This window comes from Passer montanus, unplaced genomic scaffold (genome assembly GCF_014805655.1).
Source record: "Passer montanus isolate IOZ18808 unplaced genomic scaffold, ASM1480565v1 scaffold48, whole genome shotgun sequence".
Taxonomy (NCBI): domain Eukaryota; kingdom Metazoa; phylum Chordata; class Aves; order Passeriformes; family Passeridae; genus Passer; species Passer montanus.
The window spans coordinates 3,182,590-3,326,768 of NW_024369707.1; the positions used below are offsets into that span (position 1 = coordinate 3,182,590).

Sequence of the window (144,179 nt, forward strand, 5' to 3'; positions counted from 1 at the left end):
TTACATAAGATGATGTCAACCAAAACTGTTGATGAGAAAAACAAAACTTCATTTTGAAATGATAAACAAACAAACAAACCCATTTCTCAGCATGAAAATGCCAAGTGTAACTGAAAAACAAAATAGCTACCTGCCCCAGAACCACCTACCAAAACTGATTAATAACTGTTGCCTTTAAACTTTTGAACTTGCATACCTAACAATGTTCTACAGATTAAATTGATAAGTCTATACAGAAAATTAACCATACACAATTGTTTAAGTCTGATCCTTTAAAAAGCAGAGCTCTGTTGCACCAGAGATTACAATGTGTTGGGATCTGTAATAAAGTATATTAATCAACACTTTTCAGTCTGGGATATACAGTACAACAAAACAAAGTGTATACAGATAGAAAATACTCAAAATCTGCACTGCTGTAAGCAAGACAAACTTTTCACAGCAAATATTCTATATACTTTTTGTTTATTATTTTGTGTATGTGAGTAAATTTATCCATAATGTAAGCTTAAATATATGTGAGTGCCCAAGATCATATTTATTCCAAACACTAGAGTGGGCATATGTGTGTTTAGACTCTTGAAAAAGGTTTTTATCTTTACAGAATCTAACAAACTTTAAAATGGAATATAAACCAATACTCTGCAAATCAAATACCCTTGTCTATTACAGCAGATGTTTTAATATGGGTATAAAAATGTACTTTCTTACAGTATTGTACAATTCCAAATTATTGTTTTACAAATTCCAAGACATTTTAATAGGAATTTCAAAAAAGTGAAAGAAATACATACTTCCATAACATTGCCTCCTCTTAATTGCTGTACCAGGAAGCACACTGCAATAGAACTCTGCCAAAATTGAAAAATCAGGCCAACACGTAGAGGCGCAGAAAAAGTAAAATTTCAAGTAATTTTATTGAACACCACTGTGATTTTTTGAAACATTATTCTTTGATTTACAGTGGAACAAACTGTCAATAGCACCACTCCATTAAAAAAACTCCATTAAAAAACAAATACCCAGGACAAATTGCAGTTACCTTGGTAATTTGTTAGCATGTGGTTATTTCAAATAAAAATATTGCATAGATTTTATAATACTATACTATTTGCATAGATTAAAAGATGAAGAATGGAAAGTGTTATGAGTGCATCCTAGTTACCATGGACACATTCCATTCTCAGTGTTATTTGGAGGTGCAAGTGGTAAAGGAATTCACTACCACACTGCTTATTCCATAGGCATTTTCTTCATTAAAAAAGAGAGAAGAGGAAAGGATGAGCAAACCCAAATCTAAACAGCAGCAGCCAAACAAGGCTTCAGGTAAAACATCATTGCAATTTTTTAACAAATAAAACAACTAAAGTATTTACGGGAAAATTAGCAAAAAATAAACTATTTAGGAAGTATCTCTTGTCAAAATGAATCTGAACGGTAGATTACCAGAAGCATAAAACTCTCTACATTGTATGAGAAAATAGTATTTGAAATTTGTCATATAGTTAGCCACCTTTTAAGGATGTGGATTTCACTTTCCTTTAATCTCTTTCAGAAGCTACAGAAGTGAAGACAAGTCTCACATGTCAGACTCGTACTGTATACTAAGAAGCCTCTGGGGGAAGCTGAGACAGACGTGTGAACTGAGAAACCCTGGGCAAAGACAAATATGAGAAATTTTCTTCTTCCCCAGTATACATTATTAGGATTTCAAACTTCTTCAGATTCATCTTTTTGCTTTGCTTAAAACTAGTAACTCAAACTACAGTTTATCAGATTACAAGCTATACGGAGGTTAACTTCTCCCTTAAATTATTCTCCTTTAAGTAGTTAAACATTCATTGGAGAAAGCAGGTGACTACAGAATCTAGAAAATAACATTGTTGAGATTCAGGAGATCTAGACTGAAACATTTTCCTCAGTCCCAGGTGAATGGCCTAGATCCCCAGTCTTTGTTTCTAGCCTTGGATTTGTTACTACAGTCCAAGATTCCACTGTACAGTGAAGGAGCCATTGTGTCTTCTACAGAGAAAATGTCACATTCTCAGTCTTAGAGACTTTATCTCTACTGAATCCCTTTACCCAGACTATTTTATCACATATTATATTACTTCTCCATCATATTTAAAAAAAACCCCACCAACCTACGCTTTTGTTTGGGTTTTGTAGATTGAAGAAGACCATAAAATCTTGATTTCAGAATTAGAGTATTCAAATGCTTCTGTCACTCATTTTATCATTTTATCTTCTCTTCTCTTGCACAGTGTTGTTGCATTTTTACTACAATTTCAAATTAATCTATTTGCTTCCATGTATTTTGGTTAAGAAATTGCCCATGTCACCCTCACTTAAATCTTAACAAAATAAAAGTGGAATACATATCAGCATTACTGAAATATCTTAAAGGAGATAACTATAAATTAGATATTTCTAAAATTTTTACTTATGAAAAGGCAGCCTCTCGTCATAGTTTTTTCTACTCCTATTCTAACATAGTTACATCTAAGTGAGAAGCTGATACCATAGTAGAGAGTGTTTTTTATTTTATAGTGAAGTTTTTCTAACAGTTGCATTTACATCCACACTGCAGCTTTGACTGCATAAGAAATAAAGGAAATATTGAGTTGGACAACAGAAATCTTTAGGTTTAGACAAAGCTTTCCTCATTCTGCAAGTGAATGAAGCTGAGGCTTCTAGGTCACTTTAAAAAATGCAAAACAGGTATCTTAAAATTTTACTCAATTTTCACCAAGAGGCAACCATGTTTTGTGTCTAAACTATGAAAGCAGTAGCACTGACAATAGACAGGTAATTGCAAAAGAACTAAAATAAAATGTTTCATATCTTTAGGAAGGGCTGGAGTGAGGCTCTCCTTAGGCATGGACACTGCCCCAGCTCAAGCCAATGCTATTTTGATCCCTGTGGGATAAGCTGCTGCGGAACGATAACACACACGGGCAATTGTTTCATGAGAGCTACAATGGCATATTGTGATTAACTTAAAAGCAAGAATGCAGATCTTGTAGAACTGAAGAATCTGTTAAGTCTCCTTTTTTCCTTCCTGCCTCCAAGACCAGTTAGACACTTGGTAATGAAAATACATGACTGGTCAAAGCAGATTATTTTGAGAGTTCTGATTTGGTTAATATGCAAGAATGTGAGCACCAGCAAATGCAGCCTGGAAGAAGGGACTATACTGGTTTCAGGACTGGTGCTGGTATTAGCTCAGAATTACTGGCAGGGTTTGACCTGTAAAAGAAAGTAAAACAGACTATCAAGAGGTTGCAGTTAATGAAGTCCTAATTTATTTGGGGTTCTCAGAAGTCTTTGAAGGACAACTGTTTAGGAGTAAACACAAAAAAATGAAACACATCTGGGTGCAATAGTGCAAGAGTCCACGAAACTGAAATTAAACTAAACATGCACTGGTGCCATTCCACATTTCAGGGATGAACAATATGAAATCAAACAGGTACTAGTTGCTGCCTGTTATGTCTGTGAAATCAGATGCCTTTTGTTCTTTTGGCAATTTATTGACTTTCTTCTCAAATTTAAGGTAGGGCTTACAGGATCCCTGCTTCATTTCACAACGGATACAAAACCTCAACATCTGCATGTGCTATAATATAGGAAATGATTCAAATTACTATTTTGTCTACACTGATAGGATTACATCTCTACAAGATAAAAGTTTCCTTCTGATCTGCACTCATGAGAAGAAAAAGTAGGTTTATCTGGCATTTACTAGACATAGGCCATTTTTCAGTCATTCTAAGAGATGTCCACTGTATCTATGCCAAAGAATCTAAAGGGTAAAAGCTAATACCCAGCTGTGCTAAAGTAACTGTTCGACAAGAAATACCCAGACACATAATCGAGTTGAAATTCTGGACAACAGTGTGTACTTGAAAGTTAGTACAGATTCTTCTCAGGACCATATTAGTCATCATGGAAACCCACATACTTCCTTTCCCTATGTCTGCTTTGGTTTTGGAGAAAAAGAAGTTTTAACAGCAAGGAAAGTTAAAACAAGCTTTAGTTTGCTTTAGTTAGCAAACAAAAATAGAAACAGTGACTGTAGCAGTTCAGAGATAATGAAGGTAACTTCCTGGTGGCAAGGCAAACTCTTGTGTGGTGCTTTTAACAAGTATTTCAAATGCATGAAGAGAAGTGTCTGAATTCCAAAATTTCACATGTAGCAACTATGAAGCTGATTTTCCCCCCATTTCACTCACACTTGGAAACATCAACCCACCTAAACCAAGGGATTAGCTTTGCGTGTGTGTATGCATGACTACTGAAGGCTCCCACTTAGAGCATCTGAAAAACATTTTAGTAAAATTCAGGAGGAAGATATAAAAAGCTTGGAAATAATAATTGTCTTTTCCTTTGGGGAACACAGTACTTATATTTGAGCACATTTGTTGCATTTGTTGTCTTGCCACGGTCTCTTCCCTTTCTCTCGGTTTCATACCTGGTTTATTTCTGCTTTAGTATCTTTCTTTCTCAGTTTTCCCAGAGCTTGTGGGTGGGAGAGAGAATAAATAAAAAGTGACGAAAGTAAGGAAAAAAAAAAGAAGTAACTAAAGCTGTTTATCACAGCTGCTTACAGCAAAGATGCTTCAGAAGTTAAGGTCTACCTTTGTAGGGACTTGTGCACACAGATCAGAGAAAGAGTACAAGAGTGAGAGACAATGCAGAAGGGAGGGGATGTGCTGAAGGGAAAGCAAAACTATCAGAGGGAATAAAATATTACTCTAGAGGATCAGAGTCTTCACTTATGAGCATGATACTTGCCATTTATTAATGTGATTAAACAGGCAGACCTACATCAGACCGCCACAAAGAGATTATTCTACCACTTAATAGAACAAAGCATGCAAGCTAAGTGCAAGACATAACATTCCCTTCTAGATGGATAAGACACTGACAGGTTTCATTTAAAACCATTTCTTTAAATTTTGTCCTCCTTAATTCAGTTTTAAGGTCTCCCTCTCACAATTTCAGGTCTAGTCAATGTTTTTAATTTTTTTTTTTGTGTGTGTGTGTTTGAGTTTGTTTCCTCTTTATTAAAAAACTCCAAACAACAGAACAGAGCAGTCAGACTTTTGCTATCTGTATAAAATGTCCTGAAGTACAGCAGTGTTACAGTGCAAAGTAATTTTCAGGGAATCTGCACCTCTTTTAGCAGGGTCTGTATATATAACTGGCAGTCCTTTTTATTACAGATGAAGTCTTAGTTAAATCATCCCACTGCTCCCTTCTTGGATACTTCTTATCTTCCTGATTTGCATATATCTGCCACCAGTTTAATCTAATATCTGCTGAAAACTGTTTTCCTATATTTGTACGTGGGCAGCTCACTTTCAGCACTGACATCTCCTACTCTAAATTTTGAGGAACATCTATTGCATTGGTCCCTAAAATCTCACCACATTTTTTAAGAACAAACTAACACCATCAGTGCATTTTTCAAAGTTCCCTTGCTGTCTATTTACAGCTTTAACTCCACCTCAAATCAGAAGACAGGAACACTAAAGAATCTATCACATGGTGCAGGCATTCTCATACACTTGGCTCCTACGCATGACTCCAGTTTTTAGAAAAAGCTGTGTTAACAAGAGTGCCCTTTCTCTCCCTCAGTTATCAGCCCAGTACTATAGGGAGCATGTGCTACCTGTTGGTTGATTTTTTTTTCCTGTTTATTCAAACACTAGGATTTTTTCAGTCCAATTTTAACTACTCATTTTACATGAAACTTAACACTGATTGCCTTTAGGTTTCAGTCCATTATAAACTGCATAGGAGGAAACAATTGTACAACTCAGCTGTAGCACCAACTTAGCAAAAGCTGAAATTTCTCATTATCATTTGTCATGATAATTTGATATGCACATGTATTAAAACATACATTGCATTTTCTGTCATAAGTATCTGCTTGTTTTTGTGATGCTTTCCAGCTACACAGCTTCTCTTGCTTGCAATCCCCATCTGCTGTCATTCCTTTCACTCTATTGTTCACTGTCATCCTATTATGTTATTTAGAACTCTGGCTTCAGACACTCTCCCAGGCTTCTGCATCTACAGTATTATTTTGAGTTTTTCAACAAATTATTTCTATCATTTTACTGTGCACTAGTGGTCACTCTTCTAGTTCCCACCCTTCTCCAGATAATTTGTGTAATTCAGGCTTCAGCCAACAAATGACATTTAAACGGTTGTACCCAATGCACAATTTTAATCTAATTTTTTGAAGTCCATCCAAAAGCTGCAGGCACTTTTAATTTGGTTTTATTTAGGTTTATTTCAGTTTAACACAAACTGATTTCATTTATACCGTACCAAAATCAAGCAAATCTTTAGAATAAAAAGCCATAGAGTAGTTTAGACCACCAACTTTGTTTAAAAATTATATCTAGGTTACACTGGTGCATCTTTAGATAAGACCTTTCATAGCCTATCTCACACTGAGATACAAATTCAGAACTTTATCTAGGTTTGCCTTCTACACTTCTTGCCTTCTTCTTTCCCTTGAACACTTTGCTGAGTGCATTTAATGACTTTTGATAAATGAAAAAGTATAAATATATGGTATGCCTAGTCAAGTAAACATATCTGACAGTTGTTCATCATGAATGCTACTATGTATATGGAAAATGAAATAATGTAAACAGTTCTTGGTTAATAAAGTAACAGAAAAAATAAATAATTATTTTTCTAACTTGAAGCAGGAAAAAGGAAAATAAAACAGGAAAGAACACAAACTTACTTTTGGTAACATGAAAGTAGAATTACTCCTGAGGTATCCCAGAGAACAAGATTGATAACAATTTACTACCTAAGTAAGGCAAGTGAAAAATAGAACTAAATCTTTGTTTCTAAAGAACAAGCACTGGCAGTAGGGACGTGTGAACATGACTTGGTTACAGCAAGAAATGTTTACATTATTAAGCAGAAAGTAGTTGTGATTGCTTACCTTGAGAAACTATTCATTTCATGACATGAAAATCATCCTTGTCAGGTAGGACTAGATCAAGTATGATATTTTTAAAGAAAGCCACAAATATTAAAACCATGCATAATACTTAAAAAGGGAGCTTAAACATTGCCATTCTGTGAGATACTACTGTCTGTATATTAAAGACTAGTTATAAGTAGACAAAACCCAGCTGAGACAAAAGTAAAAAATACATCTCTAGGCTACCAGTGATATAGTAAAACCAGATTAATGGCAAATTAACTGTGATTACTTTAACATACCTTAATTAAAACTGATATGAGAATATTCCAATGCATCTTCAAATAACAGCTCAACCTCTATTGAAAAAGGATTTTATAAGCCCACATGACAGCACTGCATTATCATAGACTCACTAAGAACTCAACTTCACAAGTAATAATCACTCCATATAAATTATATATCTAATTTCAAATCAATAAATGAATGTTTCACAGGGTTAAGCATTTGGTAACATTTGTGGGGGAAAACCCCAAAATAATCACCCTCTAAAAAAGAGAATGGAGTATTTTGGGAAGATAAAGAACCCACCACTTAGACTGCTGTGTGTAATGCCTTCAGCAGAGAAACCATGCTCCGCTAATAACGAGAGCCCTGAAATTCCAGCATTGCCGGTGCAACACATCAATCACAATTCAGTTGTTAAAAGCCCAAATTTTCCTATGTCAGTTCTTGTGCTGTATTACATTTTCAATATTGCAACATGACCAAAGAATTCCCAAATCTTCCCCAAAACTTATGGATAAGATCTAGCAACTGCATGCACGCAGAGGTGGCACACCACAGAAGAAGTGAGAGGTACCATCAGGCATCCAAACCATAACTTGTCACAGCACTGCTAAACTGACTTATTTTAGCTTTGGACTGAAACACCTGACAACAATATTCATGTTTTTCCACTTCAGCATTATTTCCCCAGAGAAACTGTCTCCATTTTCTCTGAGCAGCTTTGCTTTGTTGTCTGAAATAGAGACAGCAAAAGAGCAAGGACAATTTCCCTATGTATTTTAGGCCTAACAAACATTTTCCTGATAATAACAGCTAATACTGTGTGGTACCATTACCATGAAAATGTTTGATTCTTTTGGAAATATACCTTTTCAGCACAGCAGAGCATTTCCTTAGCTGGGACAAAATGGCTGCTGTCTCCTGGTCTCAACAAACTATACTTGAAATGTTTCTACTTTACAACAACAAGAAGTTCCTATTTTATGCAGTTGAAGTTCTCCATACAAATAGCTAATAATAAAAATATATTTTTTTAAACTCTCTCTTGAGAAATTTATGTGCTCTTTTTGTTTGCTAAGAACACAAATCTCTGTTTGAAAAGTCAAAGAAGAGACTTGGATAGAATCCCGCTAGGTAGTAACTGGTATGGCATCCCTCAGGTTTCAAATGCAAATAAAATAGTAGAATTTTGAAAGAGGTTCATCTCCCACAGATATTTACTTAAAATAAGACTTATCTTTCCAAAAATTGTTTTGTGTAACATGAAATTAATTTCAGCTCAATTACTATTAGAACATCTGTTAATTTCCCCCCCATCCATCTGGCTTAAGCACTTCAAATGGCATCTGCTGTCAATCAAATAGGTTACATATCAAATGTCATCATAAAGACTTGAAAACAAGCCCAAGATGTAACAGTTAACTGTATAATACATTTTTTTTCCAAATGAAGGAGCTATCCTTGCACGTTTAATAAATCATGAAGGTTCTTACAACTGAAAATCAGCCAGCCCACCACTACAAGGATTATTTATTAATGTCTCCTAAAATGGAAATTTTATTGAAAATGATAAGTTGTTGGCATGTTTTGTTTTGTTTAATTTTTGCTTGGGTTATGTTGGTGGTGGTGTGGTGGTGATTTTTTGTTTGTTTGGGTTTTTGTAGTATAGGACTTACAGAGATCAGTTAGAGAATTGGGTTGTTTATTGAGAAAGGATTTTTTTTTAAAAAAAAGGTTCTTAAAAATTTAAGCGCTGTAGGTTCAGAATTTTTGCTTACAACTAAAAAAGCCAGAAAAAAACTTTCTTTTTAAATTTGAAACAATTAATTATAGGATGTTTCAAGCAAATACTATAATACTCACTATCCAAAATAATGTGCTGTGCTCAGGATGTATTGATTTAATCAGAAACTGATTGAAGACACAGAGGCGAACACTAAACAATAGGAGCGATGAGGGGTAAAGAACAAGAACATTCATGAGAACTGTTTGCCTAGTTACTTCCACTGTTTGTTCATCTACACGTCCTGTGTGTACCTTTGACAGAAGCCAGTTGCTGATCTCTGGCCAAACACACAATCCTGCAGTGGCACATTTGACAGAGCCCTGGCTGTTACACGAGCGGATCATGTGTGGAATACTGCACAGAGCCGCGGCCGCCTGGTGAATGTACCAAGCTGGGCTTTTGTGGGTAAGTAGCTGAACATTTTACTAACATGACAAAATCTTCTGATTAGTGTAGCATTCATTAAATGGTGACAGATGCTAGTATTAATTACATGTTGAGCGGATCATTTTCCCATTACATTTCTTTTGTTACCAGCCTCATCATTCCAGTTATCAGCCTGCCCTATAAGCAGATTAAGCACCAGACTTTTTTTTTTTTGAGGGTGGGGGATGTGTGTCTATATTCCTTGTTTGACCAAAATGAGTGACTGATCTTTCCTACACTACCCTACCATCTGGATTCCTCTCTTGCACTTTTCAAAACCTGTACTTATCATCTGTTAGGCAATTTATAAAAAATATTATTTTGAAAGGTTGTGTGGCTCTCTCAAGCCATCTTACATTTAATGTTGGAAGCCATAGGATTAATCACTTGCCTTGTACAAATAGATAACATCTATTGTTTTTTGTGATAAATGTTGCCAAATTATAACTGGTATATCAAATATTAATTTGGCATTTAAAGTTCGAAAAACATGTACAGTGAAAGGTATATGTGAAACAAGTTGCCATCCCTCATGTCAGTCTTGAACAAAAAGATTTCCATTCTATGTAACAGCACATGCACTCAAACAAAACAAAAACTATTCACCATTCCCATGAATACTAGCAGGATTTCTAGAACACATTTTATGGCCAAGAATGATTTTTTATTTATTATGTTTATTCTGACATGTACACCAACTTCTCCTTCATAACAACTCAGAGCAGCCCTGAAGAGGAAAAAAGGAAACAAATTAAAAAAAAAAATTGAAAAGTACAAATGGCAAAGTCATTGATCTGGAAATAATTTCTGCCATAAACCAAAAGGTTATAAATTGAAAGTTGACAGAGGAGAAAGACATTGGAATAATAACTAATCGAAGGATGATCAAGAGTCATTAATGTGATTTTGGTAGAGAAAGTTAAATACAAACCTAAAATTTAAATCACCCAGTTTTTTTCAGAAGACGTGAGGAAGTAACAATGCTTTTGCACATGATACTTATTAGGCTTATTATTATTAAGAACAAAATTATTAATAGGAATAAGTGCAATGAGAAAATGAGAGTGAGCAAGAAGCAGAGAGTCTGTTTCACAAGTGGAGACTGATAAAACAAAACAAGCCCTATCCAGAGTGCATATTTATTAAATATATACAATATATCTCATATATATGCACACATATATACAGCATTGTTACCAACACAAAAGATATCTAAACAAAATAATTGTAAATGAATCTGCACAACTGCACTGCTAACCATCAGAGAAGTGATCTGAAGCACTTGTTCTATGTGAAGTAGCAGAGGAAAAAAAGCTTCACTGCCTTTGAAACACATCAAATCCCATTTATGCTATGGAGATCTATTATGTAGCTGGATGAAACAGCAGGCACTGGGACTGGATGACCTGAAGTTGTCTCTTTCAGTCTTATATTTCTGCAGTGGAACTGGCAGATGCCCACACAGGGGAAATATGTGGAATAGTTTCTGTGCATTTGTAAAATTATGATTGCTGACTTAAAATAGCTACTTGAAAAAATTATTTTCGCTGATGGCTCAGAAGATCTCTCCTTCCACACAATCCAGCTGGGTGAATTGCATTCTGTGAATGCTCATTTATGCAACTAAGTTTCTTGCCCTAACACATTCTTAAGATCTTCTGTATTTGTACAGGATTTCTGCTTCTGTAACAGTTTGACTTTATAGTCAGCAGATACCTGGAAATCCTGGCCATGACCACAGGCCCACAAGCCTTGGAGCTTTATAAGACATACCAGTAAATTGATAATTTCATCCTGGAGGAGCTGAATTTACTGCTCATGTAAAGCCCATGAAGCAGAGCAACACTGCACAGAATTATGGGAGCTTTTATACAAATCCACTATGCAGCCACAAACTCCCCTTTTTGCTTTTGAAGAAAATAACAACAGACAGTTCTGAAACCACAAACTTCCAAGAACAGGGATATTCAAGTAGCAGGTTTCAGCATTCAGGTAACCCTGTGCTAGCTGAAGGCTTAAGACTGTTATTTATTTGGAAACTGCAAAATAGCACCCTGGGAACGTGAGCCAACAACGAGGCCTCCTCCATGCTAACCCAGGATGGCTAAATATATTTTACATGAGACACAACTTGGAACATCAGTGATGCACATACCTTCAACTGCTATTTTTGACACAGGTCTCTTCACAGGAGATTCCATAGCCTGTAGAAAGGTTAACTAGCATCCAGAAGTTTTACATGTACAGAAGTTAAAACTGGAGACACTACTTACATGAAGGTGTGTGGAGGAGTAAGGAATTAAAATTTGAGTGAATTGGGAGGTTTTGCTGGAATCAGATGCATTAACTTCAGAAAATATAGTGATATATTCAAATACATACATTCACTGCACCATACTTAAATGATCTTATTGCCATAAAATCAAAGCTGAATTTTTCAAACAGTCCAAACCAGTTATTTTTCAATGACACCAGCTTCCTGGTAATGCCTTGTACAATGAACATTTGCAGAAGAATTTGAACTTACTTACACTGACAGTTATGAAGCTTTTTTTGCATGTTTATCTTAACTGATTTTGGTTCATTTTCAGGATATATTTGGTCAGTTGAAAACAAACCCAAGAACAGATATCTGAAGTGTGGGACAGGAAACAGATATGAGAACCAAAACCCTAAAGACAGATGAAATAATAATAAGAACCATCTTATTTTTATTATCTGAGTGCAAAACTGAATAGCAAAGACCCCACAACACCCAGTCACATTCCACAGACGAGCAGAGCACTGGCAGGATTCCTATGGGGTCAGTGGGACAGGCCCACTACAAGGCTTCAGCTACTCACAACCACATATTTCCCAGTTATTGTGCAGCAGTTCTTCCCTGAAATGTTCATTATTTTGGTTTATGTTACGAAAACAAACGGAAAACTTTCTGCTAGTTTAAAAATATGTTGTGGGGTTTTTTTTGTTCTCGTGAGAGTTCTTCCCTGAAATATGTTCATTATTTTGGTTTATGTTATGAAAACAAACTGAAAACTTTCTGCTAGTTTAAAAATATGTTGTGGGGTTTTTTTTGTTCTCGTGAGACATTTAAAAAACTTTCTCAGAAAAGTTTCTGAAACTTTACGTTTTCCAAATCATTATGTCTAGCTTGAGACAAGTATTTGTGTTTGTCTCTCTAGTAAATATAAAGCAAGTAAACTGAGTAAAAATGTCTCAAAATGAAACAAATATGATAGTTTTTTTGCATTTTATTTCATTAATCTTATAAACACATAATCAGATTTGTTAAATTTCATTTGTTTACTGTCTAACATTTCTCAGTGATGATTCTATTAGATTAGTCTGAAAAATACTTGTATTGCACATTTTGCAGGATATTTTAAAACAAAGGTTCAAAAAACTCTTCCAAGATATTTATCATTGCTTATTTCTGTGTTTGAAAAACCAGTTATCTGCACTAGTGAAAGGCAGGAGATCTAACATCTCCAGGTACAATGTGGAAAATATATACAGCCTTCCCATTCCCAGATGTTAATTTCATGTTATTGGAACGTTAGATTATTGCTTTCCCGTCTGCATTAAGTCTGATTACCCTGAAAGTGTATCTAAACTTACCTTTCTTTATTTGTGTTAAATGCCGCACCACATTTATTTGTGAGGCATTTCTGAGAGTGAACTTATGTCTGTTTTAAAGGTACAAAATCACGATATGTATATACTACTTCACAAGGCTTCTAACTCACATTTCCCTTTCTGTGTTTCCTCACGCAGAGCCCCATCCCACAGGCTCGGGAAAGTCCAGGTGGAAGCAACCTCCCACACACCGAGGCTCCGGTCTAGACGCTCTTTCGGCCGTGCTGGAAATTCCCTTTTTGGCACCGGCCCTCACGCAGCCGGGCGCTCCCAGCCCTCAGGAGCCCGCACCAGCGGCACTTACTGGCGGCGCCTCCCGGCTCGCTTCCTGGCAGCGTTAACGGGGCCCCTCGTCCTGCTCGGGTACGGAGGGGCTCCTTCCCCAAGGAGAAGCCCTCGCTAAAGCCGCTGCTGCCTCAGGCTGTCGGTTTGCCTTCCTCCCTTCCTTCTTTCCTCCCAGGGTAGCGGAGAGAGCGCCGGCCCCGCGCGGCTCCGCCGCCGCCATTTTGGGACGCCGGCGGGCGGTCTCCATGGCAACCAGGAAGGGGCGGACATCGCGCGGGGTCACCGCTAGCCCGGCCCCCTCTTAAAGGAGCAGCCGCGGCGGCCCCGCGGTGCCGGGCAGGGTCTGACCCCCGCCGCCGGTGCCACCAGCGACCCGCGCCCCGGCCGCCCCCTGGCCGCCCCGAGGGGGGACATTCCCGCGGACCCGAGGTGACGACCCCGGCGGAGGGATACCGACCGCCGCCAGCGGCTCCGCCGAGCGCAGCGAGCGGGCCGCGCTGCGGNGGGCCCCGGCGGGGCCCCGGCGCCAGGAGAAAGTAGTCCCGCGGCCTCCCCCTCGCGCCGCTGGAAGGGGTTCGGCGGCGGAGGCGGCGGACGAGGCGTCGCTCGGTGCTGCGGCTTCAGCTGATAATTGAAGGGAAGCGAGGCGGCTGCTGCCGGGAGGAGGGAGGCACGGAGCGTCTGCGGAGGCCGCACCGGGACAAACTAGGTACCCGGGGCCCCTCCGCTCGGTCGGGGGGCGCCGGGGAGGCGGGCGCGGGGCGGCGGGGCGCTCGCTGGGCCCCTCGGCGACTCCGGGCCGGGCCTGTTGTGTCATCCTGGCATTAGCCGAGCTGCCCTTCCTGGCGGCCCGGGGCAGGGGGAGGGGAGCGGCGCCATCCCGGAGCATTGTTGCGGATGGGGGTGGGGGGGCGAATGGGAGCCGGGAGCGACGCGGCGCCGTGCTGGTGAGTGTGTGGGGCGGCCCGGAGGGCTGGAATGGGGCCCTCGCCGTGCAGGAAAGGGGTGGAAACGGAGCTGACAAAATGGCCAGGCCGTCCCCGGGCCCGCTGCAGGGCTATCCCTCGCCCCCCCGGCCCGGGCTGGGGTGCCGGGGCCGCCTGGCCTCTCCCGGGCCGCCCGGCGGGGAGGGGGGCGGCAGCGCGGCCGCCCCTCGGCGGGCCCTGTGTGGCTGCTGATACAAAAGGGCAGTGTCAGTGTTGACACTGCCGTGCCGATTTCGATGCCCTTCCCTGTCTTCCCTCCCCCACTCCGCTTGGCCCCCTTTTCCTTAGTGGTCCTTTCTTTCCCACCCCCCCCCCCCCCTTTTATTTTTTTGTTCCCCTCTAAAAAATGTAGGGAATATCTTAAAGGAAAAAAATAGCATTTTCCTTTTCTTTCCTTCCTGCCCAGCTCGGTAAAAATGCTAAACAATCGGCCGACGTCCATATTTCACGATCTTTTTTAGGGGGAGGAAGAAGGTGGGCAGAAAACGGAGGCGCCCGTGGGGTCGGAGTCACAAAGCTGGCTGCCCACGAAAGGGATTATTTTCGCAGCTAAATGTTTTCGAGCTGATGTTTTTCTTGTTTTCAGTCAAGAAGCAAGTTGCCTGGTCCTTGCGTTCGCTTGCATAATGCGTCGTACTTGGAGGCTGATCAAACGCTGGGTTCTGCCTTTCCTGCCTGGCTCTTCCTCCTTCCCTTTTCCCGGGGGGCTGGGTCGTGGGACCAGCCTGAGGGGGCTGCTGGGGCTCCCGGCTGCTGCCCCGCTGGTCGGGGAAGGGCAGGAGCCGAGGCCGGGGCTCTGGCCAGACCTGCAGGCCTGTCTTCCTGTGTCCAACTTTTTTATTGTTCCCCCTTCCCCCTTCCGAGTGCCCGGGCTCTCCGGCAGGCGGGGGTTTGCACGGCTCGGGAGTCCCAAAGTCTAGACGGGGAACCGGAAAATAATAGGGGAAAGAATGGAAAGTTATGTCAAGGGCTTTGGGGGAAAAACATCGACGTATCGAACAAAGGTCCTGCCTGTGCTGGAGAGAGAGGCCTGCATGTGAGGCCTGATTGTGTCGCATTTACACACGGGGAAGAAATGAGTGCTTGGTACTGGCCTAAATTTATTCTGTAAGTCTGGCATAGAACTTAGGAACGCTTTCAGAGAGTGTGTAGTTTGTTTTGGGAGTGTTTTTATTATGTGTAGCAATCCAGTAATAATTTTTATTTTAAATCTTTTTTTTCCCCCTAAAAAGATAGTTCAAGTTGTTGTTTTTTTTTCTTCCTGCCTTGTTCAGCAGAAATAACACTGATTCAGAGCTTCTAACACTGTAATGCAAAACTTAACTCAGACTAACTTCCACGGTTTGTGTTGTGTATAATATGAATTTTGAGCTTCCTGGTGCTTTAGAGGCTGCCATAAAGAGGAATTGAGTAGTTACCAGTTGATAAATTTGAAGTACATCTATCATAATGAGAAAGGACTTCTGAGCACTTAAATTAATTTTTCAAGATTTTCTTGTAGGAACTGACATTGTGGGTATGCTTTTGTAAGACTTTAAAAGCTAGAGAAAGCATTCCTGTGATTATTTCTGTTTATCTCTGATGTAGTTTCTTTTTTTCAGTTCTTTCTCCCTCTTCCAGTCTCAAAATGAGAGTTCCAATTGTACAGGGTTGGAGTGTTTTTTGGGGTTTTTTTTGGTTTTTTTTTTGTTTGGTTGGTTTTTTTAATTTTTAAATTAAAAATTTTTGGTGTTTGATTTCTGAGGTTTCTGAGATTTATTAAGATTTTTGTTAAGCTATAAGTTTTTAAGCAAGTTCTATTTTATATATGTAAAAATATATGTAATGGACATGAAAGTACTGGAAAAATAACTATATCTTTCTGGTTTTTTTGGTAGCTTAATAAATATCAACAGGAGCTAAATGTATTTATGAAAATACTAGTATTTCAGTTTTTGCAGCTGATATTTTAACAAAGTATGTTGTATATGAACTAAGAAATTTTAAAACAGTGACTAAATCCTGAAAATAATACTTAATGTTTTTGGCAATATACATGCTTTTAATTTGTAATAGTTTCTGTATTTATAAAATGCAGCTGATTGTGAGCAGCTCAGTTCTTTTGATTTTAAATGCAAAGGTGGTTTTAAATTTTATTGTTTGGTGTATCTTATTGTTGCATTAGAAATACAGGTAATCAGATTTTTTTCCCCTTTCTTAGGGTTTTTCTGATAAAAATGAGTAGTAAACTTGAATTAACAACCTTTAAGTCTTCAGTCTCCAGATGGTTGCATAGGTAGGAACCTAAAGGTGTCTTAGCTGTTAGTAGAAAGATTGTAGGTCATCCACAGTGTGGCATTACTGCTTATTAATATAGCAGATCTACTTCAGTGGGAGTGCCAACCTGTTGAGTAAGAGCTTATGAAAATGGAGTCTTTCGATGTCTTGCAAAAGTTTTTCAGGTCAAAGTGGCCATTAGGGGAAATATTCTGCATCTTCCCAGTAAATGAATAATCAAAGCTGTCATTCCTAATCAGGAATCATGCACAAGTTTTTGTGTGGTTTTTTTTTTTTTTTAAGTTTTCCTTTTTGTATTGTACTTTTGACTGTCTTCAAACCCAGAGTGTAAATATTACAGAAAAAAAAAATTGTAATTAAAACTTTTTCTTATAGACTTATTCCAAAATTTGAGGCCTAAAGCTATAGGTTACAACTACACTATTCCTTCTGCAGCAGTGTAGCAAAAATAAAATGCATTTGTCTTTCATGCCATCAGTGGAGACATGCTCAATTTCCATGTGGATCCTTAGATCACTGATAAATACAGTTACTCTGCAGCAGTCCAGAAGCATAACCTGACTAAATTCCTTTTATTTCTAAGTGATGAGGCTGAAGCAGAAGTAGAAAAGGTAGTAAGTAAACTACATGTTTGTACCTAATTTGCAGCGAAATGAATCTCACAGGTATCTGTGTTAATATTGTATTTATGGGCCATGCTATGTCTTCTAACAAACTACTTGGTAAGCATCATGTAGAACACTTTTGATCATGGATCTGTCTTGTGCGACACTGAGGCTAAATTTTTATGACAAAGGGTAATCAAATACTGAAGTTGTACAACATGGTCAACTATGGCCTTGGCAAAAACTTAACCCAGAATGTTTCTGGGATCTCCCATTGGCCTTTGGATGATCAGTGTCCTGTTCATCACTTGTCAAATTAGTAAAACTTCCTATAAAGCACTTTGTTGACTCTGTTATGCTCTTTTCATCAAGGTGTCACTGCACTGTCCTATTCAGTGCTGACTCTGAAGATAGTAGCACATTGGATTTTTTTTTAATAGAGTTAATGTATTAGCTTTGGGTGATTGCTTAGTTTTCTGAAGAAGTAGTATTTTAAATGTGCTCTTAATATTTTAATCATTACATAGTACCACAACAGATTTATGGTAGTATATGAAGCAAACTTGAGGGTTTCCGTAGTTCAGTTTTAACGTAGAACATGAGGTTGGTAACTGCAAAACAAAGTCATATTAACTTTTTTTTCCTGCTGGTGTGGGTTTTTTTTTCAATTTATGTGAAATGAAGTGCTTCTCAAGGAGTGAAACTATTTTCACGGTTCTCAGTGGTGAGCAATAATGAAAAAAAAATGCTTGTATGTACCCACTTGTCTCAGGATTGCTTTTTTAAACAAAACAGTTGCTGAATTAATGTTTTAAAGTTATCTTCTGCAAATTAAGAAATTTTAACTACCTATCAAGTGTACAGTGTCTGTGGAGGACAGAGTCAAGTGAACTGGCTTCTCCTGCCTGCTTCCAGATACCAGCAATGGTTGCTTGTACAAAGTTCAGTTTGAGGAGCAATTGTTCTAATCCTGCCATCAAGTTGGTAGAGTCCAACTGTGTAAATATGTATATTCTCCTTCAGCAGCAAGGGTTCAAGCACATGGAACCAAATCTGTTTGCTCTCCTTGTCTGGGATGATGCTTGTCTTGCAAGGTGCTGACTGTTGCCAGTCTAACTCAACTCATGAAGGTGCTTGGTACAAATATGGCAGCAAACTGCCCTAGGAGCAGTAGATGGTCAAGTCTGTAAGGAAAAATGGAAATATTGTTTTCATATAGGAGTAATGGAAAACTTAGGTGTCTTAAAAGAAGTTAATCATGATAGTTTAATATTGGATTTCAATATTGAAGATGCATGAGAAATACTAGCAACGATGTTCAAGCCATGGTTACCCTCAGTTGCTCTAGAAAAGCCTCTCTTGTAAGGACTCATACAGTAAGTCTGTTTGGAAAGTTTGGAAACCTCAGGAAGTTCCTTGGCCCTTTTCACATTTGACTTCTTATACCCTTGAGTAGTTTTTCATTGATTAGAGCCTGCTAAAAAGAGGTCCATTTTCTTGAGTGATAAGAAAGGACCAAAAGCTTACAAACATACAAAGGTATTCTTGGAGAAGAAACTGGAATGATTCTATCAGTGTGTAGTAATACTATGCTGGCTCATGGACTGGGAGGGAAAAATCCAACTTTCTCAAGTGTTTTCTATATGATTTGCTTTGATAGTGTCCACAAGAAAGTGCACATGCTGAACTGCAAAGATCTGACATTTATGAAAGGTATGAAAGGGTCTGAGTCATCTTCTGGAATGTGAACCTTGAGTTGTAGGGAGCAATTTGGTGTTTCACATTGGAAGCTGAGGTCCCTGGTACTTTTTAAATAAGATGGCCTTTTTTAAGATCTGAAAGGCAAAGTATATTTCACATTTATTCTACTTTCAGAGCAACTTGTTGCTGACAACTTGTGTTGCGTTTCATAAAGTCCAAATAACTGAACTTAATGTAAAGAAGGGCAAATAGTTGCTTGACTTCTGTAAAGCTGGAAATAAAAGAATACAAATATGTTATTTGTTTTCTGAGGTATGTATGTTTTTTTGGGAACAGAAGTGTTAAACTTTCAGGAGGCTGTCAAGCCCTGAGGTGGGCATTAGACTTAATACTTGCAGTGTGCACCTCTGTCAGTTTTGTGGCTGGCTGTTTGAAGCATGGTTAATACTGAGTTTTGTTAATGCAGAGCAGTAACTAGGTAGTTATGTTTGCTTTTAGAATGCATATGTGTGTTCTGTTCTCTCTCATTTTTCTCCTTCTCTGTCTTCTTACTTGTCTTACTTTGAGCTTGTGATAGTTTGTCTTAGCACCTCTGGGTAGGAGAAATGATCTCTCTGTACATGTGAAGTCTGCTCTGTACCTCTGCTCTAGTCCAAGGCTGCTTAGATGTAATATCTCTCTGTACATGTGCTTATGTGATTGAAGTCTGCTCTGTACCTCTGCTCTAGTCCAAGGCTGCTTAGATGTAAAAGTACAGGTAAATAAGTGTGGAAGTCAAAAATACACTCTTGTATAGTATCTTCTGAGTTGACATTGAGTTTTTGTAGGATCAAGAGCAACATAAATGAGTTGAGGCACCAAAAAAGAAAAGTTGGAAACAATGCATAGTAATACTAGTCAGGGTGGACTCCAATATCCCCCATGCCTGCCTCCTCCTCCTTCCCTCCAGCCCTAAAGAAAAGGAAAAAAACCACCTGCATCCCACCCACTCATCAAGGGACTTGAATTACATGTCCTTGATACTGGTATAATGATGAGTTGCTTACTTTAACTCCTGCTGTTAGTGAGGAGAAGCTCTTTTTACATTATATATGCCTTTGTGGAATATGTGGTAGATGAGTGTTTTTGGACGAGGCAGTACTGTAAGATGTGGTTAATGTCAGGGCTAGAGGATGCCATCTTATCCAAGTTAATAATGTTCTGTGTCTTCTAATGTCAAATCCCTTATGTAATTAGCTTATTCAGTGTAGGGAGTGTCCTGTCCTGGAAGGTGTGTGCAGTGTAACTGAATCTTCTGATCACAGGTGAGATGTGGCTGTGCATTTAAAGAGGACAAATGAAGAAAGCAACTGAGGGTGCATATTAATAGGCTGTATGCTGAATTTAAACTTGAAACTCTGCCTTCCTTAGAGAGTGTTTTCTTCCTCTTTATTTTGGGGATACACGTTATTTATAATCAACTTACTGACTGTGAACTAGTTTCTCCTTACAACTTCACTTGTCTTGAGCTTTGCAGTTGTTTCAGGTGTGATGGCTTGATGAACTCGCCCATTGTACAGGGGTGAGGGGAAGGTAGGAAATTGCTCAGCTGAACAAGGACAGCAGACAGTCATAAGCTGTGTCAATAAGCCTGAGTGAGCAGCACCTGAGAAGCAGCTACACAGCTAGGTAGGTACATATGAGATCTTTAAGTTAAACAGCTGGAGAAAACACAATTTCAGCTGAATCTCATTTAATGAAGGGAATGGAAGCTGCATAACCAGCAAACTTTAAACCACAGTTTCAAGTGTTACAGGTTGTACTTGGAAGATCTGCTGCAGTCTCTTCTACAGTGTTTTTCAAGTTTATATGAGGATAATGGTTGCTGCCATATCTTACTCTGGTAATATTCTGCCTGTTGTATTTAGCAGATGGTAGTCTACAGTAAAAGACTGGTAATAAAAATTAAGAATTTAATTATATCATAAGATTGTAGATTAAAGAAGTTAGTTTCACTCCCTTATTCTGTTACAAAAAGCTTGGCAGAAGAACAGATACATTCCTTTGCCAAAAGTAAGATAGGAAATGTGCATTTGCAAAATTTCCTCCATGGCAGCTCTTAAGTTGATACAGTTCTGCTGTATATTTGTAGACTTGTAAACAAACAGCCATGCTGGATACCTGACTCTTGACAGCCCCTCAGAACTTTCACTAACTGGAATTGGAGGTAGCATGTTAAGGGAAGTGCCATTGCACACCTCAGTCTGCACATTTAAATGCTCCATGGCGTGGAGAAAGCGAGCTCTTATCAGATGAATTGTGAAGAGGAAAGATGAACTTTGTGAAATTTATGATGTGAAGAAATCACTTTAATGCTTTTGGTTAATGCTGACATATTTCAGCACTATGGCCATATTTTTTTAATAGTTTAGAGATTCTTGATGTATTATCCAAATTAAACCAGAGTTGGAGCAGAATGAACACTGAAAATTCCAATTTTATTGTGCTTTATGGAGAAGAACTCAAGTAAGCTAGAACCTGAGAACTATATAATTAAAAACTGGGGGTAAATAGGAATGTAGTGATGAGTTATTTTTTTGGGAATACATTTAAACTAAATGTAAAGTTGTCTGTGAAACTCCACTGAAGTGACAGGCCAAGTAATCTCAATCTGTCACTTTCAAAATACAATGCAGTGACCATACTTGTTGCTATGCTTCATGGCTTCCAGAGGTTCCTAAGGTGTATGCCCTGCTCTTCCACTGTCACAGACTTAGCCAAAAGCTGTTAAAACTATTCTTGTAGTTTAAATATAGTAGATTCCTATTAAGTAACAAGTCAATGGATAAACAATTGTATCATCTGTTTTTCAAAACATCTTAATTCATTTATTTTATTCAGATGAAATCTTGGGTTTATATCAGATTGAGATCTCACACTTGAATGCAAACTGTGATTCTTGCTGGTAGTACCTGTAGTGTTATCAGGAACACTCAACTCCCTTGACCTGTTCTCAGCAGTTTGCCTGTGCTAAACTAGGCAGACTATGCTAAACTTGCTTCTGTTTGTGGCATTTGTTTGTTGGTTTCACATTTACCTTGCAATTACTGGAAACACCCATCTGTGTTATTATTTTAATTAATTTAAATTGAAATAATTTTAATCCTATTTTAGGGGTGTTGGAGCATCTTAAAAACTTTTCTCAGAAGTAAGCCATGTAGATTGCTCTGCATTACCAAATTGTATAGTGTGTTTTAATTTAAAAGCTGTTCCCCTTCAGCTAAAAAATGATTTCTTCTTCCCTAGACTTGCAGATTGGCAATACTGTTTTCCTCTACCAAGATGGTATCAGGCTACTTGGAAAGTCAGCTCAGTAAGATGGCAAATCAAAACCAGATAGCAGGTGATAATGCTAATTGATCTAACAGCAGAGTTCAATTAGTATTTTGACTTTCTCTGTTGTGTAGCCCAGTCTGAAACACCAGTTAAGTTGAATGTTAGCAACTTGGTTACAAAATTTCTCTGTTGCATTTTCATAGGACTCCTATGTTTTTTGTCTGCTAGTTCTACATGAAGCTCTTTCCACCTTTCCACAAATGAAATAACTGATTTGGTTTTTGGAATATATTAACTTTGGCAAGCTTCCTCCCCTCTCCCCCCCCCACCCCCCCCGTCATGTGGCAGATATCAAACATGAACATATGGGCACAGAGTGACACAGCAATAGAAGGATCAAGCTGGATAAACAACCTCTGCACAGACTAGCCCTATCCCAAAGTGTGGTATATGGTTTGTGGTTTTTTTTATTTTTAAATCCTAGAACTTGCTGCTTACTGCAGTAACTTGCTTTGTGGAGGGCTGTCTTCTGCCTCCCCTCCTCTTTCCCAGGAGAAGGTGTGGGGACAAGTTTTCTCTCTTCAGTCATAACAGAGCTTCAGTGGTAGGTACCGTGGGACAAGAAGGACAGGAAATGCTTCTCAAATTGTAGATAATAGAGGTGTTGGCTTCTTTGCAGTGTCTTCTCTGACTTCTTAATACCTTCTGAGAAAGGGGATGGCTGTTACAATAGCAAGAATGGTGTTCTAGTTACTTCCTGAACCAAAAGATGCAAAGCGTGGGACTAGCTTTTTGTAGGAACTGAGCCTTAAAAGAGATTTTTGTACCTGAGCAGCATGAGCATCTCCTCTCTCTAGTGGGCATGGCAGGACAACAGAACTTGTTAGTTGTCTGTAAGGACAATGAAAACTCTCTGGGAGTAAGCTTAGTAATAAATCTCACACTTGCCTTTTTAATTCTTCAGTCCTTATGGGATGTTCTTTCAGCATGTCATATCTCAAAATTTAGGATCATCTAATTTCCAGCCTGAAAGTTCCTCTTAATTGTTTGCCTGCTAACTGTATCAAGACTTTGCTCTCTATTTTCCTCTCTTGATGTTTTAGTCTTAGCACTTACTCAAAGTATTTACAACCTCTGTTTGCCTGCTAACTGTATCAATACTATGCTCTCTTTATTTTCCTCTCTTGATGTTTTAGTCTTAGCACTTACTCAAAGTATTTACAACCTTGTTGCCCAGCTAAATAATATAGGTTTTATTAGTTAACTTCTTTAAGATAACCCTTCTGATTTTCAGCTGGAATTCATGTCCCTTGCTAAAGGCCCACTGTGCTGGGGTAGAGTACTTCAGATAAGCACTGAGAGTTCTCAGTTACTTGGTAATGGAGCATGCACCTAAGCATTGGTTCCTCTTCCACACCTCCTTTCCCATTCCCCTCCAGCATCACTGGGAGGAACTGGAATGTGCTGACAGGGTTTGGCTTACAGCAAATGCTTTTTGGGTTCAGTACTGAGGTACAACATCTCCACGTTGAGTGCTAGTATTGTACTTCATAGCATTGCAAGTGTCTCTTTAAAAATAATTTACTATTCCATATTTTGGTATACCCTTACTGTTTTGGGAGAGGGACAAAGGAGAGAAAAGGGGCCTTGCAAGTTTTGATAATTTTGGAAAAAGGGGAGTTTTAAGGGAAGAGCTCTGTGTTTAGATAACCATATCACCTGTGTAGTTATGGAAATAAGCAAGGCTATAATGATAACAAAGTTTTCTTCTTAGTTCATAGTTTTCTTCTATGGGTAATAGTCTTCCATCATTACAAACACTTTCTGTTAAATTAGTGCAGTGATGCAATCTGTTTGGATGCTACTTAAAAGCAATTTAAATAGTCTTGGGTTTAACAAAACAGAAATAAAATATTAATGACCTCTCTTTTGTGAGCCAGGAAACAGTAACAAGTGTCCAGAGCTCTGCTGTCAAAAACCAAAATCTTTTGCTTCTGGAGCCTGTTGATGTCCTCCTGTCATTACTGAAGTATGATTTCAAGATTTAATACCATTACAAGTTGAACATTATTGCCTGCCTTCAAGTGTTAAAAATGTTTAAGCACCCACAGCTTACAGAGATACTATTTTCCAGTTGTTTTTCAAAACCTTGGGCCTTTGACTGTTAGTTCGGAGTAGCTGTGAATATTTTAAGTCCCGATACATCTGAATGGTATTTTTACTTGAGTGTGTGTGCTGTAACCCAGCTTTGAAGCCCAGCAGGTGGAAGCTGTAGTCCTCATCAGAGAGTACATTTTGCTAAACTTTGAAACTTTGGTTCAATGAGAATGTCCATCTATATAAGTTCATTTAACTTAAACAAATAAAATGTCATTGCACTACTGACATAGGGAAGGCAGGTAGGCTGTCCTGTGTGAAGTACTTGAAAAAGAACAGACTTTGTCTCTCAGGAAAGGAGAAGGCCTATTCCTGGAAATACAGTCAGCACTAAGGGTATCTCTTTAAATAGTAATTTGGTTTTTTAAAGCAAAGAGACAATTCTTCCTTACTGTATTTTTTGTACCGCTTTAGGCTGGAGGACTTTAAATACCTGAGTTTTGTGTAAAATACCTAGTTGCCAGCTGAAGGCTAACTTAAGGAGGAGAAAAAGTGAAGTGCAAAAGTATGTACAAGTATTCAGTTTTCATACCACTGATTCTAGCCGTGTTGTCAAAAATGTTACAGGTATACCAGGAGAGAGTTCTCAGGCATTCTAAAGATGTTAACCTGCCATGCCTAAGGTTTGAATGACTGAGTCAAGGAATTCAGAATCTCAAGAGTTCTGTGCCTATGGATTCAGGAATGCTGCTCAGAGATTACTGAGTGTGACACGTAGAGGAGATGCAAGCTACTGTATTTACTCAAATTTTCACCTAACCCTGTGAGACATAGCTGAGTTGGATAAGGGCTTATCCAACTTGTGAGCCCTTATCCTTGCTTTATGCATATGATCTACCTGGTTAAAAAGCCTGCTTCAGAAGGAGTTGGGCTTTCTGTTGACAACATCAAATGCAGGATGTGACTAGTGCATGCCCAGACCTGTGGCAGCTAGAAGCAGCAGTTTAACCTATGGCAGAATATAGTGATTTAAATGTCTAAGCTTAGCTTAGATGCATCCAAAAGCAAGGTAGTTTGTTACTCCTTGATAGTATTCCAGGTTATGACAACAAACTAGAAATGCATTTACTCTTGGGGTGTGTTTGCTCTATTGTTGGGAAGGCTGGTGGCCCAGCTTTGAAGTGGGATTAACTTGAAAATACAAATTTGTGACTGGCTATCATTTAAACTGTTTTGTTCTTTGTACTTGAATAGACTGGAATAATGTTTGTGACGGAGAGTGGAGGAGAAGCTCATGTAATTTCAAGTTGCTTCATCAGAATTTGAAAAGTTTAACTTGTGACAGTTGGTGATAGATCAAAATGTCAGGTTTTAAATTGTCTATTTCAGCTTGTACAGATGCAATCTATATTTTGGACCAACTCCCTAAGTTTCATGTGCTGAATTTTAACGTGAAAACGGTCTGCACTGGCATAATAGTGAAGCTTGTGATTGGGCTCTATCCCCATACCCTCTGAGGTGTGTGGAACTAAATACATGTAATAGTTGGAAACTGCCTTCTGTATAGTACACAAGACATCCATGTAGGTTTGGATTAGAGCAGCTAATTGACCTTCCTGTTTTATCTAGGTGAACATACTAGGATGTCTCCCAAGAAATGTAGTTGGGATTTTTAGCTTCCATCAGTACTTGATATTCTTTGGGAGAAATAATGGAGTTCAGCTGAGCAACTGCATAGTGCAGACTCACGGCTCTAATGCCCTGAAGTCTGGCCTGTTTGCTTTCTCTCCTTAGTCTGTGCTGTAACTTCAGTAGTGAGTTAAATATTGTATGAAGAGTATAAAGGAGTGTAATCACCTCTAAGCTTAGAATTAACGGAGTTACAAAAAACCCCAAAAAACAAGTAAGTGTTTGGCTCAGAGCATCTGTCATACTTGAAGATGTACAGAATATTTATGCTGTCATTTTGATTAAAAAGTAGCCATTATAAAATACAGACTATGATGCCACATCTGAAGTGTTTTCCTTGAAAATGAAAAAGTACTTCTGAAACTTTCAGGCTGTTATCATGCAACTGTTTAATATAATAAACACTGCCATGTTAGTAATATGCTAGTGGCATATTCTGCCATTGATATAAGAAAAAACAACTCTGGAATTCTGCTTTGAAAATTCAATATTGTATGCTTTATATCCTCCACTTTCTACCAAAATAGACATTTAATAGACAATAGTTTCAATTAGTTTTTCATAGATAACTGCATGTTTGGAGAGCTGTGTTTTCATCAGCTTTCAGTTATGTGGAAGAAGTTTGTGTTGGACAGATCAGGCTGTTTCCAAATAGCAGTACATGATATCTGTGTCCCAAAACCCGTCTGTCAGGGGAGCCTTTAAATACAAAGTAAACATACAGATAAATTTTGAAAAGCATAGAATAAAGACCCAAAGTCAGTGCAATAATTTGGCATCTTTGGTAGCTAATAGGGGTTGAGGTGCTCTCCTTAGCACATCATCTAGTAGTTGATGGGAGAAAAGACTGAAAGCATTTCCAAGACTTGACATTGGGAAATGGAGGTGTTAAAGATACTGGGATTACTGGAATGCTTTTTTGCCCATTAATCATATGGGGGATGGGGATGTGCATGCTCCTGGGTGGCTTCGGTTTGCAAAACAGAATGAAGAGTAAGAGAGGCTGCAGCCTTTAGGAACTATGTACATCCTACCTGTGATATGTAGGATACTGTGCAGAGGGGAGGGAAGAAACTGGCTCACTTCAGATATTTTCTGTCTTTCTTTACAAGCCTGTGTGCTTCATATTCTTTTTTTTTTTTATCTTTCCCTGAAGCCACTCCATTCCCTGTATGTTTTTTACTAAAGTGTTGTAAAGAGTTATTTTATCTTACTCCATGATGAAGCTGACCTCTCCAGTTAAATATCCTTGTTTTTGTCTTCCTTACTAGTAAATGGATTATGAGTGGATGAGAGTAAAGAGGATGATGTGGAGTAGTTTTGGAGTGTCTTACAGATATTCTTTAAGGGAAAAAGCCCAAACCACAAAAACAAACCAGAAAGACAAAAGATCTTGCATGGGAGTTGAGTGAACTTTGCCTCCAGTTCAGTGTCATATTATCAGTATGGGGTTATTTTCATGTTTGCAAAAATGTATTTTAGGAGTGTAGCAAGATGGATGCATTGCCTCACTTACATCATTGATGTATACACTGAGCACTTAGGAGAGACACTGTCTTCCTTTTCTCTCTTCCTCGCCCGATTCTTTTTCGGTCCTAGACAAGGCCAAAAATAATGTGTTGTTTTTCAGGGCAGTAGGTTGTAGGTTTGTTCATAAAGCATAGTTAATCATTAGTGTTGGATGAAAGGTCACCAGCATAGGAGACAACTCTGTCAGTATTGTGATTGGGTCACAGAGCAAATTGCAAGAGCAACGGCTTATCAAACCAGCTACTGTAATATCTTCTTAAATAATCATTTTGATCAAGCTATAGAAAACTTACAGCTCTGCTTCTTTTATGAGTGTCTCAGGGTGGTGAAGAGATTGTGTTTTTCTGTTGTGTGTTCTGTATTCATCAGAGAGCAGCAGTTTAGCTGGAAGGTAACAAAAAGCCTTGAACAGATTTAGGCGGTACCTGTTGGAACATTTTTTTGTCAGAAAGTAAGGAGCCTTTCTTCCAGCCCTGAAGTGATTGACTATTGACAAGAAATTCAGACTTTGACAAACCTGGCCATGCTAGGACCCCAGGAAAAACACCTCATTAGTGTGAACTTGTTAGTCTTGTGAACTGTAACATATGGGCATAGTTACAGTTGTTCCTGTTCGAGGAAAGTGTGTGGGTAGCCTGGGAAAGATGAAGTAAAAATCATTGGTGAGGTGAAGCAGAAAAATGTCCTAGTGGTACTTGCACATAAGGGAAGGGGGAAAGGAATTTGTTGCAGACTTTTTTTGTGTGTATTTGGTAATGCTGAGTTTTTGTCTAGCTTAAAACTAAGACTAAATCTAGCATCCTGCTAAAAAGCACTTCAGAGAGCTCTAATATTTAGTTTTGCTCAAGGTCAGCATCATGTACAGTGCCTTGTTCCCACAACTTCTCATGTTTTATTTGTGGAGCAATGAGAAGGTGTAAATGTGCAGAGTGGAGTAGACACTTGTCTAAAAAGTGTGCCATAAAGTTGTTTAATTTCTTCATAAAGCTCTGGCTTCTGAAAACTTTTTCCATGACTGTAAAAGTTTGAACCTTCCTTAAGTACAATTGTGGGACCTACATATATTGTATATTGTTCCCCGTATTTAACATGAAAGAATAGCTCTGAGCACTGTAAAGTCATGATCTTACAATTCATAGGATCAATTTAAAGACAGCTTAATCCTTAGTGTTTAACACATGTTTCTTGGGTTGTGGCTTTGTTTTGCTCAACTTTACACAGAACTTCTGTTTATACAGGTATTTGGTAGGCAGTTTGGTTCATGATTTCATACATGGTAAATGTTGTTAATTGTGCCTGTGTCAGTCATTTGGCATGTGTATTGGAGCTTCCTCCTAATTACATCACTCTAAGATATAATGTAAATATATAAATTTTTCCATAGTCGACAGAATATGTCTCTGGCACATAATTCCAAGATGCCACTGGTTTAACCACTGCCCAGTTTAGGAAACTTCAATGTGTTTTAATCCCTTTGTTTGTTGTTACAGTGTTCTTGTGATAGCAAAAGATCCATATGCAGATCCAGTGCTGAGGAAGCCGGAAACTTAACCTGTTTTAATTGGATTTCTTCCTCAATGACTGCAATTAAACCATTTCCCAGATTGTGTCATGTGGTGTAGGGCTCTTGCTATGCATTAGGGCCTATTACCTTTTCTGTGTAGCATTTGGATCAAGTCTCTGTTCAAGGAGAACAACATAACCTGCTTGAGCCAGGGTGGGAAAGGAAGCTTCAACAGGCATTGGTCTGAATCAGTGCTAGACATCAGTGATTAGAAAAACAGCACGAAAACTCCTGAAATCCTGTTTTCTCCCAAACTTGTCTAAATTATGTTTTGAAGATGCAAAAATCTGAGGACCCATTCTAGGTGAGTAGAAGACAGATAGATAACTTATGCTTCCAAGGTCAGGTAGAAGGTTTTTTTTGAAATTTTTGTTTCTAGCTTTGTAGTTTTCCTCTTTAAGGCATGCTGCTATTACTGAACAGTTTTGTAGACTGATTTAGAGCTGAAGCAGAGTATTATGACAATGAAGACCCAGTCTTTTGCTTCTTTATCTTGTTTTTATAATACACTTAGACATGTGGTCTTGAGCTCATCTGTGGCACTTTTCTAATCCACATCTATAAGTCAATTGGTTTTGTTTCTTTTTCCAGCAGTAACTTCTGTGGCATCTGGTCTCTGAATTTCTTCAGTCCAGTGGCTGATTCAAGTTCTTGGCCTTTTGTTGTGGGTTTTTTGTTTGTTTGTTTTTTGCCTGTACCCTTCTAGTACCCATCTAGAGATACAGAGATCATTTGTGTTAATTCATCTTGTGTTAATTTAGACTTTGGGTGACCAAACCATGTTTTACTAGTCACTGAACTCACTAGGTCTCTCAGTAATTTAAGACAGCTTGGCAAAAGTTGATGAGGAATTTGGCAGGTCTCAGAAAAGCTTCCATGCTGCAACTTGGGGCACGTATTGTCTAACAGGCTCTGCAGGTAGGACGTGGCTGTGCACCATATCAGTATTTGTCTTGCTGTTGCACTTGGTTTTGCTTAAGGGCTGTGTGTGCCAGCTGCAGGTGAATGGCAAGCTGCAAATGAGGCACCATCTGGTCTGTGGCTTTGGAATAGGGAAGAGGCCTGGTGTTCCAGCACTAGGTTCTGCATTCAGTGTTGTAAGTAAATGCAGCTGTGCAGCTCAAAGGCAGCAGGGCATGAAGCATTAGTGGTGATGATTTTGAGTACTTCTTGGTTCACTTGCAAGATAGTACTGAAATAAACTACTAAATTGAAATTTGTATAAATCACTCAGCTAATTTTTTCTTTTTTTTTTCCTCTGGTAATAAATACCCCTTTTCCCAACTTTGCCACATTTCTTTTACTTGGTCTTAGCTTGACCACCTGCTTCTAGCTTGCCTTCTTTTCTGGCAGTGTCACTGATCTGTATTTCATGAAGGATTCTGTCCTTTGGTTCATGTTGTCTCACGGAAGATAAAGCTGCTCGTTCAAGTGAATTCCTGTCTTCTGAGTAGAGTCTTCTTCATTCTTGCCAGACAATGTGGTTTTGTGTTTGTTATGGTTTTTTTAATGTTTTTTGTTATGCTGTTAGTGAAAGCTTAGACCACTGTTCTGATAGTGACAACTAAACAGGAGTTTTTAGAGAGTCTGAAAACAAAGATCAGGTAAGATTTTACTTGTAGTGGTTATGATGTTTTTTAGTTAAAAGTGTGCAAGAAATGAAGAGTTCACATCATGTCGCTTTATGTAAAAACAGCATGGTTTTGGTCAGAATTTGTCTGTTGGAAAATGTGTTCTTTTCTGTTGGAGAGAGCTGCTTTTCTTTCATTTTAAAAAGGAAAGGAACTATTATTTTCATTGTTACTACAAGTTGCAACTACAATTCTATTAACACCTGGTAGCAGAATTCCGTTGTGAGGGTCTCATAGTGTAGATTTGTCAGTCTGTAACAGTAGTTTTAAAGGTCCTGTAGAGGTGAAGTCAAGACCTTGCTGTAGGACTGATTTGGCAGAAAAATTTTGCTCTGTGACACAAGTGTACAGAAGATAAAAATGTGAAGGTATTTGTTCCTCTCTTTTCCTTTGTTTCCCGTTGCTGTGACAAAGGGAAAAAAAAATCTATCAATAAAGATAGGAAACGTGATTCAGTATTTTGCAGCAAACATTTACTGTGTTTGTGTGTGCCTGTTCTCTGTGTGATCTAACAAATCTTTTGTGTTACTGACATGGCTTAAATACCTCTGGGCTGCTTCTGAAGTTGAGCTGTCTCTGGCTGGCTTGCAGCTATCCAGGTCAGACTATTCCTTGGTATAGATTGACTCAGGAGTTTCTGGCTTCTTATGCTTTTGATAATCTTCATGTCTCTAGCAAAAACATTAACTGCTGCAAAGTTGATGGAATTGTGCAACAAAACTTAATGTTTAGCTGGTTAAAAAGCTGAAATAATACAGAACACCGAATTTAGACTGAGAAACTACAGGTGTTGTAAACATGAAAATATTTTCTTGAAGCTTTGAGTCCTGGCTCTCTGCCACAGTGAGAGCATTCCCTTCCTTTGTTAATAAATTCAAGTCAAACCATATAGTGGAGAAAAACTTAGACAGAACTAGTTTAAACATGTTATGAATGGTGACATGGAAAAGTATAAAATGTGGTTTATTTGGAGAAGAACAACTTTAATATTTTAATTTTTTTACAAGGGCAAATTCTTTGAATGAAATAGTGAGTAAATGTTCTAGGACATTATTTTTATAGTTAACTCTATTACTCTTGCACTCAAAAACAAGAGGAATAGTAGCTGCTGACAGCACTTTCAATACATAATGTAAAACTACAGAGAAGCAGGAGAAAATAAATGCTTTCTATTTTTCCTAGTTTCTCCTTTGGATGAGGATCAAAGATGCTGACTGATGCGTGTGTTGTTTTGGGAACCAAAGTGCAGTCCAAAGAGTGACACAAATTGTCATGTTTCAGTCCTTGATGAACATAAGAGATAGAAAGCAGTGTTGGGCAGAATTGAAGAGGGATGCCCTCAAGAGAGACCATTATATTTGTTTCATGCTACTTTCTTAATTTTTCTCCTCAGACTGCAGTTCTTTCTTTCTTTCCTCTGAAAAAACAAACTATAGGAGTGAAGGCTTTTACTTTTACTGTCTTAACGTTAGGTAGCCCTCTCAACCACCCTGCAAGAGTTCAGTTAAAATTCAGACCTGGTTTTAATTTCTCAGTGCACAAATACAGTGATTTTTTTCCTTCAGTAATGAAATGAAGCTCAGGATTCCTGTGTACCCTGAACTGGGAACACCAGTTGTCCAACCAGACCTGATATACCTGAGCTTGTCCTTGTATCCTGTACAAGCTTTAGGTTTTTTGTTCCTTTAAGCTATTCAGATGAGTGGGAATGTTCTGCTGTCTAACTTCTGCAGGTGCTTAATATTTAAGTTTTTTTAGCTAACTTGTGACCCTCCCCTCCATCCATAGGTTTCTCTTGGTTCTTCAGCTGATAAGCTGGTTGTACTCTTGACTGCCAGTGGTAACTGTAGTTCTTGGTAATTTTGAGTAGTACCCCATTTGCTAACTCAATTTGACTTCTCCACTGCCCAGAAGAACTTATTGATGTTCAGGCTGTGGCATAAAGGCCAATCCATTGTTTTGATGGTTGTCAGTTCTCTGTAATTTTAATGGAACAAGTTTTTACATTTCTTACAGGTCTCTGAAGAAGTCTTTAGCTTTCCTTTCCCATACCAGGTTCAAGGAAAGGTCTCTGCACTCTCAGACTTCAAATTCAATTGACCTGCTTGAAGCAGGGGAGACTATTCAGCTTCTGCAACTCAGTCATTGTCACAGAACTGTTCTTATCACCACTGAAATATGTGATACATGTATTTATCTCGTATCTTCCAGTCCTTGCAGAAGGACAGTAGCCAGAAGTCAGTAGGTAAATGTGCTGCTTTGGTTGCTTGGGGTCATGGCATGGATGACCTTTTAGATCACATAATCCTGACAGCCTTGGCATTCCTCTAGCAAGTAGTGCTGTGCATCTTTTCAGAGGTGTGTTCAGGGTTCTTAGTGCCTGTGGGAACTTTTAAATCTTCTGGTTGCAGATAATGAGTATTTGAACTGCCATTTAGCAGTAAGAGTTTACAAATGTAGACTTGTGCTCTTCTTCCTTCCTCTTTTATACAGAAACTTTCTCAACAGTTGTCTATGTCATTAGACATATATGCATAAATGCAGTCTGGAAACCTATGTAGGGGTTACATCCTTTCAGGCTCTTAGCCACTCATTTTGCTGTTCTGTCAAGGTGGCCTTCAGCACTGCCACTCCTGGCTAGAAGGGTAGGCAATGGCTGACCTCTTGAAAGTCTGGGAATGGGAAAGCTGATTTCCTAATGTAGCAAGGCCTGAAGTTTGCCTTAATTTTTGATGACTGTTCTAAAGTCAGTGGAACAGGGAATAACTCCTGTTCCTTGACTGATCTATTTTACTTTTTTTCTTTATGTTGAAATCACTCTAGTGATTCTAGAGAAGCTGAATTAAAAAGATCTTTTCCACTGTAAATGCATCTAGGAAGAATATTTTACTGAAGTTTTTCCTCTTTTTTGTTGGCAATTTGGAAAGTTATTCTCTCAGTAGAAAAGGAGCAATGAGTGGATAACTCTTGAATTCGAAAGTATAGGGAGGGAGAATATTGTGTCAAAACCAGCTGCAGAAGATCGAGTTTAAAGCAACTCCTTGGACTAAAAAGTCATCTTCATTTAAGTCAGCTATTGAAGTAGAAGTAGTAATTGAGCACTTGCAAGTGCTTGCTTGTAAGGCAAGTAAAGAGGTGTGTATGTCTGCAGGTAAATGAGGAGAACCTTGTGACCAGTGAGCAAAAATGAGGTGCAGCTGTGATCAGTTGAAAATGATGTAAATCTGAAACAATTCAGCATTTACTAAACTGTAGGCAGTAATTTCTTCAGTTTAGTCACAATTGAAGTTTGAGCTCTTAAATGTGTTATATGCTTATATATTTAGAGTGTTGTTTCTATCTTAAGTGACAAGATTTATCACAGAGACAGCTGATCATGTAAATTAATGTCTACAATGAATTAAAGGAATATAAATCTGAAGTCTTAGGCTTAATATTTTCTGATATGTGCTCTGAACTCTGGATTCTGGCTGGAAAGATGTGCAACTTGCTGGAAGAAAATGTTCTGAACTTGCAAGGTATATAAACATCCTCCTGTCTTTTCCTTCTTCCTCCTCTCCTTTTGCCTAATACTGACTTCAGGGCAGTAAGTCTGTACAATTTTGAGGATTGCTGCAGCAACATTAAATAAGGCGCCAGTTTTTTTTTGGCTAAACTATGAGAGAGGAAGGGTGATGACTGGCGTACTTAGCTCAACTCCTAGGAGATAACAAGTATCATAATGAGGGATTACAGGCAGAGGTGCTAGGCTTATCTTGAAATATTCAGGAGAGTGCAAGAGTCTGAAAAAATCTTGCATTACCAAGATTTTTGCAAGGAACTTCGAACCCAAGACCAAAACAAAACTACCACCCAAAACAGCAGAACAAATCCAAACCAAACAAACACCCCAAACAAGTTTCAGAGCTTATGCAAGTAGATTAAGAAGGCCCTTGTGGACGAGTTCAGTTCATTTTTTATGGTTATTGTTACTGATTTGCCATGTTACCCTGTAATGGCCCTAGAGCATGTTGGAGTTCTTCAGTTTACTTATTGTCTTTTTGTCTCAGTAGCCTGTGTCAGGGTAGCTACATTAGCTCTTAGTATCCTGCAGGGAGTGATTTGGATGCTAAGCAAAGGCTTGTTGTGTAGTTCTGTTTTCCCAGTTTGCTTCAAAAACATGGAAGCATGTTAATTGTTTCCTGCTGGCTTTTCCACAAGAAGAAAGGTAAAGGTTTCACTGCAAGGTAACAGGTGTTTTTTGTCTTGTATTCCTGTACAACCTCTCCAAGCCATATGTTAACCATAGATAAGCTATATTATATGCAATGGGTATGTTAGGTCTACAGAAATTCATTCTAGTTATTTTCCTTACTTTCCAAAGATGACTTTAAATAGTAATCAAATAGTGTTTGCTGAAACTCAAAAATACTGTGCAGCATAATAAGCACTAGATAGCAGTGTTGTTACATAGCTTCAAAAGATACATTGTGGGTTTATATGAAATGCTGGCCTTTGGAATTCATCCTCATCCTAAGGAGTCTGCTGATAATGAGAACCTCTGCAGGCCCATCCATGCTTTGGCCTCATCATAGCTAGGAATATGGAGTTATGAAACTAAAAAGGCTTGTATGCAGATAACTTTATGCTAGAAAGGGACCTGAGCTTAACAATTCCAAAATAGCATTGTCTGTTTTGGAAGCATGGAGGACTGAGGCAGGGTTGGAGGTTTTTGTTATTGTGGGTGTGAGGAAGAATCAGTGTAGTTGAGGAAATTATCTTAAAATCTAGCCGGATTGCACTGGTGCATTTGTCTGGTCTCTACTGAGTTGCATGTTTTGTTTTGAATGTAGGTGTCTGATGATGGGAAAAAAGAAGCCAAGTGCTTGGAGTGAGCACACAGATATTGACAAGTATGAATGAGAACAGCTGAGATTTAGGAACCTCTGGGCTCTTTTGTTTTAGGATGTGGAAGGCACAGTTGTGAAAATGTCTCTTCATTGCTGGACTAACTGGGAACATGGCATTGTGTGGCTTGCAGTGAGACTTAAGTTAGCATTTTGATGTTAAAGGTCACAGCTGAGTCACAAAGCTGCATTATATTTAAAAGCAAGCTGGCAGTCATATGGTAACAAGTACACAATAAGAAATGCAGTTAAATTGAGAGGTATCAATATAGAGCATAACTCTGTACATCATCTTTACTTGACAGATGCCTTACAGGATAAAACAGTTGTCATTTCATTCTTCTACACAGCTGAAAATACTGTGTGTATGACAACACGTTGTGCTACATAACTTCGAAGCACAGACTACTTAAAGTGTCTGGCTAAACCCTGTCATGGTTTAATCCCTGCCAGCAACCAAGCACCAGGCAGCTGCTTGCTCTCTCCCCTACCAGTGGGATGGGAAAGGGAATTGTAAGGGTAAAAACTGGAAAACTTGTGGGTTGAAGTAAAGAGTCTAATTGGAAAAGCAAAAGCCATGCATACAAGTAAAGCAAGACAAAGAATTGACTGCTTCCCATTGTTAGGCAGGTGTTCAGCTTTATCCAGGAGAGACAAACACCACTTTAAATGTCGTCCCCTTCCTCCTCCTTCTTCCCAATTGATATACTGAGCATGAAGTCCTGTGGTCTGGAACATCTCTTTGGTCAGTTTGGGTCACCTCTCCTTGCTGGGTCTCATCCCAACTGCCCATGCACCTCAGGTCTCCTCACCAGCATGACTGACAGGACTAAAAGCAGAAAAGGCCTTGGTTCTGTCTAAGCACTTTTCACCAATAACTAAAACATCTGTATTATCAACACTATGCTCTATTATCAATGTTGTGTTCAACAGAAATCCAAAACACAGCGCCTCTACCAGCTACTTTAAATTCAAGTTTGTCAGAGACAAAACCAGCACAGCCAGGCAGATCAGTGTTAAACTGAAGTTTCTCTGGGGAGGGCCAGGATTGCCTGTGGATGTTTTCTTCTCCTGACTCTTGTGGTGGTTATGTGGAGAAGCCCATGTTCTGGCCCTAGGTGGGAAAGTGCTTGGCTAACCTAGCAGAGGTCCAGGCAAGCACTGCTTCTTGGGGAGTGAAACCTGCTGGAATGCACATTTTAATTGGTACAAGGTGAGACAGTAGTTCCGTGGCAACCATTTTGTGGTATGACTGAAAGTTTGACAGTACAGCTTCAGTGTCAGCTGACCTTCATGCAGAAGGGGACACTACTCCCTCCTTTTAGAAAATGTGCAAAATGAACCTAATTTCTGATAGTAGAGAGGTTTTGATGTTTTTTTTTTTTAATGTTTGAATACAAGGAAATAAAAAGAGAATGCACAGAAACGTTTGACAGTGTCTGTGACTGACTTCAGCTGGACCTCCCAGGTGCTGAGCCCTTTCTCAGCTTTCAGCCAGGTTGATGCTAGGCTTTGTTTCTTGCACTGCTGTTCTGAAGGGAATGCCACAGCTTACGAACTTGACTGGTCTGGCTACACCAGCAAGCTGCCAGGATTTCCAGCAGTTGCAAGCTTTTTCTGTTTTTATGTAAATCTTTTTGTGCTCTAAAGTATAAGAAGTTGTAGATCGATGGTGTTACATGTTACTGAAAAGCTTTAAAATTTTCTGTTAGTGGGAATATGGGCTTTGATTAAGGAGTTTGAATAAGAGGAAAAAGTGAAGAGGGAATGGTCACCTTTTGAGTAGTAGTGTTTATAGCTTTCTCAACTTAGTCATCATGACCTCTATCTAAGAGGTTTATCAAACAACTGGGATTGCATGTTTTGTGCATTACTTGTATTCTTTCAACTCCCTAAGCATAAGGTAAAAATAAACCCCAACCAAAACAAGTGAAGGTATAAGTGATTAGTTAAGTAATTCTGCTTTCTGTGTTTGTGGTTTGCTGCTATGTTGGACTTCTTAGTAGAAAGAACATGAAAAACTTTCAAAAGATGCTTTTAGTTCTTGTGATGTGGGGATTAGGATGAAAAGCAATTCTTCTGCCTAACTTGTATTCTTACTCAATTCCTGGAAATATTTAAAGTATTTCTGGCATGCGAAGTGTGACCTTTCAGTATTAGGCTGTATTATTACAGTGTAGCAAGACTGAGTCTGAGTTAACAAAATCCTGATCAATAATTTCCTGTGCTGCACAGGTATATGGATGATATATGTGTTCCTTGTAGCATCATATGTGAAGCAATGGTTTGCATAATGTGAGTTTATATGCCTGGTTTCTTATGGCCTACAGTAAAACTGCGTATCATTTAGGATTCTTTTTGTCGCCCCTTCCCCTCTTGTCACCTTTGTTCGCTTCTATGAGCCCTTTTCAGAAGAATAGACAATTATGTTCAGCTATTCACTGTTTTTACTGACAATGCCAGATCTTGAAAATGATTTCTTTGGAGGCATTTGAATTTGAATCTGAAGCTGCAGTGTTTTAAACTTTTTCATGACAGACTCCTTCTTACTGTGCTCTGGATACCAAAGCAGTAGACTACTGAATTCTTAAACTTGGGTTACTTTCCTTCTTACAGCTTCTTTTTTTCACCTGCACATACCTTTTTTATACCAGATTCTGCAAAATTAGAAACAGTAAAACTGGATTTGCTGGTTGTGATCCTGTTGCTATGTTCTGCATAGAAATACCAATTTAGCTCAGTATACAGAAATTACCTCTCTTCACTGAGGAATTAACCAAGGCTTGTTCTTGAAGTATGTCTGTTTTAGAGGACTGTGTCTTGGGGGTTATGGTAGTCTTTAATAAATAACTGCCAAAATAATATCTGTAGACCTCTAACAGTCAAAAAGCAATACCAACAGTAGTAATTGAAAGTCATGGTAGATAATCTTAAAGAAAATTTTGTGTGTTTATTAATCCTTCTGTCCCAAATACCCTTCCCTTTAATTTAGCTCTCATGAGGAGCACTTCCTGATAATAAAGCTAGATCTTTTTTCCTGAATGACTATATGTCTTGTTTTATGCAAATGAAAGTTGCATAAATCTGACTAGAGAAAGAAGCTGTTTGGAAAGCACTGTAGTTATATTGTGAATGCTGCTTCTTACTCCTGAAATGGGCTTTGTAATCTCCTACAGTGAAAGTTAAAATACTTGAATACTGTTGCTGTCTGTGAAGCACTGAGTTTTTCCTTAGTGTTGATAAACACAGATTCTCCTAAATTGCATTTGTCCTGTCTCCTTATAATTAGAGAAGCCTGCTAGAAAGAAAGCGTGGCATCACAAAATCATAGAGGAGTTTGTAATTTGGGTTGGAGGGGATCTTGAAAGGCCATTTAGTTCAGCATGCTATGTATACCAAAGCCTGGTTGCTCTGTATTAAGGTTCTAAATGTCTTGAGAAGAACCTTGTCCATGTGTCTTTTAACTAAAAATTGTTTGAAGGTTTTTGTCTTTGGTTTTGGCGTAAATGATAGCATTTTACATTTGTCTCTGGAGCTGTGGTGGTGAGTCTTCATGCCATGTATCTTACGGCTCTTCCTCTCTTGTCTTTCAGTGAATGATAGTGTCTAGAAAGGGTATGTCCCTTCAGGAGAGAGGTGCCAATGTCCAACCGGCCTAGTAACAATCCAGGGGGGTCACTGCGACGTTCACAGAGGAACACTGCCGGGGCCCAGCCACAAGACGACGCAGTAGGAGGAAGGTATGACTGCTATCTGTGACTGTTCAGATGTGTAACAGTGAAATGCATGTTATTTAGAGAATGTTTTCTACCCTGCAATCCAAGCACTGAAACTTCCATTAAATATTTTTGCCCCTGAAATGCAACCTGTACTGTTACTGCATGGGATAAGCCCATGGATAGCTCAATACCATACATGTTCAGCTGCAATAGTAGTAGTAGATCCTATAGAGGGAAAAAGCTGTTTTCCATAAATCACATGTAACAAATTCTTTCAGTGTCTTTCTTGCTGATATTGAAAATATGAGAGGGGGATGACAGGGAGAGTCTGTTACTGGGAATCTGGGAAAATGTTCCTCTTTGACAAGACTGAATAACTGGTACTCTGTTACCTTTGCACTGCATATAAATGCTGTGCAGATCTTGAATAATTCAAGAAAAGAATGGTTTGTCATCATTTAATATGCCTGATACAGTGAGCAAGTGGACCAGATTGTATTTGTGCTGTAAGTGATTGCCTCTGCAGTGCAGAACAAAAAAGATCCTTAAAACTGTTCCGTGGATGACTGTACTGTTACTGCTGTGAGTGAATCCTGTATGGATGGAAGTGTCTTCAACTTCGTTAAAAAATTAGTCTAATGAAGAGAGAGGTTATAGTGTGATGGTAGGCAAATCTGTCTATTGTAATCCCTCAGATGCATTACTGGTGAGTTGCTGAATATGTGTACCTTGGGCTTGACTTTTTTTTTTTTTGGGATGAGTATTAATATATTACAGCTCAGTGACACAAAAGCTTTTTACTATGAAGGAACTGGGAAGTTTAATGAAGATGAGGTGTGTTACTAGTATCAAGTCTAACTGAGAAGAAGTTGAACAGTTGTTGAATGGGTGAAGAAGGCAAACTTCTAAGGAACTTTGGGTGGAATTCAACCTGAAAAATGCAGCTTCACTAGTAGAACTAAACTAGTCTACTGTACAAGTGGAAGAACAGATTATAAACACAAGGCTTCTCCCCTCAAATAATGTGGCATAAGGAAGGGGAAGTTGCTGCCTTATGTAGCTGATTATTTTGTAAGCTAGAATTGGTTTTGGAGAACAGCTCTTTTAACAGAGGCATAGTGAGCCCTTCATTCCCTTTTGCCCATTCTGTGTTGTCTCTGCATCTCAGTGGCTGCTTAAATTAGGTATTTCCCTACCAACTCTTTCCTTTTACACAGAACTTCACCTGGAGTGAATAAAGCTCTCCCTAGAATAAAGGATAGGAGGCAAGTTATTTGGAGATGAGATGGGGGATTCTTCTTTAGATATCTACTGGTAGTTCAGATTTTACAGTAGAATGCCAGGGAGAAGCTCCACAGTGAGTGAGTCAGACAAACTGAAGCGTTTTAAGGGTAGCACTGTTTTCTTTTGAGGAAGTCACTCATCCCTTATTTTGGTGCATTGTGATCTGTTATGCTGTCGTACATTGACTGAAGATTCACTTGTCTGAAATGACAGAACCTCTTCCACCCCTCACCAGATCTGTGCCAGACTTCCATGAACAAGAGTGTATTGCACTTTTAAGCTATATTAGACCTTTATCAGAATGAGAGCTCCTTGCTAAAGTGAGCAGGATGGAAGAAGCTTACAGTTCTCTTTGAATCTGGGTCTCTTTAGAACAGGACCTCCCCTGCCTTTGCAGTTCTGAGCAAGCATTTTGAACTGGCAAAGCCTATAAAAATGCCTGGTTAAAACAGGGTGGTTAATAGAAAATTTAAAATGAATTTGTCTTCTTTTACTGTCATCAACATCTCCTTTTTAATAAGGTGCTGGGCAGAAATGGCTATTGTTCAAGGACCAGTGTAAGAGTGATCTGTCAGGTCCTTACAAAATTTGTGGAAGACATGGAAAGAGACAGGCTCTCAGATAAGTTTTTAGTTGGTGTCTTTGGACACAAACCTCCCAGGACTCACCCTTCCATGTATCTAGCATGCAGTGGTATAGTATGTTTCAGTTCTGCTGCTGAGCAGTATGCAGGAGGGTCTTGAGTTCTCAGCTTGTTGTACTCCAGTGATAAATACTGCTTTTGCTGCTATGTTAAAAAACCCAATAAAACCCCAAACAAACACAGCAAAAAACAATACACCTTTTCTTACATTATGGGGGTTTTTGGGATGCCTGAGACAACTTATTTTCAGTCTTTCTTGCATTTGTTGTCAGTAAAATGAAACTCTTCAGTTTCAGCTGTAAAATCACTTCAGTAGAATAAACAAACAAACTGTGGAAAGACTAGTTTCAGTAATATGCTCACACTGTGCAAATAACTGAACTTGGGATGTATCTGTTTTAGTATTTCAGTTGGAGTGGGAATGTTCTTTTGAAGCCAATCAGTCATCCTCACCTGCTGTGTTTTGGCTAATGTGGAATGGTCTTGGAGCACTTGAACTAGAATCTTTTTGGATGAAACTGAGCTGGAGGTTGTGTTCTGTGAGAGCAGTTTGTGTATGCTGGTCACTTGTGATTTTGATATAGTATGCTTTAAAGTAGAAATGGTTGAAATGCAGAGATGGTGGACACTGATCCTTAATGGCAACTGTCTTGCTTTATTGATTTTCTTCCGTTGATCCGTACTACTTATTGATGATGTTGTACAGACAGTGTGAGATTTTATTCAGCCACTTTATTAGATCCATGTATTTCTTGCCCTCCCCCAATAAACAACAAACCAATACACAAACATTGAAAACTCCCAACTCCCCCCCTTCCCAGTAAAAAAGATTGAATTAGACAGTAATGTGACTGTAAAGGATTGTTGCTTCATGCCTAAAATTAGCCACAAAGTTTGTAAGCACGCTTAAGGGCCGCACCTTCTGAAGTGTTGGAGGTTACTTCACTTTGGTCCTAGATATGCAATCATAACCCTTCGAGCAAGGACAGGTTTCGATACTGTCTGAACTTGTGTACTTGATTGCATTTCTGCTTTGTATAAATAGCTTTCTCAGTGCTGGAAATGCAACAGCTTTTTTCTTAAAGCTTTTTTTGTGGCTGAGGTGTGTGCATTTTCAAAATACAAATTAAGTGACGAAAGCTTGGAGAGTTTATGCAGTTTGTCACTCACAATTTCAGACTTGGGTATGAAGGCCAGTAATCCAAGGTAAGTGTGTGGTATGGCCAGATGGCCTTGTAATAGTATTAGAGTTGCCTTGATCTTTTTTATGCTCTGGCTGGACTGAATGCAGGAGACTTTAGTTGATAAAGGTGTTAAAAAAGAGAGAGTCAGGAGAATGATAGTGCTGCCAAGCTGAAGTGCTAATGTATGTCCTTCTGTAATCTTTGACACTTCTACAGCTTAAAGGTCTTTTGTTAGAACTCTGCCAATTTAACTTGCTGAGCTGCTACTGTTCACTTGTATGAAGACCGTGGAAATTCCAAACTTCTCTCTTGTCTGTTCTAAATTCAGAATCTCCCTCCTGTTACATTGAGTATTGACAGACTGGCTTAACCTGGAAGTAACAATGCAAACCCATTTTCCTCTAGACTGGACTTGTTTGATGTCCCCATAACGTCAATACTTGAGTCACAATGAGAAGGGGACGCCTGTAATGGTTTTCTGCTGGAGTTTTACCAGCAATTCACTCTCAGCATAGTAACTTGATAGGAGCTTTTAGAGTTTGATTTTGAGGTGCATTGTTTAAAGGTACAAGCAATGGTACTAGGCTCAAGGAAGTGTAGAAAGACAGATGCTGTTTATTTGCAATTTGTGCTGTAAGAGTGATGTATGCTTTTTCTCTAAAGGAAGAAAGGGGTCTGTATTTGAAAAGGGGTTGGACTAATGTGATCTGTTGTCAGTAGTTATTTTGCAGTAAGCGTGCTTCGGATGAATTTTAGCTCTTACGGGTATTATAGTTCTTACTGGTTTTACTACCATTTTGGAAAGCATTTAGTGTTTACCTCTGAATTTGCAATTACTGCTATGATTGCACCTTTAGAATAGTGGTGCCTGAACTCTGTCTGAAGTCTCTTGGAGCACTCTCCGCTGAAGAGTGACTGCACGTTTTCAAGGAAGCAGTAATGATGCTAAAATTTCCCTTTGCAGCAGTGAACTGAAGCAGATGTGTTAATGAAGCTTTCTTTTCTTGGTGGTAGGAGGAGGGGGTGGAAGGTACTTATTGTCACTTTTATAACTGTATATTGACATTGTTACCATGTGTGTTGAAGAATTGTGCCCTCCTGGCTTAGTTCCCAGTGATGCCATAGGATTTACTTTGAATGGGAGCAATTTGGAAGTGGTATTGTGAGGCACACAATAAGATCTTTTCTGGACATGGGGCAGTTGATTGTTCCTTTCAGTTGTGAGCAGTGTTTCACTGTATTTGGTATAGAGTAATGGAAGTGGTCCCATGTACTAGAACTTTCTTTACCAGTGCTGAGTTTTTTTGGTTTTTTTTTTTTTAATTAGTGGCATTAAATGACAATGGTGGTTATCTTTTTGCACATTATTAGTATTAAGTAATTTTTGGGAGTAATAGTATTTAAGTAGCTTATCACTTTGACATAAATAGCTGCTATGCTGTTGTTCTATATGAAAGTAGGATACTTTATAAGCAAAGTTTAATGTTTTGGAATAAAATATATACATGTTCTTGTGTATTTGGAATTGAAGGAATAAATGAGATCCTTGTTGGCTGTGTGTAGAACTTTGATATAAGCAGTAGGATACTTTATAAGCAAAGTTTAATGTTTTGGAATAAAATATATGCATGTTCTTGTGTATTTGGAATTGAAGGCTAAATGATAAATGAGATCCTTGTTGGCTGTGTGTAGAACTTTGATATAAGCAGGAGTGCTTATGTCAGTTATATTGCTTTTGTTCTAAACAGGATTTGGTGATAGGTTAACTGGTAAGAACTTATGTGAGACCTGTAACAAACTAAATATGATGTTAGAATTGGTGGGGAAGACATATAGTGTATTTCTGAGGAGAGAAAGTAGGTGTTTTTCCACAGCTTTTTTTATGTGTGCTGTTGCCTTTTTCTTAATCTCATTTTTGACAGCAATAAAAGAATAGTTTTTGCAGACGTTGTTTGGAAGCATTTAATAGCTCACTTTCAGCTGCTGAGGGACATGACTTAGATTAAACACTTTGTTTATTAACTAACTTCAAAAGGTTTTTTTAATATGCACAGAGTAACTCTCTGAGAACAGGTTCGAGTTGGTCCTTTATTATTGTTTTGCTCAGAGCTGGCATTCTGCACCATATTGTTTATATAACACAGCAAGCTAAATGGTGGTTATCTTGTCAACTTCTGTATATTTGTGTTACTCTAAACTTGAATGTCTGCTTGTGAACTAAAATCTGCATCAGCAGACAGCTTTGCCCAGTTGAATGAAGTCTTGGAGTTGTTTATGAAACTGTCTTTAAGTTTGGGGAGGAAAGCAAAACAAATCCCTACAAACACAGCTTGAAGGTGCAGCAGGAGCCCAGTCTTTCTGGAGGTGCCCCTGAGAGTGGAAATGGAAGAATGCAAGCTCATAAATACTTATCTCGTGCTATTTTGTCATTAATGAGGAACTTAGTCTTTCAAAACACTTCTTGCTGGAATGACAGTTCTTAATGAATAGTACATTAATGGAAAAGACTGCAGAACTTGTAATTCTAAGTTACAAGTGAAAAGCCATGGTTGACAGACCAAAATACATATAGCTTACAACCTTAAAATCAGCTTTCCAGTTGTGCATATATCTTTTATAGCACTTGATTACTCTATTTTAAGTTTTTATCTTAATCCTGTAATCAAATTCTCAATTTTCTTGTATAAACCTGAGAGGAGAGTTCATATCATGATGCTGGTGACTGACATGCTACTGTGTGCTCAGTTGCTATTGTATTGGGGCCTTCTCTTTCTAATTCATGCAAGTGAATGATTAAACTCACAGTGAGATGTGAGAGCACAGTAGGTGTTTTAAAATAAAATTAAAAAAACCTCAGTGGTGACTCCCCCTTTGTGATGTAACCTTTCTGCTCAGAAGGCTGTTTGTACTGATAGCTTGATGGATACAGAAAGCAAAGCAAATGCTAATACTCTGCATGTGTTCATGATCCCTAGGCGCTATGGCTTTAGCTTTAATAGTCCACACAGATTGGACATTAGTATGCAAGTGTGTTTGTAAAACTTGGAAGAATCAGAAGGGTTTAAATGTGAGAGGGGAGGAGTCAGAAGCAAGTGGAAACTCTTCAGTGCATGTTTTGCATCTATTGTTTTAGCAGTATTTTGGTTGAAAAGTTCTTCAATTATTATGTTTTTTTGAATATCTAAAGCAAAACAAAAATCTTTACAGGAAAGTCATCTTTTAAAATGTACTTCAGAATAAATGAACCCTGATCAGTTTAGCTTACATAAAACTTGACATTCCTGCCAAGTGCAAATTATGTAATAATGTCTGTTACTCCCATAATAAAAACATTTCATGGGGAAAATTAAATTTTACGCCTTAATATTTTGTTGGGAAAAGGAAAATCCAAATACTCAAGATTAGGTGAAACATTCCCAAGTTTACCTTGATGGAGTTTGCTGTTGTGATCTCAAGATCTAACAGTTTTATTTCACTTGCTTTTGATAGTAAACAATATCTCTTATAGTATGATAAATAAAAATTAATTACTGGAGTCTGGAGAAGATGCTGTTAATTTAATCTTTTCAGACTGTCACACTCTTAGATGGGGCACAGAAAATGTTGAATATGTACTGTCTATGTGCATTCATCTGAGTAACTGCCTAAATGAGAATAATTCAGCAGAAAGCAGAAGGAGGAAAGTTATCAAGGAAAAACAGTCATATTACTGAAGTTTTACTGTTTTGACTCTAAGTGAATTAGCATGTGGTTATCATCTGGATGGTTGAACATGGTACTTTTTTTCCACTGAGATTCAAGTTTGTGTTGAAATCCTGAAGAGAATGGGGAAGCTTTCTGGTTAGTAGTATACTTAACTCTGCCTTTACTTACTACACGTTGGCATTTCCTTGGAAGATGTTAATTTTAAAGCTTGTGGAACTTCACTTCTACTTAGTCTGTTGGGCTAAACTTTGTGATGTTTGGGGTCATGGGTTGGAATTGGAAGTCTACATTCTTCCCCATCCTCCATGGATGTTTGCGCAGCTCAACTCAAAAGCTGTTTGGGCCTGGGTTAATAGCATATGACCATGTTCTTTAACTTTGAAACATTGCTAAACTACATCTACATAGTAGACTAGTTTGAGATTTTTCAAAGATCGGGGGTTCTTGGGCCTTCTGTATCGGTAGGATATGTGCAGTAGGGTTTTCCTGGTGGCAGCTGAGTCAAAAACTGCCTTTTTATCCAGGGAAGTGCAAGTGAGATGTCTCTTGCCTTAGAAATTATTTATACTGTCCTGTTTTAAATGCTGATGAGCATTCTCTTTTGAGTCTTGCAGATGATAATTCTGAATGGGTTTCAAAGTAAATGTGGAATATATGAAGAGGTAACTAAAGTTTTAAATTTTGTCCATGGTGTATAGGATTATCTTTGTCCTTTAGTCAGAACTCATACAACAAACCTCTTTTTTCGTGCAGCTGAAAGCTGCTTAGAAGACCTTTTACAGCTTATCTATGTGAAACTCGTTCTGGTCTCTGACATCACAAGTTTCCTGTCTCATTTGACTGCCTTCATTGGTGGTGTGCATTTCTTCATTCCTCTTAACCTTCAGTGGTTACCAAACAGTTCTCAATCCTTTGAACTGGTAGATCTTGCAGCCAGAAAATAACTGGTATGGTTGAGCTTTCCTACCAAGTGGAACTGGCTGCATTCCCATTCTGAGCCCATGTGTTTCGTTTTTTTTAACTGAAGAGTAAAGATGTAAATAATCATAAGTGTATAAAGACCTAATGCTTGGGATCTGGAGGTAGATGAGTATACATCTATGTTTGAGAAGAGATCTTTGACAGGTTCTAGGTCTTGTGCTTTACTCTGCTAGGTTAATGATTAAGTGAATAATTCAGTAATCTTGCACACTAAAAAGATCTGAACTTATCTGCAAAACTCAGATGTAAGATGATGTTTTATTCATTTAAAATGACTAAATAATTGTGTGCTTTGCAAAACAGTTACACTGGTAGTGATTTGTAACTGCATCAGGTGGTTGTTTTGAAATGCTGCTTTAATATGAGGAGCTGATATGGAAAAATTGGTAGCTGTAAATTAATATGTGTAAATGCTACAAAAATAAACAATATTCCACCTACAGGTCTGTATCTGTATCTTGGAATCCTGATAGCTTTCTGTTTTGACTTTCTGCTGACAGGTCACATTTAGGGCAGGCAAAGCATAAGGCACATAGCCCTCCTGAGAGTAGAAAATCTATTTCAAAGACACCCAAAGTGCAGTCTAATACTACTTCTGAGCAGTCCAAGGGACACTTTCCTAAAAGGTAATTGTGCTTCATATTCATATGTTAACCAGTGTTATCTGCACTTGAAAAACTTGTATAATTATTGAGTTACACAGAGTTCTAATAAAACGTATGACTAATGGATATTTAACTAATCTAGGTATTGCATTCACTGGATATATTTCAGTATTTCCAGTTCTGTTTGTTTTTTTCTTTTTCTAATTCACTTACTAAGAGCATTCCATCAGTGATGGGGAGGAAATGATTTCTGCATAACTAGTCCTGGAATATTTGCAAGGTCTTTCTCCCCTTCTTCTGCTTCATGTTGGGGGAAGATTGCCCAAGGAGTTTAGAGCAATGTCCAATGTGAATTGAAATGTGCAGTAATCTAAAGTAGGCCTGTGCTCAGGGTAATCTTGGTATTGCTTGTCTGCTCTTCATATGCTTCTGCTATATACACACTGGAACAGTTTTCGATTACATAGAAGAGAATTTTGCCAGTTTTGTATGTGATTCCCTACATCAATTTAAAGATTGGTGAGAAACTATTCTTTCTTCAAGAGCCTTTCTTGAACTAGAATCCAGTTATGACTAGTTATGCATTACTGAACACTCCTTACTCTCTTGTGGAACTTATATTCTCAAACATTCAGTTAATAACTTTATGGCTTGATTTTTTTGTTTGGTTTTAATCAGTTTGACATAGATATAAAAAAGTAAAATCTATTCAAGTTATATTTTCTTTTTTAAAAAAATGGTGTATCGTGCTTTTATTTTGCAATCTACTTAGGTTTTATGCTAGCAAATTGTGCAATGTGACTGTTTGCATCCGAGCATGTGGGGGTTTTTGTTTGTTTGCTTCAGTGTAAATTGAACAATGTTTTTTTACATGCAGTATGCTTTACTATTAAACAATGATGACATTTATAATGCAGAATTCTTACAAGCTGTGAAGCTTCTTGAGTTCAACTCTAATGCTATTCCTGCTTACTTCTACAGAGGCTGTAGTTCATCTGCTGTTTTAATACCACAACAAGAAGATCCAGAGAGAGTCAATACTTCAGAAAAGCAAAAAACGGGGCAAGTGCCTAAGAAAGACAATTCTCGAGGAGTTAAACGCAGTGCTAGTCCAGATTACAGGAGGACCAATTCTCCCAGCTCTGCTAAAAAACCCAAAGCACTTCAACACACTGAAACTTCCTCAGAAACTAACAAGCCACATACTAAATCTAAGAGAAGACACTCAGACCAAGAGCAGCCCAAGTCTACACAATTGCCATCAACAAGCAAGGCTCACACCAGAAAGGGTGGAGCTGCTGGTAGCTCCCGAAGTCAGAAAAGGAAAAGGACAGAGAATCTGTCTTGTATAGAGAGTGGGTCATCAGTTGAATCAACTGGCACTGAAGAAAAGTCAGCAAAAGTCTCCAAGCTGGCTTCAAAATCGGTGACCTCAGCCAAAGCTGGGTGTAGCACCATCACTGATTCTTCTTCTTCAGCTTCCACCTCCTCCTCCTCCTCTGCTGTTGCCTCTGCTTCTTCTACTGTTCCTCAGGGTGCCAGAGTGAAACAGGGAAAGGACCAGAGTAAGGCTAGACGTTCCCGTTCTGCATCCAGCCCCAGTCCAAGAAGGAGTAGCAGGGACAAAGAACCAAGTAAAACAGGTGGCTCTTCAAAGTTTGACTGGGCTGCTCGATTTAGCCCAAAAGTCAGTCTCCCTAAAACAAAACTGTCTCTACCAGGCTCTTCCAAGTCGGAGACATCAAAACCTGGACCTTCAGGACTACAGGCTAAGCTAGCAAGTAAGTCATTCTTTTCTGGAAGAATAAACACATATTTTAAAATCAAGTCTTTTAAACAAATGCTTCTGTTTTTTCAAGCTGCTTGTGGTGTTCCTAGAAAAATTAACTTTTAGTATGTTCTGCTGAGTAAAGCAAAGCTGTGGCTGAAATTATTGACAGCTAAAGCAGACAATTTAAGTTCAGTCAGTGTTCTGTGAATTTAAGTTGCTTCTGTGTCTAACAAATCAATTCTAAAAATAAAATACATGCAAAGTAATTGGATGTTGCGATGGAGGCATATATGTTATAAAACACTGTTGACTATATTCCTTTTGTCAGATTTTTATTCCCCCTCATTTTCTTAAGTCTTCTGTTTGGAAGTGGGAATGATAAATGCTGGAAAACAAATAGTTCATATGTGGTATGTTCTTTGAGACTTACTTCCCTGCTTCCTCCTTATTGTGAGAAACTGATGTTTAAGAACTGTAGTCTTGTAAAGCTGGTGTACATAGTGCTGGGGATATTAGTCAGTTTATCTTCTAAGTTGTTCTTAAAAAGTATGGCTTCTCTCTGCTGCTGAGTTGGAATAGCAGCTACAGTTCCTGAACATGATCACTGAGAACTGCAGGCTGTTTCCAAGCAGAGCACCTGCCTGCTAGTATGCAGATATGCTTGTAGCTCTGTCTTGAACAATTTAAATATATGTTTTACTGTCTTTGTGTACTGAATGGTTTATTTACTGCATGCATTCTCTAAAGCTTGATGTAAGAGGTTGGATTCCTAAGCTTGCTCACTGTTGTTCCTTTACTTAGGCATCACGAGTAGCTTGTCCAAACGGGGACACCTCCATAGCTAATAGTAATGCTGAAAGTAGGTGAAATGATCAAAAGCAGCTGGCCGTCTTTCTGTGTAATCAACATAGGTCAATTAAATTTACAGGTGTGTTTTGGCTAATGTGCATGACTGGAGTATTGATTCTGGAATGCCCTAACAGATGAAGAATTGCATTTGGGGAAGAGAGAGAAGTTATTTGTTTTACAGCAAAGTTTTTTGGGTTTTTTTTTCCCTACGTGCTCTGTGATTCAAGGCTACCAGGTGATGAATTCCAGAATCAAAACTCTGAATTTGCATGGGGTGGAAGGAAAGGGAAGTGAGTAGAAGTCCAGGATCAATGGGAATGACCAGCAGGTTCTGAGATAAGTCAGGCTACAGGCAATGAAGAAAGGCAACAGGAAGGAAAAAGGATTTACCTCCAACAAGTGAACAAGAAGATGAAGGCAGAGAGTAATTCATGCGATACGTTACAAAAATTCTTGGAGGAGTGAGAAGGGCAGGGGTGGAATAGCACAATGTAAAGGGCTGTGTGTGCATGTCTTGTGTACCTTGAAAAAATAGCATTGAGAATGTGAATCTAAACTGTTACTGCAAAGACTGAACTGAGGAAAGATACTATGACTTAGCTCTTCTATGACCTGAAAGTTAAAGGGGTTTTTTTGCTAGAAAATGCTGAAATATGAGACAAAATCAAGTTGGTGGGGACTGTAGATGTGTGTGTATAAAATGTCACTGCTAAGGGGCACCAAGCATGGTGAGAGATATTTCTACATGTGATGGAGTACCAAGTTATTTTTTATAGATGACATTTCAATTTGAGGGAGGGGAAAAGTACTAACAGGTGATATTAGGAAATCTAAAATGTCTAATGCCTCTTTACCATAGATTGCAGCAAAACATACTCCAGTAAATATCATTGATCACCAAATATCACTGTAAGAGCCTAACCTAGAACAGAAGTCTTAAACTATGATATTTTCAAAGAGTCTCAGCCTTTCAAATAGTGCTCTCTGACAACAGTTTGAGGTGATCTTGGAATCAATAATAACTACTGCTAGCTTAGTCTTTTTGAAAAAGAGAGTGTGTGTGACATGCACTTAAAAATATTTGGAAAATTTTGAAGTATTTTAACAAAATACACATTTTGCATAATGCTGAGAAGTGTCATGAAAATATGAGAAAAATAAACCACTAGGGTAGGTTTTTGAGAAAGAATGGGCAAGTTCAAATTTGTTTTCTATAGCAGACCAGTAATCTTAGAGGATAATAGAGCACAAGAAAGTGATGTCTCACACAAATATTAACACTGGGGTTTTCTAAAGCAGGAAGGCAAAGAGTGATCTAGATGAAATGGAGGTGTCCACCCTTCTACCTGGAAACAAATCTTTAGAAGTCATAGTAATTCTGTATAGAAACAAAAAGCTTTAACTTGATTGGCTTTTATAGATGTGTATGTTATGAAACATGTTTGGAGAAGTCTGAAATAGGGCTTATAGAATTAGTGGAAGATAAACAAAAAAAGCAGACATAACTGCAATAAAGTCAGGAAAATTGTAGGTGGAAGTGGCTCAAGGAAAATAAGTGTGAGGAGAGGGGGGATTATTCAGGCTGACATAAAATCATAGAGTGGTTTGGTTGAAAGGGATCTTAATTCCAAACCCCCTGCCACAGGCAGGGCTGCCTTCTACTACACCAGGTTCTCGAAGCCCCATCTGGTAAGTCCTGTCTATATAAATGCAATGCTGTTCCCTTCTGGAGATGATGCAGTTCAAGGAGTACAAGAATCATTTTTAGGGGTTGTGATCTTTGAATGAAAAATTAGAGCAGCTGATTTGATTTACTGTACTGAAGAGAAGAATGAGGACAAACATGGTTGCCATCTTTGCAGAAGTTTTTCACGTGCTGAAGGAGAATGAGGAGAATACCCTGAGGTTTCTTGTCCAGTCCTCCTGCATAGCTAAATAGGTGTTAAATCCAGAGTGTTAAGCTCTACATAGCAGACTCCATAACAGAGCAGTGACATCACTAAATAACAACTAAAGAATGTGTTTGAATAATAAAAACAGGCTACACTAAAGTTCTTCACATCTATTTTAGTAGTTGAATATTTCTTCATGGAGGAAAGGGGGAAGAGAGGAAGAAAGCAAGTTTCTCATTTTGTTCTCGTAACTTGACTATTTTCACATCCCTTCCAGGCCATATCTGTTGGGAGGGGCTTTTAAAATATTGCAAATTGGGTCATGTTACTGATTATGTAACAGCATAAAATCAAGCTCAATTATGTTTCCATTATTGGGGAAATCTTTGCTGTCCTTTGTGTATTGTCTTGTGGCCCCTAAGTAGGAAGATGCTGGCAGCAATGGCTTGGGGCAGTGCTAAGAGCAGGGTAATTTAGGATAGCTGTCCCTGCCTGGGAAGTCTCTACCTAATATTTGGAAATTTGGGGAGTTAGGATGGTTATTGATGTATGCACTGAAAAGCCATGTGAACCTAAAGACAGAGTGTGTGAATGGTATGCAACTCCTGCCTTTGAGGGATTTGGCAGTGGTGAGGGAGAAAAAAAGTTAGAAAATAGCTCTGAATCAGTTTATTTGGGATTGTGGGTACTGTGCTGTCTTGGGTGATGGTAGTTAGAGCCTTGGAATTGTGGATTGAGGCAGTCAGATGGCTAGCTTGGAGATACTTTGTTTAATTGTGGTGACAGACAGCCTGTGGGGCTTTAATAAGAGTTGGGGATGTCTGGGCTGGTGTTGAGGGAGGGTAATAGTGGAATATTACAAGGGCAGGAGGCTGTCTTGCCTTCCCCTGCTGGGGCTCTTGTTATCCAATCTCAACTAGTGAGAAGAACAGCCTCACACAGGAGCCAATCTGAAGACTAAAATTCCAGTCCTAACAAGTAAATTACTCCTGATTGCCGTTCTGAACTGTACATGAAGGGCTTTTTAGGTTATGAACTGTGAAAGTTTGTCTAACTTTGTTTTGACTTGGGTAATACATTCAGGCTTAATTAGTGATTGCAGTACAGCTGCATTCAGAACTTTTCTTTTGCACAACAAAATCTTCCTTAAAAAATGCTGACAAGTAAACACACTTAAATGTGAAGTTAAGATTTTTCAGTTTGATTTGTTGGGCTGTGCTATTTCAGGTTTAGCCTGTTTGAATGTATTTTCCTTCTGACTCATAAACATGAGTGCTTTGCATGCAAAATAGGATGATGTCAGGGCATAAGCAATAAATGTCTGCCATAAGAAAGCCTGTGCTTCTGCTTTAATTCTGACGTTTACTTCTGAAGTTTTTGCAGGTGCTGAATATAAGATGCTTAAACCTGATTTTCTTTGAGGGTTTGGATTAGAGATCATTTAGGTAGACCTGACACCCACACATCTATGGGCCCTGATAGGATGCACCTACAAGTGTTGAAGGAGCTGGCAGATGTTACTGCTAAGCCATTCTCCATCATCTTTGGAAGGTCATGGAGAACAGCAGAGATGCCTGAGGAAAGCCAGTGTCACTTCAGAAAAGGCAAGGAAAAGGAGCCGGGGAACTGTAGTCTGGTCAGCCTCACCTCTGTCCCTGGAAAGATGACGGAAGAACTTATCACATTGTCATCTGTAAGCATGTGAAGTAAAAGAAGGTTATCATAGTAGTCAACATGGACTCACTGAGGGGAAATAATGCTTAACTAGTCTAATAGTCTGCTGTGATGGAATAGCTGGCTGAGTAGATGAAGGGAGAGCAGTGGATAGCTGTCTTGACTTCAGCAAGGCTTTTGACTCTGTCTCCTGTAGCATCCTCCTAGCTTGGGAAGTGTGGGTGAGGTGAATGACCATGGACTAGGTTGAGAACTGACGGAATGGCAGAGTTCAGAGGTTGTGATCAGCAATGCAGTGTCCAGTCGGAGGCCTGTAGCTGGCAGCCAGTCAATATTGGGTTCAGTCCTGTTCTGCTGGTTCATCAATGACCTGGGTAAGGAGACAGAGTGCACCCTCAGCTAGTCTGATGATACAAAAGTGAGAGGTGTGGCTGATACACCAGAGACTGTTTTGCCGTTCAGCTAAAGCTGGAGAAGCTGCAGAGTTGGGTGGAGAGGAGCCTAATGAAGTTCAAAGGCAAGTGCAGGGTCACACATCAGTGCAGGTTAGGAGCTGACCTGCTGAAAAGCAGCTCTGGGGAGAAGGACCTGGGGGTCCTGGTGGAGAACAGGCAGTGCATGAGCCAGCAGTGAGCTCTTGTGGCTAAGAAGGCAAACAAAGTTCTGGGACACATTAGGAAGAGCGCTTGTAACAGCTCAATGAAGTTGATCCTGCTGCTCTACTCTGCCTTGGTGAGGCCTCACAGGGAGTGCTGTGTCCAGTTCTGGTCTCCCCAGTTCAAGGAAGACAAGGAACTACTGAAGGTCCAGTGGAGGGCTGTGAAGGTAATGAGGGGACTGGAGCATCTCTCGTGAGGAAAGGCTGAGATATCTCTGCCTGTTTAGCCTGGAGAAAAGATGACTTACCAATGCATACAAATACTTCGGAGGTGGTTGTCAAGAGATTGGGGCCAGACTTTTTTCAGTGATGCCCAGCACCAGGACAAACAGCAGAGGACACAAACTGAATACAGGAAGTTCCAGTGAATAAGGGGAAAAAACTCTTTGAGGGTGGCAAAGCATTAGAACAGGCTGCCCAGAGAGACAGTGGAGTCTGCTTTTCTGGAGATACTCAAAATGTGCCTGGACATGACCAGTGAACCTGCTGTAGCAGTGGGGTTGGATGCTCTCTGAAGGTTGCTTCAGCCCCAACCTTCCTGTGAGTCTGTGACAATTGCTGTATGTATTACAGAAATAGTAATAAAGTAAACTGACTAAGCTGAGTAAACAACTTCTGGAGATGAGCATCACACCAGTTCCCCTGAGAGCCCTTGCTATCTGTGACAGCGTGACTGGTGCTTTCCTCTATCAGGCTTACACAGGGCATCTTTAATCTCATTTTCCTGAACACTGGTTGTGCTCTCTTTGCTGGTGAATACTTGCCACTTTCAGCCTCCTGCAACTCCTAAAGACACAGGACTAACCTTCAGTTTGGAGGCTGTGCTAGCTATCCCAAATTTGAATGACTATGTGAGTGAAAGGAAGAAGGCTCAGTCTGAAGAGATTAGCAGTGCTAAAGTTATGGTATTGGGAAGACTTGAAGGATTTGCAGAAGATGCAGGTGGTAAGAGTAAGATTGACTTAAAGTTGATTAAGAAGGCCTCTTAAGGGCAGAGTGGCATTGAACAGCAGGAAGGGAACATGCTGTGAGAAGACTTTCTTTGCTTTCTCTTTTAGCCTTTAAAATAAATAGAGGCAGGTGGAAGCTCAGTTGTACCTGGTAGATGCCCAGAGGCAGAAAAGTAAAGACTTGGGAAAAGAAAAACATAGGAAGATCTTCTGACAAGTAGAACATTCTTGAGCAGCCGGAGAAAATGTGCTCAGCATTTCTGGATGCTCAAGGTTTGATGTATTCTGAAGCTCACCCACCAAGCAGTAACTGGGTAACTGTACATTCTCTACAGCCCTCTGAAATAGTTCAGTTTAAAGAGATGGCTCAGCTAATTTAATGCCACTTACGGAAGAGGACAACCCGTTTTATTCCATCTTTGCCCTGCTGCTTGATGGTGTTTGTGTTCATCTGACCCTTTAGCAAGCTCAGCTCACCAAACTGGCAGAATACTAAAAGAACAAAGTGTGTGTCAGATGTGTACTTGGGACATCTGGGATTGATTTTGGGAAAATAAGAGATGGATGGGCCATACTTTTAAACAACAGTAAGCTGTTAAGCTGGCTCTGCTGCTTTGTGAAACCCTTACCCTTAGCAGAAATCCTGTTTTGATACAAGCTAAGTCAGCCTTCACTTACAGTGAATGTGTGGTGTCTCATATTAGCCTGTTACTAAGCTAATATGAAATTACCTAATTTAGGTTTGACTACTTGAAAATGATTACCCACAGATTTGAAGTAGTAAATGATGTGCTGACAAAAAGGACAAAAATGTGCCTTTTTTCCCCCCTGTGAACTCTACTGTATCAAGGTGATTATTTTATTCTTCTAATGTAAAGCAAAAATGCATTTCCCTTAGAATTTTACCATAGTGTTAACAGGTACTGAGTAACCTAGTTTTCCATATATGTTATATATGAGAAAGTGTATCTCTGAACTCAGTGGGGCAAACAGATTTTACCTGTGGCGTAGTACAGTGCTATACCTGGTGCCAGTTGATGAATGCATTTTCTACTGTAAAATACAACCAGTTATGAGGGAAATGTTGATGTATCATTGTACTTCTGAGTACTTGAGAAATGTAGCTATGGCATGGGATCCTGCTGCAACCATTTTAAATGAGTTTTGTCTTGTATCTCTACCTTACAACACATTTTCTCCTGTCACACCTGTCCTGTTCTCCTCCCCCCCCAGTATTACATATACTGTATGTAAGTAAGGTTTGAGTCATTGTGTAGTGCTAATTTCAACTTACAGTTTTGGTTTCAAAGCATTTGTAGTAAAAATGCAGCTACTTTTTGAATACTCAAAAAAGTTGCATGTGTTCTATATGTACAGACCATGTGGAAATTCAAGTGACTGGCCTGCTTCAGTTCAGTGCTTGGTGGCTTTTAATTACAGAACATTGCTATTTTCTTAAGTTTGCCAGATTTCTGGAGTTGCTACGCCAAGTGTGTGGTAAATACCTGAATATCAGGTGAACCTTCATCTGCACGGACCTTTACTGCAGACAGCATTGTGTTTCTGGGTCAAATATGCTGTGGTGTTTGAAAGGTCACAATATTGGCCAGATCAGTAGTAGCTTTATAGGTCACTTTTCCTTTTCTGTTAATTTTCCAGTCAGAGGCTGCATAGTTATAATTTCATCCCTCAGTACCACAACTCTACATTCCTGGAATGTTTTAGGATTAAGGAACTAGGAGCTAGTTTGATAACTTCTGAACTCAAATGCATTGCATGTTTAACTATTTTTATTTCTGCTTTGTTGCCAGAAGAGGGAGCAGTGATCTAACTTATTTTTCAAAATTGTTTACATCTGTTCTAGTAGTATGTCTGAATTCAATGTTATGTTATGATGATCTCTTCTATTAATTATATTTATTTATTGTGGAGGTATGTGGATGGGGTCACTGCAATGTCAAACTGGGCTTGATAAAATTTTTTTATTTTTATCTTAAAATATCCGTTTGTGCTTTGGAAGCTGCCATTGGATATTTCAACCTGATACTAAGCCTGCTGAGAATCACCTGAGAATGTTATATTGCATGGGTTTTTTGTGTGTTTAACCTGCTTCTGTGGTGGGATGTTAGCAGAACAATGGCTTTGTCACTTAGAGCAAGTTATCAATTGGTTCAGTTTTCAACCATGAAAATGCTTGTAAATTAATCACTGGAACTCCTTTTCCAAAGCTGTGAGGATGTGCTTGCTTATTCACATCAAGGATGGCCTTATGACAGTAAGAGGGGCTGAAGGGCTGTAGTTGAAATAGGAACACAAATAATACATGGGATGATAGGTCTCAGCACTGACAGTGCTTAACTCCTGGAGGAGAGCATGGTTCTGATTGAAGACAGTTTTTTTTTTGAGCCAGATTAGTGTGAATAAAACTGACTAAAATTTGAGATTGCAATCACTACTGCCTCCCATTACTGCAACCCTCTTGAAATATAGTTGCTTTTTTTTTTTTCTGTGTAAGGCTAAAGCATCTTTTAATTGTTGGAAAGTAGAAATAATACACTTGTATCCTATAATGTGATACCTGTTTAGTATGAGACAGATGATCTATAGCTGTGGTATATAGTTTAGTAAAAGGTGCCTACATAAAAACTTGAGTTTAGTATTACTTAGGTTCAGACATTTACTTTTATTCATTGACTTTTCTTTTATTGGTATAGCATAAGCTGACTTATTGTGGTTCTTATGTAGAAGCTGTTCTTCTACATGGAGGTTTCCTCTACACAAAAGTTTAATTTCTTTTTAGAACTGCTGTGTATTTAAAAACTGATTTATTTTCAATTCTTTACATATTGCATAGGTCTAAGAAAATCTACAAAGAAGCGCAGTGAATCACCACCTGCTGAGCTCCCCAGTTTACGGCGGAGCACACGGCAAAAGACCACGGGCTCCTGTGCTAGCACCAGGTAAAACTTAGAGAAATGAAACTTGATTACTACAGTGGGTTGGTATTCATGTCATTTCCATGCATGACAGTTGGCCTTGGCTGTCTCTGACTTGGCTGTTGTAAAAGTAGCTGTAGTTTTTCAGGCCTGCTGCATTGCTCATGGATAGCACATAGAATTTGTCACCATCAGACTTCCAGTAAGTCCCTCAGCTGTGGAGGTGGAGGAAGAGAAACAGCTAAAGCCACTATCACAAACTTCAGTAATCCTGTCCTTAGAAAGGTCTTCTAGAAGACAGACAGTAGTGCTTAACTACTGTCTGTCATGAATAGTGAAATAGATAATTGTTTTGAAAAATAAGACTTCATGGTACCACACAGGAGTCAGTTTTAATAGGGTACACTGTTAAGCTGACTCAGCTTGTCAGCAGTTTTGTCTGAACTGCATCTAAGTACTTAATAATGTATTTCTTGGTAGTAGAAGTAGGAGGAGAAGTAGTCCTGAATTAGTAATTTTAAACAGCTGGTAGATTAAATGGGAGGGGAGAGTTAAATATCCTGTGATGCAATAAACTTTCTAGTTGCATATATTGTGGGACTAGATGTAGGAAGCCTTAACAAGCTTTATTTTTGTTCTTATGCCTAGACTGTTTAGTACTTCTAGCACGTCCTCTTTTCCCTCTTCCACACTATTAAAAAACCACTTCTGAAGTCTTGATTTTATTGTCAAGTGCGTATTTGAATTTGACTGTTTACTTTGAAGGCAAGTGTATTTCTAGTGATGAAGGCTGTAGTGTTTAAAAACTGCAAATCTAAATGGGCTCATCCTCTCAAACTTGTTCTGACTGAAAACTGAGTTGAATGTCAGAGTCCTCTTCTTGCTTTCAGTAGTTCAGAACTTCCTCTAAAGATGATTACTCAATCATTTGCCTTCTCAAATGTATATATGATTTATAACTAACAGTCACTTTTAGCTTGCTGATTTTCCCTGTCTTATTTTAGTACACTGCCTGGTCTTGAAATGTTTAATGTAAGGACCTGTCTGTAATGCCTTAGTGTAAACAAATCACTGCCATGTTGCAGGGTAGGGAGTGTACAGAAAGGTTGGATAATTTTATGAAGATTGATTCTTTCACAAATTGCTCATTTGTGCAGTGTTGTGGCAGTGATGTACATAAACATTATGTTGTCTTTAGTAGACTTGTATTAATAAATCTGTTATCTTAGTTCACAAGGTCTGAAACTGTTTTTTGAACCTTTAGTCGGCGAGGCTCTGGCCTGGGCAAAAGAGGAGCAGCTGAAGCTCGCCGACAGGAGAAGATGGCTGATCCTGACAACAACCAGGATGGAGTTAATTCTTCAGCTGCACGGACAGATGAGCCTCCCCAGGGAGCTGCAGGTAAAAAGGAATTCCAACTGAAGAATTTTTAGCATAGTTGCTAGTATAAAATTCTTTGATTTTTTTTTTTTTTTTTGCCATTTGGTACATGTTTCAGGTATGCTTTTTTGTAGTATCCAAACTATATCCAGTAATCCAGATATTAGCTTTTAAGCTTCTGCTACTTTTAAAAGAAGTAACTTCAGCTGGTGCTGCATAAATATCATCAGCTGAAAAGACATCAAACTTCAGAATACAGAAGGCATATGCATTACCTGTAAAAGCACTATTGAAACTACTCAAATATTCTACAGCTTTTTATTGAAATTGCAAGCATGTGTGTACTGGAGAAATTTGTGACCAGTTGAATACTGTTAGTTGCACAGTTCTGTTAGATGTTAAAATTATCATCTGGTCCTAATTAGTGAGTTCGAAAGAACTATGCAGTAATTATGCTGAATGGTAGACAATACTAAACATTCTATGCTTAAAGGTGGCTATATCAGTACAGAAAGTAGTAATGGAAGTATTATAGCATAATACTCAGTTAAGAAAGGTATACATTTATTAAGAATACAGGTAAATCTGTCTGAAACTTAATTTTATGACCTAAGCTGTATTTTTATTTCATTATCCTGTGTTGATAAAGCCATCCTGTTGAGCTTTTGGAAAGTACTAGTTCTCTGTTTTAAATTGAAAGTTTTACAGGAATTTGCTGGTGAAAGCACTAAATGCAGTGTGCTTTTGATGGTGGAGCTTTTTTGGATTTTGGGGCTTTAAAGACTCTGTAACTTGTATTAATCTCTTCTTGTTCCTTTAGCTTCTAGTTCTGTTGCTGGAGCTGTAGGTATGACAACTTCTGGAGAAAGTGAGTCAGATGATTCTGAGATGGGAAGACTACAAGGTATAAAAGTTGTCACTAATTTGTTTTTGGTTGTTAGCCTATAAATAACCATACCTACACAAATTCTGTATGGCATTCAAGTGGGAAGGCTGTGTTTTGTTTCATTGTCTGAATGTGTTTCTGCTCACAGTAATTCTGAAGTAAGGATTTACAAGCCTTAATTCAGAAAAGATGCAAGGAGTCTGGAGTGGGATGTTGTCTTTATTCATTTAAGTGGTGTGTAATACCCTACTACTGATGATTTTCTAGGAGGAGGTGGGAGGGAGAGAACTGAGAACTCAGTCCTATTAAGTGTGTAAGCTCAAATATGAAAATATTCTTTGTAAGCATGTTTTAAGTTTGGAGGGTAGGTTAGGCCTACTATACTCTGCCTGCTTCTGGATAACGGTTTTTTTTTTGTGCTTGTCATTGATACCCATGTTGCTGTAAGCTTTGACCAAAGAAAGTCTGAATGTTCTTAAAATGCTTGCTTTTGTGCTTGGGCTAAAGGAGTCTGGTCTCTCAAAACCAGAGAGTATGACAGGTATAAACTCAGTATGCATGTCCTGCAACTGGTCTAATGATTTTGCTACTACGTTGCAGGAAGTCCTGAGATCATGATCTCCCTTGCAAATGACAGGTTTTTGTTAATCTGTATATTTAATGTGGGAGTGCTGTCAGTATCAGTTCACTTGCTTGTAGTTATCAGTAAGTACAGCTATGCATTAGAAACACTGGGCTAAATTGGTTTTCACTATTAATTATTTTTATTATCAGCAGTAATCATGGTTGCTACAATAAAAATCAGAATCACCCACTTAGTTTAGCTTAAGTAACAGTACTATAAAGTGTTGAAAATCAATCAAACAAGAAACCCGCTAATACTTACCAGAGTTCTTCCCTCTCCTCCTATCAGCAAATAAAGCTGTTGAATCTGTTTTTCAGTGACTTTTTTCAGAGTAGTAGTGCCTGCAGGTCCTGAAAACACAAAGATAAGCTTAACCTATCCTGTGTAGTTTGAGTTCAGATTTGAAATTACAGCCTGATGTATCTGCTGCTCTGGCTCTAGGCTTATAGCAGTTGAATAGATTACTTTTGTGAAATACACAGCTATGCAAACTCAGCGGGTGACTTTGTAAAGGACCATACTGCTCTAACACAAAAATGAGTCACTTGTTCCTTTAAGGTCATCTTTTTGGTGTTTTTTCAAAATCCAGGTAGCTGCAGTCATCTAATCCTAACTCTTAAAAGTATCAACATTCTAGTAGTCTTAAATGATAACATCACGGAATTTAAGCTTTTAAAAATATACGTAGAAGCTTTGACAATGGCTGTTATCCTCTGTTTGCTTTTAGCTCTATTAGAGGCTAGGGGTCTTCCTCCTCACCTGTTTGGCCCTCTTGGTCCTCGGATGTCGCAGCTCTTCCACAGGACAATTGGAAGTGGAGCTAGTAAGCAAAGTTTGTCTAATTTGACTTAATTCTTTCCACTTCCAGACTAGTAGAATTCAGCCAATTCTAATATTTGTATTAGCTTCATAGTTTAATATAGCATTTTACATGTTGGAGACTTGTATGTCATGATAGTGCTAGACCACTTGTCAACAATTTTAATTTGCTTGTCTTCCTTTAAGGAAGAAAATTTTGCCTTAGCTGTATTTCTTTGCTTTTCTTTTTTGGGGCATCTTAATGTTCCTTCCTAGGTGGGGAAGGGAGGGTTCTTGCCTTTTCACCCCTTCCTTATCTTTTTCTTTTGCATGATGGGCTGCTTAACAAAAGACCTCTCCAACCCCTTGGGTTTTTTGCTAGCTTTAAACACGTGCTTAAGCTAGCTTTAAAACAACTAGTAGATGTCAGTTCTAAGTTACATTGGTTTTAGTGTCAAGAGTGTCTTAGGTTTTGGACAGAATGGATTTCCTTCAGACGTTGTGTCAGAATGTGGGTCCTTAGACTTGTTGCACCAGGTCTGCGCTATGCAGCTGGATGAGATGTGCACCTTCCAGTCCAGGTCTGGCTTCCCAGGAGAGCCAGAGGCAGCCTGTTACACTGCATGCCAAGAAGAGGATGGGGTCTCATGGGTGCTCCATGTGCTGTATTAACTGGGGGGTGTTGTAAAGTCCTCTGCTGCACAAAGGTTGGGATGGTTGGGGTTCTGGCACCTGCTGTAGGTTGGCAAGATGGCTGTGCTGAGCAGTGTGGCGGACTCCCTGTGCTGACCAGTCTGCACTGGAAAGGCAGCCAAGAGTGAGATTTTGTCTCCCTTCCCTATTCCCCCTTTCTGTGACAGGGAAAGGAAATGAAACTACAAATACAGAGGAAAACAAACTATCTCTGGTCTTCCACTCTGGCAGAAGTATAGCATAACAGTTCTCTTGAACATTTTCTAATATCTTTTTTCCTAAATTTTTTCCTGGATATCTAGGTTCCAAAGCTCAACAGCTTTTACAAGGTCTCCAAGCTACTGATGAAAGTCAGCAACTACAGGCAGTGATTGAGATGTGCCAGCTGTTGGTTATGGGAAATGAAGAAACATTAGGAGGATTTCCAGTCAAGAGTGTTGTACCAGCTTTGGTAAAGATTTAATCTCAGATTTCTGTTGGAGGCTATAACATTTCACTCAATGTCTTGATTACATTAAATCATCACTATTTATATTGTCTTCTTAGTGTATGTATGTATCTTTCTTATTATTTGGTATAGAGGGGATGTTTTGCTAAATTTTGATAGTCCTATTAATTTTTTAATAGCTCAAGAATAGGCAGTGGTTCTTTTGGAATTCTTACTAACATTCAGAATCCTGAGTCAAAAGCTACAGTGATTTGTGCCCTTTATATGATGATATCTAGATACATTTTTTTAAACAAATACCTTTTTTTAAACAGATAACGCTGCTGCAGATGGAGCACAACTTTGACATTGTAAGTAGTTTGTAATATTTAAGAAGCTTTTGAAATATTAAGATATTATCTGAACTTAAAATCAAATATCTTTATATTTAATAGATGAATCATGCATGTCGGGCCTTAACATACATGATGGAAGCACTTCCCAGATCATCTGCTGTAGTGGTAGATGCAATTCCTGTCTTCTTGGAAAAGGTAAAATGAAATCAAAACAGTAATCAAACAGCATGAGGGGATTATATAGTTTGTTTTAACTTTAGGAAATGCCTTTAAGGTAGTGGCTTCTTTTCATGGCTTACAAGATAGTATAAAGTGCATGAGAAGCATCTAAAGCCAGGCTTAATCTTTGCTCCCACCCTTACTGAAAAGTACTCTCTCCTTCACTGAGAACTTTTTGTTGGATTGGTGTTACAAACATAGAAAATGTGTAAATAAATGAGCTGTTGCCCCTTGGAGTAGCTTCATGGCTGAGGTAGCCTTAGACTGTCAGACTTGGTCAGAGCTGGCTTCATTAGCATATATATCTTAGTAGAGGCTGTATGTCTGATTGTTAATCGAGATGATTATTTTTGAAAATCAGTTTAGAAGTTGATATACCAGCTTTTTTGTTTTCTTGTAGCTGCAAGTTATCCAGTGCATTGATGTGGCAGAGCAGGCGCTTACAGCCCTGGAGATGCTGTCACGCAGGCACAGTAAAGCCATTCTGCAGGCAGTAAGTACAACCAAAACCAGGCAGCTTTGCCTCTGCCAGCTCTACATCTTGGTGATTTTCTTTGAAGATGAAATAAGAAAACAACTTTCTGTGACTTCAGCAGTACTGAGAGTGAAAATGTTTGTTTCTTTTGCTATAGGGTGGGTTGGCAGACTGTTTGCTGTATCTGGAATTCTTCAGTATAAATGCACAAAGGAATGCACTAGCTATCGCTGCCAACTGCTGCCAGAGTATAACACCTGATGAGTTTCACTTTGTGGCAGACTCTTTGCCACTGCTAACACAAAGGTTAACCCATCAGGTAAGAAGTTTAAAAAAATGGAACATTTTGATTTTGATCTGAAAGCAGTTTAAAGATATCTCCAGATACCTGGTTCTTTGCTGTGTATTATTTGCCTTTGCAAGGTGATAATTGACTTCAAGTTTCTATACTGTCAGGTTGTGATATGCCAATGTGCATATAGACCTTCTGTGGTTCTGTAAATGTGACATTTTATAAAACAAGATAGTTTAACTCAAAGCATGAGTAATGGTTTTGTAGTCCTTGTAAGAACAAGGGCATCAGTAAGAGGAAGTCCAGTAGCATTACTGGTTTTATTTTTTCTTAACCAGATGGGTTGCAAGGTTCTCTCCCAGTTTAAATCAGAACACCCTCTGTTTCAATTTCTCGTGCTTTAACTTTTTGGGGGACTTAACGGCGTTTTTAAAAAGTTCTGCTTTTGTACAGTAGTTTGAAGTGATGAATCTGAAATCAAGGGGCTCCTAAGGGCTACATATCCTGCAGTGCTGCTGTGTTTATAAATGAACACTTACAATAACTGGTGCACCAAAAGAGTTTTGGTGATCTGCTTGGTGGCAGATCCCTGTTAAAAAGATGAAAAAGGAGAAATATTTTGTTTGTTAACAAATGCAACTAACTGGAAGCTTCCATGGTTTTATGTATTCTTGTGCTGTTCTTAATTTTGCCTACATCGTCTTGCTGAAAGACTGCTTGAATCTTTGAGGCAGCTTCTAAGAAGCCAAATGACAGCTTTAGATTGTACTCTAGAAACAGGAAGCACCATTCTCACCAGTAGTAGGGACAAGTACTGATCCTGATCTCTGAAGAGAAGCTACAACCCACCAAAGTAAGATTTCAAGAAATTTTGAAGTGGAAATTTTCTGGAAAAGAATCTTGAGTTAGCTCTTAACAGAATAGTTGAGGTTGGAAGAGAGCTCTGTTTACCTAGTCCTAGTTCCCCTGCAAGTTGAGCTAGAGCAGATTGCCCAGGAGCATGTCCAGATGACTTTTATTTCTGTTTTTAAGTATCCTCAAGGATGGAGACTTAATCTCTCAGGCTAGCCTCTTCCAGTGCTCAGCTACCCTTACAGTTAGTGTTTTATCATGTTCAGGTGAACTTTTTTGAGCATTTCATTGAACTTTTAACCTATTTTCAGGGCAGTCTTTACTTGTGTCTTTGAATTTGCTGTGTTGTCTGTGCTGCATAATATGAAAATCAGGCTTCATGTAGTCTGTAGAATAGCAGTAGTGCTTACTTCAGCTTTTCCCTGTTGTTTCTTCCTTTCAGAATCCAGAAGGGTATTAGAGATCAATTTATTAATTCTAAAGGTCCCTAAAGGTATTTGTTTTGCAAGGGGGGGGTGTTTCCCAGGGAATACATAGGAAGCACAGCTGTATCAGGAGGTCAGTTTAGACTGTCAGTGAGTTTAAAAGTGGCAGCTGTAATGTTCTGTAAAATGTGATTAGACCGGCCCTTTTGGAGAAGTTTTTATGAATGCCTCAAGATGATAGCATGTTCTAATGCAAGTTAAAATATTTCAATTTAAAGAAAACTTTCTTATAACAGGACAAAAAGTCTGTTGAAAGCACCTGTCTGTGTTTTGCACGGCTAGTGGACAATTTCCAGCATGAAGAGGTAAGAGTGTGGATGAGGGTGCATTTCTGCTTGTTTCTCTTGAGGGCTCACCTTTTCAGGACTAATGTTTCCCATTTTGTTGTTCCCTCCTTGAAGAACTTGCTGCAGCAGGTTGCTTCCAAGGACTTGCTAACAAACATCCAGCAGCTCTTGGTCGTGACACCTCCTATCCTGAGCTCAGGAATGTTCATCATGGTGGTGCGCATGTTCTCCCTGATGTGCTCCAACTGCCCCACACTTGCAGTCCAGCTTATGAAGCAAAGTGAGTTCTTACTCTTCCGTGTTCTAGGAGGCCTGTTCATGTTAATGCTTACAGTCAGTGTGGAACTCTGTGCACTTGATTATATAAATATTCTGTTTTTTCAATTTTTCTCTTACTGTTTTCCTTTTGGGATAAAAGGATGAGTTAAACTTGTTGAACACTTTTATCCAGAGGGGTTTTTATCCTTTTTCCTAGTTCTAGCTGTTGTCATTGCAGTGCTCACTTAACTTTGAGTCTGTTTTGGTTGCACAAACTATTCTTATTCTAACATGAGCTGAATAATTCTTAGTTGTTACCATGTGGGGGAACTATGTGCTTTAAGTACTTCCTCAAGGGGAAAACATTAACAAACATAACTACTGTAGAGTTGTCTTGTCATTTGTTTTCTTTGTTCCATCTCACAAATTTTGACTTGCCCCTTCAGCTGCCCTGTATCTTTCCCTGTTTTCTTCTGTGTCTTGTATATTGAGTGATATTTATCCCCTAGTTGTCCCTTAAAAAACACAAAACCAAAAAAGCCACAAACGCCAGACCTGAGAACAAGCACATTTCTTAGTGTTCAAAGAAAGCTGTAGAGTTGTCTTAATTGTAATTTGTTTTCTTTGTTCAATCTCACAAATTTTGACTGACCCCTTCAGCTGCCCTGTATCTTTCCCTGTTTTCTTCTGTGTCTTGTATATTGAGTGATATTTCTCCCCTAGTTGTCCCTTAAAAAACACAAAACCAAAAAAGCCACAAACGCCAGACCTGAGAACAAGCACATTTCTTAGTGTTCAAAGAAACACTGTTGTCCTATGGTCCCTTTTTTACTTTGGGCAGTAACTGTCTCTTCTGTGTAGTGTCCCACAGAAAACGGAATCCATATCTGATGCAGGCAGTGTCATGAATAATAATTTTTTATAGATATTGCAGAAACGCTTCACTTCCTCCTTTGTGGAGCCTCAAATGGGAGCTGTCAAGAACAAATTGACCTTGTTCCACGAAGTCCTCAAGAACTTTATGAACTTACTTCTCTTATCTGGTAAGTCTTGCAGTCCTAGGTTTTGGGTGTGGTTGGTATATTAAAATCCTTAACTTCACTAAAATAAGGCAAACAGTTTTCAGCTTAGATGGCCTTGATTGTATACTTCTAGTAAAATACTGTTTTAATGTTCTTTACAGTGAACTGATGCCTTGCCTGCCAAAAGAGGGAATCTTTGCTGTTGATACTATGCTAAAGAAAGGAAATGCACAAAATACAGATGGTGCAATATGGCAATGGCGAGATGACAGGGGTCTCTGGCATCCCTATAACAGGATTGATAGTCGAATAATAGAGGTAGTAATTCCACACGTTTGTGTGGTGATGCTTTTCAAATCTGCGTGCGGTTGTATAGGGAATTGAGTGCTTTCTCTGTCTTTAAAAATACCACTCTTGATCTTTCTGAGTAAGAAACACAAGTTTCCTCAGACATCCTGCTGTAATACTGCACTATTTTGGTGTTCATCCATACCAAATCACTTACTGGCTGTTCTTACTGAATTTCTGTCACTGTTTTTCCTACTGTGTTACCCCTCTCCTCACCTTTCATACAGTTTTCTGTTTGTTAGGGGTTTCTTAACTTTAAATTCTTCCTTGATTTTAGGCAGCTCATCAGGTTGGTGAGGATGAGATAAGCCTGTCTACGCTTGGGCGTGTCTATACTATTGATTTTAACTCTATGCAGCAAATCAATGAGGATACTGGAACAGCTCGTGCCATTCAGCGAAAACCAAACCCTTTAGCCAGTACAAACACTAGTAAGTACAGCCCAGGAGACACCTGGGCTCTCTAGCTGTGGCTAGTATATGCTGGGTTGTGCAGCAAATGTGTTCATTTATTTTTAACTAATAAATTTCTTATGGCTTCTGTGGAACATCAAACTGTTCTGATTTACATGAATGTAGAAAATTTCATAACAGAACTCGCATTGTTGACGTGTGTGCTTTTTAACATGTAAGTTCCTCCTGGGACCTGAGAAAACTCTTTTATTTAAGGAAGACTCTGTGAGGGCTTCTTACTGTTATGCAGAAATACATAAGAGAACTGAAGAAAAAAAGATTAAACTCCTTGAAAAAGGAAAAGGTAAATTTATTGCACAGGGGAAGAACTGGGGGTGTTCCTGGCTTGAGATTTCTGAAACAGCTCTATTCATACAACTCTTTTATTTAAGGAAGACTCTGTGAGGGCTTCTTACTGTTATGCAGAAATACATAAGAAAACTGAAGAAAAAAAGATTAAACTCCTTGAAAAAGGAAAAGGTTTTGTACCTTATTACTCACTTTGACTTCTGGTTCTTGAATTTTATTTTCTCAATTTGAGAGCTGAATTGAATCAGTTTTAAAAAAAGAAAGTAATCATCAGAGCAGAGATGCAAAGGTCTGTCCAGTGATACGCTGTGCACTCTCTCACAGGTGGACATTCAGAATTGAAGAAGGATGATGCTCGAGCACAGTTAATGAAAGAGGACCCAGAACTGGCAAAATCCTTTATCAAAACATTGTTTGGTGTTCTTTATGAAGTATATAGTTCTTCAGCTGGACCTGCTGTTAGACACAAGTGCCTTAGAGCAATTCTTAGGATAATTTATTTTGCTGATGCTGAACTTCTGAAGGATGTGTTGAAAAATCATGCTGTTTCAAGGTGGGTTCTTTAACTGCTGCAAATGAAACTAATTTTGAGCTTACAGCTCAAACTTAATACTTTCTTTGAATAATCTTTTTCAAGGGAAAATGATACTTTAAAAGTCTGACTTATTTTCCAAAAGCTGAGGCTGCCAGCTCTGCAGGATCATAGATTTTTTGCATCATAGATTTTGCAGTAGTTGCCAATGCTAGACATTCTTACTAGAAACTTAGGTGGCCTCTGGCTGTGTGTACTAGAAGTGTCAAATATTACCCTTTATTGGTTTTTTCATTTGTAAAACTTGCCTATGAAATTTGAGGGCAAGATAACTTTTGAAGTAATACGGTGTGAACAGTAACAGACACTAATAGCATTCAACTGGTAAGTTTTATTCATGAAACCTGTCCTACATGTTAGACATAAAGTTGGGGATCTGAGGTTGCAACTGGAGTATAAACCAAATAGTTTTTCAGAGACAGTACTGAGTTCCAGAACCGTGTTTATAAAAGACTGTCTCCTTTATGCCATGTGAAAACTTGGTAAAAATTATATAGGTAGGAAGAGAACTGTTGCAGTCCTTTATTGATAGCTGTTATAAAAGCACTGTGAGATTTGTTCGCTTTTAGTCTCCAGTGCTGTGTATCCAAGATGAACTGACTTGATTTAAAAAGAAAAACTCGGCCAAAAACTCACAAAGCTAATTCTAATAAATTATCTGTTTTAGTCATATTGCCTCCATGCTGTCGAGTCAAGACCTTAAGATAGTAGTTGGAGCCCTACAGATGGCAGAGATTTTAATGCAGAAGTTACCTGACATTTTTAGTGTTTACTTCAGAAGAGAAGGTAAATCCTGGTTTGTTGTTTTTTTCCTTCACCTCTTTATGTAGCATTTTAAAAATGTGTGTCTGCTTTTCCCAAGCTGTAAAAATTGAATATTGTTATTGAATAATAAAGGAAGTCCTGTGCAAGATGTCCTCATACTCCTAGGGAGGAGCTGGCCCAGATTTTTTTTTCTGGAGGAAACAAGCTTGTGTTTTCAGAATCTGAAGCAAGTTTGTACAGGCTTACTAGATACTAGTGAACTCAGGCTGAAGATGATGGCTCACTGAAATTACATGGGAAGTCTTAGTGGAGAAAATGGATGAATCTTTGGCAGGAAGTCTTTGTACTAATGTTTGCACTTGGGGTTTCTTTAGCTACTGTTCATACTGTTCTAATTTTTTATTTTTAAACTATGTAGGTTAACTTTTTGAAGAAAAGATTGAACTGCTTTTAAAGCTTAGTATTGATGGGTGGGGTGAGCAAATACTGCCATAGTCAAAGCAGAGGTTCAAGTAACACTCAGTTCTACGTTTTCAAACACTCTTGTTCCTGCCACCACATCTCTACCACCCCCTCCTCTCCTCCTACCCCAGACCAACCCACCAAACAAAGATCTCTTCTTTCTCCAAGGGGTGATGCACCAAGTGAAAAACTTGGCAGAGTCTGAGGCTTTGCTGACAAGCCCCCCAAAAGTCTGCACTAATGGATCAGGAACGCTGGGAACCACTACGACCATAAGCACTGGGACAGCCACTGCTGCCAGCAACGCAGCTGCAGATTTGGGCTCTCCCAGCTTGCAGCACAGCCGGGAGGATTCCTTGGATCTGAGCCCACAGGGGTGAGTTAAGTGCACTTCCTGAAGAGTAATCTGCATTCTGGCTTTGGTGCTTTCTTGTGGGGTTTTGGGTTTTTCTTACCTTATTTTTTGAGAGGATGTCTAGGGTAACATGAGCTGCCCACGTGATCATCTGCATTTCGCTGTGGTGTTTTCCTCTAAAGAACTAAATTTGTGTTGAATTTTTCAATGGGTAGTTTTGATTCATTTTATATTAAATGTTTAAAAGAGGAAAAAAAGCAGTGACCTGATAGCTAGGTTGTAATTATTTATATTAAATAATTTTCTTTTTTGGGAGACTGTCAAGAGCAACAGCTTGTAGTCTCATCTAACTGTTGAGGACAGTGATTCTTTAAGAGCTGTGGGGCATGGTTTAGTTCTGCTGGAGACTTGAGAAAAATAAATTATCCTTAAGTTTTGTTGAAAGGCAATGATTTTGAACACTTGTAGAATTAAAATACAGTGTAGGAATAAATTATTAGTTTGCTCTTATTTTAAAGGTCAAGGATTTGTCACTTTAAACAAGAATTGAAATATGTGAACTTGTGAAGTGTAATGATTGATGAGTAGAAATGCCACAAATTGTTGACGTGTTTTCTGTGCTTTTGTAGGGGAGGCATGCCAAATATCCAATGTTGGTTGGTGTTTATTCAGTAGAGATGTGTGGAATTTTTTTTCATTTTAAGTGTATTTAAATAAATGGACAAACAAATGGTTATACAAATTAAAGCATGGAAATCTTGAGAAACCTCTGTTTAGTGCCACTTCTGGCTATATTTGGCTGCTCATAACAGAAAGATGATGGCCGGCAACACTTTCTTTCTGGATGGAGTTTGTTTCATCCCATAACAAGGATATTCACTTATTCTTTAATTCTCAAGGAAGTAGTTGGCAGATGCATCTTAAACTGAGGGAGGGGTGTGTGCATGAGTATATATTTGTGGGTGGAAATAATTATTTTTAAATTTGGACAGACGACTGAGTGATGTTCTAAAGAGAAAAAGACTGCCAAAACGAGGGCCAAGGAGACCAAAATACTCCCCTCCAAGAGATGATGACAAAGTAGACAATCAAGGTAAATAATTCTGAACATATGATACTTTTATCTCATTTTAAAGTAAGCTTATAAACTGCAGAAAGCGCTAGCTGTGATAAACCTCTTGATTTTCTTAAATTTTGTCTTTACTTCCTTCAGCTAAAAGCCCTACAACTACACAGTCTCCTAAATCATCTTTCTTGGCAAGTTTAAATCCTAAAACATGGGGAAGATTAAGCACACAGTCCAACAGTAATAATATTGAACCAGCAAGAACAGCAGGAGTAAGTGGTCTGGCAAGGGCTGCTTCCAAGGATACCATTTCCAATAACAGGTACACACATACACAAAAAAAATCACTGTACTTGTAACATGATGTTGACTATAATCAGGTGATTAGGTAGCACCTACAAGGAAGTTGGAGCTGAACCACAGTTGAAAAAATTCTGGGAAAAAGAATCAAGAAATTAAGGTAGAGAGATTAACATCTGAGTAATTTGAAGTTGAATGGTGGGGAAAGATTGGAGAACTGAGGAAGACAATGCAAGGAGTGATCTGTAGAGAAAATTACTTGACAGTGTTGGAGTAAAAGCAAAGGGTTTTCTGACTGCTGTTCAATATGTAAAAAGTAATACTCAGGCTGTATTTACTTGCAGTGTTGGTGTATGCAAATGCTAAGTGTAGCTAAATGATTTTTGTGTGCTTCTTTACAGAGAAAAAATTAAGGGCTGGATTAAGGAGCAAGCCCATAAATTTGTAGAACATTACTTTAGTTCTGAAAACATGGATGGAAGCAATCCTGCACTAAATGTATTACAGAGACTTTGCACTGCAACTGAACAACTCAACCTCCAGGTTAGAAGTGGCAAACTTTCTTAAGAGTGGGGGGACAGTTATTTCTTGCCTTGACTTATGAGTCATTATGACTTGGAGTAATTTTTTAGAATGAGTGTGTATGCTCTGACACACACCACTTTATGATAAAAGACCAGTCCTAGCAGTGTGTCATTTGCATAGCATTTCACATTCAAAAGTTCTACGGATCAGTGTCAGGGATCAACTTTATTCTTAAAGAACAATACCGTTTGTAGACTGGAGGGAGAAGGAGAGGGAAGCAGCATTTTGTTAAAATGATAGAAGAAATACAGATTGGGGTAAATGTGGTAGCATGTCAAGAACTTCAGCCTTGTTTTTTAGACAGTTCTTTTTTTCAGCGGTCCTTGATAGGTGGTCCAAACATCTAACTTGTAAACCAGTACAAGAGCTGAGCTGTGTTCTGTGCTTTGATCTGAGCAATCGTTAAAATATGAAACTTTCCCACCTCCTCTCTCCCACTCAGATGTCACATAAAACATACAGCAATCTGAGTTGTAAGGGTTTTGTTAGTGTGGTTTTTTTTCCAAACAGAAAGCCCCTGCTTGGAGCTTATCTTTACCTTGCATAAGATGGAAATGAGACCTTGTGTTTCTCTCAAAGTAGAGAAAATGTAGATGTTGCCAGTAATGTCTCCCCTTGAACAGAGACATGCTTATCCTCAGATTACTTGTCCTTCATTGCAGCTTGTATTGAGTTACTCTACATTCCAGACTTCCCTTTTTTCCCCCCGCCCTTTAGAGCTGTTCCATGCAGTAGAAAGGAAGCTAGCATTTCCTGAAGCCTGTAATACGTGGGTAGTAAAACACTCTTCATATTTTTCAGGTGGATGGTGGAACAGAGTGCCTTGTAGAAATCCGTAGCATTGTCTCGGAATCTGACGTCTCCTCATTTGAAATCCAGCATAGTGGGTTTGTTAAACAACTGCTGCTCTATTTGACATCTAAAAGTGAAAAAGATGCTGTTAGCAGGGATATCAGATTGAAAAGATTTCTTCATGTATTTTTTTCTTCTCCAGTAAGTTTTCTTGTTTATTTTTTTGGCATTCTTAGTTGTTTTTTCTCTCAAATTTTCTTTCTCAGAAAACCATCTGAAAGGTTCTGTTGACCTATCTTAAAGGTGGAATACAGAAAGAATGTTTTGTTTATATCTAAGTTGTATAACACTGCAACTTCCACTTTGTTCAGTGTCTTTGTAGGTCATGAACTTTTTTGAGCAACCTGTAATTACAGAAAGTTCCACACAACAGTGGAAAAAATGCCAAAATGCCCAATTGTCTGAATCTTGAACAACTTAAAAGTTATTTCTCTTTTATGAAGTTATTATGGAAAGAATTTGCATAGTAATATTATCACTTGGGACTAAATACTGCAATAAACTAGTGTTCTGTTTTTAAAGGATGAAATTTGAAGTGGAAGAGAGGAAAGCAGATAACTAAAACTTCCAAAAAGCTTGTTCATAGTTAAGGGTGAATGCTTAAATACTGTTGGGCTATTCAGTTGAAACCAGGAGAGAAGAGTTCATTCTTTGAAACAGGTCTTTCATAAACTTCTGTCACTTACTCATCCTGATACTGCTGCTATTTTCAGTGAGAGCAGGGATTCTTAATTTATGGTATAAATTGTTTAGGATGTTTTAATTCAAGCAGGTAACTAAAAACTGATCTATATTTCAGCTTCCTGGAGAAGAGCCCCTTGGAAGATTAGAGCCATTAGAAAACGCACCTTTGTTGGCATTAGTCCATAAAATGAACAACTGCCTCAGTCAGATGGAACAGTTTCCTGTTAAAGTGCATGACTTCCCTAGTGGAAATGGAACAGGGAGCAGGTAAGGATTAATGCTCAGGTAACAGTTTTGTTGGATGCTTTTGTTTTCTAAAACTTGTTTCAAACAACACTAAAAGGACAAGTACAAGTAGAAATACAATTACAAGAGAAGATAATGGAAACCTCTGACCCTGTTAAAGACAAAAGCAATGACACAGTTGTTTTTTTATCTCACTTAAATTGGTGGTGATAGATAAACTTTAAATGCAATCTCAAAATTTACCCTTTACAAATACAAATGTCTTCCTTATCCCCACATAACAAACACTGGAAAGAGACAATCTGTTTTTTGGACACTGATGTTTTTTAGCAGAGTAATTAAATTGCAGAGAGTGTATTACAGTGCTCAACTTTGTTATTCATCTAGGTTCTGTTCTCTAGCATGATAGTGGATTAGGTGATAAGTCTTGGCTGTGAATAGAGTTTAAAATAGCTGTAGGCCTACCCTGAGTCTTAAGATAGAGAATAAATTTGGAATCCAGCTTGGTAGTTGTTTTTTAAGTAACAAATCTGAATGAATAAAGACCTGTTTCTACAAGGTCTTTTCTATACTTCACTAAATCAAGACTAGTTTTTATTTATTATATAACAGTGAATTTATTTTAGTACAGTTGTGCATAAGTTTTGAAAGTATATTTTGGTGCTGGCTAAAAGCTCAGCATGAGAGGAGGAGCATTGAAAATGAATTTTTGAAAACTCTTCTTTAAAGTTAGAAATGCCAAAGGTCTTCTATGTCTCAGGTAGTATGGTAGTGTGGAGAGGTTTTTTTCATTATTGGTGACACAACATCCATTCAATTTGATGTATTGGAGCCTCACACTATAGCATTAATCTAACATTAAAATTCAGTACTTGTATTTTGTGAAACTTAAAATCAGTGGGAATTAATGCAGCACACAGATTTCTTATTAGAAGAAATTAGTGTCTCTATACTGGCTTTGGCAAATAGTATGTGCTCTGTATTCTCAGAATGTTTCTGTATGTATATTACTTTTGTAAAAAATGGGATAACTACCAAAATTAAAAAGCTGCTAATCATAGAAGCAAAATCCTGCTGTTTTTCATAGAAAATAAAACACAAGAAGCCAGAGTGCTGTAGCATTGTTTGACTGCAAGTTTTACTGTGGATTATGTCAATGAGGATTTTGAAGCATTAAGTTTTGGTAGTCTTTTACTAGCACCTGGAAATAGAAGCAGCCCAAGATAAGAGGCTTGTTGTATAAAACCAGCTAGCTTGAGTATTGATAGTTTGGTGAGGTGGAATGTATGTATAAAGTATTCTTGGCAAGAGAAAAACAGATGAGATTTCAGGTTTTCTCTTTGGGTCCTTATTGAAAAAAAATCCATTTTAATGAATACTCACATTTTCCATGCCTGTTTCTGATCCTTGTTGCTCTGCACATAAACACACCTCTAAATCTCCTGTGCCATCAGCTGACCACTGAAGTACTTCAGATTTCAGAGATGGTCAGTATAGGCCATATTGTAATCAGACTTCAGGCTGGGCTTTCTCTCAATTCATGTAGCTTCCAGATTTTGTTCAGCTTCTGGCTTCTGCTGTTCTTGTAGAAGAAAACTTTTTCTCCAAACCCTATTAGCTTATTTTTAGAAAAATAGTCTGACAAATAATACTCTGAACAAGTAAAATTGTAAATGCATGTATCAGCCTATTTTGCTGCATTTTTAGTGCAATTATGGTTATTAGATTCTTTGTGTAGCAACTTTTTTCACAAATTATTTTGAGTTTTTCTCTTAACAGAGGATCCCAAGCTTTAAAATTCTTCAATACACATCAATTAAAATGCCAACTGCAAAGACATCCAGACTGTGCTAATGTGAAACAGTGGAAAGGTGGACCTGTGAAGATTGATCCTCTGGCTTTGGTACAAGCCATTGAAAGATACCTTGTAGTTAGAGGTATTTATTTATTACACAGTCACTTGCATTTTCCTGTTTGGAATAGTTCCTGCTGTCAGTGTAGAGTCTGTAAAACCTTGTGAGGATTATGCTGAAGACAAATGAAAGGGTACCTATGAAGATACCTTGCTCACAAGGGAGAAGATTGAAGCTGTAGAGAATCTTCCTTTTCTGGGACAAACTGTTTCCTGTGGTAAACAGTTCAGTCAAAATACTATCAGAAGTATTGCTGTTTACACTGGCTGTAGCTTGGCAGTTTTGATGCCAGGTGTTGATACTGAAATTTGTTCTAGCAGTTCTGAATCTTACTGTTCTTAACTGATACATTTTGGGACCATCTTAGAATAACAGTCAAAGTACAAAGCATTGATACCTTTTCATGAAAAAAAGCGAATGAGGATGTCTTCTCTCTTGCCTCAGGCTATGGAAGAGTTAGAGAAGATGATGAAGATAGTGATGATGATGGGTCAGATGAAGAAATAGATGAATCTTTGGTAAGCTTTTGCACAGGGAGGGTACAGTGTGGGGAGGCCCTTAAAGAAAAGCTATGCAACAAGTTTCCTAACTTGTATGGTTGTTCTCTTTATTCAGGCTGCTCAATTCTTAAATTCAGGGAATGTGAGACATAGATTGCAGTTTTACATTGGAGATCACTTGCTGCCATACAATATGACTGTGTACCAAGCAGTGAGGCAGTACAGTTTACAAGCTGAGGAAGAGAGGGAGTCCACAGATGATGAAAGCAACCCACTGGGAAGAGCTGGGATTTGGACAAAAACGCACACCATTTGGTAAGCTGCCTAGAGAGACCCAGGAATAACTTCTGCAGTTTACTAAATGTATATACACCAAGAAATTGGAATATAGCTGTCTTGTCTTTTTTATCCCTTTGAAAAACGTGGAGCTTTGAATTTCTTGATGTGCTTGAGATACTTAAAACTTAGGAAGAATTCCTTGCCAGCTCCTGATGCTCTTTCTAGCTCCTGAGTAAAGCTGGCGAACAAGAAATGGGGAATTTAAAATGACACCTGCTAGATGGGGAGGAGCCATTCTGATTTAGATAAGTAACCACAAACAGTAGAGAATGTGCAGTATTCAACTAATAGTTGACTTCATACTAATTTTTCCAGTTAATTGCTGTGAAGATGAATGTGTTCTGTGGCCATACTTTGCAAGAAACATTGACACATGACTATGCTGAACATCTGAATGTTCAGCAGTCTTTCTTTTGAACATTTAAATGTGCTAAAGAAAAAAAGCAAACAAATAAAAATGCATAAAAATGCAACCAAAAAATGCCAAATCCTAACCTAAGTTTCACCTCAAACACTTTGGGTTTTGTTTATACATTCACCTTCTCTCCTTCCAGTTCATGGAGCCGAAGGGTCCCTATTTTTTCTCCCCTGTAAAATACTTGTTTCAGAGGCTGGATCATATGCTAGTGCAGTGTTCTTGTCTTTCTGCTTTTAACTGTCATTCAAAGTTCTGGAAATCTGAGAACTAACACCTTTAAAAGTGCTTTTATTTCCCTGTAAGTTAGCATTTTAAAACATATTTTTAACTTTTGTTCACTTTTTAGGTACAAACCTGTGCGAGAGGATGAAGATGGTAATAAGGACTGTGTTGGGGGTAAAAGAGGAAGAGCACAAACTGCTCCCACAAAAACCTCCCCTAGAAATTCTAAAAAACATGATGAGTTGTGGCATGGTGAGTGTGGTGCCTTGCTATATATTAGATTTCCTCTCAGAACTTTCACAATGTTTACTGTCACTATAGTGTTTCTTTTAAAGCAGACATAGTATAAAAATTGTAAGCATATATTTTTAGCTGTATATTAAAAGTAAGATATTTACTGAGTTGTTTACCTGAACTGTTGCAGTTAAGCGAATGCCATGACTAATACTGTCTAGGCTCCTCATAATTAAATCTTGGGAAAAATTCTAATTGAATTGTTTTACTAAGATGTTGTTTTTTCCTGCCAGATGGTGTATGCCCTTCGGTGTTAAATCCTCTGGAAATTTACCTCATATCTACTCCACCTGAAAATATAACATTTGAAGACCCCTCATTAGATGTTATTCTTCTTTTGAGAGTGCTACATGCTATCAGTCGATACTGGTATTACTTGTATGATGTGAGTAGAACACTTTTTACATCACTTTGCTACTTGGTTCAGGACAGAACCATCTGTAACATTTTAAATAACCTTTCCTGCCTCTCCACTGCCCCTCAAGAAAACAGACAAATGCAAATACTGCCATCTTCTCCTACATGTTTGTCTGACTTCTGAGAAGATGAAGGCTGTAAATTCTTAGTCTGTCATATTTTCTTTATACTGGTTTGAACACAATATCCATGCTTTGCCCTTTAAGTTCAAAGACCATCATTATTCCTGAAAAGGAGATTGGAAGTGAACATCTACTCAGTCCTTCTTTCACGTCTGAAACTCTGGATGAACAAAACTGCAGTGAAAATTGTTTTACTTTCCATGCTAAGCAAATTAGAAGCATTACAAATCTTTTCTAACAAAGACTTGCTATTTCTTTCAGCATTTCTCTAACTAGAAATACATTGCTTTTATTTAACACAGAATGCAGTCTGCAAGGAGATAATTCCAACCTCAGAGTTTATCAACAGTAAACTGACAGCAAAGGCAAACAGGCAGCTTCAGGATCCTTTGGTAATTATGACAGGAAACATCCCGACTTGGCTGACAGAACTTGGAAAAACATGGTATGAGCAATTTGCTGTGTAGTGTCTCTAATTCCAGTTAAATAGGAATCTTACCTGGGCAGCACAGTGCATCATCCTTACAGGACTTCAGAGTGCAAAATGCAGTCACTGAAGTCTTGTCTTGCCAAGTTACATAGTGGCATGGATGTTTACACCTACATTGCACAGTTTTAATCACATTCAGAGAGGTAGATGATGTGCAGAATTTGGACCACTTCTTACAGGAATTGCTGAGCAATCTGAAGGTTTTTTCACTGAAATTTTGATTAGTGATGTGATATTTTTTCTCCTGATAAACTGCTCAATAACGTTCTTACCGTATCACTGTATTTATCTCTGCACATACAGTATGATACAAAGGAAGATATGTTCATGAAGAATACTGATAAAAGAATCAAAATAATTTAATGAAGCTATATACATGGTACTTTGTAGTATCTTGATACAGAGTACAGGCTGTCAAGTTCTTGCACTTGAAAGAATGAGAAATTAGAGTTGACATTCTTGGGTTTTTCAAGCACGTTAATTGCAGCAATATTGTTGATGACTGTGGAATACATACTCAGAGAAACTTTGGCTTTTCATTTTAAAAATAAGATCTCATAAATGTTCCAGGTAAGATGATGAGCATGAATGTATATTCTTAAACATCTGTAGCATTATTTGTTCAGTAAAACTGCCTTTCCACTTAAGGCCTATGGAGGACAAAACTGTTAACATACACATGCCTTTGAGAATAGCGGAAGTGATAAATTAAAACAAGAAGTTTCTCTGGGAGTCTTTCACAGATTATTTAGACTACTTTTTGCAAATGGTGGAAGGTAGAATAGTCATGCTGCTCTAGGCAGGTTCTCATGTCTTTCTGCTGCCAAATATGGGAGCGTGAGCTTAAGTCTTTGATCTGTTGGATTTATTAATTGTAGAGCAGTAGTGAACAAGGAATTTTATTTTCTGATTTAAAATATGCACAGCCAAGGCATTCGAGTATTGTGAGTTACTTTTCAAGAGGAGTCAAAAGATTCTGGAATTTTTAGTCACCTTCATATATTGCATTCCTCAAAACTCCTGCTCCTCAGCATTTTAACTAAAACTTCAGCATGCTTTGGAGGCTGCTTTCACCACAGAGTATAATAAACCACTTGTGGATATACTACATTTCTGTTGTGTTTTAAACCAAATGCTAGTCTGAGATGCTGTTTGGAACACAGCTGACTAATCTAATGCTCTTCACAGCCCATTTTTCTTTCCATTTGATACCCGCCAAATGCTGTTTTATGTAACGGCCTTTGATCGTGATCGAGCCATGCAGAGGCTACTGGACACTAATCCAGAAATCAATCAGTCGGATTCTCAGGATAGCAGAGTGGCACCACGGCTGGACAGGAAAAAAGTGAGTACATCTTCTTGAAAATGGAATCAAGGATCTATTTATTTTTATATTGTCTTTAAGAATATAATTGTGAGCAAGGCTTATTTGTAGAAGTTGATGTTTTGGTGGTATAGGGAAGGGGAGGTGGGTTTGTTCCTGCAGTCTCCCAGCAGAAGGCGCAGTGTCTTCTCCGTGCTGGCCGCATGAGGGCAGGAGGAGCAGCCTGACATAATTCCAGCAGTGAACAGACAGTTTCAGACAGCATTAATGATATTTCCACATACTGGCTTCTGGACCTCTGTTTTGCTTGATTCTCAGAAGAATTCAAGTAATGAGATTTAGACCCTTAATATACAGAAATACTGTCCTTGTATTTGGGGAAGGTAAATTACCTGTCACAACATAATAAAAGTATGCTGTGATCGTGTTAAATTTGAGGGAGTCTTTGAGGGATGTCTGTCTTGAATCTGGAGATACGTTATCTTAAAATGATATCTGCTATACATACTATATGATCGCAAATTCCTGTGGAGATAAGCAGCAGGAGACACAAGAATTAAGTTCAAAAGAATTTAGCTGCCCACATGTAGGAATCCCAGTGCTGTTGAGGTTTTTGTTTGGGTCTCAGTATCTTTACTCTATTTTCTTCTCTACATATTACATTCTCTACATGTTGAGGTATTTAATGTCACATGATAACACTTTGCTGTATCATGGTTCTATTGCCATATTCTTGACGAGAAAAGTACCTATTAGTTATATTGATGTAAGTGTAAGGCATTGTTTTTTCACTTTATGTTGAACACATTCATTCTAAACAGTTTTCATATAGAAGCAAGAGTTATATGAAAGCATAAGCTTAAAAATTGTTGAACCGAACTGTGGAACTATTGGCATGGGGTGGAAAATGTGCATGACTGATTTTTACCTGTTGTAACTGCCTTGGGAGCTGGAACTTAAAGCCATAATTTCACTACATAAAACTTCTCTAATGTAGCGCACTGTGAACAGAGATGAGCTGTTGAAACAGGCAGAATCTGTGATGCAGGATCTAGGCAGTTCAAGAGCCATGTTGGAAATCCAGTATGAGAATGAAGTAAGTAATACCACTGCAGTCTAATTTATCCCCTTTTTACTGAAGATTAATACAAAATAGCTACAGCTTTCTTAAAATGGCTTGGTCAGACCCTTTGTCTTTCATGTTGCTGGTGCTAAAGAATTTTATCCTTTAATTATCCCTAATCCACTTGGTTGTGATTTTTAGTTGCTAGGCAAAGGTTTTTCTGATCTAAATTTCGTAATCAATTGTAGTCAGCAGAGCTCATCTGTTTTCTAACTCTTGAGCAAACTATGTGTGTGTTCTCTATATAAGAGCATTAGGTGGTTAATGCTTTTTACTGCATTGTTACTTCCTCTGGTATGTGGTCTTTCCAGGTTGCCTCTGTCATGTGAATGTTTCTGTAGTTAAGTTCCCTAGATACTTTATGCCATGTAGTCTTTTTTATAGCAAATAATGTATTTCTCAGACTAAGTAAAGATTTTTATATTCAAACTGACCTAATGGACTTATCTATCTCATTCCCTGTCTCTCCCCTCACCCTTCCTCCCCTGAAGGTTGGCACAGGTCTAGGCCCTACACTAGAGTTCTATGCACTTGTATCTCAGGAACTACAGAGAGCAGACTTAGGCCTTTGGAGGGGAGAAGAAGTGACTTTAGCCAATCCAAAAGGTAATTGCTCTACTACCTAATCTATAAATATTGATGAATATTGAATTGAATCTAAGTTGACTTCAGTTATGTAAAGAGCACCTCAGTTTGTGGTCAGATAATATGCCTGATCATAGTGTGGGTTTTGTTGGAGTTTTTGTATTTTGTTTGGTTTGATTTTTTTTTTTTTTTAAGTGAGAAGCTTAGGTTTAGCTTATCTGAATGCCACTTGCATCTTGAAAGAAACTAGTAGAGTAAATACTGAACTCTTTTCCTTCTTTCTTCCTCAACAGGAAGCCAGGAGGGTACCAAGTACATTCATAACCTTCAAGGCCTTTTTGCACTTCCTTTTGGTAGAACAGCCAAGCCAGCTCACATTGCAAAAGTCAAAATGAAGTTCCGCTTTCTGGGAAAACTAATGGCCAAGGCAATCATGGACTTCAGACTGGTGAGAATGGAATAGAAAACCTGTTCTGAAGGGGTCACATAAAAATACTAGTTCTGACTGTTGAGGGATAAAAGCATTAAGAGTTACATGGTATTACTTTCAGCTCCAGAAGTCAGTGAAGTTTTGTGGGGGAAAAGGGTAATACATGTTGGAAGATCTTTACAGTGGCTTTTGAGACCATGGAGAGGAAAGGAAAAGCTATTAGCTATGTGTTGCAATCTTTCCAGTCTTTCAAGAATGTTTTGGGCTCATTGTTACACCAGCTGCTGATTGCTTTAATGTATAGCCAGTAGGCAGTCACTTGGGATTTTTGACTGTAAATTTCTGAGGCAAACACATGAGGACATGCTTTGGTGTGTGCCAGAACTATGAGATAGTATTGTAGATCTGGTCAAGAGATGAAGTAGTAAAAGATACTTTTGGAAGACAGTTCAGTACTAAACAGTTCAGTGCTTTGCTTTCCAGGTGGATCTTCCTCTTGGACTTCCTTTTTATAAGTGGATGCTACGACAGGAAACTTCCTTGACATCACATGACTTGTTCAGTATTGATCCAGTAGTAGCCAAATCAATATATCACCTTGAAGATATTGTAAGACAAAAGAAAAGACTTGAACAAGATAAAACTCAGGTGGGAAAATAAGCCTAAGAATGGAAGAGTGCATCTTTGCACATTTGAATTCTATGAAATAGCAGTAATTCAGCATGTATCATAGGGCTTGAAACTGATTGTAATAGTGATAATTGCTTTGTGCTCACACAGAGTAGTTTTAATGTTATTAGATCAGCGGCTAATAATTATAAAAGTCTTTTTGTCAAGTCTAGCATGAGAAATTCATTATGAGATTCTTCTGTGCGATTAAACACAATCCTAGAAATGCCTAAAACTGCCAGATGTTTGCCTAACTTCTCTTTTGGTTCACTTTAAAAAGACTAAATATCGGTGGAAAAAATCCATCCTTGCTACTTGAACAGTCAAAAGCTCGGCTTTTTTACTAGTTGGTTTAATCAAAATTCCATGTTTCATAGAAGTACCTTTTATGTAGGATTTTTTTTCACTGAAGAGCTGTATGCAGAACTGAGGTGAACTGTCAGCATGCATGAGCATACAGGTTCTTTCAGATATACATTAATTTCTCAATAAGAGTAGTTAATATTACTCTTAGCTGAAAATACCACAGTTCACTCTGGCACTCCTGGTAAAAGGTCTTTGGCACACATGGTTTTTCTAGCATCCAGTATTAATAGATGGCAGGAAGTAATAACCTAATTTATACTCTTAATACATCTGTCTGATTTATTACTATTGAAATTACTACAAGTTTGTGGGTCTTTGTTCCTCTTTGCCTCATTGTCTCACTCTCTCTCCTTGGTCATGGCTTTTAATTTCCCAAGAATTGGAAAAATCTGAAACCTGGTGGATGAAAGCTGAAAAATGTCAGTATGCATGCCAAATATAAGGAAAAAACAGCCTCTGTGCTGTAGCATATTTCACATTTCTTTTTCTTGCAGTAGTATTTTCTAGCTAGTTTGTCTTCTGGCATGTTAAGTAATTCCAAAATTGCTAGAAAAAAGTGTACTCCTGTGATCTTTCCAGTTTGTCCATTAAGCTTGTTTATCTGATTTCTCTTGGTTTACTGTTATGTATGAAAACTCCAGGAGAGCTGCAACAGTTTTAATGGTCATGCTCTTACAGAAATGTCTGATTAGTCAAAGCTGCTTTAGAAGTCAAAACTTCTGGATAAGTTTATTTGAATTAATTGTTCTCATTGGTTTTCACTTCCAATTTTTTAGACCAAAGAAAGTCTACAGTATGCATTGGAGGCTCTGACTATGAATGGCTGCTCAGTGGAAGATCTGGGGCTGGACTTCACACTTCCTGGGTTTCCCAACATAGAGCTGAAAAAGGGGGGAAAAGATACACCGGTCACTATCCACAATTTAGAGGAGTATCTCAGAGTATGTAAAAGCAGACCTATGACTAAAATTTGCTTTTTTTCATGCTCCCAGGTAGTTTGTTTCCATATATGTTTCAGTTCATTCTCATAAACTAAGCATGACAGTAATTTTCCTACTTATAACTTCTCTTCTGTACTAGTTTATTACTCCAGTAAAACTGTTAGAACCTAATTGCACCTGACTTGAAAATTGTGTAGTACAAGAAACCTGGTTTATATGTGATGAAGTAGTCAGAAGTTTGGCTTTTTGGAGAAACAGTAATTTAAGTGGATTCATTGTAAGTAGTTATGATAATCAATTTTTTAGTAATAGTGATCTAGCATCCCAGTGGCCTTTAAACTGCTGTAATAGTAGTGTAATTTTTTTGGGCTCAGTCTTACAAAAACATCAGTTGTGAGTCAAAAATAAAGCATTTTTTTTTGCCCAAAAAGCCAAAACCAAACAAAAAAAAAAATCCCAAGGAAAACTGAGCCAGTCAACCAAAGAACCCCAAACATGTTAAAGAACCCTAAACCCTAAAAAGAATAAATAAGGAAAAGATAACAAAATATTTCCAGAATAAATTGACAGTACACCTGTGTATTGATTCATTCCTATGGCAAAAGGGACATAGAAAAACAGAAGGTTGACATTGCTAAACAAAGGTAGGAAGCTGTTTCTGTTGAAGGAAGTGATCAAGGGAATTGGTTAAAAACAGCCTGGAAAAGAGATGAGGGAAGATGGGAAGAATGCAGTATTATCACATGAAGTTGTGGGTGGGATGGAGGGGAGGATCACTGTGTTCCAGTTACTAAATAATGCATTTCCTGGCAGGTTAGGGTTCTGCCAGTTTCACTCTGTTAAGCTTTGAAGCACTGATAAGAAACATATCTGATGTTTTAGTAGAAACAATTCAATAAGGGTCATGTAACTTCCTGCCTATCAGCTGAGAAATTTAGTAAAGCTGTCCTGTAATCCTTACAAGTGAATACTGAGCAGTTTCTATTTACCTTATAGTTTCAAACTGTTACCTGTCCACTTCTCATGCATTTATTTGTTAAAAGTAAATTCTGCTAGTCAAGAATCACTTACGGAATTAAATATATTTGGATTTAAAGCTCTTTGCAGACCTAACAGAGGAGCAATACAAACTTCCAGAGTTTATTAGAAACAGAATTGGCAGTCTCCATTTACTGAGTAATGTTGCATTTAAGCACTCCAGGCTGATTTCCATAGTTTGCGGTGGGATTTTTTTTTTCTTCCCTAAGTAACTTGTATGAGAGATCTGATACTCTGAGAAAGGCTTACAGATGGCTCAGATGTCCTGTAGTTGTCCTGCTGCAGGCTTCTGTCTTTGTAAAGGAAAAGGAGATTACAACAGAAAACTTTCTCCTCCTACTAAAAGCTTTTGGAACTTTTATTTTCTTAAAGGATCTCTGTGCAGGTTTCCTCCCTTTGTCTTTATAGCTTTATAGACGTGATGTGAAAGAAATAGAAAATATTTTAGGGGGAAAATTAGTGTGCTCGCCATCACAAGTATCATTAATTGCATTTTAGAAACAATATATTTAATTGCTCACCTGGCCTGTATAACATCCTGTGGGTTAGCTGCCCTGCTCTTGAACATGTCATTTTCATTAAAATCTTGTGTGAGGATTAACATGAAAAGTAGTCTATAAAGCTGGAATATCCTAATGTTGCTTTTTGTGCCTCTTCTGCTATCATTTCACTCTTCCCTCTGCCTCCCTGTTTTCCCCCAAGGACAGTTCCCACAGGAGCTGCCTTTATCAGAAAGTAGAACTGCTTCAATTACCACTATAGTGAAAGACTGTATTCTCTTTTTTTTTTGAGTCTTCTCCCCTGTATTATAAAGAGGCCACCTTGCTTGTTCTAAATTTGTGAACAAAAAGTTTCAGTAGTGTAGATTTTTGTCTAGCAATTTGATCTTTTCATTGAATCTGCAAGAATGCAGTGCAGCTTAATTATGCCACAGGCTCTTGATCATAAAAATTAATCACAATTGTAGGTAAGCAGCTCTGCTGTTAGAATATTCCATGTTGCAGAAGAGTTTTTTGTGCTGCTGGTGCTTGCTGCCATTCTCTTCAGTATTAAGACTGGTTTGTGAAAGTAGTGCAGTGTATCTCACATGAAACTCAATGCCTGACTCTTCTATTGGAAAACTTACCAGCAGATCCTAATGAGCTTTTGTATCCTGAGAGCTCTCTGGAAGCAGTAACTCTTCAGTTACTGGGATAGGGTGACACACTTGCTTCAGGACTGCAGCAGGATCGATGAACTTTTTAATCCTGTTGGGATGCATCCATAGAGGACTTTAATCAGCACCACAGGCCAGAGCTTTTAACACTTTTTAAACTAGTAGTTCAGTGTTGACAGCACATATTTTGTGACCAGCCCTTGTTTGCTGCTGGTGTTGAGGATATCCAGGGCAAGTGTAATCAGCAAATAGCACTGACTGACAAAAGCATGTGAACTTGGCCTGCAGTCTGCTCTGTAAAATAACTTAATTTAGTGGAGAAATACTGGCTGCAGGAGATTTATTTAAAAGAACTCTGATCTCATTTGTGTCATATGACCTTCTTTTCCCGCTCTGATTGTTGTTTCAATATGTGCTGTCCACTTTGGAAGTTACTTTAATGTTGAGGGGGTAACTAGAGATAAAAACAAAACAAAGCAGAAAAATTACACTCAAAAGGTCTAGATTAGTGTCTTACTGTGTTTTGCATTATGATTCTGAACCATGTTCCAGTAACTTGAAATGAAGTTACTGCTTTTGTCCCTACGTATTCTTACAATATTAAGCTACTTAATGTATCAAACGGGCTAGAGTTGCTTTTGTAAAACTTAATATTAGAATAGGGATCCATATATTTCCATGGGGGAAATTAAGATAATATTGCCAAATGATGCCCTATGGATTTCTGCTTCAGGTGCTGCATTTTAAGAGGTGTAGAGAGAGAACACCTAGGTAAGGCTTCTAAAGATAACGAATGTTCAGATTTACTTTATGTTACCCTGTTAAATAGGTTCAGTTTAACCAGCTATTCTGAGTTCTGTTTGTTTTGTTAAAAAGGCAAATTAGTTGTTTAAATTCTGCAAAAGTTCATATTAAGGGTAATGCAAATGATGAATTAAGGCAGAATGAGGCAATGCTGCAGAGCAGCTCCATGAATCAGTGTGCACCCTGTGGGAACTCCAGTGAGCATATGGCTGGGCTGCTGGAGTTTGGCTTCTGCAGTTGTACTTCTTTGTACAGTAGTGATCACTGCATGTTTCCTTTGTTCAAATTGCTTTTTTCATTTTGTTTTTTTTTTCTTTCCCTGCAGTTGGTTATATTCTGGGCACTAAATGAAGGTGTGGCCAGACAGTTTGACTCCTTCAGAGATGGATTTGAGTCGGTGTTCCCCCTTAGTCATCTTCAGTACTTCTATCCTGAGGAGGTTGGTGAAAGTGTTTTTGCTGCTGCTTTTATAACCTTTATCTGCATGTATGGGCAGTCTTAACCTGGGTGCAGGCCATTTGTGACAGTCTGACATTGCATTTCTGATGCAAGTTAGTAAAACTGAGTGTCCCTGAAATTCCACACTTAACTCTTAAAGATTTCTCTGTTCAGTAGTCACTTACTTAATGCTTTTATTATGTTCATTAAATTGTGTGTATCCATCTTTTCTGAGAAGTGCTTTAATTTATGTATCATACTTCATTTCTCTATGGAGTATGGGTACCCTAATTCCTTGTTTTGCAGTACCTCTGAATAGCTGTAGATAGTTGTGGACAATATCTGGGTCTTCTATTAGAACAATAAAACAAGTAGTCAGCTCTTTAGCAAGGCTTCAGCAGTAAGAAGAGATTCAGATGGAGGGATAAAGAACAAGGATAGTTGGTCTTGCTTTAGTCTCACCACCACCATATCAATTTCCTTGTAAAATTCTCAACACTCTTAAGTGGACTGAATTGAGTCACAATTATGGTTCTCTGGATGAGAAGAGAGAATGTTTTATTCTTCCTTGAGGGAGTCTATTTGAAGACTGTACTTTGAGGGGTTTTTTTTACCTTTATAAACTCAGACTTCTGACTTTAAGAACAAACATTAAAGCACGCTTTGGAACAATGTGTTAGCCAAGTCTTTGTGGTACTCCTCTGCTCCTGATGCTTTGCAAGGCAAAGAGGAACATTTACTCTTTGTTTAATTTTACAGTTGGAGCAGCTCTTGTGTGGCAGCAAGACAGACACTTGGGATGCAAAGACTTTAATGGAATGTTGCAGGCCTGATCACGGTTATACGCACGACAGGTAATACCATGTTTGTCTTGTTAAACAAACATAAAACCAAAACAGTAGAAAATACTTTCTTGAAATAATCTTTATACATTGTTTTTTCAAGCTAAAGGAATTATATGACATTTGAAAATGTTCATACTGTGATGAATATGAATTTGATGCAATTATTTTAATTATAAGCAAAATAATATTCTCTTTGTTCTTTTCCCTCCTCAGTCGAGCAGTGAAGTATCTCTTTGAAATTCTCAGTAGTTTTGATAGTGAGCAGCAAAGACTGTTTCTTCAGTTTGTGACAGGCAGCCCCAGACTGCCTGTAGGAGGTAGGTTTTCCTTATTGCATGTTGCTGTGCTTAAAATCACTGTTATTGATATATTTCTGATGTTTATTTCAGTATAGGAAGAAATACCTTAACTTAGGTATTTGAGAGGTTCATACTGTTTCCATTTCTAATTTCATAAGTGGCTGGGCAGATGTCAGGTATAATTCTCATAACCTTTGTGTTAATCTCATGACACTTCCTACAGTTCACTCTTCAGGTTTAAATTGTTGCCAGAAAATCTGTCAGAGGGCAAAAAAGAGTTCAAAATTTAAATAAAACTGAAAGGTCCTAATACTGTATTTTTTGGTTAGAGGTACAGTAAGTTATGGCAACAATATGATGCATTGTAACCTGAAAAGAATAGTCTCCTTTACAGAAAGGAGACAATACTTAGGATAGTATTAATCTTATTTAATTTCTCCCCCTTTTGATTTCAGCATTTAGGTAGGAGGCAGTGCAGTAAACAGAGAAATTTTCTGTCTTTGCTAGAGACTGTTGTAAAATATGCATTTTACTCTATTCTCAACTGAGTGCTTTGCAGGTCAAAACAACATTCCCGCATATGTTCCAATATTTACATTCTTTGGGATTTGGGGGAAAGACTTGATTATTCTTTTTTCTTAGTGTATTTTGGGAGCTCTTCTGTGGACATATGGTGCAGACACAATTGAGTATTTAGGAGTATAGAAATGATAGCTGAAGTAAGAAGAATCAGGTACTAGAGTCATAGATGATTCCTGTTAAGAAATGTGCATGAAGCCAACAAACTTAAAAATACTGGTTGGAATAGAATTTTTACACATACAGAACACAATTAAAAGGAGATCCATGCAGCTTATTCCTTTGTTTTAAATTAATCTTGTAAGATGAATCTGCAGGCAGGATTTGAGGTATTTTTAGCTTGTTGTGCAGCTTTACAAAGTCATATTCTGAACTTACTGAAGGTGTCCAGGCAGTCAGTTTTGTGATGCGTGCTTCTGTCACTGGGCATATCTGCAGTCAGCTGTGGGTGTTCAGGAGGGGCAGCCTTATTCTGAGTGTCTTTTCTCATTACTAGGTTTTCGAAGTTTGAATCCTCCCCTGACGATTGTACGGAAGACATTTGAGTCCACAGAGAATCCCGATGATTTCTTACCCTCAGTAATGACCTGTGTGAACTATCTCAAATTGCCGGACTATTCAACTATTGAGATAATGCGTGAAAAACTCTTGATAGCTGCAAGAGAAGGGCAGCAGTCATTCCATCTTTCCTGATCACAATGAAAAATGCAATGTCTGCCTGTTACAGCAAAAGAGAAACTCATGATTCTTTTCTAAATATATCACCTGAGTCAAGGAAACGTGTTACGCCTTCTTGTTGTAGAAAAACGGCTTGCAGATTATAAGCAAAGACACTTGGTTGATATTCATTAAAAGCCCCTATGGACTTAAAGTGATCAGGCCCTAAAAGTTGTTGTGACAAGGTTTCTTTAGCAAGTTCTTGTTTAAATTATCATTTATTTGATGAGTGAAGTTTTTAACTTGCTTTGCTGTGTGAAATTTAAAAAGGGATGTTTTTCCAGGCTGGAACAATAAATGTCGCTGTGCAGTTTAATACTGGGCTGTGTGTATCCATCTAGCTAAGTCTGAAGTTTTTCCTCCAAAGACAACTTTTGTACATAAGTACAGAAATTAAAATACACCATGTATTTGACAAATCTAGTTTAGTAGACTAGTTCTGTGTACCCTCACCTGCCTCTAATTTTACCCATCCTCATGTATTGTCTGATGTGCAATTCACTTGGTTCTTTTTGTGTGCAACATTCAACAATTGTTATGTTTTGGTTAGCGTGGGCATTTAACTGCTCCATGCCTCTTTCTCTGATTAAGATAATTTAAATTTTACTGAAATCAAATATATATTGTCAATATAATTCAGCCTTTGTAACTAGGTAGAACCTTTCTTATAGCATAGTTTTACTGTAGTGGTAGGATATAATGGCGACAGTCGTTACCAGAGTGCTCCAGAGCTGTTTACACAGTGATTCAGGCAGCAAAGGCCTCGTGAGGGAGGCAGGGAAGAATTATTTCTTTCATGTAGTTGAAGTCCAACAGCTTGGGCTGGCCAGCGTGTATTGTGGTAAGGCCCAAAGCATTTCGAATTGATGTAAAGTTTTTTAAAAGACAAATTAGTCGTTTCATTCCCTGTTTGAGTAAAGAATTTTCCTGTTCTTGATCTAAGTTCCTGGCTAATTTTGTAGGGTTTTTTTCTTCTTTTTTTTCTTTCCCCCCAGTGCTAGCTTGGAACAAGCAGTTCAGCCTTTGTCTTTTGACACAGATAAAGCACCTGTAAGCAATGCTCTGTCCAACTGTTTTATGTGCTGATTTCTCAAATCTGCAATAATTTACTTCATCAGGTTAATGTTTTTACCTGAATATAAATAAAAAAGTTTGCTTCACCTTTTTGTTCATAGTTTTGTACTGTATGCCTAAAGTTCAATTGTGTAAATTACTGTAATGCAAGTAAATCATCCTAAATCTACTTGGCTAACAACCTGCAACTTGTGGATGATTTACTACTAAAACAAGACCTTTTAAGACCTCCAACTTTGAGGGGAGTTTCTTCCTTTCTGTGCTTTCTAAAAAAACGGGCAATTATGAATATTCCTGAGATGTACCTGCAACATAGGTAATTTTTATGAAAATGTGATAGTTAATGACTTTTATTCAACTTTGAGAAATCAAAATTCCTTTCAGTGCTTAGAAATTGTTAAATTCTGGCTAATCAGGCTAGTTATTTCCCCTAAACTAACAAGTTTTCTTTTATCCAGCTGAAGAACTCCTACTTCCAGAACATGTAACGGACATTCTTCTGGTGAACATTCACAGAATTACCTGTGCTTGCTCAGACCAGTGCCACTGAAATGTAATACAGACCTGTCATGAGCATGAGTAGAATGTGAAATCCTTGCACAAAGAACCTGATAACTGAACAGTTTTTTATTCCGGTATTAAACCCGACCGAAGGCGCTTCACCCTGTACATACAATAATGGTAGCGCGCAGTGCGGCATAGTTTGCATCCAACTTCAAGGCAGTGTTTAAACTATGGACTGGTGTTTAAATTGTTCTGATAACTTGATCAAACTGAGCACAAACAAGTGTTTATAGTGTGTGGATAGCAATTTGTTCATTTTTTTAAGGTTCTATATTTTAAAAAAACTGACTTGTGTAAAAAAAAAGAAAAAAGCTAATATTTTGTATTAAAATATCATGTGTATTGATACTTTTTTTACCCATGTTGTCTCCCTCTAGAATCTGGCTTTCATTGACTTGGAAATTTTGAGGAGCTTTCAGATTTGATAGTGTAACTGCTTGTGTAATTGTTTCAGTGGGAAAATAAGTTGGTGCCTGTTAAAAAAGGAAGGGAAAAACAAGTACCTGTGGTGATGTGTTCTGGCTGTCACTTTGAGCACAGACTAAGGTTTTAGTTTGCCTGAAAAGTGAATGAAACCCTATTGGGTGACACTTCTTTTTTCCTACCAAAGGCAGCTTTTAGCATATTAGAAAAGCAGTCTGGCTTAAAAGGTAAAGATAGTAAATTACAAGAATAAACTGAGAAGTCACATATGCATGTATCTAAGAGTAGTTCAGAATGAGTGGAGGGGTGGTGCAAGATCTTAAGGATTTCTTGTTTTCAGGAATTTTGGATTAAGGGAAAAGCTCACTAAAATCAATCCATGGGTGTATGTAGTCATTGTAGTACTGCACTTTGTATACCTTTATAAGGTATAATAAAAGGTGCAATCAGAAGTCTTATCTTTAAAATGGATGCTTTTTTTAGCATGTGAGTTCACTTGGTTTTAGGTAACACCACCAGTTACTGTTTTGGATGAGTTTAATGTCCTTCTGTGTTAACAAGAGTAGCAAAAAAATTAGTAGTGGATGAAGGGGCCATACAGGCACAGATAGCTCCTACTGAACTTGTGCAATATTTTTTTGTTGTTGGCTTTTTACCAAAATATCTTGTTTAGGGAACACTTTAGCATCAGTCCCATCTGACATGAATTAGTTACGGTTGTTCTTCGTGTTCTCTAGGAAGGTGCACAAGAATTAATTCCCATTATGTGTGAAGTCCCCCATGCTCACTGCCAAACTTAATCAGATACTCAAATTTCCATATGCAGACTGCTTGCATAATTGAATTGTCCAGATTCTTCCTTCTTTCCCCTCAACCATGTGTTTTATTTTGTTCTGTCTCCTTTCCCTTACTGAGCTGATAAGAAGATGGGTGCCTAAGGGCAGGGACTGGTGAAATTCCAGATGCCTGTAACACTTGTGCCCTCTCTTCTGGCCCCTGATGGAGGTAGGTCGGTCATCTGTGGAATTTCTGGGCCTTGGCCCCCCTGTCTTCACATGAGTAGTGCCAGTTCCTGTGCTCTGAGCAGCCTGAACTCTGCAGAGGCAGGAAACAAGGGCCTGCCTGACATGAGAGAATGCCCTGGGTTCAATATGAATGTGCTTCCCCCAAGCCACAAGTTTGCTATAGCTAAAGTTGTTGGCAGAATGGAGAAAAATGAAAAGCCTTGCTGAAATGGATTCTGGAAATGCTGGAATTCGAAGGGAGGTATAATCTGCTAATAGGTGAGCCTTGCCAGGGCTTGCCCTGGCTTTCTCCTTTCCCTTCCTGGTCTCTTGATTGCTGGAATTGGAAAGCATCTGTGCTATGTGAACTCTTCCTGTGATCCTGCAGGAACTTTCCAGCCTGTGTTCCCAGCGTGCCTTATCTCCCCCTGTGCTGTGTTTTTGGGAGCTTTCCTCAGGTGAGTGTAGGTGGTTGCCCCAAGAGCAGGAGTGGTCACCCCAGCCCAGTGCAGCAGCACAAGCTGCACAGGCACTGCTGGATCAGAACCTTGGTGCCTGTTGGTACAGCAGAGATTGCATCCTCTGCTGCCTGTGAGTGACAGCACATGGCTGAAGGAATGACTGGTTCTCTAGAGAAATGCCGTGTTCTTGTCTCCTGGTACTGGAATGTGCCTGTATTGATCAGGTATGAAGCTGCTTTGGGGGCAGAGGGAGGAATGGATCCTGGGCATGTTCCTTTTTTGTGTGTATCTGGGGCTAGTGACATCTCAGGCTGTAAGCAGAACTAAGTGGGGGAGAGTGGTTAAGATACATCCAGTATCTGCAAGGCACTAGATTGAAGTTCCTGATAGCTCTGGATCTAGTTTGGCAGCAGCTGCTGGAAAGCTGGTTCTAAGAGAAAAACAGAGAACAAAATGCTACAAGACACAAACTCAAAAACCCAAACTACCCTAAAAGGCACAACAGCTGCCATGAAAGCCCCTCTCCCACCCACCCTTCACAAAGTGGGGAGGAACTGCCAGTCCTGTGGTATTTTCCCATAGGGAGAACACTGAGCAGTTCAAGCTGGAAGCAGTGTGTTGGAGTAAAGCAGCACTTGTGCTGTGCCTTTGGTCTTGGCTGCCTCTGTCCTGTTTCCCTTCCTGCCCCTCACTTCAGGATTATGATTCCTAAACCCCCATAAAAGACAGAAGTAGATAATCTGAGGGAGAATGTGGGACAGCAACCACCCTGCCCTCTTGCCTCAGAACAGGAAGGGGTGTGGAAGGAGGAGGTTTCCCTTTGCAAAATGTAAGCTTCCACACTGAAAGCCAAGGCAAGTTCTTGCTCTGGAAATGGATGTAATGCAGTTTTCCCATCTCAACAGCTATTTCCCAAATATTTTACTCTTCTTTTAGCTGCTATCCAAGGTGTTCTAGGCTAAATATAGGCCTGGTCTGACTGCAGCTCGGCTGTTCTTGGGACTTCTTGCATGCTGAAGCCTTTTTGACAGGCAGGGTGATGCAAGCACTGATCCAGAAATAGTTAGCCAATCTAAGAGGTGGCATTTTATTTCCCAGCTTCATCTTCCAGCCCTTTTTACAGATTATTACCGCAATGTACAAAACTGTCAAGACATTGGCTAAACAGTAAAAATTTGCTAGCTGATTACTTTTTCCCCCCACAATGTTTCCCGTATTTTTGCTGTGCTTCTCAGAAAAAAAAAAAAAAAAAAAAAAAATTGCCTTCGCTTTGTAGCTTGGCCTGCTTAATTTTCTGGAAGTACTGATGTTACTAACCATCCAGAAAGGTTTCCCAGAGTTTTGATATTTCTTGACAAAGGACCAGCTCTTGTTCTGGGGCACTAAAACTATAAATGCTATCCAGAAGGGGAAAAGTCATTTTAAAACTTAATCAAGCAGCAAAATTATTCTGTCTTTAGTAACATTGGGTTCTAAGAGTGGTAATTTTCAATTTATGGCCAGCTGTACTGGCACTTCTACTGGACCAGAAGTGGGAGGGAAAGGGAGAAACTGGCTAGAGAGCATCTCTGCTGGAAAGGCTGAGCCCTGGTCAGCTCTGTGCCCTGGCAGCCAGGGAAGGCAGCAGCATCACACACTGCAGTGATGGGAGCACAGCTGCTGAATCAAGGGAAGGGATTATTTCCTTTGCTTCATATCCCCAGAGGAGATTTTGCAGTCCCCGTGGGTTTTTTAAGATCCAAATGGATGTGTTTGTTTTGCTAAAACATACCACAGTTCTAAAATGAGTTCTCTTTAGAATTTCAAGTCAGAGCTGTATGACAGCATCAAACTAAATTGATACGCATTTTACCCTTGCATTGTTTGTGCTACATCAGTCCCATCAATTCAAATAAATTCCGTGGGAGAAATTTATATGCAGAGAGGTTTTCTAAATTTTCTGATAAAATAAGTAGAAAACACAAGGCTCTTAGTTTCAGCTGCAGATTATGGGTAATCTCCACATCAGCACTCTTTTTCAACTGGCTGAAAATTACAGGCCTTAATTACTTCTACTTTTCAAAATGGTTTCAATTCTCAAAACTTTTTCTGGCTTCCTCTTCTGTTTTTAATATTGAATGAATTGGCACTTATCTGTGATGAGAAACTGTTATGACTCCATGTTCATCCCTGCCCCAGCAAGCACCTGGTCATTTCCAATTTCTTCTGGAGTAAGTAGTTAACATGATTTGACAGCACTTATAGAGAGGTGCCATAATTGCATACAGAGGAGTTTCTAGAAAGAGCAGTTTCCACAGGTGTTAGCGAAAAATAGCATCCTGAAAATGGAAAGATGGGAATTAGGAATGTGAAATGGACAGGATAGGGAAAAGTTCTTCTTCTGTCCTGCATGTGAAGTTTGAAAAATGAGTACTGATAGGTGAGTGACCAGCAGTGCTGTGGATATCCATGGGAATGCTCAAGATTATTTATGATCATGTTACATCACTCACCTCCTGCTTTACTGTGTTAGTGCAAAAGTTTAGTGATACAGACCTGCAAAATACATTTTCTACCAAAAGCTCACTGTACAGTTAATTACAGATTAATTAAGCCTTGATCCTAAGAAATGTATGGGCAAAAGAACAGAGTAAGATGCTGTTTAGGATCCTATGCCCAGTGTTGAGACCCTTGTACATTCCAGCTGTCATATTTGGGATGTTTGCTATTGTTGGAAGCTGTTGGCAGAATTCAACAGGAGGCCTGATTTTGAATTGGTGTAAATCCTGCTTGTCTATGACAAGATAAACAGAAAAAGATATATCAAGAAACTACCAATTAGTTCAAATCAAGTAGGATTTCATCTTGTGTATCAGTTATTTGGTGAGAGGCATTTATGGATCCATCAAGCAATCTTTGTTAATGAAGTTTCATAGGAAAATATTTGTCTGAAGAACAACAGTGAAAAAGCAGAGATGGGAGCTAAAGCTGTGCAGGCAGCATATCATAGGAGGAGCACAGAGCTTTGTGCCCTAGCAAAGGTGACCCTGTAACTCAGCAGCCCCTGCTCTGCCCTAGCAGCACCGATCTCTTACACACCTCTTCCAAAAGCAAAATCAGAATTATGTACAAGTTGCATTAGGTAGGCAGCTGAAGCTTTACAGCTCCTGAACTGTGAAAGCACTGTTAGAGCAGGGCCAGAGGCTGTGCAATACCAGCTGTATATTGTACAGCTATAGCTCACTTTTATCTTCTCATATCCTTGGTATTTTTGCTACATGCATTATATGTTACAATTACTGTCCCCACTCTTGCTTTCTTCTTTTTCTTCTCTCATAGTTTATTTTTCAGTAGTCTTGCACTAAAATACATTCAGCTGCTTCCTTCATACTAAAAATTTAAAGGTTTTATCCTTCTGTGCTGAAGCAGACGATTTCTGACTGAACTGCACTAGCACTGATGTCCACATGTTTCATATCTGTTAAGTCCAAAATAAGGCTTTTAATCATTCTTCCAAGAGATTTACCTTTTGTTTTTTTGTTTCTTTTTTTAGATACACCCATCCTCCCTGTCACTCTGGCTTCAAAAATAGATTCTTGCATCCACACAGGTGAATGCGCTGATGCTTTGTGCAGGTCCTCTCCTGTCCACATGCATCATTCAGTGGCTGTCGTGGATCCATTATGTAACTGACATTTTTGTTTTTCTTTTTTTTGTTGCTACTAAAGGCAATGATGCTTATACCCATTCAGGAGACAGACACACAGACTGCAGCTTTGCCTCTGTTAATAGTCTCTTTTCTCCATGTATATTTCTTAGCTCCCTTTCCTCCACCACATTAAATATAAAGGTGTTGTCTTCCCGTGCTCTGAGAAGGAACTGTTGTTCCCTCTCCTGTTCTTCACCTCACATTTGAATGTATTCTCATGTCTGCCTCAGGCAATTAAAAGATCTTTAAAAAGCTTCTTTGTCATAATGTTTGCCCCAGAAATGATCATGATAAATGACAATTGCTGTGGATTCTTGTGGCTTGTTGTGATGGTTGATATTATCTCATTATACCCTTCATGATGGGTTGTTTTTCTGTAGTGCCTGACTTTGCCTCCTCTTGTGCTTTAATGGTAAGAAAAAGTGGAGAGGTCTTCTTGTCCTTTCTGTGCACAGCATCAAGCAGAACATGCTTATAAGAACAATGTCTCAGAACTGTTACCCAATCTGGAAATGGAAGCAAAAAATCAACAGCTGCTAGAGATTTACTTTTTAATCTTATGTGAGAAAATAAAATATTAAATTTAATCAAAATAATTTTAGATTTTAAATAATTAACAAATGGAATTAGGCAATTCCAGTTAGTTGTTAATATAAGCATTTATCAATGGTGATAAGGCTTTTTCTGTTATTTCTTTTAGGAGAACTACCTATTTGAGAAAATGCATGTCTTTCACACCTGAATTAATGTGAAGATTAGAATAATATCTTTTATACTTCATGCTGCCATCATAGAGTTTTAGAAGGTGTTAAGAAATCCAGGCTATATTTTCTTTGCCTTACACCATATCAGCAAATCAGCCTTCCAAAGGGTGAATCTGCACCTCTCATTCAGTTTTTATAGTAAAATTAATCTCAGTTCAATGTACTCTTCTTACTTGGCCAGGGCCATTTATGAAGTTTACTGAAAAGTTCAGGTTAAGCACTGCTCCACAGTTTGCCTCATTTTCCACGTGTTGGAGCTTTGTTGAAGTGCCTGTGTTTCCCCTGCAGAGGCTCAGGGATTAGGAACTCTGCATTTGCAGCTCTCCAGGCTGCACACAGCATGGGGATGGGCCGTGCTGCTGCTGTTCTTGTTTTCCAGAAAGACTGAGCTACAGCACCTCTGCATGGAGCTGAAGCTGTTAAATGGATGACACAGCCTATTTCTGCAATGTGCTCTCTTTTTTTTTTGGTAATAAGTACTTAGTATCTTTCTCTTCAGTAAACTTGCGAATGTCAGTAAGTCATTCCTTCAGTTTTTATACATGTACTTGTTATTTCAGAAGTGATGATTGCTGAAGAAAGGAGCAATTTTTAAAGATCCTGTCACTGTCTTCAGCAAAACCAACCAGCCATCCTCCCAAAAGCCAAAGCCTCATTTCTAGAGCTCCACCTAATGCAGAATTGCCTTATAGAGCTCACCTGTAACTCTTGCACGCACCAGAAGTGCTAGATGTTGACAGAACCTGATATGTATCTTTGAGATAGCATATCAAATTTTTATGACTTAGATTTCTCATTACTTAAGCAAAAAGAGGGACTTCAATCTGTGTGCCTCTGCTGTGGAGAATCCTGTGGGCATATTCTTTGAGGTAACAGACACACAAACACTTCAAATCAAAAAACCAAAAAGTGGTAAAGCTGAATGTGGAATGTAGATGAATGACTCTGCATTTGATTATTGACTTGCTGCACTGTGTAAGAGCATCAACTTTATAGCCACTTACAAACTAAGCAAGAAGGTATTAAGAAAAAAATAAACAATGTGTTGTTGCTCTGTTTTTGTAGTAGACAGTGGGATGGGATTAATAGTTGTCACTGCTTTATTAATGCAAAAATGTCTGGGGTGTAGCCATAGAGATGAAAGTGAGCTATTTATTGTTTTTAGTATTGTAGATTTCTGTAATTTTGTAGTAATTTCAGAAACATTAAAAATTCATATACAATTTATTAATCGAGAACTAAAATTAAAGGAAGTCATTCCACCACTAGTGTGTTATGTAGTATCTGCCAGCCAGTTTGGAATATTAAAGTCACTTTCTAAGGTTTTTGATTTGAGGTTTGATGAATCTTCCATTGCTTTTTGTCTGATGATGTAAAAGACTGAATGATTTCAGTACTAAGGCACAGATTAAGGATCTTTCTATTTTGTGTTCCACACTCTGGCATTTCTTTCTGAAGATTTTTACAGTACAAGGAAAAGCCCATGTAATTTTTGGCCTATTCCTTATAAAATCTTTACAAGCCCACATAAGCTAAACATTCAACCTGATTCCTCAGAAACCAGTAACTGTTAGTGGGAGATAACTGCAATTGCAGTGGTTATACAAGGAAAAATGGTCAAGATTCAGCTTTTACTGCCATGATATGTCCATGCAAGCTATAGCACACTAGTCTTAATAAGAGTGACCACAAAATGTTTAGCTCATCTAAAAGCATGTTAAAAATGGCTTAATCTTAATGTAGAATCACCTACAAAGTAAAAATGCTATGCTAATTATTTTAGTAGCATGTAGCTCCTTAATCTGTGAGGGGGAAAAAGTAAAATCAGATCTGGTGACTGAAAACTAGAATAATTCAGATTAAAATTATGATTCCTGAGAAAAATATACCTCGGTCTTCATCACTTGTTGTCTTCAAATAAAGACTGGATACTGTAATTTATGCATATTTCTAGTCTGAATATAAAATTAAGAAGAGGTTCTTTATGTGGGAGGCCTCATGAAAACTGGCCCAGAACTGTCTTACAACATTACCATCTTGTTTTGAAAAGGTTTTAAGAAACAGTGGATAGAGTTTCTAACAGGCTGTCATTAACTCTGGCTGTGGCCTGTGTGGAATGCCAGCACACATCCACTGCCTCTGCAAACACCACTGATACCTTGCATCTGTCCAGTCTGCTTTTCCCTAAACTTGGGTTGATGTTAAGACCATGTTGTGCACAGTAGCCCTCTTTTTCATGACAATGAAGTCATACTGGCTTCATTGTTTTCCTATAAACATATAATATTTATTCTTAATTTTTACAGAAATTAGAACCTGATTGTTTTCTCTAGCAAGGTTCAGCATTGTGTAAACCAGTTATTCAGAGCTTTAGGACGAGTTTTGTACTTACCAGCCCCTCTGTAGCTGTTAGGCAAGAATCCAGCTTGTTGGTTAAGTCTAAATTGTTTAGGATCTGAAGCTTGAGCTGTAAAATTGGGGTAAAGCACTTCCTCACCTCAGAAGAGGGGTGAGGAGGTGGTGAGTCATGATCAGCACTCAGTTAACTGGGACCCTGAACATCCATCCTTTAAAGGAGTCAAGATATTTTGTGGATCCACATTTACTAAAATAGGTGCATACACCACTTACTAAGAGCAAGTGCCAGGGGCTGCACCTGGGTCAGGGCAAATCCCAGTACCAGTCCAGGCTGAGGGATGAAGGGATTGAGAGCAGCCCTGCTGAGAAGGTGCTGTGTGTGAGAGGCTGCACATGCCCTGGCCAGGGCACTCAGTCCAGAGAGCCAAACGTGCCCTGGCTGCACCCAGAGCCCCCTGGGCAGCAGGGCAGGGAGGGGCTCCTGCCCCTCTGGGGCCCTGCATCCAGCTCTGGGCTCCAGCACGGGCAGGACAGGGACCTGATGGAGCAAGGCCAGAGGAGCTCACCAACTTCTGTTCCAAGGAAAGGCTGAGACAATTTGTTTTGTTTAGCCTGAAAAGAGAGAGCTTTGGTGTGACCTAATTTTGGCATTCCAGTACCTGAAGGGAGCCCAGAAGAGAGGGGGAGAGGGATTTTTGACAAGGATGTGTATGGACAGGACAAGGGGCAATGGATTCAAACTGAAAAAGTAGGTTTAGATTAGATACTGCAGAAATTCTTTTCTGTGATGGTCGTGAGGCACAGAAACAGGCTGTCCAGAGAAAATGTGCCTGTCCCAGCCTCAGAAGTGTTCAAGGACAGGCAGGATGGAGGCCTGGACTAGGGAGAGGTGTCCCTGCCCATGGCAGGGGTTGGGACTAAATGATCTTTAAGGCCCCTTCCCACCCAAACCATATTGTGATTATGTGATATCTTTTTGAAATAAATGCTAAAGGAGAGAATGAAACTGAAAAGATAAGCCCAGACTGAGCCATAGTCTACTAATTATGAAGTATTGTAAAAGAACAGATAACAAAAAAGTGATATTTTATTGTGAATTTTAACTCTAGTGAGGTTGATATCACAGAGCAATAATAAATTGAAAGACTTCAAATGAATACCTGAAAAAATTTGAAAGAATAATTGAATGAAAGAAAAAATTACAACATATAAATTCAGTTTTGTATTTTCTGGGAAATTTTGTGCTGAAATTAAAGCAATAAAAGCAATTCTTTATTCAGGGTATTTTTTACTGCTGGCTGCCCCTTGAGAATTTCATGTACTGTTCTTTTGTGTCTACCAACCAAACTAAAGCATCACCTTTTTGTTTACTGCTCAGGAAGAATAACAAAAGAAGCATTTAGCCTTAAAACCTGTCAGTAAATGATCTTTTGTGGGTTTTTTGTTTGTTTGTTTTTTGAGGAGCGAACAAAGAGCTAGGGTCAGGTGTCTATTGGCATTTTATTTTTCCTTTTTACAGCTCCTAATGTGTAAGGTTTCCAGTCAACCAGAACACAGATGTCACATCCTCTGCCATGCACACCTTGAAATTCATAGAAATAAAAAGTGATTTAATTGCTGGATATAAATATAGCTCTTCTTCAGATATCTTGCTTCCTTGAAGTTCTTACGGTCAAATACTTCTTCTGATTGCTGCCATATTAAGCACAACACTTGAATTACTGAAACATCTCTATAAATTCTAGGATGAAGATTTAAGGTAATTCTGACATTAATTAATTCTATTCCTGTGCTTTGCACTTACTCTGCTTCATTGACTAAAAATTACTGTCTGTATGAATGATACTTATGTATTATTTTCTTTATCTCTACTGAAGTTGTAGTTGCATCAGATCATTAATTGAAAGTCTAGGTCACAGCTTAAGAAAAGAGCAGAAGATTGTAAATGGCAAACCCCATACATTCTTAATTATGTTGTTGTATCTACATCATAGGATTTAAAGACCTTAAGCTGTACCTGTGTTAGCTGGAACATCTGTTTTGTGAGAGACTTTTCAAACAAGTGAATTCAAGCCTGGTATAAATATGCAGAATTCTACCCGATGCAGTTTGCTTAGAGGTAGGTCCAGATCAGTTTTTTCCTATGATAATTTTCTCATTTTATGATGTACAGAAATATTTGCTGTGGTGTCACACAAAATGGTGATAAAAAGCACTATAAGAGGATAAAAAACACACCTTGGCTGAAGAGTGCCTGTGTTCAAAGGACGTGTACAGCTTTCTGGTGAAAGGTGAGATAGCCATTGAGAAAATCTCTGTTAACCCTCAGAGAAAGAGCTTTCTTAGATATCTGAGAGTTGGTCTGTTTGTGAAATATCTATACTGTGTATATTTTATCTCATTGTTCTAAAAATAAATGAAACCCACGTTTGAACCAAGCAAACACGTGAAGATGTGGGAAATGCTGCCACTGATAAAACACATGTCATGAATTTTCACAGCACGGTGGCTTTGTGCTCCCTGATAGAAGAGTTTAACTTCTGCTCCATGGATTTTGTCTTTAAGCACAGTTTATGGCTCTCAGGAATTTATGGTTCCCACAATGAAGAATATTTCTCCACCTGGGCTGGCAGCTCTTGATATTCTTGTGCCAACACCTCCCTGCTGGTACCAGCTCCCTGCCCAGCAGACATTAAATAACAACACACACAGTGGCACACAAATCAGCAGGATTATCACCATTTCTTACTGCAAAGTTAGCAAACAAAAAGAAGAAAACATGCAATTTTCTTACAGCTTAATAAAGGGGAGCAAGCTAAAATAAATGTAAATGCAAGAGCTGGGTAGAAAAGCAGATAAATCCCCATGCATTGTCAGGGAGCAAGGTGTGTGCCAGGAGAGAAGAAAAATAGCATTTATTCATGTGCACACAGAAATAAAACATATTTTCCCCTCACCCAACTACAGCAGTAAATAATGTAATTTAAATTTTCTGTTTCTGTTCAGAGCCTTAAACTACCTTTCTCCTATGGTTAAAAACTGCCCTCACAAATCCAGGAAGGAGAGACAAAATAAGTTGCAATGTGAAACACCTGAGCACATTCCTTCCAAGGTGAATACTCTTACTGAATTCTGTGGGACACTGATGTGTTTAAATTTATACTCCAATATTTTGATAAATTGAAGTATGGGTCATTCAAAGTTAAATGAATAGTTTCTATTTCAGTAAACTCCATGTGGTTGGAAAAAGAAAATTAAAAAACATGCAGCAAACATTTTAAATAAATGCATTTAAAGCTTATGAAACACAACTTTTAACAGTAACAATTTCTGCGATTACAGCAATTATTTTCCAGGGGATGTAGCTTTAATTTTGCCTGCTATTCAGAATGGGATTGGGAGGACAATGGGCAATTTAAAAAAAAATTTACTTCAGTTGCATGAGTGGGGCCCTTCTGAAATTTCCCAAGTGATGTTAAGGTCCCAGTCCTTGTGTAATTTGGAACTGAAACTCCTGAGATGCTGTAAAGCAGGCACAAGCTGAGGGAGGCATGAGGAAAATGTTAGTTTGTCAATTCCAGTTGACCCAAAACAAGCAACAAAAGAATCACAGTCCAGACACTGTTCAGAAAAGGCTCAACACAGTAACTTTGTTATACAAATTAACTTCTATGCTAGTAAAGAAAAATGCAAGAAATAATTAGCAGTTTTAAAGGAGTTAACATTTAGAAAATAGATCATTGTTGTCATGGGAGACATTTAAAGCATGTGTCTTTCTTTTAGCAAATAAGAGAAGGTTTTTTTGGTTACTAAATATTTAATCAGAACAGAAAAAAAAAATCTCTGCAAAATCTCCTTCAAGCCACTAGAGGATGAGTACTTCTCCATCAAAATAAATAGTTAAGCTGTAATGTAGCTTATCTAAGCCACACTAATAAGCTATTAGGTTGGTAATACAATTCAAATCCTAGCAAGTGTAAATGAGGGAGACAGCTTGAATCCTTATTGAATACTAAGATTAGCAATTTGTTTATGGAAACCTGAGTACAAAATTACTTAAACTATGCACATTGGAACATTAATATGTATAAAAAGAAATAGCATTTCAAAAAAATAACTAATTAGGTAAGCATAATATCTTCTGTTGTAAGGCTAAATATTTCCATATGAAGATAATGTAAACATTGCTTATATATTCTGTGAAAAGCTAAGAAAACTGTGATGAAGGCATGTATAGTCTGACTCAGAGCACTGTGCTGTGTCCTGCCTGGTCAGCTGCATTGCTGACCAGCTTATTTTTCAGGTTGTTATTTTCTGCAAATACCAGGCTACTCCACCAACAGAATTCATTGTCTAGTGTAGCTGTCAGTCCTGAAACCATATTTTCCAATGCTTATCTAAAATGCCTTACTCCCAAAAAACCTCAGCTACAGACCACAATTATTGAACATTTGGGGGTACAGGAACAACTGGAATATAGGGTCACTGGATGACTGACTGTTCAGCCATCCTCTTTGTCAGGAAGATCAGTCAGCAGCTCAACACAATTAGCATGAGCCAGCAGCAGAGCTGGAGCAGAGAGATGGGTCACGTTCGAGGGGAGAACATTCTTTCAGATTGTCTGACTTTGATGACTTGTTCTATAAAATTTTTAGAGAGCTGGCCAAAGCTTGTTATTAACAAGTATCTTTGACAAGATGATAGGAAAGGTGAAGTCCTATGAGACTGGAAAAGGACAAACCCTGTTGAGAAGGAGGACAGAGAGAATTACAGCCCAGCTGCTTTAACAGCAAATCCCACAGCAACCTGGGATATATACAAGTTATTTCGGAGCGCTTGGGAGATAACAGGGAGACAAGCAGCAGCCTCTGTGGACTTATCAAGAACAAATCCTGTCGAATGTGAATGGAGTCGGCTCGAGCGGAGCGGAGGCAGCAGAGGGAGCCGGAGCGGCACCGAACGCGCTGCCAGGAGCGGGGCTGGGGCACGGAGCAGCACAGACAGCCCCTGAGAACGGGGGATGGAGCAGCACAGACAGCCCCTGAGGAACTGGGATGGGGCAGGGAGCAGCACAGACAGCCCCTGAGAACGGGGGATGGAGCAGCACAGACAGCCCCTGAGAACAGGGCAGGGAGCAGCACAGACAGCCCCTGAAGAACTGGGATAGGGCAGGGAGAGGCACAGACAACTCCTGAGGAACTGGGCACGGAGCAGCACAGACAGCCCCTGAGATGGAGCAGCACAGACAGCTCCTGAGAACGGGATGGGGCAGGGAAAGGCACAGACAGCCCCCGAGTAACTGGGATAGGGCAGGGAGCAGCACAGACAGCTCCTGAGGAATGGGGGGCATGGAGCAGCACAGACAGCCCCTGGGGAACTGGGATGGAGGAGCACAGACAGGCTGTAGGGACAGAATATCGTGGTGAAGCTGCTTGAGACCCTGACGAATTTTCAGTTCAGTTAGCATAATTTCTGCTCCTAACAGAGCTTTTGGCCATACATTGTGTGAAACTTGGTGGATATTGTAGGCGGGAATCCTCCTGTACCCTGTGATAGGGATGTGAGAAGTCGTTAGTTACAAGAAATTCAAATACTTCACTTTTGCAGAAGTAAATGAATAGAAGGCCAAAGAACAGGGGTTATCTTTCTGCTCTCTGTTGGCTGATTTACAGATCTTGTACCTTAGTTCTAGTAAGAGGTAGTAGAAAAATCCCCAGAAGACTGGTGAAATAAAAATCGATTTTTAAAAATCAGCCGTAGGTACTCTCACTTGAGAAAACATACAGGTTCCTTGCAGTATGAGAAATGATAGGGTTAGTGTTTATGCTTTTCATCTGACCCTGCTTCGGACTCAACAGCACTTTAAAGTAACCATCAGCGAATTTCACTTGTGAAAAGTGAACAAGCAGCAAACGGTGAGCCGCTCTTAGGCAGGGGTGTCCCTTGCCGCCTGTCCGCGGCTCCTCTGCCTGGTCCCTGGAGGCCGGGCAGCCCCTCGGGCCCTTCAGGAACGCGCTGCTCCCGCTCAACGCCAGCTCCCCGGGCCCCGGCTGCTCGGCACAGCCCGGCCGCCGCCCCGCCCGGGGGATGGGGCTGGTGCGCGGCGCGGTCCGCTCCGCCCGGGCTCAGCCTGGCCCGGCGGGTCTCTGCAGCCCCGGCCCGGCGGGTCTCTGCAGCCCCCCCGCCCGTTGCCCGGGGAACGCGGGCCGGGAGCAGCAGGGCGGCCGCTGCTTCCATCCCTCCATCCCTCCTTCCTTCCTTCCCTCCCTGCCGCCGCCAGCAGCGGAGCGGCGCCCACACCCGCACGCCCCGCCGCCATGCCCCGAGCCGCCCCGCTCCTGCTGCTGCTGCTGCTCGCGCTGGCCGAGCGCCGCGCCTGCCTTCCCGCGCCGGCCAGCGCCGCGCCCCCCGGCCGGGACCCCTGCCTCAGCCAGCCCTGCCGCAACAACGGCACCTGCTCGCCGCTGCCGCCGCCCCGCCGCCTCCAGCTGGTCCTGCCCCAGCCCCCGGTGGGCTACAGCTGCACCTGCCCCCCGGGGGTCACCGGCGACTCCTGCCAGGTAAGGGACGCGCCTCAGCGCCGCCCGCCCGCCGCGCGTCCTTGTGCCCGTCCCTGCCCTTGGGTGTCCCTGCGCTCTGCGGGGACAGAGCCAGTGTTCCCCCAGGCTCCGGCCTCAGCCCTGCCCCGCTCCGCATCCCGCCCTTCCCGCTGCCCTGCGCCGGCCCTGCCGCCCGGCCGGTCCCGGTCCCCGGCGGGCGCTGTCGCGTCCCCCCCGCCCCGCTCGGCCGCTCCCCCCGGTTCCGTTCCCGGCCGCCGCGGGCACCCGGGGCTGCGGGGCCCCGGCGCTTCCCGAGGGGCTGCCGGCCCTGCGGGCTGCGAGCCGAGCCGAGAGCCGCGACACGGGCGTCAGCCGGAGCGGCTTGGGGCTCCGGGCTCGGCCGGGGCTCGGGAGGACGGGGCTGAGCTCCGCCGGTGCCTGCGGGTTAATGTCAGTGGTTCAGCCCCCCCGCCGGCCAGACCTCGCAGGTTATTTAACACTGACTTACTGGAAGGTGAAAAGGATGGTCCTTGGAAGCGGATGCTCTATTGCACTGAATGCTAGTCCTTAAATCGTGTCTCCAGTAGTCATTTTCATAGGCTAGGAGTGCTCGCTCCCACGTTTCAGGTGCCTTTTGAATTGATCTTGAATTCTGAAAGATTGGAACGCTCAAAGTAGGGATAATGATCTAAAATACAGAGAAGCAGTAAGCAATATCTTTCTAATGTGCTTGGTCATATTGAGACCTAATGTAATATAATATTTGAGTTTATTTATTGTAACATGAAATAGTCTCTTTCTTTTTTTCTTTTCTTTTGTCTCTAGCATTAAGGATCTTTGTTATCACGTTAAGAAATTCACAAACACTCAGTTTTGTCTGTCTCCAGATGAGGGAAAGCAGGTGCAGGTACACAGAGGGCTGTTTCGTGCATGTGTATATGCTAGGGTACTTTCTGTGACAGTGGTGTACAAAAGGCTCTGTGGATTGATGACCATGGCTTTGTCAGTGCTCTCGCTTGTAAGTGCATTTGACACAGAAGCAAATGACTTCAAGTAATTTCAGTCAGCGTTTTAGACTTTATTTTCTTGTTCCTTTGTCGTGTAGTATCTGATCCATACTGCTGAATAGATGAAAGGGATAATGCGTTTACTGAAGACTTAATGTGTAGTGAAGTGTAAGAGTCATTGCAAAGTAGGAGCGCTATGCACAGAGTTCTCTGCTTCCCTTGAAATGCCCCAGTTGGTTCAATGTAACAATGAAAGTGAAAATATTTACACTAATGAGATTCTGTAAAATCGGAGAGATGAAAGTGGATTAAATAGATTTCTCTTTGGCTATTTTAGATCCTGTCTTAGGAGTTTGCTGTGTTTCTATCTCCGCAAGGAGAGAAAGAGAGCGCTGTGTGTTTGCTTCTGCACGTTGCTGTTAGACTTAAGTGTGTGAGATCGATGACTGAAAGATTAATGACCCTTTTGAAGACCTAGTAAAATGTAACACTTGCTGCCATCACACCTCCTGTGAAGTGTTGTGCCTGGGGATCTGGGTTTAATTGTTTTTCTAATAAAAGACATAGGCAATGTTTTCATAGCAGTTATGCATTCTATTAGCTGATAACAGGAGGCTTATGGTGTTACACATTTTGTTTCTTTTTATAAAACAGTGAGTAATGACCCCTGCAAGGAATACCGATAAAGAAATGAGTGCCACTTCTAGCTATCACATCAGCAGTTTAAGTGTGGATACCAGGTAGTTCTGGAAAATTAATATGGTTTTGAAATGTAACTTTAACTGGAGACCAGGCAGGGGTTTTTAAAGATGTAGTATAAACACAGTACACCCATCTTTGAGGTTTTGCTCATTTTATCAAAATAGGGAATAAATAAATGTTGTATAAATGCCTTACTTCTTGTGTTGCTGTCATTCAGATACTTCAGAGCTTAACAGATGCCTAATAGCTTAAACTTCCACAAAGAAAGATCATGTTTTCTAATTCAGTGACAGTAAATAACCATAATGATTTAAAAATAACTGTAAGGATTTTTTTTTCATGTACCATTACAAGTTATGAGAAAACTATTGGCTAAATTAGGGTATCACTGGGATATATCTAGATATGGGTTTTTGTCTTAATGCTGCAGTTGTTACTGAACAGTTGGACTCATAGACAGAAATGCCAGGAAGGGAAGAAAGAATAGGAATTATTGTATTTAAATACTCAGATCATGGAAAGTAAGTTTGGATTTTTGGAATTTATGGTGGAGCTGGAGTTCTCTGGGGACTCCAGCTTCCCTAAAAACATAGAATTATTTTCATGTTGCTTCTTGTAGTGAAGACAACATTTCAATGATTCTGCTCAGATGTGTTGAGATTTTAGAATGAAGACAGAATGTTCTCAATGTGCCTGTGAGTCAGCTGGGCATGGTGAAGTTGATAATGCAGAAAGATTGCTGAGAGTCAAACCTGGAGACTGCATGTCAGTTTTACCCCTGAAGATTTTACTGTAACTGGTTTTGATACATCTGTGGATGCTGGTGCTGGCATGGGAAAATAGTAAAACTGACATCAAGTACGCATGAGATACTTCTAAAAGTCCAGAGCTTTCCTATCAGCAAGTGATGTGTTTTACTGGGGCAAGCCAATTCCATGATTTCATGTTATAATTGCTTTAGTAACTCATTATTTATTTAGCAACAGAAATTACAGGTCCTTCTAGTGCATCCATCCCATGAATTATGCATTTGTCTATATCTCACATTGTGGTTTGAATATACTTTGTTTTGCAAATTTCAGGATTTTTTTTTTGTTATGGATTGTCTGCTCCCCCTTTGTGGGACATTGCTCTAATTTACTTCCATTTATTTTCATGGTTCTGAATTTTTTTCCCCGCTTTTCTTTACAATACTTCTAGTCTGTAAGGGAGACATAGATTTACTGTGTTGAAGTGTATTAAACTTTTGTCTGAGCAAAGAAATCACATGTATTCCCAAGGAAATTGTACAAAAAATTATAGTGAATTCAAATGCCTTTTTTCTGTGGGAATTTGACATTGGCCATTTCTCAGGTTTACACTGGGAGAATTTGATGAAATAAGCTGACATTAACAAATACTAAAGTTCCATTAACTTTATAATCCTTAAATTTTTATTTGTGTTTTACTTTTAAAAACAATATTTATTTTTAAATTACTAAGGTAATCACTACTCTGTTATATTTAATGATGTACAGAATTCAATAATATAGTTTTTCTTGACCCAGAAAGTTGTATGTAAAAATTAATTTGTGTTAGTGCCTCATGAAATAATTTTGGAGACATGAGGCACAAAGTAAGTAGTTAGGAAATTAAAAACCTTCGTGATCAACTTGGTAATTTGCTTAAAAATACATAATTGGAACTTAGCTAATTGCATTGAATTGCGTGATGTTTATTTGATCCCATGCTAGTGGTAATTTCGTTAAAAGGCTATCACATGAAGAAATATTAAATTATTAATGTATTTGAAAATACTGTCATACATGCTTTGCTTTAGTTGCTTGTCTTGCTTGTTTTTTAATTTAATTTTTTTTCTCTCTCCTTTGGTGGGTAATTTTTTCTCATTTGCTGCTTTTTAATGTATTTTTAGTTATTTTATAGACTGTCAGTAATGAAAACTAGAAAACAAGTAGTGTCCAAGCATTCTGAAGCAGCACTCTGACTTTGTAGCAGTTCTGTCCAGCCTGATTAGTGATGACTGACTGTTCCACTTCTGAGAGTGACGTGGTACCACTGGTGCAGTGCATTTTTGAGATAGTGTTCAAATTAGTCTTTTAGCAGCAGAGAGATCTCTTTGGTCTTGGGGATGATTTGTTGTGTTTACTGGTTGTTTTTCCACACCTAGAACAGAAAATATTTTTTAGATGTAATTGTGGACATTTTATTTATAATGGAATTCTAGAAGGATGTAGCTTGAGTTTAGAAAAGTCAAGGAAGGAACTGATATTATGAAAGCTGGACAATAGATTACATTTTAAATTTTGTTCTTATAATTATTTTTAGCATTTCTAAAGTTGTTTTTTATTTCCCTCCTGAATTTCTGCCTGATTGCTCTTTTTCATTCCCTCCCTTTTGTTTTGTACCTTTGAATGACAGATGAATTTATTCTTGTCTTTGATCATAGTATTTGAATGTTTGTAGACTTTAGTGCAGAGATTTCAGGATTTTTTGTCCTTTGACCTCAGCTTTTGTATTTTTATTTTGTGTTGGGTTTTTGCTTCTTTTTTCTTTGATTTTTTTTCTCAATAGATTTCTAGTAATGTGTTTAATGCTGAATGCAGAAATCCAGATGTAGCAAACTGCTGCAGGAAGAAGGATTGTTGTTTCTTGGCTCGCTGGTCTTCAGCATGAGCAGTATGAATTTCATTGGCCAGGTTATTTCAGGTTGCACTGGACAGTGCTGTGTAAAAGGACATCCTTTAATCTAACTGCTAAATCACCTTGGTGTCAGTATCCTGATTAATTCCTCACATGATCCTGTTTTCTATTAAGCGCTGACATCCTTCTGAACGGTCTCTAGTCCTTACATTTATAATGAATTCCCTAATATATTTAAAATGCTATTTTCCCCATTCTGTACTCATTAATGAAGGGTATATACTTAGATTATGTGGTTATTGTGATTCAAATGTTTTGTGACGTGACCACTCTGTTTGCTCTTTTACCTTTAATAACAGTAACATGTAGAGTTAGCAGATGCCCTCGAATTTTCTTCTTTTATTTGGATGTCCTTTAGCCTGAGTTTTGAGATACCATGTTGTTTCCTGCTGGCTCGCTCTGCTCACTCTTGCAGTACTTTCAGGATGCAGAATTTAAATATTTGCACTGATGAATATATGATGTGTGAGAAGAGGCTGTGAGAGCTCAGTTTGTTTTACTTGGAAGTGACAAAGGGGGATCCAAGTGCCCTTCTCAGCCACCTAATGGGTGGTCATGGAGAACAGGAGCAAGAGTTTCCCCAGATGTAATCAATGAAAGGAGAGGCAACACACATGTTATAGTAGGGGAAGTCCCAGAAATCTAAGGAAAAAAATTCCTTGCAATGATGATGGTCAATCACTGGAAGAGGCATTTAAAACAGTTGTAGGACCTTCATCCTTGGAGATTCTGGGCTTGAGTGGCCAAAATCCTGAGCACTGTGACCTGAGCAGGGCTTGGAGCAGAGAACCTCCCTCAGGTTCCTTCCAGTCTAAACCATTCTTCATATACACACCCCTGTAATTTTTTTCTCCCCATTAGATTTTGCATTTCCCTATTAGTCTTATCCTGTTCCTGCCTCCCCTTTGCTGGAAATCTGAATTATTTCCCTGTTGTTATATATGTCTGTTTTAACATCAAGTTTAAGCTGTACCTGGATGCTGACAAACTTCCTGCCATGCAAGCAGGACTCCTAAGATGGCAATGTTACTGTTAGATACCTAAAAAATGAATTCCAGGACACTTAGTGTACTTCTCCTTTAGTCTTAAATGACTATATTCACATTGCACAGTCATTATTGAGGTTTTTTTCAATTTACAGTTGTATATCACATGGAACTTATGGGTGTAATTTGTTTTCTGGGGGTTCTTGTGCTCTGCAAGTGCAGTGATGTTCAAGCACCTCGTGAACTCTGATCCCCAGGGTTGCAGTGGAGCTGGTGAAGTTCTGCAGTGTGGCTATGAGTAGTTTCAAATAGCACAGAGTAAATGAATGTGAGATCTGGTTTCTTCACCCAATTTATTTTAGTTGTTAGAACATCTGGTTTCTCTGAGTGTAGTAGAAATATATTTTCAGTCAGAAATTTAAGCTTTTAAAATTAGCATCTTGCCTTGAAGCATATAATGTGAAAATATGTAAGAGACTACTCAGCAGTTTCCTAAGCAGTCAGTAAAAAATTGTGCCATGATTTTTGCCATGGGATCTAAAAACATTTATTGTAAATATCTGTAGAATAAATCTGGAATGATGCAATAACCCAAACTGTCTCAGTTATATGAGAGGTTTTTATTTAGGTATCATCTACACACTGACCTTTTGAAACTTTGTATTGTCTTTTCCAGTATCTCAAAAGGCTCTCTTTAAATTAGTTAAAAATAGATCATTTTAAAGGCTACTCAGGTCATTACATATAGTGCAAACTATTTAGCTCTGAAAAATTCCATCATATAAATGAAAGTTTAATGTGTTGCTTTCAATACAATAATTTTTTATGACTAAAGATTGCAAAAAGCTGGATCAGGTGTAAAGTAAATGAATAATATTAGAAGATATGCTATACTTCTATATGCTTCAGCTTTTCATATGTTGTATTTTATTGCAGTTTATGCTCTTTGATCTAAGAGAATCAGTTTACAATCATATCTGCTTAAAAACCATCATTGTTTTATTTCCTTTGAAACAATCTAACTTGATGTTGTCATGTGTATATTGTGTAGCTCTGGAACTCATTTTTAGTGGAGCAGGTTCCCAATGGAAGTGGAATTGAATGCCTTGGTTCAGTGTTACAGGAGTAGCTGTAATTTCAGTAATTTCAGAAGTGGCATTTAGCAGGATCTCGCTTGATCATGGGGTCATGAGTCTAGAAATCTTAGAAGATGATTAATTAAAATTAAAGTTCTGCTTTAATAGGCAGATATGGGTCTGCTGGAAGCACTGTCCACTTGACCACAAACATAGGTTGGTTGTTTGATGTATGCTGAGAGGTCACCTGTTCTCTTGACAACTGCACTAGAGGGAAGGCTTCAATAATATTTTTCTTTAACACTTTTGGTTGATGTGGTAAGCTGAGCTCAGCAACCTGCCTAGTGGTATGGTGATCCCCAAATGAAAGGATCTAAATTTCCAGTGCACCTGCTTCAGCTGAAAGCACATTTTTTGGCAAAAGTAGGGCTAATTGCATTAACATTTCTTAGTGGCATTTAACTTAAAATCTGAAGGTAAAAACAGTTTATTAGTGCATTTGACACTATTGAGCGCTGTTTATTAAGAATCTTGTGTTGGTTTTTTAAGGAAAATAAGTAGTTTATTCAGCTTTTTGTTTCTATATAGTTTTTCCAATTTATACGTTACTGGAATAAAGTGAACTCCAAAATAAATGTTCTCTGGAGCGAAACTTTTCATTTGTCAATATGAATTCACAAAACATAAATTGTAATTGTATTATTAGAAAAAAGATCTGGAACTGTGATTCAGTTGTAATTTTCCAACAATTTGTAACAAGAGAAGGGTACATCAAAATAAACATTGAGACAGTAATGTTTGCTTGATCAGAAAACTCTTTAATTTTTCCATTGGCTGAGTGTAATCTCTTATGGAGAAGTACTCAGGCACTCAAAAGTGATTTGTGTGCTGCATATGGAGCCTGTTTGAGTTCAGCAGTACATATCACTGCCCTATATTATTTTTCAAGTTGACCTTGGTTTGCTTTACAATAATATAGGCTGTGACAATTATAATGTATTTTTAGTAATATATTCTGGTGTAAACCCTGAAAAAGTAGCTGTAAATTCTGTAGAAAAGTTTGGAATTGATACATAGTGACTAGGAATGGGGATATCAGGATTTGGTGCTTGCAATTCTCACTGCCTTGCTGAGTCACACTGTGCAAAAACTCATAGAACCTTCTTGCTTCCATTTCTCCTCTGTAAATTCAGTTAATCCTGGGTTTTCAAAAGGTTAATTTGTGAATAAATATAAAGGCTCTAAGACTGCTGAGTGAGAAGTACTTTATAAGGAAGTATAGTATTGAAATGCCAGATTCTGAATTACACATCAGTGATCCTATCAGGATCTATTTAAATTCTAATGAAAAAAAGCCTTCTTATTAAAGAAAAAAAATCAACCACTTGGACTATTTTTATATCTGGCAAATATTCAGTCTAGCAGTTTACAGATTAATTTAGTTTCATAATGTTCTTTCCCACTGAAAACAGGGCAATATATCAATGACCAGTATTTCAAAGACTTCTGTAGCAAAGGTGTTTGTGAACAAGGTGCTGTTGAGTAAGGTAAGAACAGAATTCCAATTGACAGTGAAAGTAGGGTTGTTCTACTGAGATAAGGTCACTGAATGTTAATGATTTTGGGAACTTTGTTGTACCTCATGTATTAGTTGCAACAGCAGCTGTATTGTCAGTTTGAGAAGACTTTGGGGTAGCTGTAGGAACAATAGCTGTAAAGAAAGTAACAAGATAGGGTTCCTTTTCTTTCCAACAAACCTCTCTTTCAGCCCAGGTAGCCCTTATCTGGTCCTTTGTGCTGGATCTAACAAAGCTGGAGCTTGTTGGTGACAAGTGTACGAGAGGAGGAATAACTTGACTCAACCATGCCTATTCTGAATAAATAAATAAACTCTGATTCTTTGGGAGGAATACCCATAAGTTTTGGTGGGTGGTAGAATCTTCACTGAGCCTGAGTGTTCAACATACAATTTAAAGATGTGCAGATAATGTCACAAGAGAGCAGAATGTTGTTCCCTTCTATGAACAAATAGTGCTTGGTTCCCTGAAATCACATTGGGGTAACTTTTTTTACAAGATAGAGAAGGCAGAAATAGAGAGCACCCCGAGAAAGATTAGTAGTAGATATGGAAAGATTTGAATAGTGTGGGATGGACTACTTGTTCACTTTTATACAAACAGGAGAGTCTGAAGGTAATCTTGTGACAAGGACAACCCCTTAAAAAAACAGTATCAGTGAGACAGTTAAATTCTTTTGGGCATCAGCTATTAATCAAATCATGTGGCAAAGGAATATAAATGGACAATTTTTTGTAATTTTCCAGACTTGATACGTTGCTGTGATCTCCCTTTGAAATATGTATTGGTTGTGCTTGTCCATAAGGACAGTAACTATCACCAAGAACCACAATGACAATTCTTCAGTTTCTTATTCAGCCTTAATGATTTGTGCATTCAATTCAGCAAATCTGTAAAAATTCATGCAAATTTTCTTTTAATCTTTGCTTTGAAGGTAATGTATGGCTTCTTCCGCTGAAGAACTTAAGCAAATTGTTAAATACCTTTATCAAAATCAAATTAATGAACGAATTTCTGTAATGACTAACCAAAACAAATTTTTTAGGTTTCTTACACACCTAGCAGTCTATTTATAACTTGTGATTGACTATATACTTGTACTTCTATTGTAATCTAATTTTCAGGCAAATTTAAGCGTTTTCAGACAAACTGAACATTAAAGAGAAGGAAGAAGGTTGTATAAAAGTCTAAAAATAGTTTATGAGCTAAATGCATTTTATGTTGAGATTTCTAATTCTGCTGCCTGGTTGCAAGAGAGTTTTCTGGCATTTATTGTGACTATGGAACACCAAGGTTGTGTTCTGTTATGTGGGGACTTGAGAAACTTTCTCATTTGACAATGTCTTTGAATTTCAGGGAGTTGGGTTCCGTGAGGTTTACTGACATGGGCAGGGTCTGTAAGATCAGATACTTGATTAATTCTTTTTAAGGCTACAGCATACTGTGTGATGATGGCATATGTGACAACTGAAGAAAATGGTGTTGAGTCCCCTGGGAAATTAACATGTTTAATTGAAGGAAGGACAAATTGACTTAATTTACATGACTGTAATAGACTCTAATGTTAAAATTTCTCTAACTATTGCCTTTTAAAAGTAATGGAAAGGTACTGACTTGATGTTACAGAAATTCTTGATAATCTTTCTAAGGATTTGTAAGGACCTGGCTTGTACAGAGGATTCTAAAAATGTGGAACTCTTTAGAGGGCTGCTTGGGACTTGACTGCGATATCACTTAAAGCTAATGTAAACTCATAGTAATTTTTTGTCTATGAAAACATTAAATGTATTTAGAAATTGTTATTTCAGTAACCATTTTAGCTTTGGTTTCTTGGAATGTGCCAAAGAAATTCTCTAAGGTGAAAGTGCAGAGGAACAAGCTCAGCTGTGCCACTTGATTCCAAAACACCTTTCTCCCCAGTTAAACATCTTCCCCTGCAGTCATCAAATGTCATCATTTTCTTTTGTGCAGGTGAGTGAGAAAGGCTGGATCATTAGTTACAGTGATTCCACCTTTTCACAAAGGCCTGCTTAAGAGTAGCAGGATAGATCTATCAGTTAGTTTGCTCTTTGATTATCAAGTCTAGCTGGTAGCAGTGTGTAGCAAACCAGGATATGGTCAACTTTGCTGGTTTTGATTTAGGAACATGGAGGCTTTTCTGTTAATGTAACATATTTGCGAGTGATTTAACCATGTTTTATGTTTACATGAGACATGATGTAAATCATCATACTAATCAATTGAAGGATACTCTAGAATGACAGCTGTACTAACAAACTTTAGTATGTGACACACAGCAAATGTAAATGTAGCATCTTAGTTATTTTTGCATGATGTATGTGCTTTTCACTTTGTAATGAGTACTGCAGCATCTTCAGCTTCAGACTTCTAGTTCTGAGGACATTTTCCTTTTCCAAGATACATTTGCATCCAGCTGTGTTCTGTATTCTCAGAATTTCTAAGCTCCTTGCCTGAGTGTGGCAGTTCACCCCACTGAGAGCTGGGGCCTTTCCTGCCAGCAGCTGTTGAGCTATGGCAGCTGCTGGCTGGCAGAGGCTCTTCCAGGCTTCTTGGCATGAGCAGGGCAGTTCTGTGAAGCTGAAGTTTTGTGAAGTCTTGAGAACTTCAAGTTACCCTGGCAGTCTTTGAAATCCTCTTCTCTGACTTGGAGAGTGGGGCTGCAGCATGAGGGCTTCAAGGGGCAGCATGCCCTGATCTTGGAGCAGAACATTAGTGCTGCAGGAGGGAGTTCAGTGAAGTGTCTGTCAGAAACACATCTGTGATTTAGCCTCCTCTGATCAGAGGTATCAGCACAAAACTCATTTTAATCAATGAATTGTCATTTTCTGGTTACCCCTATGTTCAGCTAGAAGTTTCTATCACTTGTGTCTGGAGAGAAAAGTTCCTGAGTTTTTAATGGTGAATCGATTTAGATGTTAACCTTGCCATTTCCTAATCTAATTTTGGAGATAACTGTAAAACTGTTGAGTACCAGTTGTTGATCTGCACAGTTTATTTTTCTCAATCTTTTTAAAATAACAGAGATGAGGTTTTCTGTTTTTCAAGGGAATTGTAAAGGTGTGAGGTTGATTGCTGATCAAGCTGAGCTGATGAAACTTGTATCCCTCATCTTAGAAGAATTTGCCTTTTTTCTAAAGACAATCATGTCAAACTAGTGGGAATCAAAGTGTATGTAGGGATGTTCCAGTGCAGAAACTAATTTGCAGTCATTCTACTGCAATTATGGATGAGTAGAATAATAAGTCATTCATAGTTCCTTTAAACCTCATGAAGTAAGTGGGATAAAGGTGAGTGTGGAATATAATATTGTGTATTTGCATTTCTTTAGTTAACACATGAAGTACAGGAAGCATTGGGGGAAAGAAAAGGACAAAAGTTAAACTTTTTGGATGACTTTTGAACTTGTATCAGATAAGCTGAAATATTTGCTGTAGATACTCATCATAGAATGAGGAAATCAATACATTCAGGCTTAATGACAAAGCACTTGTGTCTGTGCTCTGGAGTTTGACAGTTACAGAAGCTTTGATTTCATGTACAAAATATGCTCTGAGCAAGGGAAGTTTGCATTGCTGCCTTGGCTGGTTTGGAAAGGGAGATCTGGGCTGGGGCCCTGGTCTGACACTCACTCCCACAGCAGGGCTGCTCCTGAGCCACAAAGCTGCCCTTGCCTTCGACTTTCACAGGGTGCGGAATACTTTTGAGGATACTAGCTAAATGAGTAAATATATACTTCAAACAGTCATTAGAAGGCAATCTATTTGAAATATTCTCTAGGTACGTTTTTCTGGTTTTCCTCTACCTTTATCAGAATAACATCTGTTCGATTCCCAGTTTGTTTGATGCTTAGGCATCTGTTCACTGCAGTTGCAGGAATGTAATTTCTGTAGCTTCTGGTGTTGTCTTTTAACTGTGAATTCCATAAATAAAGTTAGCTGCCAAAAATAGTTTTTATTTTTTTCTTAGACAAAGAGGATTTAGATGCTGAAAAAGTCTGATAGCTTCTTTTCTTGCTTGACTTGCATTTCAATGGCATTGTGGGATTTTCCTTTCAGTACTGACAGTTCTTTAGGTATAACTAAAAGGATAGTTGGTTTGAATTTTCTGTGCCTCAGCTAGATGAATTCACATAATATAGCAGAGAATTTGACTGTTGGCCTTTCCTTTAGCACCTGCCTGTAGTCCAGATCTGAATAAATGCATTAATGATCCTGCATAGTGTTCCAGGTGTCCTTAGCACTCTCTCAGGTATGAAAGGATTATGAATTTCTCGGGTCCTATTATGATGTTATATACCATTGTTCATGTGGATACAGCAACCCACGTTATTTTTAGCCATCTGTATGGATTTTTGAATTTTGCTTCTTCGAAGGCCAGCATTCTTCTGTAATGCAGAAGCAGACATAGCTAGACATCTGCCATAGGATTTCACATGAATAGAAATATTAAGAACTAATTTTTGGCGTTAAGGTATGAATTGGGATATAAAAGAATCAGATAATTTAGAGAAAAAATAGTCAGTTTTCATTGCTGATGTGTTTCCAAATATAACAATATTTATTCTCCTCACCCTTTTTTTTGGTAGTAAATCTGATTTGCATTTCCACAGTGAATGCTAGATAACTAACCAGAGTGATCCAGTTAGTGTTTTCTTACTCCTATTAAACAAATTATAGACTTATAGGTGAAATATTTGTGCTCAGCAGCAATAACCTCAGCAGTGACTTACCAGCTAAAAATATTGCCTACATTTTAGTTCTGAAAAATTTAGTGAATGTGCTCAGTGCTTGACAAATTTAGTAGATTTCCCTGTTTCTGACTAACTTCTTAACCATGACTTTCACTTATGACTTTCACTTATGGCTATTAAGTAATACTGTCATTTCAGAATGTATTTAGGTCTTTAGCCTTTTAAGATCTCATTTCTGCTTTGGCCAATAACTGATGTGGAAGTCATCATTTAGGTCTTTAGCCTTTTAAGGCTAAAGATTTAAGCCTTTAAGATCTCATTTCTGCTTTGGCCAATAACTGATGTGGAAGTCATGTGCCTTTTTGCTGAAGTTATATTGTATAGTCATCCACATCAACTTGGAAGTGTGAGTGGATTGCATCTCTTCTTATTCCAGATCGAGTGAGAGGATTCTTCTAGAAAAGAAGTTTGTCTAAAATTACTTTTTGTGAAATATGTTTGGAGTCAGTCTTTGTAATTCTTCACTGCTGATTATTTTTGATTTTATTTATAAGCTTGAATTTCTGAGGGACTAAGTCCTTCAATGAGTTTTTTCAGTTGTAATTACAATTTCACAATTGTTTAACTGTTCCTGTTTATTCTGGAAAGGTATTTCTGGAGCAAGTAGATGGCTCCTACCACCAAGCTAGCTGACAATGGGAATTGTATTTGAAAATCCTATGAACCACAGAGGCATCATTCTGAACTAATTTGTTTTCAAGATTTTGTTATAACATTTAAAATGCTTTCTGGATAATCAGATGACAAAACAACTCTTACTAGTGCTGCAGTTCATCTTGTTTTGTTTCAACCAACTACACTGGATAACAACTTTCTTATTTTTCTACACTTGTGATAACTCAATGCAGATTGATAGTGTAAGTAAAATCTGAGATTCCATTTTTGTATGGGTTTTGGAATAGATTTAGAATAATCTATTGTTGAAGCTATGTAACAATGACTTCTTTCTAGCAACATTTAAAATAATTATCTACAGTGATACATTTGAGCTTAGCAGTTCAATAGGACTCCCATCATTTATAAATATGCAGATATACCCAGTGGTGTGGCAAGTGTGGTTTAATTTTTTCACAGTGGATTGTGGTGCTGCTGACAGTCTTCAAGAAGCTCATTTCTCCAGGTACTCTGAAATGGCTTGAACAGAGCAGTGCAGCTCAGAGGCCTTGCTCTGGAACCTTGAATCATTTGCTATGTTGTGTAGATGTGGTAAGCACAGTTTGTTCTAGGTGCCCTTGGGTTTTGTGCTTTTAATTTTTTTTTTAATGATTTCTTTGTGTATTGCTATAGGGTGACTTCTATGTTGGATTCTGTGTGAAGATAAAATATTTGATATGATTCAAGATGTGATGAATGAAGAAAGAAAGAAAGAAATAAGAATCTGTTTTGCAGGCATATTTAAATTCCTAATTAAAGACTGTTTCCATTGCACTCAGCTGATTGTGGATTGGATCAATAGGCTGCAATAGTGAGTAATATCTGCAAGACCACATTAATGGTCAATTCAGATAAAATAATTCTGGCTACAAATAATTAATAGATGTAAGGGAAAAATTCTGTCCTCACCCTGCTTGTTCTTCCTCGTCTCCTGCCTGATCTGTTAATGTTGATTTTTGATCTGAAGGTTTGGAAACTTGGTGTTGCAAGGCTTGATTTATAATCTGCCCCTAGAAATTTTCTCACCATTTTCTTCAACATCAAAACTTTCTGTATGTCTATAATGTCGGAATAATATATACTCACATTTCACTTTGGAAATTTCTTGATCTTATAAGAAAAATATTGACCTTCAGACTACAAAATGGACTCTGTATTTTCATTCCAAATATTGTAAACTTACTTGTACAATTTAACAATATGATGACCTTTTAGAGCTTGTAGAGGTCTTCTTCAGAGCTGATAGGTACTGTAGATTTTTACCTGGTGGTACTAATTTACTTTCCTTATTGTCCCTATCAGATTTATTCTAGAAGTGTTTTAGTAGATTGTCCAGCAATCTGGTGGATTTTGGTGCTTAGTTGTGCCAAAGTCTTAATCTGGTATCCTTTTGTATTTAGGCTTTCATTTTGTCCCCCTTTTAGTTTTACTTTTACCAGTTTACCTTGTCACAGGATGTTATTCTGGTGAATTGTTTGTTTAGTTTGTCTTCTGTAGAGTGGTTCTGAATCCCTGAAGGTGTTCCTTTGTGTGGACTGTAACCTTTTGGAATTCTCAGTAATGGTTAAAACTCCTCTTGCTATGATGAAACATTTTCACTCTGTAGTAATAAGCACACCAAATGCAAATTCTGTTTTTCACTTTACTGCAGGTTGTTTTTTGTGCACCTGTGACAATGCGAAGGTCTGCTTTCTCCTCCTAACTTCCTCCTTCCCCTGTACATTTTGGGGAAGTTTTGTACAGAAGGGCTGAAACTGGAGCGGAACAGCTTTGGACAAAATCTTTCTCCTGCTAGTAGTCACTTTCCATTATCTGTTATTGGGGAAATAACATACTCCACATGGAAGAAAGCTCCAGGGTACTGATGAGGATCATGTGGAGTCACCTACATTTGTCTGCGTAGAGCTGAGCTTTATTTAGAATGGTTAATGCTGATCAGGAGCTAACAAAGCTCCTGACTCCCTGCCAGCTCCATGCACAATTACCCTGGTCCCTGGAGTGTGGTGCTGAGGCACTGCAGCTGACTGGTAATGCAGCATCATGCCACAATTAACCCTGCTGAGCCAGCTCCAATGCTTTCCCCATCTGTAGTCTGCTTATTTTCCACCCTAAAAAATCTGCTAACAACTGAAAGCTGAATGGTGTCATCAAATTGTCCACATGAAATTCTATTATTTTATATAAATAAAATGAGACGGTTCTGATTTTGTGTCTTAGGAAGTTTCACAGAATGCTCTTTACTAATTACAGTAACCTACAGATGCAGAAATCTTTTCCTGCTCATTTTTCCCTGGCTGCCAGGTCAGCTCTCTATAAATGCTGATGCATATCCAGCTTTCTCCCAGCTGTTTGCCTACAAATTGCAAATCAATATTTGATTGTCAGCCAATTGCCTTTTCTGGACTTAGTTGAAGTAAAGAATTTTTTATTTTACAAATAATGTGTGTATAAATAATTATTTATTTACAAATAATAAATGATATTTTTTGGAAGTAAAAAAATCCATTTATTATTTTTAATAAATAATGGCTGGTTCTCTTGCCACTCTGGCTCCCATGCCAGCAGAGATTTCTGTAACTTGGTCTGATGTGGAGAATGAGCTTCTCCAGGAGAATCTCCTCACAGATAAGTGTGCATGGTCTGAAAGAAGCCAGGCTTGGTGCATGCTGGCTCCAACAGCTTCATGGTTGGTACATCAGAGACACAGTGTCTGTGGAAAAGGCAGATCTTGCTCATTTCTCCATTCCTCAGCAATTTAAATTCAGGTGTCTGGGTTGCTGAAGGAAAAAAAATCAGATAGTTCATTTGAAAAAAGGAGCTATGATATAGATTCACAAAGTTTATCCTAACATCTGTTGTTTAATTAACAGTGAGAAATGCTTCATAACTTTTAAACAAAATATACAAAATTTAGGAACCAGAATATGTATATGTAAGATGTAAGATGTTCTTTTTTAGACAAAGAACTTTGCATAATGGGTTGGCATTTGTAACAAAATGTTTTGAACTTAATGTAATAGCTCTAGTAATAAGAAAAATAAAATCCAGTAGTTATCAGAATGTCATCTGGATATCATCTCTTCTTTAGGAAAGCATAGGAAATCTCAAAGTCAAAAATCCAATTCAACACATTTTTAAAATCAGGGTTTTGAAAACTGTGGACTTTTGCAATTGATGTGTTTTGATATGTTTTGATTTATACACCAGCCACTGTCATGTCCTTTAACAGGACGTCCTATTCCCCTTTCGTGTCAGTTCAGGCCAGCTGGTAAGACCAGTAAAAGTGTTCAACGATGCCAGTTTTGAGGCTGGTGCCCTGAGAGTCTTTTAGGTATTTAGCTAGCAAAATTACCCTCACATTTCAGTAACTTTGTGTCCATGAGATTGTGCTGAAGTATGTCCTAATTCAAGGTCTTTGTCTTCTTAGAATTAACATAAAAAGATCCTGTTTCATTCTGAATACAGGTAACTAATGAGTTACAAGTACTTCTGTTTATCTGACTTCTAAAATTAATATTTTTCATGTTATATATAATTTATATAATAATATTGTTGCAATACAGTGAAAAGCACTGAATGATAAACATTGTTCTGTTTATGTTGAACCATAATTCAACTCTGTTTCTTAGAAATTCAGAACTATCTTATTCCTGTAAAAATGCATAATGTTTTATCTCTGTTTGCATTTTACATTTACGTGTAATTCTGAAAGTAAAAGTATTTTTTGATTGTTGGAAATAGAACCATATGATGATAAAAAGTGAAAAAAAAATTTGATTTCTCAAGAGAAATGCTTCTTCACTAGACACATAAGTGGACACTATATATTCTTATCTAAGTTTCTTTGGGGAAATTATTGGTGCTGTCTTAACTGAATGGTTGAGTGCTTAGTTGATTTTTTTAAAGAATGAAATAAACTTTCTCAGTTGTAATCCATCATTTGAAAGAATTGCTTATAAATGCTCTGGTTCTACAGACATCCAGAAAGTAATTGTTCTTGCTGTTTTAAAATATTCTTGAAAATTAATGCCATATTGATAGTCCAATAGTATAAAAGTGATACCTGTTAAACCCTAGGATCATAGGCATGTTTTCCATGTTTTGTTTTTTCAGAGGACACACTGAATGGTTTCAGACTGCTTGAGTCCAGTTGAGAATCACTGCTTTATTTCACTAGATTTTCCTGGATTCTAAAAGGATGGAAACTAAGCAGCACCTCTGGCTCTTAATTGCTCAAATCATTCATGCATTAAATAATGCACATGCAAAGCAATTAAATGCTGTCAGTGTGAACTCTGTTTATACAGTTTTGTTGTGAGACCTGGAGAAGAACTTAAAATAGCAATATCTAATAATAGAGAATGTATAATAGAAAGACTTAATAGTGTGGAACAATTCTTCCTGCAGAGGGTTTTGCAGAAGACACACAGACTGTCTTTAGTGCCTAAGGTACTAACTAAGGTTGCTAAACACCAATATTGAGCAGATGCTGTTGCTTTTTGCAGCCACGCCTTTATTCAGAGTTCAGCCCGGCTGTGGCCCTTGGTGCAGAGCGCCTGTCCTGCCCGAGCTCTCTGCAGTCCAGCTGTTCCAGCTGTGGCCCTTCAGCTGCCCCAACTGGGATGGGATGGGATGGCATGGGATGGGATGGGATGGGATGGGATGGGATGGGATTCCCAGGGCCTGGGCAGGTGTCCAGGTGGGTTCCCAGCCCAGCTGCCCTCCAGTCCAGGCAGGGCTGGGTGTTGCTTGGTGACATCAGGGCTGTCCCTGTCCCTGTCCTGTCCTTGTCCCTGTCCTGTCCTTGTCCCTGTCCTGCTGATGCTCAGCCGCTGTGCCGCGAGAGCCGCGGGACAAAACCCCGGTGCTCAGGGGCACAATTCAGTGATTGACAAAAGCCTTCAGTCTGGGAAATGCTTCCATCCGTAGCACAAATTCTCACTGCAATGCCATCTGCATCCTTTCTTTCTTACTCCTGCAGGATCTGTGCCTCGTTGTTTGTATTTTGTAGCTGTTTGAGATGCGCACAGTCAGTAAAGTAAATTTATTGCCACCTCTTATGTTAAAATTAAATAGAGAAAGGTTTATAAAATTAGGAAATACGGAGTCAGGCCTGGAGGTTTTCTAACTTGTTTCTGAGTAGGAGGAAGCAAGTCTATTTTGCCAAGTATCTTTAATTGTAAAAATGTTAACAGTAGGTCATTCTGATATTTTTGCATACAGGGAAAGAAGTAAGATACTATTTTCCTGTTACAAATGGGTGAATCGCTGGGATTTAAAATGTTTGACAATTTAATTTTCAATCTGCTGATTTTAACAGCAGAATTTTTTGGCATATGCTTGATGCTTGGATAGCTTGGTGCAGAGATAGTTTCAGTCTTCTATTTACATGATCTCTTGCAGTAAAGAAAGGGAGGGAGAATGAAAAAAGAGAAAGAAGAATGAAAGTTCACTTAGAGAAAGGGCTTGCTTTGCTTGCTGTGTTACTGCAGTGGATGGTAGCACTCAGTTACGATGAGGAAGAAAGTTTAGTTTGAGGAATTACATTGTCAGCTAGAACTCAAATAATGGATTATTTTCTGCAGCACAGCTTGCACGTGTCTCTGCATCCGTGTTCAAAATGACTGAAAAATATTTGTGACTTTATATTCAGGTTTACTTATATCAGATGAAATGCAAAATTTCTGCTTTGGGCTGGAATGCTGTCCAGCTTCCTTGTCACATTATGTGAATTCTGTGCTGCCAGAAAGGCGGGTTGTTTTGCTGGATTGCACAATTTCAGGGAATAGTGATAGTTTCTCCTCAAAACCATCAACCATTTCAAATTATAGTGTCCATTATCAGGAAAATAAGCTTTCTAGCTTGCACTTCTTTCATGAATGCTTAGTCTTGTCCAGATGCAGGGATGTCAGTGAACTGGTTCTTTGATGTAATAAACCAAGCATGTATTCCTAGGCACTTCTAAAAATAAGAAATCTTTTGAAGTTTTGTGACAGTTGTAAGCAAAAGTTTTTGGCCTGAAAGCTGCAGTGCTTAATGACTTGTGTGATTGAAATTAGAGTATTGTAAGGCAAAAAAACCCAAACTGTTATTGCCAACAGCATATGCAGTGACACCATTCCTATTCCATTGCATGTCATGTGAGACAGATTTATATATAAGAAATTAAATCTAAAGGATTTACATCCATTTGGAGCAGGATTATGTTAAAAACAAGAAACAGATTTTCTTTTTTCCTAAATGACAGGAAAGCAAATTTTCTGACTTTGAAACCTAGTGTCAAGGTTTTTCTAATTCTGAAATGTGTTCTTTTATTTTGATGTCTCTTTTCTTTTGTGCCAGTATAATGTCACTTCTAATTTCTCCTACTTTGAATGATTTTTGAGATTTTTTTCTTCCATATCAAAGATGGTGTTTGGTGGCAATTCCTCATTAGTCTCAGTTTATTTATGGGTTTGCTTATCTCCTTTGATAATACTTCTCAATCTTGCTCCATGTTATATAGAAAGTAAAAAATAGTGAGAAACATTCCTTGCTTAATATTAAAGAAATAATAATTCTAATGACTCCAGAAGTGTATTGTTTTATTCCTCTCTTTCTGTCCCCAGATGTATCTGACTCTCCTTTTTGTATAACACACCTCAATGTTCTTGAGGTGATAAAATTTGCTATCACTATCACTGCCTTGATTGCTCCAGGCTTTTAGTTATAATGTGTTGTTCTTTCATTTCTCCCTTTGCTTTCGGCTTTTTAATAGGTAGACATAAGATTAAATTTTAACATTCTTTAATAGATATGTTTGACAAGCACTGAAGTTAATGAGGTAGTATTAATAACTTTTTATCAAAGTATTTACTTGGGGTTTTAGATCTTACAGTTTACATTAGACCTGACTTTAATATCATATTTTTAATTAAAAAAGGAGGTTTAATGAAGGCATGTTTGTAACTAGGGAACATTTTCTACTATGTTGTTTTGTTTGGTTTCATTAAAAAGTAAATGGTCCTCCACATAAGATTCAATAGATAATAAATTCTCAATTATGGCTTGTAATTTGAATAGAAATGGGGAATTCTGGCATTATGGAGAAATTGGATCCATAAGTATGACAGTCAGGACTAGTCTGTACTTGGTTCAGTAAAGTGTAAGTGGATACCCTTAATTATTTTGTACTTAAAAGAAAAATCCCCACAACCAAACAAAAAAAAATCCTAACTTTTTCATCATAATCTGCTTGAGAATTTATTGTTGAAAAAGACCTTTGTGCTGATAAAAATACTGCCTTTTAGATGTGAGCATTGTTTCACATTGAAATATGGAGAATTTCGGTGGCGTGTGTTTTTTCGTACTCTTAAGAAAACAATGAACATTTGCTTTGAATAAAATACCAACAGCTAGATAAACAAAATTGTATGATATAGTGAAAAGAGAAATAATTTTATCATCAGCTTGCAAATAAGAAAATTTAGATTAATTTTTTGTTCTTTGATTTGACCATCATCATATGGATGATGCATGGGTTTACACTGATGGGAGAATTCACATTTAGGTCTATTGGAGAATTTGTAAGAAAAATGTATAACACAATTTTTATAGTTTTTAACACTTTTAGTGTTGAGTCTTTTTATTTCTAGGAGAAATTCATGGATGGGGAGCTAATTTTAATAAAGGATCCAAAAAGCTACCTTCAAACTTGATTTGTTTGCTAGAAGATCTGTGTTTGACAGAGAGTGAAAACAAATACACATGAAATGAAATTTCTCCAACATTTTTATTCTGTAAGGCATTTTCTTACAAAAAGAAAGTAGCCCCACTTTTTACTCAGTGATTTTTATATTGGTGTTTCTGCTTTTTGCTCATAGTTCCACAATTGCTAAAATAACTTTTAAAGTCAGTTTCATTACTGTCCTTTACTGAAGCCTTTTGTGGGGTTGAATATTAAATAGTGTCCTGGTCTCAATTCAGACAAATGTCAATGAAAAGACTTACTTAGTTTAATGGGTAAACCTAGTAAACCAGCAAACAGCTTATAAATAATGTACTAATATTGGGCTGGTGAAAATTTGATTGAAAAAATTAGTCCAATCAGCATTGCCCTGCCTAAAAATGTGGAATGTTTCAAGAACAGTCCAACATAGTATTTATGTTGCAGAAGATTATATGGGACAGGACTGAAGAAGTTGCCAGAAATTATTAGAAAAACCTTCAGAAGAAATTGGTTTCCAAAATCTTCAAACGTGCTGTCATAACCAGTAATTTTTATTGTTTCAGGTGTATGCACATTTTAATTATTTTGAAATTGAATAGAGAAGCACCTTGTCAGTGTATTTTCTGAAAAATGAAGTTCTACCACAGGGGAAAAGTTAACAAGGAGCTTCTGAAGCTGGTAAGCTCCTGACCAGAGGCTGTTAAATGCAATGTTGCCTTGTTCTTGCTCCTGGAGCATGCAGATTCTATCAGGAAAAGTGTGTCTTCAGTTACCCCTTCTATCAGACTATCAGGATTTGATTTCTCCTATGTGTATGGGTTCATATATCAGGATCAATTAACTGAATGATCTAATAGTGGGACCCCCCTCCCCAAATTCACCTTGCCTAATGTTGGCTAGAGGTGTGGTGGTTACCACGTATTAGTTAAAAGTAGTAAAATGAGGGATTATTTTCAGCCCACAAAATGGGGGAATATGTTTTTATATGTAAGAAACTAATGTGACAGAAAAGCTTTTGGACTTTTTTTCCCCCAACATGCATTAATATTCATCTCTGTGACTTTCTGACAGCTGGCTGTTCATTCTGGATATCCACTTAAGACTGAAACAATGCTTAATGACAATCAACTCCCAACTTAATTAGGTAAACTGTTGGCTGTGACAAAATGTGCTTCAAAGTCCTTGTTTACTTCTACATTTCATGTAGTCTGTGGGTTTAAAAAGAGGATTCATTTTTATTTTTCCTCCTAGAGCCACTGACTTCTTCCCCTGCCCCTCCCCCCCAGATTTTTTTTTTTTAATGGGTTACCTGAGGTAATTCTTGAGACATTCAAGCTCCAAATATAGAATGACCACAATAGAATTCCAAATGAAAGCTTTGAGTGTGTTCCTACATGTTTTATTTAACAGCTTCTCAATTTAGGGTCACATGTTTTGGATTCCAGCTAGTTAAATTTTTAGCAGTCTTTAAGGATGTAATGTAACTTACAAAGCTCTTGCATTTAGGCATTCTTCTGGTAGATATTCTCAGATCTGATAGCTGAAAAGAAAAATGTGTTTTTTCCTAAGCTACCTTCAGATAGAACTTCTGAGTTACAAGCCTGTTGTCCTTGGGTGTAGACTCCCTTCCAGACAGGAGTGATCAGTGAGGTGTCTCTTTCCTGGGTTGGATGTTTTTAGGCAGACAATGTAAAACACACTTGAGAGCTCTTATGTTCCTGTTGAGAGCTGTTCACATTGGTTTAGCTTGGGAAGGGCTGAAGTTTGCATAGCCTGTCAAATTTGGGTCATTTTAATTGACTGCAATAACCTCCCATAAACATTCTGACCTTGCAGCCATGGTAATCAACCAAGACCATCATTTTCTTGTAATTCTGTGTATAATAGTTCATGTATGTTTGTAGTATCTATACAATTACCAGTGAATGAGAATCCTGCTGTACTTGCATAACACAGAGGGGAGGAATCATTCCTATATGAAGGAGCTTCCAGTTTGTCACAAAAGAAAATGGATGATGGGACACGGAGACCTAGCAGTGTTGGCTCCATGGTTGGTTTGACATGATAGTGCAGAAAAAGTAGTGCTAAAGGCTTGATTAATAACACATGAACAAGAAATATTTGTGGCTGTCTTTGGAAGTAAATGGGAAAGCTGCCTGTCTCCAGTCTAATAATCCTCCTGCCCTATCTACCCTCTCCATGTCTGCCTGCAGCAATGAAAGTGTAGGAGTTTGGAGCAAGAGTTCTCTTTAGCAGGATTATATGAAATTCTTATAAAATGAGAACAGCACAACTTCACAGACACAATTTAAGTTTAAATAACTGTTTGAAAACCTATTATAGAAAAGTCCCTGCGCAAAGAATGTTTTAGTTTAACAAAACCAATTCAGTTAACCTGGCGTCACTTCAGTAACCAGATTCCATGGGAATTGCCTACATTATGCTAACCCTCTATCAGTGGTTCATGGTCGCTGTACAGACATAATTTTCTAGTTATAGAAGGTTTTGTATAAATGTAATTCCTGGCATTATTATCCACTTTTGACTAATACATGCTTTATAAAGTGCAGAGCACTTTGGTGTGAATGGGCAACCTCTTCCATTTTTTACATACTCAAATCATTGTTTCCTCCAGTGTGTATCCTCAAATGAAATCTCATGAAAGTATCTGATGAAAGACATCAGTTAAAATACCTGTTTTATTTAAAAATACCCATACTTTTTCTTTCTTTGCTTTTACAAAGTGTAGAGGTGTGACTGCTTTGGTGTGTTAAGGCAATTCAGAGATATCTAAAGTCTTACGTGACATGAGATAAAAAACCAAATTACACAGCCTTGAAATATGACAAGGCAGACTTTATTCTAATGCAATAAGGTAGATTTAAAAATAAAAAACTCCCAGAACACAATAATTTTGTTCTTATCCAAGAGATGTATTATTAACTGGTAATCTTATTTTTTTTTTACTTGAAAGTTTGATAAACATCCTGAGCTTTCATATGGTACTGAAAATAAGCTGCCTGATGGAGAGGTCAGCTGTAGTTTGTGAAGGTTTTTTAACTCGAGTGCTTTTATCTCCTCTTCCTTACTTACACACATCTGTGGTGAAAATTATCCCCATTCTTGGATCATGAGGGCATCTTTGTTTTGCCCACTGTTCTGGAGCTAATGTAGGTCTTTTCTGGGAAGTGCAGCACTGCTCTCCCCATGTGAAACGTAATTGTGCTGCTTTGGAGCCATGACAGAGTTCAATCAAGATTGAACTAATGATTTCTCTTCCAGTGCTACGTGAGAGTATGCTGGGTCAAGAGATCTCCAAAATGTGCCACGAAGGAGAAGGAAAGGGGAGAAAAAAAAGAAAAATACTAAACTTTTTGAAACAGGATAGAGAAAACAAACCATTTATTCAAATCCACATACATCTAAAGGAATAGAGTAAAAATCAATCTTCATGGTATCAGGAAGGCTGGGAAATAATGCAGAGCTGCTAGTAATGAACTTACAGCATCTGTCTTCTCATATCCATTTCCCACTGCAGCTAAAAGATGAGGAGCCCTAAAAGAACTAATTTAAAACCACAGTTTTTAATTTTGGGTTGGAGTGTTTTTTGCTTTTCATATGAGAACCTAATGAACCACAGCATGCAGATCACAGTTTTGTTCATTAGATTTTAGGAATGTTCATTTCTTATATGTATTTATAATAAGTAGTTCCTGTTTATAATAAGATACAGCATGATGCTCAATATAATTTTATAAGGCAAGATGGAAATGAGTTGTTTATATCTTGAAAATACAAAAATATGTTTGAATGTCTTCTAAGGATGCAACAGCCTTGTTAGGAAAATGTACTTCTGTAGAATCAGTGGAATTGGAGCACATACCTGTAACTGTCAGTTACAAGCAGTAGCCATATCTACAACAATTTGTTTGATCTTTTCTATAACGAAATTAACTATAGAACATATTATGAAACCTTTGCTTCGATATGACACATGCAATTTAAACTGAATTATGGTTTTTGTAGTCCCACTTAATAAGCAAAACAACTTGTATGTGGAAAAATATAAAAAAAGGCTGATTAAATTAATCTAATTTGATATCTTTTTGAGGCACTAGAGTTTGGTTTTCAATGTTGTGTGGTAGCACACATGCAGGTGATATTTGTATTGTACGGTACAAGGCTATGAAGCAAATCCACATTGTGCCTGTTTTGGCTGAATTTTGATGCTTTTAGGTTGTTGCTGTCAGTACTGTTTTGTTCTGAAACAGTGAACATGTTAAAATATCCTTAAAGTATTTTTTTTTTCCTTTAACCCCATCTATGACCCATCAGCATAGGTTATAGACAGGGCTAAGAGTTCTATCTAAGACAATGTTAGATGACAAAAATCTTGCTATTTTACTTTATTTACTGAAAACCCCAAATGTTTTGACACGGGTGAACTTTGTGATGGCTTCTGAACAGAAGTGCAAATAACCAGAGATTTTGTTGTCAGGTTTAGCCAAGATACGTTCATGAACAAATACAGAGGCTCATGTTTATAGACACTTAAATACTGGAGGTAATCTAAGAAATTCTGACAAATTGTTTGTTGCTGTCAAAGCCCTGGAGATCCATTAGAATTGCCAGTACAATTCAAGTTCATAAAATTTGAAACAGCAATGCTCAATTCTAAGCATAATAAACAAACCTCTTACAGCTAACCTCTTACAGCTAAATCAGAACAGAAAGAGTTTGGAGAGGTTTCATCAGAAGTTTCCTTCACACATGGAGGAAAGTCATCTTTGGGGTGGCTGACAACAGAGCTCCTCATATTGAAGTTCAGTCACGACAGAAGATGTAGGCAGCAAGACGGGATGGTTTTGGCATTGTAAACACTTGAACATCAGCATGTTTGTTGCATCTGAGAAAGTAGTTCATGCACAATGCAGGTCCCAAGAGTACTCCAGATTTCAAGAGAATTAGGTGGAATGACAGAACTATTGTCTTCCCACTTTGCTTTCAGTTAGTAAGATGAAAGTAATGCTGCCCGTAATTTTATGTGCTCTCAAAGACTCAAAGTGTTCTGTGGTGTGCTCTGCTTCTTCTGCTGAACAGTGCTGGCCCACTTGTTAGAGGACAAGTGAAGTGCTAATCTAAGAAAACTCATGAGCTATTTTTTGGATGATGTCTGTGTACGTCCTTTCTAGAGTTCTAGGAATTCCATGGCTTTTCCATGGCTGGATTTACTCATTAACTTTATATGGGGTATAAGAAGTGTCCCCTTCTGTATCACAATCTCAGCAGAAGTTACGTTTGTTTTTTTCTTCTTTTGTAAGCATATGAAATCTGTGAGGGACAGTGCTCCCGAATGAGTGCCTGGATGGGCAGAAAGAGATTAGGAGGATAAAAGTATCAAGTAGAGATTTTTTTCCCCCCTAAACCATCCTTTTTTTTTATATAATAGAACTTCACATTTTACCTGTTTTCAAAGCCCTGGTGAGAAGAGCCCATTTCTGTCTTGTTTCAAAGGAGCACCTTCCTGCCTGACTTTACATGTACAGTCTCTTGCTCCAGCTGTGGCTTCAGTTCTTCAATTCACCCAGTTCTGGGTGCTGCAGAATTCTGATAATGAGGCTTTGCCATTTTATGTAGGTCATCACAAGGACCTAAGGACAGAAATCAGATAAGAGGAAGCAATTGGAAAGGAAATGTGAAAATTCAGTAACCATATCTTTTAATAGGGAGCTAATTGGGTAAAACTTTTAATCCAGAAGTTTGATTAGCAAAGCCTTGGTTGGGATTTAAGGCATTATACTTTATGGCCTTTCCTTTCTGGGTGGAATACATTTTGTGATGTTCATGGATTCAGACATTTTAAAACACAGAGGCTCCCTATGCCTGCCAGGTTTTTCCATGGAGTCCAGGTAGAACAAGTGTTAGTGAATATTTAACATTTTTGCAGGTAAAATCATTGTGAAGAAGACTGAATATTGGAAAGGTTCTCTTCTTCTCTCCCTCATTTTAAGCATCTTCTTGGTTTAGAGATGTAGTATTTAGCAGCCAAGGATATCCTGGAGTGTATGAAATAATCTCTGTAGAATCAAGGGGATTTTCCTTAGCAAGTGGATTAGCTCTATCATCACTTTGTAGAGTTTTATTTGATCTTTGAAAGATTGTAAAATTATGATGATCCATGGAGCAGAGGATCCAAATAAGAGTCATCAGGTCATTAGTAAGATAAGTGTTGATGGTAGCACTAAAAAGCCAAGTCAGGCTTGGATTAAACTATGATTTAGCATTATATGAATACAAAAAAAGATATTGAACATAGTCCACAGACTTAGTCTGGTGTAATTATAAGCATCTGATGCTCCAACAGTAAGAGGTCAATTCTGATGATGTTTGCTCGTGTTAGTAAAAATCACAATTAAATGTTTGTCTTTATTCACGGAAAACAAACTGATTGGAAGAAAGTGCAAGATTTCAACAAAGGAAACAACGGGGATGTGTGCCAATAAATATCAGGTTTTGGATGTAAATGTTGGATGCAGGGCCCACTATAACATTTTTGCTTTACTCTGTTTTTAACCTGTAATTTAAGAATATGTTGTAACCTACAACACTGATGTATGACTTCTGGCTTATCCTCAAAATGTTACTGTATCTTCAAATTAGTGGAACAAAATGTAAATCCACTTCTGTTTATAAAGAAGTGAATGTAAAAAGTCTTCCATAATTTTCTGTGTCTTGAAAGACTCAAGGACTCTGAGTAAAAAATATAAAAATTTGAAAGTATTTTCAACTGAAATACTTTCTGGGACAGATATAGACAAAGAGGTGTACTTTTTGGGGTTTTTTTTTTGCTTTATTTCTCTTAACCAGTGTGGAATTTACTATTGTTCCATCTTATCTGTGTGAAATTCTTAGAGAAGTTAGAATTTTCATTTGCATTTTCTTTAAAAGAAAATTGATAAATGTAAGCTTTACATTTCAAGAAGCAAATTAAAATTGTGCCTAAATATTGTTATACACCATCAGAGTTTGCTGATATGTAAGTGTGCAGTTACAGCAAGAGTTCAGAAAGGGGCATATTTCCTCAAAGACATACTTTAAGAACTTAGCTTTGAGTGATAGAGGAGGGGGGAGAGTAGGGAGTTGTCTTTCAGTTTATTTACTCCCAACCCTTCCATCCCTAATGCAATTTCATGATGCCAGTGCACACTATCTGGTGCTTGGCTTTTGGCCTGTGGGTAAATATTGATTGTAAGAAAAATTAAGGTTGATGTTCTGTTTGGTTCAGTTTTTTGCTGCAGAGATCAGAGAATCTGTACTATTAAGGAGTGTGCAAACATACAGGTTATATTCCTGTGATTTACCAGGTGTTTTGACTTTTTCATACCAATTTTGGGAGCCTGTATTTAAAGAACGTGGGATATATTTTTACCAGTATTTCTTTCCCCAGCCTCAGGGGTGTTGTTTGCATTGTTAGGTCATTTCTGTACTGCTGGCTGCTGTGGGGTGTAACTTGTCATATTTTGACAAGCTATGGAGAAAAGACTTGATGCTAAATCAAGAGAATTTCTGTCATCTAGTTGTGCAAGTACTTGAATATTAACAAGTCATGCATTGCTTCAGTTGTAGGGTGTCAGTATTTCTTATAGAATATAAACTCTGCTGTCTTGTCATGTCACTCAGTATCCTGCTACTTGCTTTGTCAATAAGTAGCTTGTTCTGTCTGGGGGCCTGATAGTTTTTTATAGCTCTTAACTAGAAACTTAAGCTCAGTTTTCCTTCAATATAAAAATATTTTCGCTAGTTGGGTGGAGTTTGTAAATAGAACTGACACATTTTGCTAGGCAAGTTTGATATAGCTGGAAAATGCTGACAAGCTAAAAATTGTTTCTATTAGGAATTCAAAGGAAAAATTGCATAGTTTGTGGGGTGTAGTAATATGTAATATGGAGTCGTGTGCATTTTTTGGTAAGAGCTCTTTATGGGAAATAAAAATTGCAAGAAGAAAAGATTGAAGTATTCTCTGGGAGCAGAAAAGGGGTTAGATAAGATTAGTGTAACAAATGTTCAGTGCATTTGTTTGTCTTAGGTAGTAAATCTTGGCCACAGAAAGGATGATAAAGATACAGTATGTCTACTGGGATGGAGATAAAAATATAGTTTTATTTTTGGAAATATTTCAATATTTCTATAATAAGTAGAGCAGGTAAATAGGTGAAATAGATATGCTGGCTTTTATCTAAAAAAAAAAAAAGAGAGAATAAGAAAGAGTGTATCATAATGCTTTATTTTGCAAGATCATTGCAATTTGAAATCTCATAAGGATTGGTAGTGAAGAACCATATTAAATCATGGGTATAATCTTCTGCTTAAAATAAGTACAGTTGCAGTAGGGTATATCCTAAATTGTGAATGTAAGTCCAATTTCAGCACTCTAGAGTGCATTTTTAGTTCCAAGCTGATTATATTGTGGGACAAGAAAATATGACTAGTTACCAACATATGGAAAGTTATTGTAAAGGAAACAGAGTAATTATTGTAGGCATTTTACCAGATGGTTTGTTATCTAAAAACAGCATTGCTTTGCTTTGCTTTTATTTTTCTGTCTTTGCAATCAGAGTGAGCAGAAGGAACATACCCTAAAGAAATTTAGGATGGGATGGTGCCATGCTTCAATCTGCTTGTAATACCAGCTTTTCAGTTTCCAAATATTTATCTGGCAGATCTCTACATGTTTGCTTTATTTTTTATGTGCTAGGTACCACAGCAGGGATTTACAGGCACACCTACAGCACTGCTTGCTGCCAATCTACTGGCTTATGAGAGAGGGGTTTCTCTGGTTGGTTGTTCAGTCAGTATAGCAAATTTTTTTTAGTTGCATTTCAGGCATAAGTAACATGGACTTAAGTTCCACACAAAATTAAAATCGCAGTGCAAGAAAGTAATAATTGAGGTTGTTCCTTTGCTTTTTCTATTTGAGATCATAAATTAAAATGAAATTGCTCATTATTTTATTTTTACTTGACATTTTTGTGTGTAAGAAATTATTCCTGAATGTCTTCATCAAATATGCAATCTGTTTGAATAACGGATAATAAAAAAAGTAACAGAAGTGTGACAAACCAAGCTGGAAATATATTGACAAAGCAATGTCACAAAGCTTGTGCACAAGCCATGTGCTTTTATCTTACCTTTCAATCTGTTTCCAAATTCAATACTAATTCACAAGACCAAGAACATCCCTTAAAAATTTTCTGGCTTGCAGACTTCCTTTACTCTGTGAATCTATTGAGGGCCAGAGTGTGACTGCCAGAACTGGACTGACATTTAACCTGAATGTACCTAGGCACTAAATTCCAGTAAAATTGTCCTGGCAATAGTTCATTCCTGGTAAGATGTTTTGTGAACTTAAAATGAATAGAAGTGAAGCCATTGGCAAAGGGACAGCTTTTGTACATGTTTATAATTTGTATTTTGTCTATACCTATGATTTTAATGCATGTGTTCCAGCTAATTATTTATGCAGACGTTGATACTGGGACTGAAACAGTCCATTTTACTACGTGTTGTGTTAGGCTTTCTAGAGTCTGTCTCTTTGTTCCACTTGATATGGAAAAAGCAGAGAGTGATATATAATTCGGTCTTGCTGAAAGCCCTAACAAGCAAAATTTTTTATCTGATTATCTGATTTAAATGGGATTTTTATGCTTCATTTACTATTCTTTCTCTCTGCTGTCACAGGAAGCCAGTGATTTGGTAGAGAAGACCAGAAGAATAGAAGTCACTTTTTACGTGCTGTATCTCTCCACCTTTTAGGCTTCAAATGAAATTTCAGTAGTGTTTCACAAATCTCTACTTATTTCTCTCAGGGGATAGGACCATGAGGTGTAGGCACACAGTTTGTGGTGATTGGGATGGGCTGGCCCAGCCTCATCCCCAGTGGGCACAGCTGTGAGCAGCAGGTGAGCAGCACTGACAGCAATGAGCCATGGAGTGCCCAGGGGCACTGAGCAACCACCAAAGGGAGCAGAGGCACACAGGGGCAGGGCATCAGCATGAGGGGATAAAAGGCTGGGACAAAGAACGAGAAGGGATGGCTCTTGAAGCTTTCTGATGTGGTGTGGTGTTACTCTGTCTGGGCTGAAGCTTTCTGAAGTTGTATGGTGATAATCTGTGTTGCAGCTGTCTCAACTGTGACAAGTGCTGTGACAATGAGGATTTAATATGTATCTGATTGTAGAAGTTTGGGGTTTTTTTGACCACAAATGTGTTGTGCTTCTGTCTCTTTATTATATTTTTTTCTTCCAGTGTGTATTTGGCCCTGGAATTCAATGAGGTATTGATGACAGATTATCAAAAATTGACTGGAGTTTCTCTGAATCAAATGCAGGAATTTTAGATAATGAATTGTTTACTGCTAAGAGATATTGATCCTTCCACATGAACTTGTAATTCAGCAGCAGATCATTTGAGCAGGGAAGGAAAATCGTATGGATTTGGTAAACTAGCAAAGCAGATGCTAAGGTTGTAAAGAGGGGTGCATTTTTTAAGTGGTTTTAGAGAGGAAAGTGGATTTTGCAAGCCCAGATGTAAGAAAGCTTTTGGACTGACTTGTAACCCAAGTATCCTAGTGTAGCTTGCACAATGGAAAAGAGATTTATTCACCTCCTGTTGATTTTCCACCTGCTGTACTCCTTTTCTTTCATTCTCACCCAGTAAAGTGGGTGCATGTCTGAAATCTCAGTGCCTGAGTGTTATCTGAGCTCATTGTCAGAGGTGAGTGACGAGCTAATGTAGTCCCCAATGAAATCCCCTTCGAGGACATATCACAGACTATCCTGAGTAGGAGGGGACCTACTGCGAGAGGGTTTATCTTGAAACAAGTGCGCAGATATTTGGATGATGGTGTCCTTCAAATGGGAGATTAAAGAGATATTGGGGGTGCCTGTGAAAGGGTCCTTAAGGGTTTGAACCCGGAGAGGCAGGAGTAAAACTGGAGTGAGTAAATGAATTGTTACAGAAACCCAGAGTTTGTAGGAAGTTCAGTCTTTTTGTGAATATCCATCAGAGCTGACAGAACCTATCAAGAGTTGTCGTCTTAATTCCTAATACCTGTTAGGCAGGGTAATGGTATTTTCTAGGATATTTATTGAGTCTCTAATTCTGAATCTTATTCTGAATTTGCAACTTATACCTCTTTACTAAAGGATACAATTATGCATAAGTGTGCATTGCTCATTAGAAGCTCAGTTCCAACATATGTTTGATCATCAAGACCAGCCTCTGAGGGTATGATTGCAGTAGATTTCCTGTGATGGTACTTCAATTGTTTTATATTTTAGCATTTACAGAGAACTTACAGAAAATTTGATCAAGAAGCAGTAGTATTGTGATGAAGAATTTCACAAGAATGTTTTTTCAAAGGTGAGCAGCAGCCCAATTTTTCCTGAAAAAGAGAGAAATGGGACTATATTATTTTCGGAGTGCTTCTGTTCCAAAATGTAGGTCTCAGTACTTCTAAAAATTCTTTCTGCTGTGCCCTGCAATAGATGGATTGTTGTATTCCTCCTACATATTTACGTAGTAAATAAAAGCAATAATGGAAAGATTATATATGTGCATAAATAACATTTTTGTTTTTAACACTTCAGATTTTTTTTTACATCTTTTTCTCCTTAGACTCATTTCAGAAAGTTGTGCTTTAGTTTTCTAAGTATTTTGCAGCTGAATGCTTCAAGAGTGCATCTGTAGGGGGAGATTTCAGCTCAAGGCTGTAGTACCAAATCTAGCAGGTATAGCTGACTTATTTTTTTTAAATGTTTGCATGTTCATGTGTAAAATACTTGTGTTCTGTCCTTGCAATACAAATATATTTTGGGGGGCAAAAAGCTGTAGCACTAGCTACAGCTAGTAGCTAGTTTGATCTGTAACTTAGTATCTTGTTGAGAAAATGATGTTGAGCCCATGATGCATCATCTTAAAATATTAGAAAAGCAAGCTGATTCTGTGATTAGACTTTTAAATTAATTAATACTTCTTTCTCTTGTATTGACAAAATAAGTTTGTCTGTCCTGGTGAACTTCTCTTAGTTTTTTTTGCTCTTGCTCTAGATTCTCTGCCAGTATTTATTTCCTAATGTATTTCAGTGTTGGTTCCTTTCTATATTAAATAAGAAATTACTCAGTAAAATAACTTTTTGTTTAGAAACACCACTCTTGTTTCCCAGAGAAATATTTTTATTAGTTCTTTAATTAAAAAATAATTTTTGTAATATAAAAGGTAAGTCAGTGGGAAGAGGTTTGGCAGGTTTAGTACCTAGTCACGTCATGGTTTGTCTCCTGTCTATAAAGAAGACAAACGAAGAGAAAATAACTTTTTTCTTACTTTTATTTTAATTCTCCATACTTTTGTTACTCTTTTAACTACTTATATAAAACAATTTTTGAATCAACAGTTTAAGAACAAGGACTAATGACAAAACTTATACCTCAATGAGATTATGTTGTGTTGTTCCACTTTGCAAATACAGCATTAAGAATCTACTCCATTGCACTTTCTATCCTCTGAGGGAAAGGCAGTGGTGTAGTGCCTTAAAATATCATGTAACCTGACAGAATAAGATGTGTAGGATATGGTACAGCAGGGATTTAATGAGCCATTTTTTTGTCCATTATCAGAAACTTCCTGCAAGGCATGCCCTTAGGAGTGGTTTAAAAGTGTTACTGTTTTCCCCCTATTTTTGCTATCTTTTAAAAAAGTTTGTTGTAGTATAAATGTGTTTGCTAAAGGTCAAGGACAAAATGCTGATGCAAGTTGTGTGTGTGTAATTTCCAATAATTTATAAAAAGCCTGACATTTGTCAAAAGATGCCATCTCATTCCATGATGTAAACACATAGAATGGACAAAATGTATTCTGTGTTGGGCCCCCAGTGACAGAGATATTGTGCAAAAGGTGCTCAACTGTTTTGCTATTTGTACACTTGGTGTTTGGCTGCCCGTTCAAATGTTTCCTGAATCACCATCTTTCAGTGCAGTTACAACAGGAGAAGTGGCATTTTTGATATTGTGACTAACACTTGTATCAGAGCTAAGCATTCCGAGTGACAGTGTCCAAGTGCCTCACTAATGCATGACGTGGAGGCAATATGCTGGGTGATAACCCCAGAAATAACCTAGAATTCTTTTACAGTGCCAGGAAATACTCACTTGAATTCTTGTAGCTGTTTCAAAAGGAGATAAGTGCTTCAGCCCTGACAACCTGATAATCTGGGAGAAAATAATATCAATAAACACTTCTCGTTGCCTCTGGAGTGCTCTCAGACACTCTTATGTGTCTTGCTATCTATTATATCATAAATATATACAGTAGAGTGCCTTTCAAAAGCCCTGATGTTTGCTACCAAAAATGAATCTTTTGTCATGGGAATTAATGGAAACTTGAAAAAAATTACACAGAAAACTATTAATAATGTAAGTGTACATGTAGGACTCTAACTGATGAAAGGCTGCTGGAGTGATCTGCAGGAAATACAATTCTGCTGCTGTTGCCTTTGTGTTCCATACAAAGCTTCCCAGCGTGGTTGTGATCAGAGCTGGAGGTCCTTGCCCTCACAGTTCCCGTGGGTCATTGCTGTCAGGTGTTGTACAGGGGAACGGGGACACAGAACCCCAGAGGGGCTGTGTCCAAAGCAGCCAGGACAACCTGGGCATTGAATACAGTGCGTAGAATGTCATGGGTCATATACATAGGAAATTATGTATAGTGTCAAAACAAATGAGAATTGGTCTAAAAGTTGCTTTTAATATTTTGATTACTGTGATGGAAGGGCCAGAGAAAAGAGCAGAAGAATATCACAATACCAGTATATAAATCCAAGATATACTTGCATGTCAGGTATTCTCTTTCTACATCCTAAAAGGATACAAACAAGGGGTGAAATGAAAACAAGAGGTGTGAAAGAGCTTCTAAATATCTGACGTTGCTTGTTCACCTCTTTCCCAAATACAGTTGTGACAGAAGTCTCTTAAAACCATAAGTGATTTGAAGAAGAGCAACGTATTTGCTAAATATCACAAGATAAGGCATAGGGACATATAATAAAATCGCCAAATTTTAATCAGAGAGAATCTACATTTAGTTATTACCCTTACAATTTTTTTAGATGCTATGAAGTATTGCATGTGAAAATTAAAGGTCTAATTCATAGCATCAAATCATGAAGGGATAAATTAGTATTGGCATTACTAGCTAAAACAGCAGATTTGAAGTAATTCACAGACAGTAATAATTGATTTGGAGAAGTAAATAATATGGGGATTGACCTATGGCATAGGTCTCAATTTGTCTGGATACAGACTAATTCATAAGGGTAAACCATCAGAAGAGAAATTTAAGTGACAGAAGTTGTAGAATGGTATTGTTTAAAACCCAGTCTTGTTTCTAGTGGACAGCAAAATGACAGCATGCACACAATGTAGTTTGATGACAGGTATAGAGTAGCAAGACAAAACCCTGAGCAATTGTTACTGGATGGCATGGGAAAAAGATGATCCATTTTATTTTAATACAATTTTAGAAGGTATTTTGGATCTCAAGATAAATTTGTTTTTAAAAAAATAACCCCAGAAAGGATGTTCTACTGACTGTGCAAAAATGCTTTTTCAGATGAGGCTAAAAGAAACATTACCTCTCACCACTAAATATAAAGACCTATTTTATGGGTCTGCAGACTAGCTTATTCTCAAAGTTCAGGCATATGCTGCTGTTTTCATACCTTAACTAAGTGCTGTGAAGTAACTGAGTACACCCAGGCTGTCATAAAATGTGAGATAAAATGTTGTAGTTGAAAGCACTTTCACAGAGAGGGATGGTGACAATGGCAGTGAGTGCCAACATGAGTGAGTGATGGTGTTTAGCAAGTAGCACCAGAGAAATTTGGAGTTTTTATCTCTGTGCCAACATTGTTCAAATATTTAATCCAGTTACTTTTTGCAGTAAGATGGTAAATTCTTCAGGGGTGAGGAAGTGGATGTTGATTTGAAACTCTTTGGACACTGCTCTTTATGTGTGGGCAGCTGCTTTGTTATGAGATAAAGATGCCTCCAGCTCTGTCTTAAAATTAAAAATCACTTTTGACCAGAAAATGGTCAGGTTCCTAGTCCAGAAAGGAAGGCTTTGAATCCTTGCCTGCTGTAACAACGAGAGAGCTGAAGTCAGTTTCTTCCCACTGCAATCTCTTTTCACGTGCTCTCTGTAGACAGATCTGACATTACTGCAAATGTCAGATGCCCAGTGTTGTTCAGGTGTATTAAGTGTATTTAGTAGTCAGTTTACCCCCAATAACTGTATAAAAATGTAGCTGGGTCTTGGAATTCTAATTGCAAGTCCAGAGGATTAATATAAAGTATATATATTATAAAGGAAAGAGTTTTTAAAATAGAAGTCATGGGGTGTACTATAATCCAACACAGAAAACCAGACGTGTGTACTGAGAGAATGCGTTCATGGGTTTG

The 144,179-nt window shown here is 38.3% G+C and overlaps 2 protein-coding genes across 11 annotated transcripts in view; both read left to right on the plus strand.

The window, feature by feature from the left end:
* Positions 1-13,675: 13,675 nt before the first annotated feature.
* TRIP12 (thyroid hormone receptor interactor 12) lies at positions 13,676-92,594 on the plus strand. 10 transcript variants are annotated; one of them, XM_039722432.1, is made up of 43 exons: positions 13,874-14,088; positions 39,254-39,400; positions 47,677-47,802; positions 48,763-49,424; positions 49,503-49,562; positions 58,430-58,535; positions 59,776-59,912; positions 60,712-60,795; positions 62,130-62,225; positions 63,196-63,344; positions 63,656-63,691; positions 63,776-63,871; positions 64,296-64,388; positions 64,528-64,689; positions 66,236-66,304; positions 66,401-66,566; positions 67,470-67,587; positions 67,728-67,884; positions 68,192-68,345; positions 69,000-69,228; positions 69,935-70,053; positions 70,663-70,870; positions 71,842-71,942; positions 72,063-72,237; positions 72,617-72,758; positions 73,602-73,793; positions 74,452-74,603; positions 76,347-76,519; positions 76,940-77,013; positions 77,111-77,310; positions 78,099-78,226; positions 78,502-78,653; positions 79,110-79,252; positions 80,486-80,642; positions 81,619-81,717; positions 82,236-82,350; positions 82,623-82,777; positions 83,243-83,407; positions 84,571-84,735; positions 88,059-88,172; positions 88,931-89,025; positions 89,230-89,333; positions 90,391-92,594. In XM_039722432.1, the coding sequence occupies exons 2-43, from the start codon at positions 39,303-39,305 to the stop codon at positions 90,585-90,587; spliced, it is 6,123 nt and encodes a 2,040-aa protein (XP_039578366.1). In that variant the 5' UTR covers positions 13,874-14,088; positions 39,254-39,302; the 3' UTR covers positions 90,588-92,594. The 10 variants fall into 10 exon arrangements, with proteins under 10 accessions (XP_039578362.1, XP_039578366.1, XP_039578360.1 ...); XM_039722428.1 differs by lacking the exon at positions 13,874-14,088 and adding an exon at positions 13,676-13,808 and having other exon boundaries at positions 48,763-49,562; XM_039722426.1 differs by having other exon boundaries at positions 48,763-49,562.
* Positions 92,595-107,130: 14,536 nt separating this feature from the next.
* Positions 107,131-144,179, plus strand: part of DNER (delta/notch like EGF repeat containing) — a 111,593-nt gene continuing 74,544 nt past the window's right edge. The window contains exon 1 of the mRNA XM_039722437.1: positions 107,131-107,507. Within this exon, the coding sequence (XP_039578371.1) occupies positions 107,265-107,507 (243 nt within the window). The 5' untranslated portion in view covers positions 107,131-107,264. The remainder of the gene's footprint in view (positions 107,508-144,179) is intronic.

What these genes read in the sequence shown, in the direction of transcription:
- TRIP12 (XM_039722428.1), top strand. Translation starts at nt 39,303, where the DNA reads ATGTCCAACCGGCCTAGTAACAATCCAGGGGGGTCACTGCGACGTTCA. An exon ending in AAAAATCATGCTGTTTCAAG is followed by an intron (nt 69,229 to 69,934) that starts GTGGGTTCTTTA and finishes TATCTGTTTTAG; the next exon opens with TCATATTGCCTCCATGCTGT. An exon ending in GATACCATTTCCAATAACAG is followed by an intron (nt 72,238 to 72,616) that starts GTACACACATAC and finishes GCTTCTTTACAG; the next exon opens with AGAAAAAATTAAGGGCTGGA.